This window comes from Callithrix jacchus, chromosome 10 (assembly GCF_049354715.1).
Source record: "Callithrix jacchus isolate 240 chromosome 10, calJac240_pri, whole genome shotgun sequence".
NCBI classification, from domain to species: domain Eukaryota; kingdom Metazoa; phylum Chordata; class Mammalia; order Primates; family Cebidae; genus Callithrix; species Callithrix jacchus.
The window spans coordinates 62,587,759-62,709,654 of NC_133511.1; the positions used below are offsets into that span (position 1 = coordinate 62,587,759).

Genomic DNA, 121,896 nt, shown 5'->3' on the forward strand with positions numbered 1-121,896 from the left:
AGACCCTGCCACTATTAAAAATGCAAAAAGATTAGCTGGGTGTGGTAGCACATGGCTGTAATCCCAGCTACTCATAAGGCTGAGGCAGGAGAATTGTTTGAACCTGGGAGGTGGAAGCTGCAGTGAGCCACAATCTTGCCTGGGTAATAGAGCTAAATTCCATGTAAAGTTTTTCTTTCTTATTTTTTTGTAAATATAGAGACAGGGTCTCATTATGTTGTACTGGCTGGTCTGGAACTACTGAGCTCAAGTGATCCTCCCACCTCTCACCTTCCACCTCCCAAAATACTGGGATTAAAGGCATGAGGCACCATGTGGGTTCTCAACTTTATTTTTATTGCTTCTTCCTGTTCCCTGCACACATTTTACTTTTTTTTTTTTTTTTTGAGATGGAGTTTCGCTCTTGTTACCCAGGCTGGAGTGCAATTGTGCGATCTCGGCTCACTGCAACCTCCGCCTCCTGGGTTCAGGCAATTCTCCTGCCTCAGCCTCCTGAGTAGCTGGGATTACAGGAACACGCCACCATGCCCAGCTAATTTTTTGTAGTTTTAGTAGAGACAGGGTTTCACCATGTTGACCAGGATGGTCTCGATCTCTTGACCTCGTGATCCACCTGCCTTGGCCTCCCAAAGTGCTGAAATTACAGGCTTAAGCCACCGTGCCCGGCTATTTACTTATTTATTTATGTTATTATTATATTGAGACAGGGTCTCATTCTGTTGTTACCTAGGCTGGAGAGCAGTGATGCAATCTCAGCTACTGCATCCTCTGCCCAGCGGGCTCAAGCAATCCTCCTACATCAGCCTCTTGAGTAGCTGGCACTGCAGGAATATGCCACCATACCCAGCTAATTTTTTGTTTTTTTGGTAGAGAGGGGGTTTCACCATATTGGTCAGGCTGGTCTGGAACTTGTGACCTCAAATAATCTGTCTGCATTGGCCTCCCAAAGTGCTGGGATAATAGGCGTGAGTCACAGCGCCTGGCTTTTTTTGTTTGTTTTTGAGATGGCATCTCACTCTATTGCCCAGGCTGGAGTGCAGTGGTGCGATCTCTACTCACTGCAACCTTCCCATCCCAGGCTCAATCAATTTTTCCACTTAAGCCTCCTGAGTAGCTGGGACTGTAGTCGCGCGCCACCACTATGCCCAGTTAAATTTAGTATGTTTTTTTTTTTGAGACGGAGTTTCGCTCTTGTTACCCAGGCTGGAGTGCAATGGCACGATCTTGGCTCACCGCAACCTCCGCCTCCTGGGTTCAGGCAATTCTCCTGACTCAGCCTCCCGAGTAGCTGGGATTACAGGCGTGCGCCACCATGCCCAGCTAATTTTCTGTATTTTTTTAGTAGAGACGGGGTTTCACCATGGTGACCAGGATGGTCCCGATCTCTTGACCTCGTGATCCACCAGCCTCGGTCTTTTTTTTTTTTTTTTGACCAGGGTGGGTGGGTGGGTGGGAATGCGGGGGGATGTTGGCCAAGCTAGTCTTGAGCTCTCGACCTCAGGTGATCCCCAGTTTCCTCTATTTTTAAGAAAGGCTTCCCTGGCCGGGTGCGGTGGCTGATACCTGTAATCCCAGCACTTTGGGAGGCCGAGGTGGGCGGATCACGAGGGCAGGAGATCAAGACCATCCTGGCTAACACGGTGAAATCCCGTCTCTAAAAATACAAAAAAATTAGCCGGGCACTGTGGCACGCTTTTGTAGTCCCAGCTACTCGTGAAGCTAAGGCAGGAGAATTGTTTGAACCCAGGAAGTGGAGGTTGCAGTGAGCCTAGATCATGCCGCTGCACTTCAGCCTGGGCGACAAATCGAGACTATGTCTCAAAAAAAAAAAAAAAAAAAAAAAAAAGAAAAAGAAAAAGAAAAGAAAAGAAAGGCTTTCTTGAGGTACTGTGAGGAAATTACGACCGTTTGAACTACATTCATTCCTGTTACCCAGCACATTTCTGTTGCACTGTAACCATCAGTTTGGGTGTCTGTCTTCTCAGATTGTACGACCTTGAGGATAAATACTATCTTTTGTTTATGTTGGGTCCTCTATATCCACCTTAGTCTCCTGCTTTTTCTAACTATCCCACGTTATTTATTTATTATTATTATTATTTTGATACGGAGTCTGACTCTGTCAACTGGGCTGGAGTGTAGTGGCACCACCTCAGCTCACTGCAACCTCCGCCTCCCAGGTTCAAGCGATTGTCCTGCCTCAACGTCCCAAGAAGCCTGGGAATACAGGGGTGTGCCACCACGCCTGGCCAATTTTTGTATTTTTAGTAGAGATGGGGTTTCACCATGTTGGCCAGGCTGGTCTCAAACTCCTGACCTCAAGTGATCTGCCCTCTTCGGCCTCCCAAAGTGTGGGGATTACAGTCATGAGCTGTGTAGCTCATGCGCCCGGACCACATTCTTTTGAAAGACCAAAACAATGAACAGCTAGTTTCAGGTAGGTTGTAAAACTTGACCTTGGATTTACCGACACTAACATGTGCATTACACCTTATAGTCCATAAAATGTTCCTGTATTATTTCACTCCATTGTCACATCTTTGTCAGGTTAGGTACTAGTGCATTTGTAGTTGAGCCACTTACTCATCAACAACCGGAGCTGTAGTCTGTAGCTTCGTTGCTTTATCCTTGGTCTCAATAGTCATTCTACTGTACTACAGCTATCAGAGCAGGGATTGATGCCTTAAAGGATAGCAGCTTTTGCAAAACTGGAATAAGGGAGTATGGAAAGGTACCCCAAAACAGCTTGAACCAAAGCAGAAAACCTAGAAGGAACATCGTGTATAGCAAAGGATGATGGGAATGTCAGCTGAGCCTCTTCGAGTTCTTTCACCAGTGAAACCCCTTACAAGGCTCCAGGTTTGGCTTCTAGTTTTGGATCGCCCCGTCTCCGCCCTTTAACCTATACTTCCTCCCTCCCTTCGCGCTGCACTGCACCAGTCCCTTAGCCACTCCGAGGCCACCAGCCAGCCTCCCAAAGCCCATTGGGTGGTCCACCCTTTCGGTCTCGGCTCCTCCCGCCAGAGGCACCACCTCCCACAAGCTACTCTCCCTTTTCTATTCTTCCGGCGCAGGAGGCGTAGGTCGCCAAATCCGTTCGTAAACTAGCGGGCAGTCGAGCAACAGGAAGCGGTCGCTCTTTCCCCAAACCCCACTGCCTTGTGGGATCTCGGCAAGTCATCCACCCTCCCCGCTCCTAGACAAGTTTTCCGGATCCGTCCACCCTTCCTCCTCGTACTGTACGGAAGCTGAGAGGGCCCGGGGGCAGGCATGGCGGCGCACCTTAAGAAGCGGGTTTATGAGGAATTCACGAAGGTAGTTCAGGTAAGTTCTGGCGGGAAAGATCCAGAACCGACCCGGAGCAGGGCAGATTATCCAAAACCCAGGCACTTTGCCAGAACAGAACAGGCTCCATACGCCCGTGTTAAGTGCCGACTTCTTGATGGTCTAATATTGCGCGTTAGTGGGCGTGTTAGTTTGCAGCCGCTGTTGTCATTAATATGTGTAGTCTGACAGGATTTTAAAAAAGACTATTAGGAGAAACTGTTTTTAATTTGAGGAACTGTCTTATCCATTATCTCATTATCTCATCTTATTCTTTTACACAACTTTGCTACATCGCGTTAAATTAGCATCCTCGTTTTCCACATGTGGACATTGAGCCTTCCCGAGGTGTACGAAGTTACAGCTAGTTAGCAGCGAAGCCGCTTCTAGCCTCCCCGCCCCCACGTTCCAAAAAAAGCTCCCAGGGACCAGTTGGGATATACGAAAGGTTCTAAGGGGCTGAAAGAAGGGTCTGTAGAATTCCTTCAGGTGCAGTCTAAGCAGGCAGTATCACAGACTTCATAGGGGAAGAGCACTCCATTGGTGGGACAGCTAACCCAGGAAGAACAGTACCTTCCCCACTATGAATTTGTGAAAGGTAGGCAGAGCCCCAGCCCAAGCAGGCAATGATGCTCCATGTGTCTCCTCATAGATGTCACTAGGGTTGATCCCAAATCCTAATGTCCCATTTCTCATATTTTAATGTGTATACAAATCACCTGGGGACGTTGTTCAAATGTAGATTCTATTTGATAAGTCAAGCAGAGGAGGTAAGGCAAGATTCTGCATTTTTGACGTGCCCTCAATTCATGCCAATGCATCGGTTGCATTCTTAGATCCTTAGACTTGTAGAGTGGCAAGGCTTAGAGTATCCAGGAGGATACCGATCCTTAAACATTACATTGATTCATTCATCCAGCAGTAAATGAGTGATAACTGTATATCAGCAATGGTGAAAAGTGTTGAACTACAAAGTCCTGTACACACCACGGTCACTGCCATGTAGGAGCTTGAAGGCTGGTTCTGGGAGAGTCAGAACTGGGCCTCTGTGATTGTAGTACAGAGAGATAACTGCTGATAAGTCAAGTCTTCCTTCTGTTTTCTTTTGCAGCTCTTGTTTTTTTTCCTAAAGCAAAACTCTTTAGCCCTCTGTGATCTGACAGTATTTCTTTCCAGCCTTATTACTTGTCATTTCCTTTTTTTTGTTTTGTTTTGTGGGTACATATTTGTAGCATGCCCCTGTAGTCTGCAGGGAAGTTAGAGCTCTCTCTTTGGTAGCTTGCTTTTTGGGATTTATTGGCTCTGTTTCCCATGCTCACTTTTTAAAAAATTGTGGTAAAATATGTTAATACATAATATAAGGTTTACAATTTTAACAATTTTAAGTGTAAAGTTCAGTGACATTAAGAACATTAACACTGTTGTGCAATGTAATTTCCTTTCTTCCCAACATTCTGTTGTTCCTGTTTCCCAAGACCACCCTTCTTCCACCCGTCCTCACTTGACCAGATATGCCATGTGTTCATGTGCTTGCATATCTCCATACTCCTGCACTGGTTGTCTCTTTTACACAGAATGCATACCATTCTTCCCTTTCTTTTTGTTCCCCATCCAGTGGACTTACATTTGTGCTTCAAGATCCAATGAAACCTCAGCAAGAGCTTAGTCTCTTCTTCACCTGTTTCCTGTTTTTTTTTTTTTTTTTTTGTCTTAAGGTTATTCTCACCTGTTTCTGTAGCATTTGGTTGTATTAATCTGTTTGTGCTTTTCATTCAGTGTTACTGTAATTATTAGTGTACCTATCTTCCCACCAGTGTGAGGTCCTTGATGGCAGAGAGAATGCCTGGTTCTTTTCTGTGTTCTGGAGATGGACAATAGGGCCTGGGTCACTAAAGTGTTGTTGGTGGTTGAATAGTTGATACAGGTTTGTCCTCTTCCTTATATAGCATTTAGGGGAGACATTCCTAGCTTTTGACCTAACCAGCTTAGCTAAGACTAAAAACTGAACTTGAGAGGAACAGGATAGAAATGGTAAGAATTTTAAGGGGAGAGCCAATTTCTTCATTTAATTTTTTATGACTATTTAACATCAAAGTGATTAATGAGATCTTAGTGCTTCTGTTCTTTTTTCTCCACTGAAAAGATGAGGAGGGAGAACTGTTATGTATCTAGCACTTACATATATGTATAACAAAGTTATGTATAATAACTTAGATTTAGCAAATAGCCCTGTAATAATAAAGTATCAGTATGCCCTCCTATAGAAGAAGGTCTTCCCTAACTAGTAAGCTGTTATTGAATACAAATTCCTCTGACTCCAAAGCCCTTATTGTTTTTATCATGTCATACTGTGTTCTTGTCTAGAATAGTCCTAGTCTCTTTTCTATAGAAAAAAAGTGAATTTGTAAGCAGGTAATTGCTCAGTACTTAAAAATGCCACATTAGGTGTTAAGGAAATTTATTTTATTTTATTTTTATTATTTGAGATGGAGTCTCATTCTGTTGCCCAGGCTAGAGTGCAGTGGTGCAATCTCAGCTTACTGCAATCTCCGCCTCCTGGTTCAAGCATTTCTCTGCCTCAGCCTCCCGAGTAGCTGGGATTATAGGCGCCTGCCACCATAACCAGCTATTTTTTTTTGTATTTTTAGTAACAACAGGCTTTCACTATTTTGGTCAGGCTGGTCTTGAACTCCTTACCTCATGATCCACCCGCCTCGGCCTCCCAAAGTGCTGGGATTACAGGAGTGAGCCACTGTGCCTGGCCTATCATTATTATTGTTTTTGAGATGGAGCCTCTCTCTGTTGCCCAGGCTGGAGTGCAATGACAGGATCTTGGCTCACTGCAACCTCCACCTCCTAGGTTTAAGCGATTCTCTTCCTTCAGCCTCCTGAGTAGTTGGCTTTACAGGCATGTGCCACCACGCCTGGCTAATTTTGTATTTATAGTAGAGATGGGGTTTCTCCATGTTGGTCAGGCTGGTCTCGAACTCCTGACTAGGTGATCTACGTGCCGTGGCCTCCCAAAGTGCTGGGATTACAGGCATGAGCCACCGAGCCCAGCCTATTATTACTTTTCACCATGTTGCCCAGGCTGGTTTTGAACTCCTCGGTTCAAGGGATCCTCCTGCCTCAGCCTCCCAAAGTGCTAGGATTATAGTTGTAAGTCACCACCCCCATCCAATATTTGTTTCCTTTCCTTTCTTTTTCTTTTTCTTTTTTGCTGGAGTTTCGCTCTTGTTTCCCAAATTGGTGTGCAGTTGTTTGATCCTGGCTCATTGCAACCTCTGGCTCCTGGGTTCAAGCAATCCTCAGCCTCCTGTGTAGCTGGGTCTATAGGCATGTACCACCATGCCTGGCTAATTTTTATATTTTTAGTAGAGATGGGGTTTTACCATGTTAGCCAGACTGGTCTTGAACTCCTGGCCTCAAGTGATCTGCCTACCTGGGCCTCCCAAAGTGCTGGAGTTAGAGGTGTTAACCACCACACCTGGCCTGGTATTTGTTTTCTAATAAAGAATGGACTTTGGGAGGCCGAAGCAGAGGAATCACTTGAGGTCAGAACTTTAAGACCAGCCTTAGCAACATGACAAAACCTCATCTCTACTAAAAATACAAAAATTAACCGGGTGTAGTGGCATATACTTGTAATCCTAGCTAGTTGGGAGTCAGGCATGAGAATTGCTTGAAGTGGGCTGGGTGCCTTGGCTCACGCCTGTAATCCCAGTACTTTGGGAGGCCAAGGCAGGCGGATTGTGAGGTCAGGAGTTAGAGACCAGCCTGGCCAACATGGTGAAATCCTGTCACTACTAAAAATACAAAAATTAGCTGGGTGTGGTGGTGCATACCTGTAGTCCCAGCTACCAGGGAAGCTGAGACAGGAAAATTGCTTGAACCTGGGAAGCGGAGGTTGCATTGAGCAGAGATTGTGCCATTGCACTCCAGTCACCTGGTCAACAAGAGCGAAACTCCGTCTCAAAAAAATTTAAAAAAGAGAGAGAATTGCTTGAACCTAGGAAATTGGAGGTTGCAGTGAGCCAAGATTGTACCATCGTACTCCAGCCTGGGTGACAGCGTCTCGCTCTATCTCACAAGAATGGAGTAGATCCTTTGTGTGGCCTCTAAACTCAAAGGCTACCACAATCCTCAGAGATAGGTAGATCAAAATGTTAGTGTAAGGCTGGTCACAGTGGCCCATGCTTGTAATCCCAGCACTTTGGGAGGCTGAGGTGTGAGGATTACTTGAGCCCAGGAGTTAGAGACTAGCCTTGGCAACATAGAAAGACCCCATCTGTAAGGAAAAAAATACTATACCTATTTTACAGAGAAATAAACTGAGACTTGGAGAAATTAAATGACTTTACTAAAGGCATAGGAGCTAGTAAAGGCAAAATTGAGACTTATGTCCTCATCACCAACCTGGAGCTCTTTTTCCAGTTTATAATACTGTTTTTTCCTAAGTCTGTCAGCTAAATACATTATTTGGCATAATGGAAAATTATTTCCATCAAATGAGGCAAAGTTAAATTTACAGATTCTGTGTTTTCAATTAGGTCTTATTTTCTCTACCCCTCACAGCAACAACAGGAGGAAATTGCTACTAAGAAACTCCGACTAACAAAACCAAGTAAATCTGCAGCACTCCACATAGATCTGTGTAAAGCTACCTCTCCAGCAGATGCTTTGCAATACCTGCTCCAGTTTGCCAGGAAGCCTGTTGAGGCAGAAAGCGTAGAGGGAGTAGTCAGGATTCTCTTGGAACATTATTACAAGGTAAGAAAATCTTGTCTGATGGGATTATTATCATGGGAGTTTTATCATGTCTGCAGAATGGTTAATATTACAAATAAATAAGGTATTCATTAGCAAGCTTTTACAGAGTATCTTCCTTGTGCTAGGTACTGTGGATACAGAGATAAAAAAGATGCAGATTTTCTCAGAAAGTTACAGTATATTAGATGGAAACAAGACATATCGATGATAGGTGCATCATACTGCTCAAGGTACTGTGAGTGCAATATGTACACAGTGCAGTGGAAGCACAAAAGAGGAGTTAATATCAACCATGACCCATTCATCTATGGAATGTGGTCCCCTTAACAACCTGCTGTTCCTGTCCTAATTCATGGCCCTCATATCTAATGGCAGTGCTCTCTTTTTCTTAATTAAAAATATTAAAAAAAAATTTTTTTTTGAGGCAGTGGCTTACTGTCACCCAGCTTAGAGTTCAGTGGTACCATCGTAGTTCACTGCAGCCTGGAACTCCTGGGCTTAAGTGATTCTCCTACCTCAGTCTCCCAAGGAGCTGGGACTACATAAGCATGTGCAACTATTCCAGGCTAAGATTTATTTTATTTTATTTTGAGACAGAGTCTTGGTCTGTCACCCAGGCTGGAGTGCAGTGTGTGATCTTGGCTCACTGCAACCTCTGCCTCCTTGTTTTTTTTTTTTTTTTTTTCCTAACACCTATTATGCCATGGATTCATAGGGAATAGGTTCCAGCAGCTCAGGCTCCTTCTCATTGGTTCTCTCAAAGTGTGCTTCTCTGGGTGGAACAGGCTGGCACTTCAGTTGAACCCAGGTATCTTTCTCTTTGGCTTCTTTCTTTTTCTGATCATTTTCCTTCACACATTTCAGGAAGCTACCTCTGCTCTTAAGAGTGCTTGTTGTGCTCAATATGCACATTAATTCTCTTGGCAAGAATCTTGCTCTTGTTTGTTTACAATAATGCCAACAGCATGCTGGGTAACATTGTAGACTCTTCCAGTTTTGCCATGATAACATTTGTGGGGCATTCCTCTTTGAGCAGTACCCATTCCCTTGACGTCTGCAATATCACCTTTCTTATATATTCACATATACGTGGCCAAAGGAACAACTCCATGTTTTCTAAAAGGCCTAGAGAACATATATTGAGTGCCTCTCCTCTTTCCCTTTGTGTTTGTCATTTTGGTGAATTATTGGAAGATGGTGGTTTTGGCCAAAAGGAAGGCTGCCTCCTTGGTTTAAGTGATTCTTCTGCCTCAGCCTCCAGAGTAGCTAGGACCACAGGTATGCACCACCACACCCAGCTAATTTTTTTTGTGTGTGTGGTTTTTTTTTTTGAGACGGAGTTTCACTCTTGTTACCCAGGCTGGATGGCAATGGTGCAATCTCGGCTCACTGCAACCTCCGCCTCCTGGGTTCAGGCAATTCTCCTGCCTCAGCCTCCTGAGTAGCTGGGATTACAGGCACGCATCTCCATGCGCAGCTGATTTTTTGTATTTTTAGTAGAGACGGGGTTTCACTGTGTTGACTAGGATGGTCTCCATCTCTTGAGCTCGTGATCCACCTGCCTCAGCCTCCCAAAGTGCTGGGATTACAGGCTTAAGCCACCACACCCAGCCCTTTTTTTTTGTATTTTTAATACAGATGGGGATTTGCCATGTTGGCCAGGCTGGTCTTGAACTCCTAACCTCAAGTGATCCACCCATCCTGGCCTCCCAAAGTGCTGGGATTACAAGTGTGAGCTACCACGCCCAGCCTGAAAATTGTTATTACTCTTACTATTTTTGAGACAAGGTCTTGCTTTCTCTCCTAGGCAGGAGTGCAGTGGTGCTATTATGGATCACTGTACCCTTGACCTTCCAGGCACAGTTGATCCTCCTGCCTCAACCTTCTGAGTAGCTGGGACTACAGGTATGTGCAGCATGCCTGGCTAATTTTTGTATTTTTTTTTTGTAGAGAAGGGCTTTGCTGTGTTGCACAGGCTGGTCTCAAACTCCTGGGCTCAAGCAATCTACCTGCCTTGACATCCCAAAATTCTGGGATTACAGGTGTGAACCATCATACCCAGCTCCCAAATAATTAAGCTTATAGAAGAGTAGATAAAATACCATAATGACCTACCAAATACTCATTCCTAGAATTTAACAGTTATTACTATTTTGCCAAATTTGCTGTATTGGTTTTGCTGTATTTTTTTTTTTTTTTTAGAGGAGTCTTACTCTGTTGCCTGGCTGGTCTCAAACTCCAGACCGCAGGTAATCCACCTGCCTCGGCCTCCCAAAGTGCCGGGATTACAGGTGTGAGCCACCATGCCTGACCTTGTTTTGCTGAATTTTTAAAAGATATATCATTGAAAAAAAAATTTCATTACATATCTCTTAAAATGGAGTATCTTTTTGTTGTTTTCTCTTTTTTTCTCACTGCTATGAGAAAGTAGCAGTTATTTTTTAACGTAGCCACTTAACCATAATGAGTAAAGTTAAGTAATTCCTTAATGTTAGCTAAGAATTAGCTGATATTTAGATTTCTCTAGTTGTTCCCCCAATATTTGTTTATGGTTGATGTGTTCAAATAAAAATGCAAACCAGGTCCCCACATGGCATTTAGTTTTTTCCCCCCCCACAGGCAAAGAAATGCAGACATTTAGTCTTTTTAAATCTCTAGAACAGTTCTTATTATTTTGATGACATTGATTTGAGGAAGAAACTGAAATAGTGCCTGGCAAGTTCCTTGGAATGTTGAACGGGCATTGTAAATGTTTCACTTATGTTTTACATGAATAAAATCAGGCTTTCTTTTTTTGGTTGTTCTTTCTTTTCTTTAAAAAATCTTATCTATATATTTAGAGACTGTGTTATGAGACTGGCTAATTTTTGTATTTTTGATAGAGATGGGATTTTACTGCCCTTTTGCTCCCTTTTTCTTTCCCTACCCTTTGTCTCCTTTAAAAAAAAAAAAAGAGTTGGGGTTTTACCATGTTGCCACGGCTAGTCTGAAACTCCTGGGCTCAAGTGATCTATCTGCCTCAGCCTCCCAGAGTGCTGGGATTACAGGCATGAACCATGAACCACTGTGCCTGGCATCTTTTTTTTTTTTGAGAGTGTTGCTCTTTTGCCTAGGCTAGAGTGCAATGGCACGATCACTGCTGACTGCAGTCTGGACTCCCAGGCTCAAGCCATCCTCCCACTTTAGCCTCCTGAGTAGGTGGGACTACAGGCGCATGCTACCACTCCCAGCTAAATTTTTCTTTTTTAATTTTTGTAGAGATGGAGTCTCACTGTGTTGCCCAGGCTGGTCTCAAATTCTGGAGCTCAGGCAATCCTTCTGACCCTCCCAAAGGGTTGGGGTTATAGGTGTGAGCCACTGCATCTGGCCAAAATCAGGATTTCTCAAGAAGTTTTTAATCTCTCAGTGATCTATTTTCAGTTAGTCTTTTTCTTAGCAATATCTACCATTATTATGATATTAAAGCTCTATTAATAATCATCTATAATAATACTTCTAAAAGCAGTTAACATTTGCATAGCTTGTTAGAGTTTGTAAAGCACTTTCCACATGTAATATTTTATTTAATCCTGTTGACAGCACCATTGTTATCTCTAAATTCCAGATATGGAACTAAGCTTAGAGCAGTTTAGTATTCAGGGTCATCCAGTAGTAAATTGAAAGTATGGATTTGAACTTGTTTTTTTTTTTTTTTAACGTTTTGTTATAGAACATTTCAAATATATACTATGTAAGTAGAGAGAATAGTTTAATTAATTCCCATGTACCCATTACCCGGCTTCAAAAGTTATTTTGTGGCCAAACTTGTTTCATTTTCCCTCTTCCCCAGTCCACTTTCCCTTCTTCACCCTTACCTTCTCCACCAGATTCTTATGAAAATAAATTCCTTGTATCATATTATTTTAATCATAAATTAATATCTTTAAATGGTGAAGACTTTTTTTTTTTTTTTTTTTTTTGAGAAGGAGTCTTGCTCTGTCACCCAGGCTGGAGTGCAGTGGCGTGATCTTGGCTCACTGCAACCTCCGCCTCACGGGTTCAAGCAGTTCTCTGCCTCAGCCTCTCAAGTAGCTGGGATTACAGGTGCCTGCCACCACACCTGGCTAACTTTTTGTATTTTTAGTAGAGACAGGGTTTCACCATCTTGGCCAGGCTGGTCTTGAACTCCTGACCTCGTGATCTATCTGCCTCAGCCTCCCAAAGTGTTGGGATTACAGGGGTTGAGCCATGGCGCCCAGTTGACTCTTTTTAAAAACATAATCTGTTGTCATGTCTAAAAGAAAAATTGAACTCAGGTGTTTTGATGTCAGATCTCAAGCACTTTAAATAGTTCATGCTGCTTTCATTAGTCAAGTGGACTCTAGCTCCAGAGGAAATGAAGAGGGATGCCGGATGGATCCAGTTCTAGATTGGTGACCATGGTGTTTTTTACCCTTTCTTCTGTTCTATCCAGAAATGTGATATCTTGTATTAACATTTTAGTGGATAAAACTACTGTGGCTTCTGCTTTTTCCTACATTTTTTTTTTTTTTGCATTTGTGATCAGGCAGTAGTCTCTGAACTTATTTCACACGAGGGATTCTTCACTTATGCTACCGTGCTAGTTGCTGTGGAGAATGCAGAGCTGTGAGACATGTTCCTTGTCCTTTAGGGACTAGCAGTGTAGTCGGCAGACCATATATGTAGTATGTAGATAGTAAGTGCTAAAGTTATTCATTTGCTCATTTTTTTCTTTTTTCTTTTCTTTTTTTTTTTAAAGATGGGGTTTCTCCATGATGGCCAGGCTGGTCTTGAACTCCTGACCTCAGGTGATCCACCCACCTTAGCCTCCCAAAGTGCTAGGATTACAGGCTTGAGCCACCGCGCCCGGCTGCTCATTTTTTCATTTGCTCAGCATGTCTGAATACTCACTCTGTGCCAGGCCTTGTACTTCATGTTGGTAATAGCGATGTATATGATGTAATCCCTGATCTGAGTCTTGAGTAAATATGAAATGAATAATAACGATATAGTGTTTCAGGTCTTCTGAAATCTGGGGCAGGTTATGATATGGCCTCGAAGAAGGGGGTGATTAATTATTGGAAGCAGGGATCGAGAAATGCATTATAGAGTGGTAGCAATGTTTGGGAAAAGTCTTAAAAATATTTTGGCCAGTTGGAAAACAGGGAAAGACAGTTGTGAGCAACTGTGAACGTGGGCATAGAGATGTGACAGGCTATTACATTAGAAGAAATGCAACTAGTTTGGCTGGTATAGATTTTAGGTTGAGAGCTCATCAAGAGATAAGACTAGAAGGTTTCCAGGGGATCTGATTCTAAAGGGCCTTGTATTCTACCTTGTCAGTTTTTGTTTTAGAAATGTCACTGAGGGGAAGTATGGAGGATAAAGGAATTGGATGACTGGAGTTAGAGTGACCAATTAGAAGACTGTAAGTTTGGAGCGAGGTGATGAAAGCCTGAACCAGGACAGTTTTTTTTTCTTGGGAGACAGAGTCTCACACTGTCACCCAGGTTGGAGTGCAGTGGCACAATCTTGGCTCACTGCGACCTCCGCCTCCTGGGTTTAAGGTATTCTTCTGCCTCAGCCTCCCAAGTAGCTGGGATTACAGGCACCCACCACCACCCCTGGCTATTTTTGTATTTTTAGTAGAGATGAGGTTTTGCCATGTTGGTCAGGTTGGTCTCGAACTCCTGACCTCAGGTCATCCACCCACCTTGGCCTCCCAAAGTGCTGGGATTACAGGCATGAGCCAACGTGCCCGGCCTCTTTTTTTTTTTTTTTTTTCTAACATAGTCTCACTGTTGGCTAGGCTCGGGTGCAGTGGTGTGATCATGGCTCACTGAAACCTCTACCTCCCAGCCTTAGGCAGTCCTCTTACCTCACACTCGCAAATAGCTAGAACTATACCTGTGTGCAACCATGCCTAGCTAATCATTTAATTGTGGTAACAATTAAGATTTACTATCATGACGATTTGAAGTGTGCAGTTCATGCATATTAAGCACATTCATATTGTTACGCAGCCATCAGCACCATCCATCTCCAGAACTTTTTTCATCTTGTAAAACTGAAACTGTTTCCCTATTAATCAGTAATCCTCCATTCTCCCATCCCTCCAGCCCCTGGCAATCACCATTCTACATTTTTTTTTTTGAGACAGAGTCTCACTCTGTTGCCCAGGCTGGAATGCAGTGGTATGATCTCAGCACTGCAACCCCTGTCTCCCAGGTTCAAGTGATTCTCCTGTCTCAGCCTCCCGAGTAGCTGGCACTATAGTCGTGCACTACCATGACCGGCTAATTCTTGGTATTTTTTTCTTTTATTATTATTATTATTTTAGACTAGTCAAGTGCAGTAGTGAGAAGGGGGTAAAGAGTAGAACAGGGAGTTCAATCTGTAACTGACTGTGAACAATCAATTGAGATAACTCACTACCTTTGGACCAGCCAGTTTTTTGTATTTTTAGTAGAGACAGGGTTTTGCCATTTTGGCCAGTCTGTTTTCAAACTTCCAAACCTCAGGTGATCTGCCCGCCTCGGCCTCCAAAAGTGCTGGGATTACAGGCGTGAGCCATTGCGCCCGGCCTCATTCTACATTTTGTTTCCATAATTTTAACTACTCTAAATACCTCATATAAGTGGAATTATATAGTATTTGTCTTTTTGTGCCTGGCTTTTTTCACTCAGCATAATATCCTCTGGGTTTAATCATGTAGTAGGCTATGTCAGAACGTCTTTCTTTTTTAAGGTTAAATATTCCATTGTGTGTATATACCATATTTTGCTCATAATCTTATCATTTGCCAATGGATACTTGTGTTGCTTCCACATTTTAGCAATTGTTAATAATGCTGTTATGAAAATATTTGTACAAATATTTCATGAGTGGAATTGCGAGATCATATCAAATTCTATTATTAATTTTTTGAGGAACCACCATACTGTTTTCCTACACTTGATCTTAGCCAAAAGGCCCAGAAGCAACTTCCACCATACTGTTTTCCAGAGTGGCTTTGCTGTTTTCATCCTCATCAGCAGTGCACAAAGGTTCTAATTTCTCCACATCCTGGCCAACACTTGTTTTCTAGTTTCTAATAGTAGCCATCTTAATGAGTTTGAGATGGTGTCTCATTGTAGTTTTGATTTGCATTTCCCTAATTATAAGTGATGTTGAGTGTCTTTTCATGTGTTTATTTGGCCATTTGTATATCTTCTTCTTTGGAGAAATGTCTATTCAAATCCTTTGCCCAGTTTTGATTTGGGTTGTTTCTTTTGTTATTTAGTTTGGAATTCTTTTTTTTTTTTTTTATTTGAGACGGAGTTTCGCTGTTGTTACCCAGACTGGAGTGCAATGGCACGATCTCGGCTCACCGCAACCTCCGCCTCCTGGGTTCAAGCAATTCTCCTGCCTCAGCCTCCCGAGTAGCTGGAACTACAGGCGCACACCACCATGCCCAGCTCATTTTTGTATTTTTAGTAGAGACAGGGTTTCACCTTGTTGACCAGGATGCTCTCAATCTCGTGATCCACCCGCCTTAGCCTCCCAAAGTGCTGGGATTATAGGTGTGAGCCACCGCGCCTGGCCTGGAATTTTAAATATGTTCTTGTTGGGAACAAGCCCAACCCCGTACCTGGGTGCCCTTAGTCCTGGTGGTGATGAGGGATTGAGAAAAGGAAATAAAGGCAGAGACATGAGTAGATACAAGTTACAGCATGGGTCCAGGGGACCAACGCAGGCGTGGCAACCACGTTGACCACAAGCTCTGGGCTCCAAACACTTTTATCATGTGCACAATCTCATTGATATTATGGGTGTGGAAAGGGAGGGTAAAGGAGTAGGTAAGATAGCTGCCTGGAGAGCACTTGAGATCCTTCTAAGATATGCTAAACAAGTACTCTGAGTTTATCACCGATTGTTACCAGGGTGGGGCAGTATCAGAAGTATATCGGATTAGCCTGAGTCTTACCGCTCCCGATGCGTCAAGGGGCTTTTATCTCCAGAGCATTGAGGACATGGAGCAATTAAAATCACTCCATATTCTGAGAACCTAGGTAGAGCCTGAGGTGTTTTGTGATCTCTGCCCTGCAAGGCTTATTCTCCTCCTTGCTAGCTCCCATCTGCAAAGACTCTCACTAATATTGTGAGCAGAGGTCACCTCCCTTCTCAGAGATCTTTGCCTAGGCCCTTTTTCCAAGGCCCTCATGCAGTCTATGTTGAGAAGGCATTTGTGGGACCAGAGCAGTATTCCCTGCTCTGCAACCACCCTGAGGTGTTCCCTGGTGTTACTGCGCTCTCGGATGGTCTTTACCGTAGGCCTCCTGTTGCTGCTTGATTTCTAATTAACTGCACCAATAATATAGTTTAGTTTGGTGTATAAACTTCAGTGTACGTGAGCCAATCAAGCCTGTAATTATTTAGCTAGAATTAACATAGGCCTCCCCCTGGCCATCTTGACTCACAGTTCTGATACTAATTTCAAATCAAGAATTAACTTTACAACTTAAAGAACTAAAAGACATGGGCGCACAGTAGCTCACACATGTAATCCTAGCACTTTAGGAGGCCTAGGCAGGAGCCCAGGAGTTTGAAAGTAATCTGGCAACATACTGAGACCCTGTCTCTATTATTTAAAAAAACAAAACAAAACTAGAAAAAGAGCAAACTAAACCCAACTTAGTAGAAGGAAGAAAATAATAAAGATTAGGGAACTGATATTTGACTGCCTACTATATGCCTGATTATGTGCTAGTAATTTTCCTCTCAGTAGCCCTCTGAGGTTATTACCACCATTTCACAGATAAGGCTTAGAGCTATTGGGTAGTGAATACAGGATTCACACCTAGATCTAGCTAATTTCAAAGCCCTTTCTCTTTCTGCTTCACCTCACACCCCAAGGTAAGTTCCCAAGAAAGTGACTTTTCTAAAGTTATGTATGTAATACATGGCATAGCACGCCAGGATTTTAGATCTTCTGATGCCGTATCTATTGCCCCTTCCCCTGCTTTAGGTCTCCTTGTTGTGCCTGGTGACCTCCTTAGAAAATGAATGTAGGAGGCAAGGAGTTGGTCTTATTTGGAAAGCACCTCATCCTTTGTGCATACACTTAAGTAATTTTGTCTTACAGTATAGAAAGATGATTTACTCTTGGCACTGGAAGGTACTTTTTTTCCTCTCATTTCACATATATTTATTGAAGATATATTCTTATATTTATTGATCTTTTTAGTGTCAGATATTATGCTGTATTATTTAGATGTGGTGGTGAACAAGAGAGCATTCCTTTTTGTCTTTGGAGGAAATTTCTCACCACAGGGATTTTGGTGCCCATTAGAGGCCACCTCCCACTCTCTAAGCTAACAGAGCCAAACTATTTTTTTGACAGTCTCACCTGCAGCTGGGGCCCAGGCACAAGACTTAAACTCAGACAATCACAGTTGCCTTCTCCAGACTTCTAATCAGGATCTGCTGATTCAAAAAGAAGATAGGACTGAGCCCAGTGGCTCACACCTGTAATCCCAACACTTTGGGAAGCCAAGGCAGGAGGATTGCTTGAGCTCAGGAATTTGAGACCAGCCTGGGCAACAGAGCAAAAGTTCATCTCTACTAAAAATTGAAAAAAAGTAGCCAGATGCGGTAGTGTGCACCTGTAGTCCCAGCTATTTGGGAGGCTGAGGTTGGAGGTTCACTTGAGCCAGGCTGTAGAGAGCCATGATGGTGCCACTGCACTCTGGCCTGAGAGACAGAGTAAGACCAAAAAAAAAAAGGTGGTGGGGGCAGGTAGAATGAAAGATTCTTTCTGGTAATAGCAGTGGTAGCTCACTTTCCAGGGACTTCAAGAGCAATGGTGCTGGCAGCAATGTTGTATGCCCAGTGTTGTTGGTGCAACATGGTGTGTTGTGACTTGTGTCTAACATGACTGTTCATTAGAGGTCAGGTACTTTCAATGCCAACAGCACATTTTTTATTAGAATTTAATGACATCAGAATGGCATAAAGAAGTTCTTATTCACTTTGCAGTATTTGTGTGTAATGTATCAATTGAGAAAGCTGTATCTCCAGTGGAGGTTGCAGTGAGCCAAGAGTGCACAATCCATCCTGGACAACAGAGTAAAACTCTGTCTCTGACTAAATATATAAATAAATAAACAAACAAACAGAAAGCTGTCATTATAGAAGTATAGAAAATTAATTTTTCAGAAATGATGCCATAGAATACTTGGATCATTGAATGTCTTTTGGGATGTTAGTTTTCCATGTTCCTGTTGGGGAGCTAAGCGTAGAGCATCAAAGTGACAGTTGCATCTTTTTTTCCAGGAGAATGATCCATCTGTGAGACTGAAAATTGCATCATTGTTGGGTTTATTATCAAAGACAACAGGATTTTCACCAGACTGCATTATGGATGATGCCATTAACATCCTGCAGAATGAAAGTAAGTTGCAATTTAAAGGCTCTATAGTCAGAGCAGAAATCTTTAGTTCTTTTTGTATAGAATTTAGGACAAAATTTTGTTGTGTTGATTGTTATTGAAAAGGAATTTGAGGATAGTTTAATGAAACCATGTATATATATTTACATAAGAGTTGAAATACTGTTTTATCTCTTTAATAGCTGCCATTTATTTGCCAAGTACCATATATTTGAGGTAGTTTACATATGATATAAGATAGATATTATTGTGCCTATTTTTTTTTTTTTTTGCTTGTTTGTTTTTTGTTCTGAGGCAGGGCTTTGATATGTTGAGCAGTCTGACTCCAGGCTGGAGTCAGGAAGTCCAAACATGTTAATGACCTTTGCTATATATTACCCTATTGCTTTTCTAAAAGGATTATTTCAACTTACACTAAAACCTGTAACTGAACATACAGAACTCATTTCATAAAGACACTTTTTTTTTCTTTTGAGACAGAGTCTTGCTCTGTCGCCAGGCTGGAGTGTAGTGTCCCGATCTCGGCTCATTGCAACCTCCGCCTCCTGGGTTCAAGTGATTCTCCTGCCTCAGCCTCCTGAGTAGCTGGGACTACAGGCACGTGCCACCACACCCAGCTAATTTTTGTATTTTTAGTAGAGACAGGGTTTCACCATGTTGGCCAGGGTGGTCTCGATCTCCTGACCTTGTGATCCGCTTGCCTTGCTTGGCCCCCCAAAGTGTTGGGATTACAGGCGTGAGCCACTGCACCGAGCCTCAAGACCTCAAGACACTTTTTTTTCTTTTAAATTTTTATTTTATTTTTTTCTAAATAGAGACAGGTTTTCACCATGTTGGTCAGGCCGCTCTGGAACTCCCGACATCAGGTGATCTGCCTGCCTCAGCCTCCCAAAGTGCTGGGATTATAGGTGTGAGCCACTGTGCCTGGCCTAAGACACATTTTTAAGAGCACCAAAATAAGCTAGGCACAGTGCCTTATGCCTGTAAACCCAAAACGTTGGGAGGGCAACGTGGGAGGATCCCCTGAGCCCAGGAATTTGAGACCAGCCTGGGCAATGTAATTAGATCCCGTCTCTACAAAATATTAAAAAATTAGCTGAACTTGGTGGCTCACACCTGTGTCTCAGCTACTTGGGAGGTCAAAGTGGGGGGATCGCTTGGGCCCAGGAGATTGAGGCTACAGTCAGCCATGATCATGCCACTGCATTTCAGCCTGGGTGACAGAGTGAGACCCTGTCTCAAAGTAAATTAATTAAATAAAATAAATACAAGCACCAAAACAATAACATTGCTTTAGTACGGAAATATCATCTTTTTCCCCCATGGGAAATTCTTACAGTAGCTACATGAGAGGTGAGTTTTTTTTTTTTTTGAGACAGAGTCTTGCTCTGTTGCCAGGTGCCAGGCTGGAGTACAGTGGTGCAATCTTGGCTCACTGCAACCTCTGCCTCCCAGGTTCAAGCAGTTCTGCCTCAGCCTCCTGAGTAGCTGGGACTACAGGCTCGTGCCTCCATGCCCAGCTAATTTTTTTTTTGTATTTTTTAGTAGAGACGGGGTTTTACCATGTTGGTCAGGATAGTCTCGATCTCTTGACCTTGTGATCTGCCTGCCTCAGCCTCCCAAATTGCTGGGATTACAGGCATGAGCCACTGCGCCCGGCTGAGAGGTGAGATTTTAAGGATGACTAGATATTCAGTGGAGAGTGGGGTTAAGATTGGAGTCAAGTGTGGAGGAAGGCATTCTACATAGAGAAGTTAACCTGAGCAAAGATAGGGGGACATGGAATTATAAGAAGTTGGAAAAAAGAGTGTTAAAGGAGTTAAAGGAGACCTGAAAGAGATGAAGCTAGAAAGATAGGCAAGGGTAGACATTATGGAAGGCCTAGCATATATGCATTATATGCCTTCTAGGATATTTGGATTTTATGTTGTAGGCAATGAAAAACTTTTTTTTTTTTCTGTTTCCTAGTCTGAAAAAATTCTTGGCTAGGCGCGGTGGCTTATGCCTGTAATCCTAGCACTTTGGGAGGCCCAGGCGGGTAGATCACCAGATCAGGAGTTTGAGACCGGTCTAGCCAACATGGTAAAACCCTGTCTCTTTAAAAAAAAAAAAAAGGAACAAACTCTTGAATTAGTCAAGCACTAAACATTTTCGGAGCACACTATGTGTAAAGAACTGTACTCTATCCTGTGGAGAACTCAAACATTTAAACGTGATCCATTTAGGAACTTAGCTTTTAGTTGAGGGCATGAAGGATCACACAGCAGAATCCAGTTGACAAAAGTCTACTTTTTGTTATTTTTCTTGTTTTTTTAAAGTCTGGGTCTTGCTCTCTTGCCCAGGCTATAGTGCAGTGGCACAATCATGGCTCACTGCTGCCTTGATCTCTCAGGCTGAAGCAGTCCTCCCACCTCAGTCTCCTGAGTAGCTGGGACTATGGGTGCACACCACCGTGACTGACAGATTTTTAAAATTTATTTTTGTAGAAACAGAGTCTCCCTGTGTTGTCCAGGCTGGTCTTGAACTCCTGGGTTCAAGGGATGCTCCTTTTCAAAGTGCTGAGATAACAGTTGTGAGTCACTGCCCAGCCGATCTACATTTTTGACCCAAGTAAGTTAGTTTATATAGTTACCATATTTTGAAATTCTACAAGACAACTTTCTGTCTTCCTCTCTAGAGTCTCATCAAGTCCTAGCTCAACTGCTGGATACCTTGCTTGCAATTGGCACTAAGCTACCAGAGAATCAAGCTATCCAGATGCGATTAGTCGATGTGGCCTGTAAGGTAAGGGTATAATGCTCTTCTTCTTGAACTGGTATGCATTCCTGGAAAGGTGGTAGGAGCTGTACAATCTACTCACATTCCTCCTAAACCGCTAGCTGAGGACTGCTAAGGATCTTCAATGGTTTTAAAGAGCTACCTCATTTTTTTTGTCTGTTGGTGTTGGATTAGGAATAAAGTTAAGTAAACTTGTTCTAAACTGAATTTCCTCAGCCGTTCAAAAGAAATGAAAATAATTACAGTATATAGTTACTGTGTATATTGTGCCTAATAATGTACTCTGCTTGTTATGGTGCTTTGTTTTCAGTTTTTCATTTGGTCCTCGCAATCCTTCAGGTAATTGCTGTTATTTCTGTTTTACAAAGGTGAAAATTAAATTTGCAGAGTCTGATTTGTCTAAGTTTGCACAGCTAGGAGGTTGCAGTACCAGGGTGTAATCTGTGTTTTTTCTGATGCCAAATTTGTTTTGTTTTTATTATGCTTCAGTAAATAGACCAATTATACACAAGTAAATGTATGGAAAAAGTATATAAGTTCTTTTCTGATTTTAAAATAAATATATGTACTAATGCATTAATTGTGCCTTTCAATTTAATTTGGAGGTTAATTAGCCTTTTTGTGTATGCACAGCAACCCCTAGAACCTTGTAGAATTGATTTTACTTGGATCTTTTTGGTAACTTTGAGAATATAAAAAAGTCAAATGCATTTGAATTGTGTTAGAGTATCATATTCATGAAATTAGGAAACTATTTCAGAGATCCAGGAACAATTATTTCATTTATCTCAAAAAAACCAAACATACATAAAACCAAAAACACTTTGACAAATACAATACTAAAAGCTTAAATGGGGCCAGGTGCGGTGGCTCACGCCTGTAATCCCAGCACTTTGGGAGGCCGAGGTGGGTGGATCATTTGACGTCAGGAGTTCAAAACCAGCCTGAACAACATGGTGAAACGCCATCTCTACTAAAAATACAAAAAAAATTAGCTGGGCATGGTGATGCATGCCTGTAATCCCAGCTATTAGGGAGGTTCAGGCAGGAGAATTGCTTGAATCCAGGAGACGAAGGTTGCGTGAGTGGAGATCACGCCACTGCACTCTAGCCTGGATGATAGAGTGAGACTTGGTCTTTAAAGAAAAAAAAGCTTAAATGGAAAAAACTAGGGATTATATGTGTGGGAGAGTAAGTACATCTCCCCTATGAGAAAAAATACATATCTGTAAAGTTTGCTTCTGAGAGTTGTTACAGTGAGTGGGTTGTGTTATCTGCAGTAACCATTTCTTAAATATGCTTTAAATATATTTTTAACTATAAGATTTTATACCATTATATATTTAAATATGTTTTTAATTAGAAGAATTTGCACTCAGAAAATTTGGAAAGATATTGAAAACTATAAAGAAAAATGCATTCATAATTTACTACCCAAAGATAATCATTATTAGTCTTTTGATGCATGGCTTTCTGATTTTTTCCTATATGCAAATCATTTGCAGTTTTTTTTTCTTTAAACACATAGTTGTAATCATATAATTTTGTTCCTTTTTTGCTTACATAAGCATTTTTCTTGTATGTGTTTTATAAATATAATTTGTAATGGCTATGTGATATTGTGTCCAATAATTAAACCATAGTTTTTACCTATTTGCTTATTACTGAATATTTACATTGTAGCCATTTATTTAATTAGAATACTGCAGGGAATATCGTTAGTCTATATTTTCTGTATTTAAAATTCTTTCTGAAACACAGATTGTGAAAAGTAGAATTACTAATTGAAAACATTTATAATTTATTTTCCTTTTTTTATTTTTAGAAGAATAGAGATGGGGTCTTGCTGTGTTGCCTAGGCTGGTCTCGAACTCCTGGGCTCAAGCGATCCTCTTAACTTGGCCTCCCCAAGTGCTGGGATTACAGGCATGAGCCACTGTGCCTGGACTGGAATTTTTTTAAGTCTCTTTTATTTGTTTTGTTGTTTAAAAAGATAAGAGTCTTGCCCGAGATTACATGTGTGAACCACTACACCCAGCTAAGACTCTTAATACTTCTTGTCAAATTGCTTTCTAAAGTGTTCCCATTTATATGCCCATAAGCAGTAAATGAGAGTGCCTAATTTCACTGCACCATTCTAGCATTAAATATTAATGCTTAAAAATCAAAGATAAGCCGGGCTTAGTGGCTCAAACCTGTAATCCCAACATTTTGGGAGGCTGAGGCGGGCAGATCACCTGAGGTCGGGAGTGTGAGACCAGTCTGACCAACATGGGGAAACCCCATCTCTACTAAAATACAAAATTAGCTGGCCATGGTGGCGGGTGCCTGTAATCCCAGCTACTTGGAAGACTGAGGCATGAGAATTGCTTGAACCTGGGTGGTGGAGATGGCAGTGAGCTGAGATCGCACCATTGCTCTCCAACCTGGGCAACAAAAAAATAAAATAATAACGATAAACCTGTTAATTTGGTAGGTGGAAAATGATACTTCATTTTTAAAAAAAATCTCTTTTTTGAAAAGACTGCTAGTGAGATTTCTTTTTCATATGTTTTTCCTCTATTTGTATTTCCTCTCATGGGAATGAACTTTTTTTTTTGGAAGTGATGAATATATTAGCTTGATTGAATCTTTCTACAATGTATATGCAGATGAAAACATCACATTGTATCCCATAAATATACACGTTTCCTGTAAATTAAAAATCAATGAGGAGGCCTGGTGCGGTGGCTCATGCCTGTAATCCCAGCACTTTGGGAGGCCGAGGTGGGCAGATCACGAGGTCAAGAGATCAAGACCATCCTGGCCAACACGGTGAAACCCCATCTGTACTAAAAATGCAAAAAAATTAGCTGGGCGTGGTGGCACGTGCCTGTGGTCCCAGCTACTCGGGAGGCTGAGGCTGAAGGATCGCTTGAACCGAGGAGGTGGAGGTTTCAGTGAGCCGAGATTGTGCCACTGCACTCCAGCCTGGTGTCAGAGCAGGACTCCGTCTCAAAATAAATAAATAAATAGGGAAAAAGGGGCCATGTTACACCTGTTCAAGCATATAATCTGACCTTGCTACTTACATATTATCAAAATTCCAACTTAAATTTATTGTTACTCTAGTTTTTTTTTTTTTTTTTTTTTTTTTTGAGACGGAGTTTCACTCTTGTCACCCAGGCTGGAGTGCAATGGCGCGATCTCGGCTCACCGCAACCTCCACCTCCTGGGTTCAGGCAATTCTCCTGCCTCAGCCTCCCGAGTAGCTGGGATTACAGGCACGCACCACCATGCCCAGCTAATTTTTTGTATTTTTAGTAGAGACGGGTTTTCACCATGTTGACCAGGATGGTCTCGATCTCTTGACCTCGTGATCCGCCCGCCTCGGCCTCCTAAAGTGCTGGGATTACAGGCGTGAGCCACCGCGCCCGGCCTTGTTACTCTAGTTTTAATGGTTTCACAAATACAAAAGTTGCCAGATAAGCAATACCAACTTATCTAAATCTGCAAGAATGTTCAATTAAAATTTTATTTATAGAATCATACAATCACTCAGTAAAACCACTCATGAACTCCAACCCAAATAAGTTCTTATTAATAAAAGGTGGGTGGATCATGAGGTTAAGAGATTGAGACCATCCTGGTCAACATGGTGAAACCCTGTCTCTACTAAAAATACAAAAAATTAGCTGAGCATGGTGGAGCGTGCCTGTAATCCCAGCTACTCAGGAGGCTGAGGCAGAAGAATTGCCTGAACCCAGGAGGCGGAGGTTGCAGTGAGCCGAGATTGCGCCATTACACTCCAGCCTGGGTAACAAGAGCGAAACTCCGTCTCAAAAAAAAAAAAAAAAAAAAGCCTATATCTAAAGTAACATGTTGTAAGAACTCTACCTTAAATTGGCCGTGGGGATGAACTGCAGTGTTGTAAAATATGAGCCAAAATAAGACCAGAACTATGCTTTTGTGTAAGGTTGAATAAGGACACAACCGACGAGAAAATTGCTTTCTAAAACATCATTTACGGCAATAAGTTACTTTATGCAGTAACCAACATCACAAGACTGCAAATGCTGAATAATTATGGTATGTTTCATATTTTTGTCTGATGAGACCCAATAATTATGGTATTTTTTTTCTTTTTCTTTTTCTTTTTTTTTTTTAATATAAAGATGGGGTTTCACCATGATGGCCAGGCTGGTCTTGAACTCCTGACCTCAGGTGATTCACCCACTTTGGCCTCCCAAAGTGCTAGGATTACAGACATGAGCCACCGCGCCTAGCCTAATTATGGTATTTCTAAGTGGCATTTATTGCTATATTCTGATAGGAGTGAAATTTCAAGACCAAAATAATAGTTGGTCGTGGTGACACATGCCTGTAGTCCCAGCTACTCAGGAGGCTGAGGCAGGAGAATCACTTGAACCCAGGCAGCGGAGGTTGCAGTGAGCCAAGATCACACCATTGCACTCCAGCCTGGGCAAGAAGAGTGAAACCCCACCTCAAACAAACAAGCAAACAAACAAAAAAGACCAAAATAAGAGATTGCTGAATTTCATGTACTCATACTAAAATAAAAACAAGTTTTGGAAGAAGAATTAAATTCAGATTTTACCTGTTTCTACCACACCTCTCAGCTTACACACCTGAAAGATGTGCAATGCTTACCTGTCTTGCAGTCATCGTTAGGACTAAATGAATACAGGAAAACAACAAACCTCCAGTAGGTACTTGGTAAATAGTAGCTGTTAGATGTAGCCAGAATTCTTCATTAGAAGACATTTTTCAGTCTTTCTGATAACCATCAAGTATCTAACACAATATAGGATAGAATACTGTATTTTCCTCTAGAGATCAGATTTTACAATACTTCAATAGTAGAGCTGAATTGATTATGGCAGGTAGAAGGTGCAGATTTCTCCAGGATATTACTTTTACTATATTTTATTCCTTCCTGAACCATTTGTAAATAATCCCAAAGAGTTTCTATAAGCCTGTTACCAACTGAAAATTACTGAGATTGTCTACATTAGCAGTCTTCAAGAACTGTGAGATTATATGTTTCCTGAAATTTCAAGACCCTGTCTGTTCATCATACTTTAAGTTTTCTGTAATATAAAGGTCTTTGTGTGCTTTTTTGTTTTGTTTTGCTTTGTTTTTTTACTCTGTAGAATCCTTCTGGTCACATAATATTTTCTAATAAAACATTTGGCAATGTCACATATACTAGAACACTAAAAAAAAAAAAGTTTGATTAATGAACATTACTGTCCTTAACCATCTCAATAGAAAAAGAAGACAGTTTTTCGATTACACATATCAAATACATGTATAGGAACACACAGCTACTCATCTGAACATTGTTAAATACAAAGTAATACAGCATACCTTCAAATAAGCAACTAGAAATCGTACTGGTCTTCAGCTTTAATGAAGTGGCTAGGAAAGTTTATTTTGTACTTAGGATATTTTTCTAAGACATCATAGTTACACATCCAAAGTCTTCAGTGGTATAATATTTTATATTCTAAAGGAAAGGACTTTAAAGAAAACTTGTATGTTATAATACTGAAAGTCTAATGGATTCACATGGCAACAGAGCCTAGAAAAAAGGGGACATTAGAGAAATTGTCTGCTGCATAATGGTCAGTTGATTCATTTTATTTATGGTTTTCCCCCTTCTTGTAAGTGAAAACTATATATTCTAGCTCTTTAAGGAGTAAAAATATACTAAATGTTCTATCCTGTTGATTTCTACCTGTGAAATTCCACACAATATTAGCAGTCAGGAAAGAACAGGAGAATATGAAGTCTGTCTTTTAAAAAATATTAAAATGGCCGGGGACGGTGGCTCAAGCCTGTAATCCCACCACTTTGGGAGGCTGAGGCGGGTGGATCACAAGCTCAAGAGATCGAGACCATCTTGGTCAACATGGTGAAACCCCGTCTCTACTAAAAATACAAAAAAAAAATTAGCTGGGCATGGTGGCGCGTGCCTGTAGTCCCAGCTACTCAGGAGGCTGAGGCAGGAGAATTGCCTGAACCCAGGAGGCGGAGGTTGCGGTGAGCCGAGATCGCGCCATTGCACTCCAGCCTGGGTAACAAGAGCGAAACTCCGTCTCAAAAATAAATAAATAAATAAAATGTTATGATTTAAAATATTACAGACTATAAAATCGATTAAGAACTGTATATAAGGACAAAATACATTTAAGACATAAACAAGAAGATGCTTTTTCCTGAGTAGAATGCAAACTTTGTTTTATATTAAATTAAGTTTCTGTGAATTTTCAAAATGTAAAATACCAAGGTTTTTCCACATTAGACAAAAATCGGGAATGTTGACCTTTACATCCAACAAGAAAAAAACAATTTTAAATAGAAGTTCAGCAAGAATAATGTTAAATCTGAAAAGAGTGGCCAAAATTTTAAATTATTAACAAACAGCACAATCTGATGGATCTTTCAGTAAACTTCAGTTTGAAACAACAAAAAAATACTGTTTACTAAAACATAAAAAGTATTTCCAGGAAATTATCATCCATTTGAAAAATTAAAAATGTAACCCATAGTAAATAAGAAAAATACAAGAGAAAACCTCTATTGGAATCAAGAATACCATGGACTTAAAAACTTCCTACATTGGTAGCGTATCCTGTATTAACATGTGTAGAAAACTGTAATTAATTAATGTAAGGTAGTTTTTATTAGTTGTATAACCTAAAAATACAACAAATTTTGGAATACATATCTTAAAAGAAAAACCACAGAATTATCACTGAAATACACATTTCTTGAGACAATGGGCAACATTCCAATTTATGGGAAATATCTTCTTTTTTTTCACATAGTGAAACCAAGAAAAATTATATCAAATGAGAAATATTTTTCTCTACAATAATCTTCTAGAATCTTTTTTTTTTGAGACAGAGTCTTACTTCGTCACCAGGCGCCAGGCTGGAGTGCAGTGGCGTGACCTCGGCTCACTGCAACCTCCGCCTCCCAGGTTCGAGCATCCTGTGCCTGCCTCCGCAGTAGCTGGGACTACAAGTGTGCGCCACCACGCCCAGCTAATTTTTTTGTATTTTTAGTAGAGACAGGGTTTCATCATGTTGGCCAGGATGGTCTCAATCTCTTGACCTTGTGATCCGCCCACCTCGGCCTCCCAAAGTGCTTGGATTACAGGTGTGAGCCACCGCGCCTGGCCTTCTATAATCTTAAATACCTTACTAATGCAATACTTGGGAAATGTAAATTTTCAAAACTCAGACTTGAAACAGGTTATTATTAAACAAATATGCGTAAATCTTATTGCTTGGCACAGTTTTTCAAAAATTAAAGAAGTATTTAAACCACCATACTGTGCTTAAATCATATTTCAAACTTGTATACCTAGTGCTTTTATGTTTTGAATGTGGACTCTTCAGTTTAAAAACAGTCTAGACTGAACCCTGCAATATATAAGCAAGTCACAGTTCACTTCAAACCAAATGAAATGATCAATCTTCTGTTTTTAGTAAAATCATAATATTAAATTCATTTAGGATTTATCTGTGGCCAATGATGGACCCAGAGAGCATTGTCTTATGGCATTCTGTGGAAAGTCTTTGTTCCTTCTTTATGTTCAGCAGCTTCTTCTGAAACATATTCTTCATCCGCTTCTTGTTCCTCCTCCGCTTTTTTCAAAGATTGCACAGATTCTGATAATTTTTTTGAAGGGTATGGCTGTGGTCTGTGCCTTTTGAAGGACAAAGGCAATCTGCCACAAATATCATACAGAGTCCTAATAACAGTCCGGAAAGCAGAGTTGCTAAAGCAAAACCAGTATGTGATCCCACCACTGGCAATCCAAGGTCTTTAATAAAGTAGTTATGGCTAGTCCTGATCCTCATAGATAGCTGAAAGAGTGCTGAAATACAGCTCATCAGTCTCAGGCTGAATCAGAAGGTTTGCTTGAACCCAGGAGTTGCAGGCTATGTGAGCTATGATTGTGCTATTGCACTCCAGTCTGGATGACAGAGGAAGACCTTGTCTCTTTGTTTGTTTTAAAAGATGGGGTTTCACCATGTTGGCCAGGTTGGTCTTGAACTCCTGACCTCAGGTGATCCACCTGCCTCGGCCTCCCAAATTGCTGAGATTATAGGTGTGAGTCACCGGCCCGGCTGTTTGTTTGTTTGTTTGTTTGTTTGTTTTTTAGAGTATCACCAGCTGAAGACCTTGTTTCTTAAAAAACAAAAAAAACCTAAGTAAATGTTTCAAATGTCTCACCACAAAAAATGATAGTTGATAGATGTACGTTAATTAGCTTTACTTAATAATTCTACATTGCATACATATATTAAAGTATCACATTGTTTCCCATTAATATATATAATTACGACTATAATAATAAAACATTAAAATCAAAAATACAGAATTTGTGGAGAGATACTTTGAGATTATGTAAATATGCTCTTCTTCATCAAACTTTACCCATCATTTTAGCAACTGTTACTAAATCTTGCCTGACTTTATTACCATAAGGAGAGGTTGCCTCCCCTCCCTCCTTCCCTTATTCCCTTCCTTCTTTCCCTCCCTACCTTTATCCTTCCTCCTTCCTTCCTTCCATTCATCTCCTGTTTTATTCACTATATTATAGTACAATCCTCTCATTATTTTTTGAAGTTTAAATTGTCTCTTTATAATAATTTTTAAATAAGGATGTTATTCTGTTGTATTCTTTTTTTTTTTTTTGAGACTGAGTTTCGCTGTTGTTACCCAGACTGGAGTGCAATGGCACGGCTCACCGCAACCTCCGCCTCCTGGGTTCAAGCAATTCTCCTGCCTCAGCCTCCCAAGTAGCTGGGACTACAGGTGTGCACCACCAGGCCCAGCTAATTTTTGTATTTTTAGTAGAGACGGGGTTTCACCTTGTTGACCAGGATGGTCTCGATCTCTTGACCTTGTGATCCACCTGCCTTGACCTCCCAAAGGGCTGGGATTATAGGCGTGAGCCACCGCGCCCGGCCTGTTGTATTCTTTGTATCACAGTAAGAATAAAATCATGCTTTTGGGTATTTTTTAAAGTTCTCATTTATCCTCTCCTTAATCATTTATTTCAAATCTTAAGTTGAGAGATTAATAAATTTAGCTCAAAGACTTGGCCAGGAAATGAATGCACTTTTCTTGATTAGCATTTGCACAACTGAAATTGAGGGTCATCTGCTTTCTTTCCTATTTGTAAAGATTTTTCTGGGAGAACAAAGTTCTTGTTAAATGAGGGTATTCATTAGAATCTGTATACGGAAGACACCAAATTATTATCTGTACTTAAAAACTATCCATATCAAGGATTACCTGAGCCCAAGAGTTTGAGGCCAATCTGGGCGATATGGTAACATCCCATTTCTTTTTTTTTTTGAGGCAGAGTTTTGCTTTTATTGTCCGGGCTGGAGTGCAATGGTGGGATCTCGGCTCACCGCAACCTCTGCCTCCTGGGTTCAAGCAATTCTCCTGCCTCAGCTTCCCAAGTAGCTGGGACTACAGGTGCCCGCTACCACGCCCAGCTAAGTTTTTATAATTTTAGTAGAGGTGGGGTTTCACTCTGTTGCTCAGGCTGGTCTCAAACTCCTGACCTCAGGTGATCCACTTGCTTTGGCCTCCCAAAGTGCTGAGATGGCAACATTCCATTGCTACAAAAATTTTAAAAATTAGCCACGTGTGATGGCATGCACCTGTGGTTCCAGCTACTCAAGAGACTGAGGTGGAAGGATCTCTTGAGCTTGTTAGGCCAAGGTTTCAGTGAACCCTGATTGCAATACTGCACTCCAGCCTGAGTGACAGAGTGAGACCCTTATCTCAAAAGAAAAAAAAATCCATATCAATGCTGAATGGATCAATGTGTTATTTTTGTCTTACTCAATTTTATACTTAGATTTTGTTGATATGGAGAACCATTTTTTTTCATATATAGCAAAATTGTAAACTAATTGGTTTAGTTTATTTTTATTTTTGACACAAATTGGTCTTATTATTGGAGATGTGGTTGCTTACTTGCTCCATTAATATAAAAATGATGGCACTTTAATGGCCTGACAAAGTGAACACCAAAATAGCATCTGCACACACTTAGCAGTTCTTTTTTTTGATTAATACATTTTTATTCAACTGTAAAGAAAAGCAGTTAATTCTAAATGATGTTGACTTGATGCAACAAGTGATCTTGTTACATCATAAAATTGTAATTGTTGCCTTGAAAGCCTGAGACTCTTTTGGGCTAAGGTTCATTGTGCAGTTACATTGATTGTGCATTATTGTTGCCTGGTTAACAGAAGCTAGAAGGATGTATTTGTTACTTGAAAATCAAAGGATTTGTAACAGAGCTGAAGTCAACAGTTTAGTCATGAGAAATGATGTTTTTATACTAAATATAAGTAGTTCATTTATTTTGTTTTTTGGGAGGATTTTGTATTTTTATTTTTTGAGACTCTGTTGCTTAGGCTGGAATGCAGTGGTGCTATCTTGACTCAGTGAAACCTCCGCCTCCTGGGTTCAAGCAATTCTCTGGCCTCATCCTCTTGAGTAGCTGGGATTACACATGCATACCACCACACCTAGCTATAAGTTTTTTAAAAAAGAGGGGGTCTCACTGTGTTGCCCAGCTGGCCAAGTCTGATTCAGTTTTCTCCATACTAGTGACTCGACCTGAGAATCATGATCCTAGGTAATGCAACCAATTTCATGAGATGTGATTGTTATTGAAAAACAAAATAAAATACAAATATCAGAGTAAATCATAAGCTATAAGGTAAATACTGTTTTGTTAAACTTTCTGTATGTGTGTTTTTATGTACTATGTTGCAATATTATGCATGTTTTTTACTTTGGGTGCTGGTAAAAAAGTTTGAAATCCAGAATTCCATACCATTTTAATTACCTCATGTACAGCCTCATTTTTTCAAAGTATTTTTAATTTCTATTACTGTATTAGCAAATCGCTTGTTTTAGTAGTATTGGACTAGGGTAATGCAGGAGGAAAACATAATTTATTAAAACTCTTGGTAAGAAGTGCTAACAAAAAATATTGAAAGTACTAAATGTTGACAATGATGTGGCACATCTAGAACACTTATGCAGCACTGGTGGAAGTGTAAATTAGTATGCCATTATGGAAAACTCTTTGGCAGTATCTTCTTTGTTTGAGGCAGGGTCTTACTCTGTCACCAAGGTTCTAGTGCAGTCGTGGTTCACTGCAACCTCCACCTCCTGAGCTCAAAGGATCCTCCTACCTTAGCCTCCTGGGTAGCTGGGACCATAGGCATGTGCCACCACACCCAGCTGATTTTTATGTTTTTTGGTAGAGACAGGTTTCCACCATTTGCCCAGGCCAGTCTTGAGCTCCTGTGGTCAAGTGATCCTCCTGCTTTGGCCTCCCAAAGTGCTGGGATCGTAGGGATGAGCTACTGTGCCCAACTGGCAGTATCTTCTAAAGCTGAAGCATGTCTTGTTACCTAGCAATTCTACTTCTACCTGTATATCCAACAAAAATGTGAACATGTATACCAAAAGCCACATACAAGAATAATGACAGTAGCATTATTCAAAATAGCCAAAGACTGGAAATAACTTAAATATTCATCAACAGAAAGGCTAAATAGATATTTGCATATTTACAAATGAATACTGTATAAGTAACAAGAATAAATGAACCATCGCTATCTGCCATACCATGCATAAATCTTAAAAACATAATATTGGGGGCTGCGGTGGCTCATGCCAGTTGTCCTGGTGCTTGAGGAGGTGAGGCTATGCGTTGGAGGCCAACCAACCTGGGCAACATAAGAACCTCTCATTCATTAAAAACAAAAACAAATATATAATATTAAGCCACAGAAACCAGATATTTGAGTTCATAAAGTACAAAAATAAACAAATACCTATGTGTTAGAAGTCAGGATAATAGCTATTTTTGGTGGTGGCGTGGCGATATAGTTGCTGGGAGGAGGAATGAGGGATGTTTCTGGAGTGTTGGTTATATATCATTTAATCTGGATGCTTGTTACATATGTGTATTTATGAAAATTTTTGAGCTATTCACTTAAGATTTTTGCATATTTCTGTGGATATTAAAAGTTTAAAAATTTTTACGTTTTTGTCTTGTTTTAAAATTTGAAAGCAAGTAAAATGCCATCCATGCGTATTAAAAGTTTTAAAAATGGCTGGACGCGGTGGCCTATGCCTATAATCCCAGTCCTTTGAGAGGCTGAGGTGGGCGGATCATGAGGTTAGGAGTTTGAGACCAGCCTGACCAACATGCTGAAACCCGGTATCTACTAAAAAGTACAAAAATTAGCTGGGTGTGGTGGCACATGCCTGTAACCCAGGCTACTTAGGAGGCAGAGGCAGAGGCAGGAGAATTGTTTGAACCCAGGGAGTGGAGGTTGCAGTGAGCTGAGATCATACCACTGCACTCCAGCCTGGGCAACAGAATGAGACTCCATCTCAAAAAAAAAAAGTTTTAAAATTTTATACATTTTTGTCTAGTTTTAAAATTTGAAAGCAAGTAAAATGCAATTCACGGACAAATTTTAAAGTGCCTCCTCTGTATGTGGCAAAGTGCTAGCTATTGGGAATACAAAGATGAAAAAATAGGACTTTTATTTTCTAAGGACTCATGTTTTTTTGAGAAGACACATACTCAAGTAACATATTGGTAGACAGACTGTCTTAAGAATATAGGGCTTGAAATCACCCCTAAGGTTGATGCAATGCTTTTGTTTCTGGTTTTGTCTTTGTTAAGGTATCTTAATTATGTTCTTTTTCTTTCTTTCTTTCTTTTTTTTTTTTAATAGCATCTGACAGATACGTCTCATGGTGTAAGAAATAAGTGCCTGCAGTTACTTGGCAATCTTGGTTCTTTGGAGAAAAGTGTCACAAAAGATGCAGAAGGCCTAGCTACCAGAGATGTCCAGAAGATTATAGGGGATTACTTTAGTGACCAAGACCCACGTGTCAGAACAGCAGCTATAAAAGCCATGGTAGACATAATTATGGAAACTAGTTGGGGCTAGTGTTCATTTTTGTTTTTTAAGTTTATAGCTAGTGCTGACATGGATACATTGTGAATTCAGCATATACTTCCAGGAAGGTATTGGTGGTGCCCTCACAGAACTCAGTGACAAACATTCCTGTATAAAAGTGTGCTTTTTTTTTGGCTTTCTTTGGTAGCCTTCAGGTGTATTTATGAAACATGGAAAGTACAACATGAACCTGTTATAATTCCTTTGGTAGGGAGGGATATGACTTGGTATGATATTATAATAGGGGGAGGTGGTATTAATCATTTTTTCTTAAGCCTTCATATCATTATTTCATGTTTTTCTAGTAAATTCTTGGAGCAGTCCATGGGTTAGATTTATGAACTGCTTGAGTGCTTCTATTGAAAAGCAACCAGGTTTCTTATTTATGTAGCACTGATTTTGGCTAAATGGAACTATGTTAGCCTGATATAATAGAAGAAAATATATGAGATTGTGGTGAGACATTGGAAATATTGCTGTTTTCCTCCCAAGTAAACTATATATTTATTATCTAGTTGCAGCTCCATGAAAGAGGATTGAAATTACACCAAACAATTTATAATCAGGTACCTTAAATGATTACTGTCTGGAAGGGGAGGAGGTATCATGAAGCTGGGAGGGTGGCACACTGATTCTCTTTGAAAACAGAAGGACTTCGCTGGTTAATAATGGCAGTGTTGATTGGGATGAATGTGAAATCATATTGAAAACATACTCATCAGGAAGAGAATGGAGGTTATATAATTAAATAGCACTAGTACCTGTGAAAAGGACATTTAGGAGGACTTACAAAGGTCAGTATGAGTATGAGAGTACCTGAAGAAAAGTGTAGTATTTAGAATAAGGAACATGTTAGTCTTGCTGATCTCTGTTTGGTTGGGCCATACATGAAGTTATTTCTGGGCACCACACTTGACAAACTGGAGTGTGTCTGGAGAATGGTGACCAAGACCATGGGATTATATAAAAAGATGTCACATGAATGTAGTAGTAGTGGTAAAGAAAGGCATAATGAAGTTGTGGAAAAGCTGATCGACGGCCTAACCAAAAGGCCTTACAAGGTTATGTTTCTCTTGGAGAATAATTGACTGAATCTGGTAACAGGCAATCTAAATCCATGTTCAGAGATTAGGTTTTTTTAGTCTGCCAAGAGTGGCTTTATCTCTCACGGGAAGAAGATAATTAGCCAAGCCCCTATCACGGATGTGTAAACCAAGTTTATTCCTCTACTGAAGTAGAATGGGTCCAGAATGCTTGTGGTGTGACCATCGCCTTCTTTTCCTATAAGAAAACTATATGGGAAGCCAAATAATTAAAGGAAAGTTGGATAGTAAGTACTCAGAGGAAGGAAAGTTAGTTGGCTGATTCAGATGTTTGGTGGTACAAGACCCTATTAGTAATCTAGGCAAGCAGTAATGAGAGCCTCAAGGGAGTAAGAATAGATTGTTAGTGTAGGATTTAAGATATAAGGTAGAATTTGGTTTCTTAATGAGTTCAGGTTTGGGTATGTTGAGTATAAAAGTTTGATGATTAAATTCTCTTCATCCATGAAGATGATGAAGTATTTAGGGAGTGTGGGGCTACCCAGAAAGAGTGAGTAGATTGAAACAGGCCAATGATTACAGACCGAAGTAAACAGAAGTCTGTGCTTTGGTTTTTACAGGTGCAGGAAAAACCTGTATTTGGTATTTGAGCCTGTGGGCTCCCAGCATGCTTTGATGGGTTTGATGCTCTTCTAGATGTTTTTATGCTGTCGGTCTGTGGTTCTCCTTTGAGATATGGGGTGGCACAGTCAGAATACATCCGGAGCAGCTAACAGAGACCAAGATTCATTGTTGGGCAAAGATTCAGGAAGTTAAAACCATACAGAAGTATTTTACTGGGCATCCTTAACCGACCACCCTATCTTCACTTTGAAAATAGTTTAAACATTACCTGAGAGGACACAGAACTAATAGACCTTTGGAATTCTTTGCAGGCCTGTAAATTGCTCTCTGATGACTATGAACAAGTGCGCAGTGCTGCAGTCCAGCTTATCTGGGTTGTCAGTCAGCTCTATCCTGAAAGGTCAGTGTGGGTGTAAGCTGGCTTTTGTTGATTGTGAAGCCATTTTCATCTCCTTACCATGCAAAAAGCCCACTCTTCTAGAAAAGAAATGTTGGTTAGATTTTTGAAAGGCAATGGGGAATAAGGGAAAAGCACAAGCCCTGAAAATCAGATTGCCTGGTCCTCATTTTTCATCTCTTATAGAAACTTTCTGCACACCCTTGGAAAGATACTTCACTTCTTTGGTCCTAACCTTCTCATCCATAAGTGAAGAAATTGGAATGTCTTTCTTAAATGCATTTCATTCCTTAAAAAAAAAAAAATCTTTAAAATTGTTTCAGACCCATTTTAGTTTGGTTTGCACCAAATGCCAGATAAAGATACCAGATGAGTTTGAGGATAATGATCTCTTATGTACTGTTTTCCTGATTAAAAATATTTTCACGCCAGGAGCAGTGGCTCACGCCTGTAATCCCATCACTTTGGGAGGCTGAGGCCAGTGGATCACTAGTACAGATGTTCGAGACCAGCCTGGCCGACACGGTGAAACCTGTCTCTACTAAAAATACAAAAATTAGCCAGGCATGGTGGTGCATGCCAGTAATCCCAGCTACTCAGGAGGCTGAGGCAGGAGAATTGTTTGAACCTGGGAGGGGAGGTTGTAGTGAGCCGGAATTACGCCGCTGCACTCCAGCCTGGGCGACAGAGCCAGACTTCATTTCAAAAAAATCAAAAACAAAAAATATTTTCAAAGCAAGTAAATTATTAATTCTCATGGTGATTCTTTGAGGAGGATAGGCAATATTATTCTATATTATGTTCTATAAAATTTAATATCTATAAATATATGTATCATTTATTTATAAATATTTATATAATGTTTTGTTTTTCCTTGTATAGGAAAAAGAGCTGTTTTTTTCCTCTTCATTAAGCTGCCAAAATTTGAAAACCAGAATGAATTAATAAACCTATAGGAGTAGGCTCCATTTGTGGTGTTTTAGGACTTAGATACATACAAAGAAAAAGGCTAACTGGAAATTGTCTCTTCTTTTAGGACTGGATTGATGAGGAAGTTTTATATTGATTTGTTTTGAGATTTACTATATTTACAGGAGTTCAGAATGGGTGCAGTGGCTTATACCTGTAATCCCAGCACTTTGGGAGGCTGAGGCGGGCAGATGACCTGAGGTCAGGAGTTTGAGACCAGCCTGGCCAACATGGTGAAACCCCATCTTTACTAAAAATACAAAAATTAGCTGAGTGTTGTGGCACACACCTCTAATCCCAGTTAGTAGGGAAGCTGAGGCAGGGGAATTGCTTGAACCTGGGAGGTGGAAATTGCAGTGAGCCGAGATTGCATCACTGTACTCCAGCCTGGGTGACAGAGCAAAACATACATTCTCCCTCTCTCTCAAAAATAAAAGAAGTTTAGTCATAGGAGATAATAAACTTAAGGATATAAAATATCCTTGGTAGCTAGTTTTTGATAACTTCATAAATCTTTGCACCTTTGGTGGGTTAAGCACTTTTTTTTCTTTTTAAGGCAGGGTCTTCCTCTGTGGCCCAGGCTGGAGTGCAATGATGTGATCTCAGCTTACTGTAACCTCTACCTCCTGGGTTCAAGCAATTCTCATGCCTCAGCCTCCCAAGTAGCTGGGATTACAGGCATACACCACCATACCTGGCGTAGTTTTTGTATTTTTAGTAGAGATAAAGTTTTACCATGTTGACAAGTCTGGTCTCAAACTCCTGGCTTCAGATAATCTGCCTGCTTCAGCCTCCCAAAGTGCTGGGATTACAGTCATGAGCCACCACGCCTGGCTGAACCTTTGGAAAATTTGCAGCTGGGTACAGTGACTCACCCTTGTAATCTTAGCACTTTGAGAGGCTGAGGTGGACGGATTGCTTGAGCTCAGGAGTTTGAGATCAGCCTGGGCAACATGGTGAACTGTCTTTACTAAAAATATAAAAAATTAGCTGGGTGTGGTGGCATGCTCTTGTAGTCCCAGCTACTCAGAAGAGTGAACTGGGAGGATCACCTGAGCCCAGGAAGTTGAGGCTGCAGTTAGCAGTGATCACGCCACTGCACTCCAGCCTGGGTGGTGGAAGTGAGACCTTACCTCAAAAAAAAAAAGGATAATTTGTAATGCAACTTAAACAGTTGGTTTGTACTCCCAGAGTGATTTGTTTATTCTGAAATGTATTTAATCATTCTAAGATTTGAACTATTCAGTTATCATCTTCATGTGTGTCAGTCTTCATTGACTATTCCATTTATTGAGCCTATAGCCTTACTTATGTATTTATTTGTTTATTATTATTGTTATTATTTTTGAGACGGAGTCTATCTCTATCGCCCAGGTTGGAGTGCAGTGGCACAATCTTGGATCACTGCAACCAACGCCTCCCAGGTTCAAGTGATCTCTTGCCTCTGCCTCAACCTCCCGAGTAGCTGGGATTACTGGCATGTGTTACCATACCCAGCTAATTTTTGTATTTTTAGTGGAGATGGGGTTTCACCATGTTGGCAAGGTTGGTCTCGAACTCCTGACCTCAAGTGATCTGCCCGCCTCTGCCTCCCAAAGTGTTGGGATTACAGGCGTGAGTCACGGTGCTTGGACTGTATTTATTTTTTTGATACAGGGTCTTGCCCTGTCACTCCGACTGGAGTGCCGTAGAGTTAGCTCAGCTCACTGCAGCCTTCACCTCTAGAACTAAAGTGATCCTCCCATCTTAGCTTCCCAGATAGCTGGGTCTATTGGCACATGCCACCATGCCTGGCTAATTTTTGTATTTTTTTATAGAGATGAAGTTTAGCCATGTTGCTTAGGCTGGTCTCAAACTCTTGGGCTCAAGCAGTCTACCTACCTGGGCCTCCCAAAAGCTAGGATTATAGGTGTGAGCCACCATGCCTGCCCTGAGCCTGCAGCCTTAGGCTCATGTTTTGTTCTAAGTGATTCCATTTCTTTTCTTTTAATTTAGCATTGTCCCAATCCCTTCTTCTAATGAAGAAATTCGCTTAGTTGATGATGCATTTGGAAAAATTTGTCACATGGTCAGTGATGGCTCTTGGGTGGTTCGTGTTCAGGCGGCAAAACTATTGGTAAGTTATATTTTTTATGTATGTATGTATGTATATACATATGTATATATTTTCTTTTTTTTTTTTCTTTCTCCTCATATGGTTAAAGTATGTATGTATTTTCTTTTCTGTAGAAATGGGACCTGTGTGGCCCAGGTTGGTCTCAAAGTCCTGGCCTCAAGCAATCCTCCTGCCTCAGCCTCCCAAAAGACTGGGATTATAGCTCAGGCATGGTGGCCCACATCTGTAATCCCAACACTTTGGGAGGCCAAGGCAGGCAGATCTCGAGATCAGGAGATTGAGACCATCCTGGTCAACATGGTGAAACCCTATCTTTACTAAAAATACAAAAATTAGCTGGGCCTGGTGGTATGTGCCTGTAATCCCAGCTACTCAGGAGGCTGAGGCAGGAGAATCGCTTGAAACTGGGAGGTGGAGGTTTCAGTGAGCCGAGATCACGCCACAGCACTCAAGCCTGGCAACAAGAGTGAGACTCCATCCCCCCAAAAAAAAAAGGCTGGGATTATAGATGTGACCCACTATACACGGCCAATAATACTTTTTTTTAAAATGAACACATTGCTTGTTAAGTTTTTATGAATATTTTGAGAAACTACAGATGAGGTAGCGTGACCTGAATTTTAATCCCCACAATTTCTTTTTCTTTTCTTAAGACAAGGTCTTACTCTGTTGTTCAGGTGGGAGTGCAGTGGCGCAATCACAGCTCACTGCAGCTTTGACCTGCCCGGCTGAAGTGATCCTTCCACCTCAGCCTCCTGAGTAGTCTGCCCAAGACTGGTCCTTCCCAGAGTAAATGCCGATATTCCTAGTTAGTGGCAGTTTTTGGTATGATGTATTTACTACCTAGTTTCATAGACTTATGTTATTTATACTAATTGAGCAGTTTTTCCTCTTAAAGCAGGTTTGATAATTATTAAGTATCTTGTATCTAAATTTTGTATCCATTTAATAAGGCTCTCTAATGAAATGGTTTTCTCAGTGTTAAGTAAGGTTTTCACAGCATTAACTACCTAAATTTAGGTTGTTAAATAGTGCTAGTAGTACAGCTGGAGAGATTCCGTTTTAATCTAAACATATTTGTCATGGTTAAAGTATACCACAATGTAGCTGTTTTTCTGATGGATGAGGAATGAATAGATGAACTAACTCATTATCTTTTTGGTTCAAATCTGTTTCTCTATGTTTTCATAAATTATACTATCATCTGCTAAGTTTTGAACCAGAGGAATTTGGGCATATTTTTTCTGTCTCACATCCATTGAAATCACCAACTCATATTGGTTCTTCCTTCTTGACATCCCCTAAATCCATCCCTTCTCCATTTCCACTGGGCCTGCAGTAATAGAGATCTCACCATTTTTCAAGTGGATTACAATACTGTAGGGCTCTTTGTGTTTGTGATCTTAAAATGGAAAGCCTCAGCTATTCTTAGGTGACGTTGAAAATTTATTTCAAGTAATCACATTTAATTTTTTGAAGCACAAATTTGTATCGTACTCCCTCTGTGCTGCTGGATTGGCAGAGTGCTCGGCTGAGGGCACTGGAGAAGGGCAATGGGAATTATGAATGAAGTAACTTACTGTGAGGTCATGAAAACGTTTATTCTAGTGGGAGAAAGCCAACAGCTAATACTGCTGGTAAAACGAGAGAGATTTAGAAGATCTTAAACATTTATAGTTCTTATTTATAAAATTGTTTGGATTTAAAAAATGGATGTTAGGTGTAAACTTGATTACTAGCTCTGTGTGATGTGGCAGAAGCGAAGGGAACCAGGTTTGTGAAAGTAACTATGGTGATAGAAATGTGTTAGCCTCAGACACTACTGAGGTGGCCCTTTCTATCTTGGTACATTCTAAGTACTGGTTACTGCATTTTTCATTGGCTAACAAAAAGTTGCTTTTTATTGATCTTTGATGTTTTCATCTTTAAATGGAATAGAAAGTAATAATATTTAATGAACATGTAAGCATAAAGTGATGTGATGGCCCACAAATACAATGTGGAATGATTGAATCAATGTAATTAACATATTCACCTCAGATACTTAACACTTTGTGGCAAGAACATTTGAAATTTATTCTCTTAGCAGTTGTAAAATATACCATACTCTATATTCATCATGCTGTGCATTAGAACTAAAAAAACCGTGTTCCTCTGGTTGGAGATTTTATACTTTTTGACTCTCATCTGCCCATTCTTTGCACCCACCACCCCCACCAGCCTCTGTAACCACCATTCTACTCTCTGCTTTTATGAGTTCCATTGTTTTAGATTCTACGCACTAGTGAGAACATGCAGTATCTGTCTTTTTTGTGCCTGGCTTATTTCACTGAGCACAATGTTCTCCACTTCCATTCATGTTGCAAATGATAGAATTTCCATCTTTTTTAAAGGCTGGGTAATATTCCATTATGTATATGTATACCACATTTCCTTTATCCATTTGTCTGTTGCTGTTAATATATAGTGCTGGAATGAACATGGGAGTGCCGATCTCTTGGACAAACGGATTTGAGAACTTTTGGGCAAATACCTAGAAGTGGGATTACTGGATCTTACATGGCTTCTATTTGACTTTTGGCCCTGTAGTAATAGGACATCACAGAAGTTGGGGTTTGGGAAAGTTAGCTTAAGATCATACATAAGTAAATGTATTGAAGCCTGGATTACTTAACCTCTATCTGATTGTGAGGTCTTAAATATTCTCTATTAAAATTAAATTTTATTAAAATTAATTAAATTTTATTAACATTTTTATTAAAATTTAATTACATTATAATTGTAATTAAATATCCTCTATTCTCTTCAGTTATGATTTTTAAAATATATAAAAAGTGGTTGTTAGATATGACATTGGCTCAGATCCATGTAACAAAAGAAAAAGTGGTTTTGAAACTAGTCAAAATAGTACAGCAGTTACTTTCGTGGAATCATAGGAAAGGTGAGTAGGGACATTCCCCAAGAACACATAATTTTCTATGGAAAATGTGATTAGAGAAAAGATCTGAGGTTATACAAGCATTTCCATGTTTATTAACTTGGGAATTAGAGAAAATCTCAGATAAATTTCTTAATGTCTAGGACCTGCTCCAGTAGCTTCTGAAACTGGTCTTTTTGCTTTCATTTTGATTCCTTATGGTCCATTAGTCATACGGTTGCAACATGGGCTTTATGAAATATAAATCTGTGTTCTCTCTTAATTGAATAAGTCACGTAATCTCAGTCTCAGTTCTCATCTAGAAAATAGGGATGAGAGGTATATGGGATTATTGGGAAGAATAAATTTGAAAAATATAAGTAAAATATTTTATACATTGTTGAGCTCATTAGATGTTTAATAGGGGTTATGTAATAATTATTTATGAGGCATACCCCTTACTATGACAAATAAGGTTCTTTATTATGCTGTCTATACTGCCTTATTTTCAGTACCCCTATCTTATGTTCCATCTGTAAAACCAGTTAATATTTCCTACTTGGCATTTGCCCTGTGATTTCCAGTTCACCAGGTAGACCTCTCTCTGCTCGTACCTAAATACTGCTTGTTCTCTCCATTCCCGTGGCATCATTCATAGATGTGTATTATAGCATTTCATACCATATTGCAGTTACCTCTTTCTTGTCAGTTTCCGTCACTATTGTTGAGGGTAGAGTTGATGTCTTTTTTTTTTTTTTTTGAGACGGAGTTTCGCTCTTGTTACCCAGGCTGGAGTGCAATGGCGCTATCTCGGCTCACCGTAACCTCTGCCTCCTGGGTTCAGGCAATTCTCCTGCCTCAGCCTCCTGAGTAGCTGGGATTACAGGCACGCACCACCGTGCCCAGCTAATTTTTTGTATTTTTAGTAGAGACGGGGTTTCACCATGTTGACCAGGATGTTCTCGATCTCTTGACCTCGTGATCCACCCGCCTCGGCCTCCCAAAGTGCTGGGATTACAGGCGTGAGCCACCGCGTACTTAATTTTTTTGTGTCTTCTTTCTCAGTATATAAAATGGGACTAACATAGTATTTACTTTGCAGGGTTATAGTGAGGATTTAAATAAGTTAATATGTATCTAAAGTCCTTAAAATAGTACAGGAAGCACAGTAAGCTCTATTTAGGTGTTAGTTGCTGGTAATATTTTAATTTTCCTGATGATTCAGAACCCATAGTATCTTGTTTTTTTTTTTTTTTTGATTGAGTTTTGCTCTTGTTGCCCAGGCTGGAGTGCAGTGGCGCCATCTCAGCTCACCACCACTTCTGCCTCCTGGTTCAAGCGATTCTCCTCCCTCAGCCTCCCGAGTAGCTGGGATTACAGGCATGTGCCACAACGCCTGGCTAATTTTTTGTTTTTAGTAGAGACGGAGCTTCTCCATGTTGATCAGGCTGGTCTTGAACTCCCGACTTCAGGTGATCCACCGGCCTCAACCTCCCAAAGTGCTGGGATTACAGCCGTGAGCCACTGCACCCGGCCCAGAACCCATAGCATCTTTACTGTCATGAATAATGTTATCTTTATGCACTGCAAACTTTGAATTTTAAGATAATGTTCAAATCATAAACATTGTTTTATATGATCTGGATTCTTTCTTTTTATAGGGCTCTATGGAGCAAGTCAGTTCTCATTTCTTGGAGCAGACCCTTGACAAGAAGCTGATGTCAGATCTGAGGGTACCTTTTATACTTTGTTGTTTAAACTGGATTTCTGTAACCAATATGGAGGGGCAGTATGCTGAATTGTGTTGATTTAATTTGGCAACGTTTGTTGAATTAATGTATGATAACTATATTACATTTTAATTTAAAATCTTAGTAAATGGAACCAAATAACAAGTGACTTCATTAAATTTTGTGTTATTGTAATGAAATACTTTGCACAGGTTATACTTTACAAAAAAGAGGCAAGATTAATTTTCTAAGCTAGGTACAGTGGCTCACACCTGTAATCCCAGCACCTTGGGAGGCTGAGGCAGGCAGATTACCTGAGGTTGAGAGTTCAAGAGAAGTGTGACCAACATGGTGAAACCCCACTTCAACTAAAAATACAAAAATTAGCTGGGTGTGGTGGCCCGTGCCTCTAGTCCCAGCTACTTGGGTGGTTGAGGCAAAGAATTGCTTGAACACTAGAGGCCGGAGGTTGCAGTGAGCCAAGATTGTACTGCTGCACCCCAGCCTGGGCAACAGAGTGAACTCTGTCTCAAAAACTAAAAATCAAACAAACAAAAAACCCTAGGAAACTCAAAAGGATTAATTTTCTATTTGTCAGGAACTGCAAAGACCTCATTTTGTGAGATAGTATGACATTTTTGGACTCCTTTTTAGCAGCAGTTCCCTTGAAAGAGTGAGTAAAGCCTTTCTCCAAACAGTAACAAAATACCCTCCACTCTGAGCCTTTTTTTCTTCCTTTCTTTTCTTTTCTTTTTTTTTTGAGACAGGGTCACAACTCTGTTGCCCAGGCTAGAATTCCATAGCACAGTCATAGCTCACTGCAGCTTTGATCTCCTGGGCTCAAGCATTTCTCCCACCTCATCCCTCCTGAGTAGTTGGGACTACAGGCATGCCCCACCATGGCCAGCTAATTTTTTTTATCTTTAGTAGAGATTAGGTCTTGCTGTGTTGCCCATACTGGTCTGGAACTCCTGAGGCCAGGCAATACTCCCGCCTCTGCCTCCCAAAGTGCTAGGATTATAGATATGAACCATTGTACCCGACTCTAAATGTGTCTTAGGAAATGCCCTTAAGCTTTGATTGTGATGGTTCACTGACCTGGTTAGCAGAACCAGATTTGAGTCTGAGAAAATCATATGTACATTCATTGTCAGAACCTCAATTTTGAAATTATAAAAATGATATTAGGCCGGGCGTGGTAGCTCACGCCTATAATCCCAGCACTTTGGGAGGCCAAGGCAGGTGGATCACAAGGTCAAGAAATCGAGACCAACCATCCTGGTCAACATGGTGAAACCCCGTCTCTACTAAAAATACAAAAAAATTAGCTGGGCATGGTGGCGTATGCCTGTAGTCCCAGCTACTCGGGAGGCTGAGGCAGGAGAATTGCTTGAACCCAGGAGGCGGAGGTTGCGGTGAGCTGAGATCCAGCCATTGCATTCCAGCCTGGGTAAAAAGAGCAAAATTCTTTCTCAAAAAAAAAAAAAAAAAAAAAAAAAAGTGATATTATGGAGTTGTATAATTTTTGATAAGGGAAAGGAAAACAATTTACCCATATGTTTGCTACCCTAATATAATGACTTTGGTCATTTTGGTATATGTTTCTCAGCTCTTTTTCTTGTGCGTTTTTTTTTTTAGTTTAGTTTAGTTTTGTTTGAGACAGCGTCTTGCTCTGTTGCCCAGGCTGGAGTGCAGTGGCGTGATCTTGGTTCACTGCAACCTCTGCCTCCTGGGCTCAAGTGATCCTCTCACTTTGGCCTCCTGAGTGGCTAGGATTACAGGTGTGTGCCACCATACCCTGCTAATTTTTTGTAGTTTTTGTAGAGATGGGGTTTCATGAGAGGCGATATATAAAGTGGAGTGCCAGGTCATTCATTTGTGATGAGAAACATAACTGTCAAGTAGACTGGTTATTTACTTTTTACCAACAGTATATTCTACCTTAGGCAATCTTTGTGTAAAGTGAGTTTACTAGATTATTTAGTGACTCTACTGTAGCTGAAATAGAATGCAATGTTGCCAAATAGAAAAATACTTTTACTGGGACTGAGGATAATTTTTTTTGTTTTTTATTTTGTTTTTTGAGATGGAGTCTCACTCTGTCACCCAGGCAGGAGTGTAGTGCCATGATCTCAGCTCACTGCAACCTCTGCTCCCTGGGTTCAAGCAATTCTCCTGCCTCAGCCTCCCGAGTAGCAGGGATTACAGGTGCCTGCCACCATGCCCAGCTAATTTTTGTATTTTTAGGAGAGATGGGGTTTCACCATCTTGGCCAGGCTGGTCTTGAACTTCTGACCTCGTGAGCCACCATGCCCAGCTGAAAATAATTGTTTTCTTAGAGTCAATTTATTGTCTACCCAATATGGTGTTTGGAAGGGCAGTGCCATTATTTGTCTGTCTGGCTATCTCTTTCCTATGTTGCTGCCGTAGCAAACATTACCCATTTTCTTAACACATTCTTTAGCTATCTTTATCCTCTTTAATTAGGTACTTTTGGCTGTTACAGACCAGCTAGCCTTTGATAACATTTTAAGTTGAATTTGCATTTCTCTTGTATGAACTATTGATAATTTTTAAAAATGAAACTCTCAAAGAGCAGTTTTGTTTTCTGCCTTCCCATGTTCTCAGGGTGCATCTTAGTGTTCCTTTATGAACCTCCTGTAATTGGTAATTGTTGTTGTCCTCTGCAGAGGAAACGTACTGCACATGAGCGTGCCAAGGAACTTTACAGTTCAGGGGAGTTTTCCAGTGGCAGGAAGTGGGGAGATGATGCTCCCAAGGAAGAAGTAGATACTGGGGCTGTGAACTTGATTGAGTCGGGAGCTTGTGGAGCTTTTGTTCATGGGTTGGAAGATGAGATGTATGGTAAGTATGACTGCATAATAACAATAGCACTCTTTTATTGAGTGACTGCTATGTCTCAGGCGTTGTACTGGGTGATACACATGTATTGTTTCATTTAGTCCACACACTAACTCTGGGAAGTTTGATTTTTATTTTACAAACAGAAGAGGCTGAGATCCAGGTAGTATGAGACAGTGGTTAAGAGCAAGGGATTTGGGTTTAGTCAATCTGTATTTAAATTCCAGCATTTTTATAAAACAGGGATGATAATAACTATCTTTCTGAGTTGTGAGAATTAAATGAGGTTCTATGTATATAAAGCACTTGGTGTAATACATCACCTATTTATAATAAGCTCTGAATAATTGGTAATTAAAATTGATTTTAATAACAATAATAACATGATGTCACTCACCCAGCTAGGAAGAGACAGAGGCAAGATTTAAACCTAGGTATGTCTGACTCCAAAGCCATTATATGATTGATGAATATTTTATTTCACCTTCATTTTTGAAAGATATTTTGGGCCAGGCATGGTGGCTCACACCTGTAATCCCAGCACTTTGGGAAGCTGAGGCTGGAGGATCACTTGAGGCCGGGAGTTCAATACCAGCCTGGTCAACATGGTGAAAAACTGTCTCTACTAAAAATACAAAAACTAGCTGTGTATGGTGGCATGCGCCTGTAATCTCAGCTACTAGAGAGGCTCAGATACAAGAATCACTTGAACCCAGGAGTCAGCGGTTACAGTGAGTACTGAGATTGCACCAATGCACTCCGGCCTGGGCAAGCAACAGAGTGAAACTCTCAAAAAAAAAAAATCAATAAAATAAATATAGAAAGATATTTTTGTGGGAATGAAATTCTAGATTAATAAGGTTTTTTTTCCCAAGAGTCTTTTATTTTTTGAGATAGGGTATCACTAGGCTGGAGTGCAGGTGTGATCACTCCTGCTTGCTAAAGCCTTGACTTCCTGGGCCCAAGCAGTCCTCCCACCTCAGCCTCCTGAGTAGCTGGGACCACAAGAATGTGTCACCATGCCTGGCTAATTTTTTAATTTTTTGTAGAGACAGGGCCTCCCTATATTGCACAAGATAGTCTTGAACTCCTGGGCTCAAGTGATATTTTTGCCTTGGCCTCTTAAAATGTTGAGATTGCAGGCATGAGCTACTGTGCATGGCCTCTACCAGTCTTTTAAAGATATTGCTCCACAGTTTTCTATGTTGAGAAATCTGCTGGCATTTTCATCTTCCTCTGTATATAATGTGTCTTTATCACAAGCTGCTTTTAAGATTTCTCTTTATCACTGGTTTTAAGCAATTTGATTATGCTCTGCCTGGGTATAGTTCATGTGATGTTTCTTTTGCTTGGAGTTTGTTGAGCTTTTTGAATCAATGGTTTATAGTTTTCATCACAGTTGCAAACTTTTTTTTTTTTGGCTATCATTTCTTTCTTTCTCTTTTTTTGGGGGGAGTAGGGGCACAGAGTTTTTCACCCAGGCTGGAATGCAGTGGCATGATCTCAGCTCACTGCAACCCTGCCTCCTGAGTTCAGGCAATTCTCATGCTTCAGGCTCCCGAATAGCTGGGACTGCAGGCGCTCGCCACCACCCCCAGCTAATGTTTGTATTTTTAGTAGAGATGGAGTTTTGCCATGTTGCCCAGGCTGGTCTCAAACTCGTGAGCTCAACTTATCTGCTGCCCGCTTAAGCCTCCCAAAGTGCTTGGATTACAGGTGTGAGCCACCTCCCCCGGCCACTATTATTTCTTTAAATATTTCTCTGGCTCTGTGGCCCTTTGGCTACTTTAATTACACATGCATTAGGAAACTGACATTGTCTTACAGCTCATTGATCTTCTTTCTTTTTTTCCCCCCAGTTTTTATTTTCTCTTTGTGTTTGATATTATATAGTATCTATTGCCTTGTCTTTGAATTCTGTAAGATATAATCAGATGTTAATCACATCCAGTATATTTTTCATCTCAGACATACAGTTTTTTTCTCTAGAAGTTTGATTTGAATTTGGGTTTTTTCCATCCTGGACCACATAAGGAGACCCTATCTCCACAAAAAATTTATAGTTAACCAGTTGTGGTTGTACACACTTATAGTCCCAGCTACTTGAGAGGCTGAGGCAGGAGGATTGCTTGAACCCAGGAGTTAGAGGTTGCAGGGAGCCGTGATCACAGAAGTACACTCTAGCTTAGGTGACAGAGCAAGACCCTGTCTCAAAAAAAAGGAAGAAAGAATTTAGGTCTTTTTAGTGTCTAGCATGTCTTTCTTAATCTTTCATCTAGTTTCGTCAACAGATATGTTTATAATAACTCTTACTTCCTTGTTTACTAGGTCTATTTCTGTGATTCCTAGGTTGGTTTTGATAGATTTTTTTTTCCCTCTTCTATTATGTTGTCCTATGTCTTTTCATGTCTAGTAATTTTTAACTGGATTCCAGACATTGTAGATTTTACTTTATTGGATACTGAACATTATTTTATTCCTATAAATACTTTTGAGCTTTGTTCTGGGGTCAACTTTTTCAGGTATTTTTAAACTGTGTTAGCAGGATTAGAGTAGCATTTAGCCTATGGCTTACTTTTCTCTACCACTGAAGCAAAAACCTCTTGTTTTTCACTACTTGAAGCAAAGACCTCTCTTTTCTTTTTTCTTTCTTTTTTTTTTTTTTTTTTTTTTTTTGAGGCAAGGTCTTGCTCTGTCGCCCAGGTTGGAGTGCCATGGTGCAATCACGGCTCACTACAGCCTTGACCTCCTGGGCTCAAGTGGCCCTCCCACCTCAGCTTCCTGAGTAACACAGGACTGCAGGTTAGCACTACCACACCTGGCTAATTTTTATATTTTTTGTAGAGACAGGGTTTTGCCATTTGCGCAGGCTGGGCTTGAACTCCTGGCCTCAAGCAATCCAGCCACCTTGGCCTCCCAAAGTTTTGAGATTGCAAGCATGGACCATCATGCCTGGTCACAAAATTCTTCTAATAAACTGTGGTTTTATAGGCCCTGTGTGAGTTCTGGAGATTATTTCTTCTCATTTTTTTGGGTGTTTTTTTTCCCCAGGACTCAGATGGTCTCTATCTCACAGATCAGAACTCAGCTGAAGACTTAAGGTGACCATCTGCAGATCTCCCAAGCTTTCTGTCTCTCTCTGTAGTTCTCTCCTTTTCAGTAATTTGCCCTATGAACTCTAGCCACATTGGCCTTCCCAAACTCACAGCTCAGTCTTCTCAACTCAGGGAGAGAAGACCTAGTGCCTGGAGTCTCTCTAAACTAAATTGCTATAATCATTGACATCACCTCGTTTTCTTTTCAGGGATTGCAGTCCTTTATTGCCAGATGCCCAGTGTCTGGAATGCTGTTGTTTCATATATTTTGTCTCTGTGTCATCCTTGGAGGGTAAAGCTGGTCCTCATTACTCTATCTTGCAATACACATCCCATAAAGCCCTTGTGATTTCCATATGCTATCTGTCTAACACAGATCCCAGAATTTCAGTGCTTTGAGATGATTGACTCCAGTCTGTTCATTATCAGCAAGTGTAACAGACCTGGCGAGGTAATGTTAATTGTCCAAATTTTACAGTAAATTTGTGCCAGAGACCTGTACCCAGTCTTAAAAATGTCTATAAAAACATACCTCAGGATAGAAAATACTTCTTAGAAGGGCAAGAATATTATTTTTGAAAGACAGTTTTTCATCAGTAGGATGGGCTAGTAAGGATTGGGCTAGCCTATCATTTGTTCTAAAATGTTCCATATATAGAAACTAAATAAAGCCACCTCTGCTTTTTGATTCTCTATGAACTTAAAATATGAATTGCAAACCTATTTTATCCTAAAATGAATAACTGAAACCTATTTTGTTTCTATTAGCATGTTTGCTTTGGTTAGTTTCTGCAACTGAATTTCATCACTTTTAACATTTATGTGATTTACTTATACAGTTTTCAGTTTGTCATTAAGTTTTTTGTTTTTTTTTTTTTTTTTTAAGATGGGGTTTCACCATGTTGGTCAGACTGGTCTTGAACTCCCGACCTCAGGTGATCCGCCCGCCTTGGCCTCCAAAGTGCTTGGATTACAGACGTGAGCCACCACTCCTGGCCGCCATTAAGATTTTTTAAATAAGTTTTTTTATTTTTAATTTTTATTGGTACATACTAGACATATATATTTAAGGGGTACTTGAGATGTTTTGATAGAGGCATGGAATATGAAATAATCACATCATCTAGAATAGGGTATTTATCTCCTTAAGGATTTATCCTTTGTGTTACAAATGTTATTAAGATGTAATCAAATTAAGTTTGAAAAGTGAGTAGACCATAACCCATTATCAGCTATGACAGCTTTCTAATTTTATCACATTGATAAAATTCTGGGTAAATTTGGGTTTTAGGGGCACATTGCTGGGAATGAAATGGAACCTTATTTCACTGGCTGTTTAGTGTAGTGCCTCACATACTTCTAGTCTTCTAATTTATCTATCTTCTCCCTCCTTTTTGGGACTTTGTGCATGCAGCTCTTCTTCTAGAAAGGCCTTTTTCTTTCTTTTGGCTTAGGAGCTCTTTTAGATATTGTTTTTAGGAATCACATATTACAGAAAGCCACCTCTGATCCCACTGATTGGGCTATATTTCTTCATGTGCATTTTCTTACATTACCTGTGGTTTTCCATGGTAACAGTCATCACTCTGTAATACAGTTAACTATTATTGTTTGTAAGCCTGAGGGGCAATCTTACTTTTGTTCATCTTTGTATCTTTAGTACTAAGTACAAAGCTAATAAGTAGTTAAGTCTGGACCCAGTTAATGCATGTGCAGTTGCTGAGAATCAGTCTTTTTTTAAAATATAGTATAGCAGATCCCTTTTCTCTGCTCTGTACCCGTAGGGAGTCTGTTACATATTATTTATTTATTTTTAATTAAAGGTTTAGTTTACTTTAATCTTAATAATAATGATAATATTATTTACTAATTGACTTTTTTTTTTTTTAATTGACTTTTTAAAAAGCACTTTACTGTGGTTCGAATACTGTAAGACAACTTAGTTTTCAAGAAGTTCAGTTAATGTAGACAGACATGTGACTTGATCACACATATGTAAAGTTAGATTTAAACCATAGTCCTTGTGACAAAAAAGTTCATGTTCTTAGATCAACATGAAGCTGGGTGTTCTGTGAAACTGTGGCCATAGAGATCTCCCAGGGAGAGTTTATAGACTGAGAGGAGTAGAGAATAGAAGATAGCCTCAAGGAGAAGGAATCCATCTTGTACTTCTCCCATGGCTCTTAATTTGAGTTAATATACATATATATAATATGGGGCTTCAGTGTGTTGCTTAGGCTGGCCTTGAACTCCTGGGCTCAAATGATCCTCCCACCTCAGCCTCCTGAGTAGCTGGGACTTTGGTGTATGCCACTGCACCTGGCTGATGTGCAGTTTTGTTTTGTTTTTATGAGACAGGGTCTCTCTCACTCTGTCACCCAGGATGGGATGTAGTGGCATGATCATGGCTCACTGCAGCTTTGAACTCCTGGACACAAATGATCTTCCTGCTTCAGCCTCCCAAGTAGATGGGACTATAGGCATGCACCACCACACTTGGCTAATTTGATTTTTTTATGTTTTGTTTTTGTTTTGTTTTGAGATATGGTCTCACTCTGTCACCCAGGCTGGAGTGCAGTGGCACAACCTTGGCTCAATGTAATTTCTGCCTCCCAGGCTCAAGTGATCTTCCTGCCTTAGCCTCCCAAGTAGCTGAGACAACAGAGGCACGCTACCACACCCAGCTAATTTTAAAAAGTTTTTGGTAGAAACGGAGTTTTACCACGTTGCCCAGGCAGGCTCAAGTGATCTGCTCACCTTGGCTTCCCAAAGTGTTGGGATTACAGGTGTGAGCCCCTTTGCCAAGCCTGATATGCAGTTTTATTGTTCTTTCTTTTCTAGAGGTTCGTATTGCTGCTGTGGAGGCCCTCTGCATGTTGGCCCAGTCTTCACCCTCTTTTGCTGAGAAGTGCCTTGATTTCCTGGTTGACATGTTCAATGATGAAATTGAGGAAGTACGTCTGCAGTCCATACATACCATGAGAAAAATCTCTAACAATATCACCCTCCGAGAAGATCAGCTTGACACTGTCCTGGCTGTGCTAGAGGTGAGTGTTTCTAGTTTGTTACTCATTTCTTCATACCTGCCCCCAGCTGTTAAAATCAGGTATTGTGCTAGGCATTGGTGACAGAATAGTTATAAGCAGCACAGTTCTGCTTTCTATACCTCTTCCCTAAGATGGAAGAAATTGACTGTGAAACAGGACATTTGAATAAGCTTGGTCTTGCTGTGATTAAGAAAGGATAGGATGCCTAGAGAATATATAGTGTCTAACCTGATTGGCTGAGGTGAGGTTGGGAACCTAGGGAAGAAGGAGAAAATCATATAGTGGACACTGAAGGAGTAGGACTTAACTAGGCATCTTTTTTTTCCTCCTTCTTTTGAGACAGGGTCCCACTCTGTCACTCAAACTGAAATGCATGTTTTTTAAAGGAGAAGTGGCACTGGGGGTAGGATGAAAGGGTACCAAACAGAGGGAGCAATGTCTAAAGATGCAGAGATAAGAGAGAATATGATATATTTAAGGAGTTAAGAGTTTATTATAATGATAGCATAGAGTTGAAGTGATGGGAGAGTGGAGGAAGTGGCTATAGATAAGGAAGGGGCTAAATAATGAAGAGTTCTATTCAACCTTTAATTTGATTTTATTCTTGTAGTGAATCATAGGCTGTTACAGCAGCAAGTGTTCTTAGGGATTGATTCATTCTACCCTGGGAATTTTATAGAGGAAAAAGTGAGTTGTCTGAGGTAGTTAATGGCTGCACGAGAATGTAAACACAGAGTTGCTTCCCAGGCTGTACAGCTCTACGTGTTTCTTCAATTATTTTTCTAAAATATCTGGATTTTATTTGCAACTATGGAAGTTCTTCATCGTATTCATAAATGGGGTTTGGCCTCTGGTTTCCTTTTTTGAGGAAGATGGGTTTCAGATGTGAAAGGGATAGTAATTAGGTGCTTAGTTGTTAGAACACTTATAATAGATTTCTACTGCGTACCTTAAAGAGCAGCTGGTGCTTTGGTTTTGAAGGTCCCTACCATTCTCTCAGCTGCCTAGCACTTCTACTAAGATTTTTCCTGAATTATAAATCTTTATAACTTTTTGTGTATTTTTTCCTGAAAATAAGTTTACATTCTATCTTCATGGGTGGTCTCATACATAGTCTAGCCACTCCTTTCCTTTTTAGCTTTCTTTTCAACCATTCCTCACCTTGAACTTTATGCTGAAGTCACTTTCCTACACATACTGCTTTTCCTCACAATTTTGCCTTCAATGTAACTTCCCCTCTTTTGCAAGTGGCTTGCAAAACTGCCGCTTTGACCTAGGGGTCTTCCACATATTCCCACAGCCTACATTAGGTAATATATCCAGGAAGCCTTCCCTAATTGTTACTTCCAATCCTAGGAGGGCTAAATGCCACTTCTCTATTCCCATAGCACCCTGTGTATACTGCCCTAGTATTTTTCAGTGATTCTCTGTTTCATGAGACTGTAAGCTTCTCAAGGGGTCTTGACTTTTCTTTTTCTTTTTCTTTTCTTTCTTTCTTTCTTTCTTTCTTTTTTTTTTTTTTTTTTTGAGGCAGAGTCTCGTGCTGTTGCCCAGGCTGGAGTGCAATGGTGCAATCTTGACTTACTGCAACCTCTACCCTTTGGGTTCAACCAATTCTCCTGCCTCAGCCTCCCAAGTAGCTGGGATTATAGGCACACACCACAGTGCCTGGCTAATTTTTGTATATATTTTTTTAGTAGAGATGGGGTTTTACCATGTTGGCCAGGCTGGTTTTGAACTTCTGACCTCAAGTGATCCATCCACCTTGGCCTCCCAAAGTGCTGGGATTATAGGCACACACCACAGTGCCTGCCTAATTTTTGTATATATATATTTTTAGTAGAAATGGGGTTTTACCATGTTGGCCAGGCTGGTTTTGAACTCCTGACCTCAAGTGAATAGATCTATTCACCTTGGCCTCCCAAAGTGCTGGGATTACGGCGTGAGCGATTGTGCCAGGCCGACTCTTTATTTTTTTTTATTACCAATGTCTTGCAGCAGTGTCTGACACAATTAGGTGCTCGGTAAATGTTTGCTCAGTAGCTGAGCTATGTTCCACGTGATGTTTTGATGTACAGAATTATTTACAGGTATGCTTATTTGTGAGCATAAGGTATATAACTCACAAAGAATCCTTGCCTTTTAATTCTGTTTGGGAGATCAGACCCATATAAACTTATAGTAGACTGTTCTTCCACCCTGCTGTACACTGCTCCCTTACATTTTCTGTGTCACTGTACTTCATTTCTTTGAACCTTACCTTGCTGACCCTTCCAGCTAGAATTTGCTTTTTGTTGTTGTTGTTGTTGCTATGCCAAGATCCTACCCTGCCTAGAAAAATTCACATTTTTATTCAACAAGCACTGTCTATGTGATAGAAATACAGGGTTATCAAAACAGGATCCCTGCTGTCATAAAACTTATATTCTAAAGAGATGGAGTCAACAAACAAAGTGATTTCAGATGGTGATAAATGTTATACAGAAGATAAACAGTATGATGGAGGAATGGGGAATTTCACTATAATTTGAGTGGTTAGTAAAACCTTTCTGAGGAGATGATGTTCAAGTTGAATCTTGAAAGATAAACAGAAGTTAGCTATGTGAAGACTGGGAGAAGAACTTCAGGTAGAGGCAACAGCTAGTGGGAAGACTCTAAGGCACAAGTGAGCTTTGTTGTGTCTGCAGAATAAAGAGAAAGCCAGTAGGATTGAACCATAGTGAGAAAGTAGAAATGTGGCATAAGGTGAAGTCTGAGAGAGGCATTGGGGACAGGTAGAGAGCCTTGTAGGCCATTTTAAGATGTTTGGATTTTATTCTAACATTATGGAAAACTATTGCAGAATTTTATAAATAGGAGTGACATTTCGATTTGCCTCTCATTTAATGTTTCTCATTCTTGAAGTCTTGAAATTCACATCAGCTAGATTGACTCTTTCCCTCACTCCTCCATTTAACACATACAGGTATACCTCTCTTTATTGGGCTTTGCAGATACTGTGGTTTGTGTGTGTTTGTGTGATGGTTTGTTTTTAATAAATTGAGAGATTGTGGCACTGAGCGAGTCTGTTGGTGCCATATTTCCAATAGCATGTGCTCACCTTATGTCTGTGTCACATTTTGGTAATGCTTGCAATATTTCAAACTTTTTTATTATCACATCTGTTATGGTGATCTTTGATCAGTGATCTTTGATGTTACTGTTGTAATTGTTTTGGGATCCCACAGACTGCGCCTGTATATAATGGCAAACTTAAGTGTGTGTGTTCTGAGTGTTCCACTAACTGGCCAAACCCGGTTTCTCTCTTAGCCTTTCTTCTTAGCCTGTCCTTTTTCCTAGTTGCAAAAAGGCTCTTTTACCTTTAGCATCATGTTTGAGTTCCAGATAGGATGGAGAAGGGAGGTTAAAGAGCAAAGGGAACAAAGCTACTGCCTCTAGTCCTTTATTTATCAGTAAAATGAAAGATATTTCAGGAATTTCAGCCAAAGAACTTCCACCTACTTTGTTACATGGCCACCCTAGATGGGAAGGTGGCTAGGGAGAAGGGGATGGTAGATAGAGGCTGAGTCTGCTAACCAACAGTAACTACTGTTATTATTAATTTTTTTTTAAAGGATTCATCCAGAGATATTCGAGAGGCTCTTCATGAACTCTTATGCTGTACTAATGTTTCAACCAAAGAAGGGATTCATCTTGCATTGGTGGAGCTACTGAAAAATTTAACCAAGTACCCTACTGATAGGGACTCCATATGGAAGTAATGACTTTTTTGCCCATTTACTCACTGAATCCCATAATGTGGTAAATGTACAATGCTGATATTTGTTCCGTCCTTATAGATTGAGGATAGTATGGCCCTGAATTTTGCCTCTAATTTAGAAACCTGATTCAACTTAACCAAACTCTTAAGAATCTGATTCCTAAGCTGAGTTTCACATTTGAGATTACTTATTAATATGTCCATCTATCCACCTAGCAGATACGATGTGCCTGCTTTGTGCTGACTATGCACCAACTCCTGTGGTAGCTGTTACAAGTATACAAATGAATTAATTAGATTTCCTCTTTCTCATATATAGTGGGGTTTTTTTTGTTTTTTTTTGTGTGTTTGTTTTTTGACATGGAGCCTGTTCTGTCAGCAGGCTGGAGTGCAGTGGTGCAATCTCAGTTCACTGCAACCTCTGTCTCCCAGGTTCAAGTGATGTCGGCCTCAGCCTCCTGAGTAGCTGGGACTACAGGCATGCACCACCATGCCTGGTTAATTTTTGATTGTTTTTTTTTTTTTTTTTGAGACAGAATCTCGCTCTGTCACCCAGACTAGATTGCTGTGGTACAATCTTGTCTCTTTGCAACCTCTGCCTCCCAGGTTCAAGCAATTCTCTTGCCTCAGCTTCTTGAGTAATAACTGGGATTACAAGTACATGCCACCATACCCAGCTAATTTTTGTATTTTTTTTTAGTAGAGATGGGGTATTACCTTGTTGGTCAGGCTGGACTTGAACTCCTGACCTCAAGTGATCCACGTGCCTTGGCCTCCCAAAGTGCTGGGATGATAGGTGTGAGCCACTGCATCTGGCCACTACTATGTAGTGTTAATCACTCCTGTGTCTATTTTGCATTTTTGTAAAGAATCAGATCCATCATCATAGAGATTATAGGCAGGGCAGGAGGCAGAACTACGTAAGATGGGAAATCACAATCATTTTCTCCTTTGATTATCTCTAATTTTATTCAGTACCATCAAGTTATTAACACTGTTCATGAACCTTTGTTTGAAGAATGACTCTATACATGTAATTAATATAAATGTGTTCTACATGTTTAAATGAGTTTATATGATGAGACTACTTCAACTGTGTATAGCTTGTCTTTAAAAACGTTGTTACTAAAAGTAGAAAAACTATGGGTTGAATCAGCTATTTAGAAAATATATTAAAACTGACCAACATGGTGAAACCTCATCTTACTAAAAATAGAAAAATTAACCAGGTGTGGTGGTGGGCGCCTGTAGTTCCAAGCTACTTGAGAGGCTGAGTCAGGAGAATCGCTTGAACCCAAGAGGTGGAGGTTTCGGTGAGCCGAGATTGTGCCACTACACTCCAGCCTGGGCAACAAGAGTGAAACTCCATCTCAAAAAATAAAAAAAGAGAAAAGAAAAGAAAATATATTAAAACTGAAAATACCAGGGGAGTCTCGCTCTAAGAAACTTTTTTGGTATCTGGTTTTCCATTTTGCCATTCCTTTGTATAGTCCCATTCAGCTCAATTTGATGTATATTTATTTAGTGTCTTCAAGAAGCTCTCAGTCATTTAGGGTGTGGGGTTGCAGTGGGGATAAACACCTATATAAGTAACTGGAGTTCTGTGGAGACCCAGCATGTCTCCACAGAAGGAAGGAATGTTAGAACATTCTTCTAGCATTAAAATAAGATTTTTGGTTATTTGGTTCACTTAGAAAATTTACATAAGGCTGTCTTTATTGGGTGATTGTGGACAAAGAACTCCTAAACCACATAGTGCTTCAAAAGCTTTTGAAGTCACCTGTTCTAATTTTTTTTTAAGTTTAGAGACAGGGTCTTACTATGTTGTCCAGGCTGGTCTTGAACTCCTAGGCTCTAGTAATCCTTCTATCTTGGCCTCCCAAAGTCCTAGGATTACAAGCATGAGCTAGTGCACCTGGCCAACTTATTCTAATTATCACTTATTTTTTTTCCACCTTTTCCAATGAATAGTGGTGTTATTTAGAAATAAAAAATAGATGAGGCCAGGCATGGTAGCTCATGCCTGTAATCCCAGCACTTTGGGAGACTGAGGAGGGAGGATCAAGCCAGGAGTTTGACATTAGCCTGAGCAACAAAACCAGACCCTGTCTCTACAAAAAATTTAAAAATTAGCCCAGTGCAGTGTACATACACATAGTCCCAGCTACTTAGGGAGGCTGAGGCAGGAGGATTGTTTGAGCCCAGGATTTAAAGGCTGTGGTGAGCCACGTTGATACCAGTCCACTCCAGCCTGAGTGACAGAGCAAGACCTTGTCTCTTAGAAGGAAAAAACTGATAAAAGAGTAAAGAAGGCCAGGCGCGGTGGCTCATGCCTGTAATCCTAGCACTTTGGGAGGCCGAGGCGGGTGGATCACGAGCTCAAGAGATCAAGACCATCCTGGTCAACATGGTGAAACCCCGTCTCTACTAAAAATACAAAAAATTAGCTGGGCATGGTGGTGCATGCCTATAATCCCAGCTACTCAGGAGGCTTGAGGCAGGAGAATTGCCTGAACCCAGGAGGCAGAGGTTGCGGTGAGCTGAGATCGCACCATTGCACTCCAGCCTGGGTAACAAGAGTAAAACTCTGTCTCAAAAAAAAAAAAAAAAAGTGTAAAGAAAGAGTGACCTATTTTTTAAAATTTTGATAAACATAAATGCATAAATGAAAGTTCTGAAGGAGATAGTTTGGTCTGTTTATATATCTTTAGTTCATTCAATAAATGCTTACTGACCACTTGCTATAACCCAGTCAATGTGTTAGGTGCTGTAGAGATTTAAAAATTGAATGGGCTCAGACCTAGCTCTAAAATAGCAAGAAGGGAGAGCGGTAGCAAATATGTGGGTAGGGAGGTGGATGAGACAGTAAGAAATTTAGTGTATTAAGAAGACATAATTGAAGTCTAGCTTTAGAGAGGCCCACATGTATAGGGGCCTGTAAGGTGACCCATTTAATAACACTTGTGGTGCCCATATGAGTTACTAATAGAGTAAGATCAAAATAAAGGAGTGGCAACTGGAAGCTAAAATTCTTTATTTACAGTGTGCCCTGAGTTATATTGAGTAAAAGTGCTTAGAGAGGCCTGAAAATAAATGAAACAAGTTCTTTCCACCTAGAAGGAAAAACATCAGACTGGGAAAAGCATACTTTCTCAAGAAGATCACATGCTTTAGATTAGATGACATTCATATCCCCATATACTTATGAATTTTTCAGTGTTTATTTTCTCTCTCTTTTGCTGATCTACCTGTTCTCCAGTCCCTGGTGAAATCTCCTGTGTGACCATCTGCTATGTGAATATTTCTTTTTCTATTTCTTTTATTATTTATTTATTTATTGCATTTTAGGTTTTGGGGTACATATGAAGAACATGCAAGATTGTTGCATAGGTACACACATGGCAGTGTGGTTTGCTGCCTTCCTCCTCACCACCTATATCTGGCATTTCTCCCCATGTTATCCCTCCCCAACACCCCACCCTCCGCTGTCCCTCCCCTGCTTCACCCCCGACAGACTCCAGTGTATGATGCTCCCCTCTCTGTGTCCATGTGTTCTCATTGTTCAACACCCACCTATGAGTGAGAACATGCAATGTTTGATTTTCTCTTCTTGTGTCAGTTTGCTGAGATGATGGTTTCCAGGTTCATCCATGTCCCTAAAAAGGACACGAACTGATCGTTTTTTATGGCTGCATAGTATTCCATGGTGTATATGTGCCACGATTTCTCTGTCCAGTCTATCGTCGATGGGCCTTTGGGTTGGTTCCAAGTCTTTGCTGTTATAAACAGTGCTGCAGGGAACATTTGTGTGCATGTGTCCTTATAATAGAACGATTTATAATCCTTTGGATATATACCCAATAATGGGATTGCTGGGTCAAATGGAATTTCTATTTCTAGGTCCTTGAGGAATCGCCACACTGTCTTCCACAGTGGTTGAACTAATTTACACTCCCACCAACAGTGTAAAAGTGTTCCTATTTCTCCACATTCTCTCCAGCATCTGTCTCCAGATTTTTTATTGATCGCCATTCTAACTGGTGTGAGATATTATCTCAATGTAGTTTTGATTTGCATTTCTCTAATGACCAGTGATAATGAACATTTTTTCATATGTTTGTTGGCCTCATGTATGTCTTCTTTTGTAAAGTGTCTGTTCATATCCTTCGCCCACTTTTGAGTGGGATTGTTTCTTTTTTTCTTGTAAATCTGTTTTAGTTCTTTGTAGATTCTGGATATCAGCCCTTTGTGAGATGCGTAGACTGCAGAAATTTTTTCCCAATCTGTTGGTTGCTGATTCACTCTAATGACTGTTTCTTGTGCCACGCAGAAGCTGTGGAGTTTGATTACGTCCCATTTGTCTATTTTGACTTTTGTTGCCAATGCTTTTGGTGTTTTAGTCATGAAGTCCTTGCCTATGCCTATGTCCTGAATAGTTTTGCCTATATTTTCTTCTAGGGTTTTTATGGTGTTAGGTCTTCTGTTTAAGTCTTTAATCCATGTAGAGTAAATTTTAGTGTAAGGTGTCAGGAAGGGGTCCAGTTTCTGCTTTCTGCACATGGCTAGCCATTTTCCCAACACCATTTATTAAACAGGGAATCTTTTCTCCATTGCTTGTTTTTGTCAGGTTTTCAAAGATCAGATGGTTGTAGATGTGTGGTGTTGCCTCCGAGGCCTCTATTCTGTTCCTTTGGTCTATATCTCTGTTTTGGTCCCAGTACCATGCTGTTTTGATTACTGTAGCCTTGTAGTATTGTTTGAAGTCAGATAGTGTGATGCCTCCAGCTTTTTTCTTTTTGCTTAGAATTGATTTGGCTATGTGGGCTCTCCTTTGGTTCCATAGAAAGTTTAAGGTGGTTTTTTCCAGTTCTGTGAAGAAGGTCATTGGTAGCTTGATGGGGATAGCGTTGAATCTGTAAATTACTTTGGGCAGTATGGCCATTTTCACAATATTGATTCTTCCTAACCATGAGCATGGAATATTTCTCCATCTGTTTGTGTCCTCTCTTATTTCATTGAGCAGTGGTTTGTATTTCTCCTTGAAGTGGTCCTTTACATTCTTTCTTAGTTGTATTCCTAGCTATTTTACTCTTTTTGTAGCAATTGTGAAAGGCAGTTCGTTCTTGATTTGGCTCTCTTTAAGTCTGCTATTGGTGTATAGGAATGCTTGTGATTTTTGCATATTGATTTTGTATCCTGAGACTTTGCTGAAGTTGCTTATCAGTTTCAGGAGATTTTGGGCTGAGAAGATGGGGTCTTCTAAATATACAATTATGTCTTCTGCAAATAGCAACAATTTGACTTCTTCCTTTCCTCATTGAATACTCTTTATTTCTTTTTCTTGCCTGATTGCTCTGGTTAGAACTTCTAGTACTCTATTGAATAGGAGTGGTGAGAGAGGGCATCCTTGCCTAGTGCCAGATTTCAAAGGGAATGCTTCCAGTTTTTGCCCATTCAGTATGATATTGGCTGTTGGTTTGTCGTAAATAGCTTTTATTATTTGAGATACATTCCGTCAATACTTAGTTTATTGAGGGTTTTTAGCATAAAGAGCTGTTGCATTTTTGTCAGAGGCCTTCTCTGCATCAATTGAGGTAATCATGTGGTTTTTGTCTTTGGTTCTGTTTATGTGGTGGATTACATTTTTAGACTTGCGTATGTTAAACCAGCCTTGTATCCCCCAGGATGAATCCTACTTGATCATGGTAGATAGGCTTTTTGATGTGCTGTTGCAATCAGTTTACTAGTATTTTATTGAAGATTTTTGCATCTATGTTCATCATGGATATTGGCCTGAAGTTTTCTTTTCTTGTTGAGTCTCTGCCGGGTTTTGGTATCAGGATGATGTTGGTCTCATAAAATGATTTGGGGGCCAGACGTTCTTCGCCAAGAGTCGCCGCGGTTTCCTGCTTCAACAGTGCTTGGACGGAACCCAGCGCTCGTCCCCCACCCCGGCCGGCCGCCTACAGCCAGCCCTCCGTCACCTCCACACCGTGTCCTCGGATCGTCCCAAGGCCCCCGCCTCTCCAGCGCCGCGCAGCCACCGCCGTCGCCGCCTCTCTTTAACCGCCGCCATGACGACCGCATCACCTTCACAGGTGCGCCAGAACTACCACCAGGATTCAGAGGCCGCCATCAACCACCAAATCAACCTGGAGCTCTACGCCTCCTATGTTTACCTGTCCATGTCTTACTACTTTGACCGAGATGATGTGGCTTTGAAGAACTTTGCCAAGTACTTTCTTCACCAGTCTCATGAGGAGAGGGAACATGCCGAGAAACTGATGAAGCTGCAGAACCAACGAGGTGGCCGCATCTTCCTCCAGGATATCAAGAAACCAGACCATGATGACTGGGAGAGCGGGCTGAATGCGATGGAGTGTGCATTACATTTGGAAAAAAATGTGAATCAGTCACTACTGGAACTGCACAAACTGGCCACTGACAAAAATGACCCCCATTTGTGTGACTTCATTGAGATGCATTACCTGAATGAGCAGGTGAAATCCATCAAAGAATTGGGTGACCACGTGACCAACTTGCACAAGATGGGAGCACCCCAATCTGGCTTGGCAGAATATCTCTTTGACAAGCACACCCTGGGAGACAGTGATAATGAAAGCTAAGCCTTTGGCTAATTTGGCTAATTTCCCCATAGCCACAGGGTGACTTCCTGGTCACCAAGGCAGTGCATGCATATTGGGGTTTCCTTTACCTTTTCTATAAGTTGTACCAAAACATCCACTTAAGTTCTTTGTACCATTCCTTCAAATAAAAAAATTTGGTACCAAAAAAAAAAAAAAAAAAAATGATTTGGGAAGCATTCCCTCTTTTTGGATTGTTTGGAATATTTTCAGAAGGAATGGAAACAGCTTTTCTTTGTATGTCTGGTAGAGTTCTGCTATGAACTCATCTGGACGTGGGCTTTTTTTGGGTGGTAGGCTCTTAATCGCTGCCTCAACTTCAGCCTTTGTTATTGGTCTATTCAGAGTTTCGACTTTTTCCTGATTTAGGCTTGGGAGGATGCAAGTGTCCAGGAATTTATCCATTTCTTCCAGGTTTGCTAGTTTATGTGCATAGAGTTGTTTGTAATAATCTCTGATGATGGTTTGAATTTCTGTGGAATCTGTGGTGATATCCCCTTTATCATTTTTTATTGCATCTATTTGATTATTCTCTTTCCTTTTTGTTAATCTGGCTAGTGGTCTATTTTGTTTACCTTTTCAAAGCACTAGCTCCTGGATTTACTGATTTTTTTGAAGGGTTTTTTGTGTCTCTATCTCCTTCAGTTCTGTTCTGATCTTAGTTATTTCTTGTCTTCTGCTAGCTTTTGAGTTTTTTTCTTGCTCCTCTAGCTCTTTCAATTTTGACAATAGGGTGTCGATTTTAGATCTTTCCTTGCTTCTCATGTGGGTATTTATTGCTGTATATTTTCCTCTAGACACTGCTTTAAATGTGTCCCAAAGATTCTGGTACGTTGTGTCTTCAATCTCGTTGGTTTTGACGAACATCTTTATTTCTGCCTTCATTTCATTGTTTATCCAGTCAACATTCATGAGCTAATTGTTCAGTTTCCATGAATCTGTGCAGTTCTGAGTTAAGTTTCTGAATTCTGAGTTCTAACTTGATTGCCCTGTGGTCTAAGAGGCTGTTTGTTATGATTTCCATTCTTTTGCATTTGCTGAGGAGTGATTTACTTCCAATTATGTGGTCACTTTTAGAGTAGGTGTGATGTGGTGCTGAGAAGAATGTATATTCTGTGGATTCTGGATGGAGAGTTCTGTAAATGTCGATCAGGTTTGCTTTCTCCAGGTCTGAGTTCAAGTCCTGGATATCCTTGTTAATTTTCTGTCTGGTGGATCTGTCTAATACTGACAGTGGAGTGCTAAAGTCTCCCACTATTATTGTGTGGGAGTCGAAGTCTCTTTGTAATTCATTAAGAACTTGCCTTATATATCTGGGTGCTCCTGTATCGAGTCCATATATATTTAGGATCGTTAGGTCTTCTTGTTGTATTGATCCTTTTACCATTATGTAATGACCTTCTTTGTCTCTTTTGATCTTTGTTGCTTTAAAGTCTATTTTATCAGAGACGAGAATTGAAACTCCTGCTTTTTTTTGCTGTTCATTTGATTGGTAGATCTTCCTCCATCCCTTTATTTTGAGCCTTTGTGTATCCTGGCATGTGACCTGTTTCCTGGATACAGCACACTAATGGGTTTTGGTTTTTTATCCAATTTGCCAGTCTGTGTCTTTTGATTGGTGCATTTAGCCCATTTACATTTAGGGTTAATATTGTTATGTGTGAATTTGATCCTGCCATTTTGATGCTAGCTGGCTGTTTTGCCCGTTAGTTGATGCAGTTTCTTCATTTTTGTTGATGCCCTTTACCATTTGGTATGTTTTTGGAGTGGCTGGTACTGGTTGTTCCTTTCTATGTTTAGTGCTTCTTTCAGGAGCTATTGTTAAGCAGGCCTGGTGGTGATGAAATCTCTGAGTAATTGCTTGTTCATAAAGGGTTTTATTTCTCCTTCGCTTATGAAGCTTAATTTGGCTGGATAGGAAATTCTGGGTTGAAAGTTCTTTTCTTTAAGGATGTTTAATATTGGTCCCCACTCTCTTCTGGCTTGTAGGGTTTCTGCTGAGAGATCTGCTGTTAGTCTGATGGGCTTCCCTTTGTGGGCAACCTGACCTTTCTCTCTGGCTGCCCTTAGTATTTTCTCCTTCATTTCAACCCTGGTGACTCTGACGATTATGTGCCTTGGGGTTTCTCTTCTTGAGGAATATCTTTGTGGTGTTCTCTGTATTTCCTGGACTTAAATATTGGCCTGCCTTGCTATGTTTGGGAAGTTTTCCTGGTTAATATTCTGAAGAGTATTTTCCAGCTTGGATTCATTCTCTCCTTCACATTCAGGTATACCTAACAAACCTAGATTAGGTCTTTTCACATAGTCCCATATTTCTTGGAAACTTTGCTCATTTCTTTTTACCCATTTTTCTCTAATCTTGCCTTCACATTTTATTTCACTGAGTTCATCTTCAACCTCTGATATCCTTTCTTCTTGGTCAATTCAGCTGTTGAAACTTGTGTATGCTTCACGAAGTTCTTGTGTTGTGTTTTTCAGCTCCATCTGTTCATTTTTATTCCTCTCTAAGCTGTTTATTCTCATTAGCATTTTGTCAAAACTTTTTTCAAGGTTCTTAGTTTCTTTGCACTGGGTTAGAACATGTTCATTTAGCTCAGAGAAGTTTATACCCACCTTCTGAAGCCTGTTTCTGTCAATTCATCAGACTCATTCTCCATCCAGCCTTGTTCCCTTGCTGGTGAGGAGTTGTGATCCCTTGGAGGAGGAGAGGCATTCTGGTTTTCGATATTTTCATCGTTTTTGCACTGGTTTCTTCCTATCTTTGTGGATTTATTTATCTTTGGTCTTTGTAGTTGTTATCTTTGGGATGAGATCTCTGAATGGGTGTCCAGTTTGTTGAAGATTAAGTTATTTCTTTCTGTTTCTTAGTTTTCCTTCTAACAGTCTGGCCCCTCTGCTATAGGACTGATGAGGTCTACTCCAGGCCCTGCTTGCCTGGGGATCACCTGCAGCAGCTGCAGAACAGTAAGGGTTGCTGCCAGTTTCTTCTTCTGCTATGTTTGTCCTAGAAGGACACCTGCCAGATGTCAGTCCGAGCTCTCCTTTATGAGGTGACTCTTTGGATATATGGGGGTCAGGGAGCTGCTTGAGGAGACAGTTTGTCCTTTATAGGAGCTCAAGTGCTCAGCTGTGAGCTCCATTGTTCCATTCCGAGCTGCTGGGCAGGTATGTTTAAGTCTGCTGCAACAGAACTCATAAACACCTTTTTTTTTTTTTCTGCTGAGGTGCTGTCCCGGCGAGGTAGGGCTTTCTTTATAAGTTTCTGTTGTGCTGCTGCGTTTTTTCAGTGCTGCCCTGGCCAGCGAGGAGGCAGCCTAGTGACAGTCTGCCTGCAGAGGCTTTGCTGAGCTGCTGTGGGCTCTTCCCAGCTGCCCTGTGAACTTCCCTACAGTCCTGTTTATAGGGATATAGTTAGAACTGCCTCAGCAATGGCGACCCTCCTCTGTAATGGCAGACTCTCTCTATGATGGTCGACTGCCTCGTCAATGGCGGACTACCTTGCTAATGGCAGATGCCCCTCCCCACAGAGCTGGACCATCCTGGGTTCAGCTGTGCTTGCTGTGAAACTCTCAATCCAGAGCGTTTCAGATTACTGTTTTTTGTGGGGGTGGGACTGGCTGAGCCTGATCACCTGGCTCCTGGTCTTAGACCCCCACCCCTTTTTTTTTTCAGTTGACTCTGTCTCCTGGGCATGCCAGTCACCAGTTGAAACAGTGCCTGGGTTTGTGTGATTTCTTGTGTGTAGACCTGGTGCACTGGCTGAAACAGCTGCTGGAGACTTGTGGTGCTTTTTTGCTGGGGAATCTCCTTGCCTGGCTCACTGTTTCAGTCCCCTTTTTTTCAGTTGAATGGGCAACTCTTTCTCTCAGGTGTTCCAGTCACCAGTTGAAAAGGCGCCCAGATTTGTGTGAGATTTTGTGCAGAGACCCGCTGAGCCAGCTAAAAGAGTCGCTCTGGGGGCTCGTGGCACTTTTTTTCCTGGGAATCTTCTTGCCTGGCTCCCAGTTTCCCTCCCCTTTTTATCAGTTGAATGGGCGACTGTGTCTCCCAGGCATTCCAGTTGCCTGTTCAAAAGGCGCCGGGATCTTTGTGATTTCCCGAGCGGCGACCCACTGCACCAGCTGAAACAGCCACATGGAGATTCGTGGTGCTTTTTTGCCCGGGAATCTCCTGGCCTGGCTACCTGTTTCAGTCCCCTTTTTATCAGTTGAATGGGCGACTCTGTCTCCCAGGTGCTCCAGTCACCAGCTAAAAGGCGCCTGGACCTGTGTATTTTGTGCAGAGACCTGCCACGCTGGCCAAAACAGCTGCACTGGCGACCCGTGGGGCTCCTCCACCTGGAAATCTCCTGGTCTGAGGGCAATAAAAATCTGTCTGGAAATGCGATGTCCACTAACCCTCCACGTTCTCGCTGGGAGCTGCGATCCTGAGCTGCTCCTAATTGGCCATCTTGGATCCCCCTATGTGAATATTTCTCTGGTCGTATTGATCTCTTCTACCTTTGACACGTAGCAGTAGAATTTCATTCATTTAATAGTTCATACCTTGTAGTGTTGAGTAGAATTTCATTCATTTGATAGTTCATACCTTGTAGTGTTGGTCATCTTTGCCTCAGCTGAATTATAAACTCTACAAGGACAGAATTAAGATATATATATTTTCAATTTAGTTCCCCTTTTTTTTTATTCTTCAGAGAAGGAAATAGGTTCTGTGCCCTTTTTTTTTTTTTGAAACAGAGTCTTGCTCTTTTGTTTAGGCTGGAGTGCAGTGGATGTGATCTCGGCTCACTGCAACCTCTGATTCCCAGGTTCAAGTGATTCTCCTGCTTCAGCAGGAGAATCCTGAGTAGCTGGGATTACAGGCGCCTGCCACCATCCCCGGCTAATATTTGTATTTTTAGTAGAGATGAGGCTTAACCATGTTGGCCAGGCTGGTCTCGAACTAGTGACCTCAAGTGATCCACCGTGTTGGCTTCCCAAAGTGCACCTTCTAAACCAGAACCTAACAAATAAAAAATAATAAGGTCGGGTGGGGTGGCTCATGCCTGTAATCCTAGCACTTTGGGAAGCTGGGGCACGTGGATCGCCTGAGGTCAGGAGTTCAAGACCAGCCTGGCCAACATGGTGAAATGTCATCTCTACTAAAAATGCAAAAATCTGCTGGATGTGGTGGCCCACGCCTGTGATCCCAGCCACTCAGGAGGCCTAGGCAGGAGAATCACTTGAACCTGGGAGGGGGAGGTTGCAGTGAGCTGAGATGATACCATTGCATTCCAGGTTGGGCAACAAAGCAAAATTCCATCTAAAAAAAAAAACCATAAAAAATAATAAAAATATATAATTACCTTGGTTGTATTAGTTCCTTATAGTTTATAAAGGACCTTTATATAGTTATAATAGCTAACATTGAGTTCTTACTATATGACAGACACTTTGCTAAGTACTTTATGTTGGTTATTTCATTTAATGCTTATAGCAACACTGTGAAGTAATGACTTTTTTTTTTTTTTAAGACAGAGTCTGGTTCTGTCTCCAGGCTGGAGTGCAGTAGCACCATCTTGGCTCACTTCAACCTTCTCCTCTTGGGTTCAAGAGATTCTCCTGCCTCAGCCTTCTGAGTAGTTGGGATTATAGGCGCACACCAGCATACCCAGCTAATTTTTGCATTTTTAGTAGAGACGTGGTTTCGCTATATTGGCCAGGATGGTTTGTTGATCCTGTGATGTGCCCGCCTTGGTCTCCCAAAGTGCTAGGATTACAGGCGTGAGCAGGACAACTACCTTGTCCTGCCTAAAGTAATGACTTTTAATCCCAGTTTGTAGATGAAAAAATTTACTTGCCTAAGGCTACTCAGTTTCAGACAGATGACTGGTTTCAGAACTTCACCCAGGATATCAATTAGAATGCTTTTGCCCACAAGTAAAAAAGACAATCTGATTAAAAATATCTTAGCCAATTGGTCTAAGTTTTTTCATAAAAATAAATCAGAAGGTTGGTTTCAGGATTGCTCATTCAGCAGGTTACCAGGGCTCTTTTTGGTTTCTCTGCAGTTCCGTTGGCTTCTCATAGTTATAAGATGGCTGCCTCATAAGATAGTATCTCAAGACAGAAAGGAAGGGTCATTCCCTTTCATGCATTGCTCTTTTGATTTGCAAAACCATCCCTGAGAAGCTCCCCAGCCAATATACTCTCATGCTCCATTTACTAGACGTGGCTTACTTGTCTACCAGCAAACCAGTCACTGGAAAATGGGAATGGAATTGCATTGATGGATTTAGACCAACAGTGGTTCAGATGATGTGCTGGATTTGCCTTTTCTTAGCACTTTGCTGCCTGCCTGATATCTGAGTAAAATCAGGGCTCTCAGGAAGAAAGATGGGGGAAATGGCTGTTGGTTAAATAACCAGTTCCTTTTTTTTTTTCTTTTCTTTTCTTTTTTTTTTTTTTTTTATTTGAGACAGAGTCTCACTCTGTTGCCAGGCTGGAGTGCGGTGACACCATTTTGGCTTACTGCAATTTCTGACTCCTGGTTCAAGCAATTCTGCTGCCTCAGCCTCCCAGGTAGCTGGGATTATAGGTGTGCATCACCATGCTGAGCTATTTTTTGTATTTTTAGTAGAGATGGGGTTTCACCATGTTAGCCAGGATGGTCTTGATCTCCTGACCTTGTGATCCACCCGCTTCGGCCTCCCAAAGTGCTGGTATTACAGGCATGAGTCACTGCGCCTGGCCTGTCGTTCTTTTATCTTTATAATAACCTTTTTTTTTTGAGACAGAGTCTCGCTCTGTCAGCAGGTACCAGGCTGGAGTGCAGTGGTGCAGTCTTGCCTCACTGCAACCTCTGACTCCCAGGTTCAAGAAATTCTCCTGCCTCAGCCTCCCCGAGTAGCTGGGACTACAGGCATGTGCCACCACACCCAGCTTATTTTTGTATTTTTTAGTAGAGACAGGGTTTCACCATATTGGCCAGGATGGTCTCAATCTCTTAACCTTGTGATCCGCCCACGATGGTCTCAATCTCTTAACCTTGTGATCCGCCCACCTTGGCCTCCCAAAGTGCTGGAATTACAGGTGTGAGCTACTGTGCCTGGCCCAATAACCAAATTTTTAAGATGAATTAACTGAGTTCCAGAATAATTGGATGACATATCTGAAGTCATAGAGTTAGCTAAAGTATATGATCAAGAATTTACATTTCCAGTTCAGGTTTTCTGATTCCAGTTCCTAGTACTTTCATAGGACTTAGGAATTTGTTGATGTGCATTCTTATTTGTTTGTTTCAGGTGCTTGAAGTTTCTGGGAAGTCGGCATCCAACCCTGGTACTCCCCTTGGTGCCAGAGCTTCTGAGTACCCACCCATTTTTTGACACAGCTGAACCAGACATGGATGATCCAGCTTGTATCCTCTTTTGTGCTTAAGATGGGCCCTGATGTGTTGGCAGACAGCTTTGGCATCTCCTTCTGCAGTGTAGCTGGGGTGGTGTGAATTTTCTTTTTTTTTGTTTAGAGACAGTCTCACTCTGTTGCCCAGGCTAGAGTACAATGGCCCAATCTTGGCTCACTGCTACCTCTGCCTCCCGGGTTCAAGCATTTCTCCTTCCTCAGCCTCCTGAGTAGCTGGGATTACAGGCACCTGCTACTCGCCTGGGTAATTTTTATATTTTTAGTAGAGACAGGGTATCACCATTTTGGCCAGGCTGGTATCAAACTCCTAACCTCAGGTGATCCGCCTGCCTTGACCTCCCAAAGTCCTGGGATTACAGGCATGAGCCACCGTGCCCAGCCTTGGTCTGAGTTTTCTTTTTGACATTTATTTAGCACCTACTATTCCACATACTGCTTATAGTCATCTCTTTATTTATTTATTTATTTTTTGAGATGGAGTTTCGCTCTTGTTACCCAGGCTGGAGTGCAATGGCGCAATCTTGGCTCACCGCAACCTCCGCCTCCTGGGTTCAGGCAATTCTCCTGCCTCAGCCTCCTGAGTAGCTGGGATTACAGGCACACGCCACTATGCCCAGCTAATTTTTTGTATTTTTAGTAGAGACAGGGTTTCATCATGTTGACCAGGATGGTCTCGATCTCTTGACCTTGTGATCCACCCGCCTTGGCCTCCCAAAGTGCTGGGATTACAGGCTTGAGCCACCACGCCCAGCCTAGTCATCTCTTTATATCCATTGGGAATTCATTCTAGGACCGCTCTTAGATACCAAAATGCACAATGTTTAAATGCCTCATATAAAATGGTGTATGGAATATAACTTTCTCACGTCCTCCCATATACTTTATCTCTAGATTACTTATGATACCTAACACATTATAAATGCTGTGTAAATAGTTGTTATGTTGCATTGTTCAGGGAATAATGACCAAAAAAGCCTGTACATTTTCTGTACAGTTGCAAGCACTTAAAAAAAAATATTTTCCATCTGCGATGTGTTGAATTCATGGTTGCAAAACCCAGAGATGGAGGGCCAACTATAAGTGCATTATACAATTTATCTCTCATCTTCCAAACAACTCTGGAAGGAGGTATTATTCTCAGTTTGCAGATTAGGAAACTGAGGCTCAGAGTGTTAAGTAACTCTATAAGTATCAGATTTGTGATTCCAAGCCAGAAAAAAATCTCTGGTTTTAAAGCCTGTGCACTCTTCTTAATGTCTTATACAATATTTAGTTCGATCTTTAGCCTGAGAGAGGTGATGGCTGAGCTAGGCTCCATGACTACTCTGCCTCTGAAACAAGTTCAGTGGGTTTATGATAGCGTATACAGCATGCCATGCGATTGGATTGTTTTCCAGTAATGGGGATACATTTACATTAGTGCATCCACACTCTCCTAGGGTTCTTTTTGCTCTGTGGCCAGATCCTTGGTGAAGTTTAAGAGTAGTTACTGAAACACAGAGATCAGCCATGTAACTGGCTATTGTAGTTGGGTGACCATTATAGTCTCCCTTAATGCTCTTTTTAAAATTCGAATTATTTTATTTTTTTAATTGACACATAATAATTACACATATTTATGGGGTACATATTGATATTTTGATACATAGGTATATTGATCAGATCAGGGTAGTTAGCATATCCATCCTCTCAAACATTTATCATTTCTTTGTATTGGAAACATTCAGTATACTCTGTCTAGTTCTTTGAAACTATTTGTTATTATTAACTCTAGTCATCCTACAGTGCTATAGAGCCTAGAACTTACGCCTTCCATCTCACTGTAATTTTGCAAGCTTTAACAAGTCTCTCCCTTTAACCATCCTTCTTCTCCCTTAACCTCCCTTAATTCTGTTTGTTTACTTTCATAGGGCTTTTGGGGAATTTTTGAATTTAAAGATCTGTGTAATTGATATACTAAGCAATGCCTGACTTCACATTTGCATTTAAGAAAGACACATTCTGATCTTACCTCTAAAGGTATAATCTAGCTATTTGAAATTCAGCCCATCAGGGATGAGCTTGTACGGTAGGTCTTACTACTAACTCAGAAGACATACTGAAATGCTCTGAAATTTGAAGGCCCTTTACATTGAAAACAAAAATTAAAACATTTTGTTTTAATTAAGCCTATTTTGTTAAGATATTTTTCGGGATAGTTGGAAGATTGTTTTATTTGCTACTTACGTTTGGCTGTCAGAGCTTGCTCCCACATTTACCTTAGGAAAATTAAGATTTTAGCTTTTCTCCAATGTAAGAGAAGTCTAAAAGTAAGCAAGCTGGTGTGACAGCTCCATATTATTCTTGGTGATACAAGCTCCTTCTGTTTTTCTGTTCTGCTATTGTTAGTTGTCCAAGATTGTTGCTAGTCTCCAATCATCATGTCCAGGTTCTAGGCAGGAAATCAGAGGATCTCCAGAATAAAATTTGTATTCTGTTACTAAAGAAAAAGGGAAGGATGGTTGCTGGGTAGACAGATAGAAGGCTCTGCCATAGGGAAGCATGGAAGATTGTTGGAAGATGTGTTTATCTTTTAATTTCTGATTTTCCCTTCAGTATAAAATTATTATATATAGAAAGAAAATCCAAAAACATAGAAGAAATTTCATTATTTAACATCTTAAGTCTTATTAGCCAGAGTAATCTAGTGTTAATATTTTGGATTATTTTCTTCTCCTTAAAAAAAAAAAACTTGAGTTGGAATTTTGTTGCTTTTATTTTTTAATATAATTCATTTCATTGACAACTATTGGATAATAGTTGCTATCATATCTTCTATATATTTTAGAACCTGTTCTTTTCACTTACTATGAAAAATGGTATTCATGCTACCAAAATCTATTAAAGAAAAAGAAAAAAATATTTATGGTACAAAATTATAAATTTTATATATATATATTTTTCTTTTTGGTGACAAAGTCTCTGTCATTCATGCTGGAGTGCAATGGCACAATCATCATTGCTTACTGTAGTCTTTACCTTCTGAGCTCAAGTTATCCTCCCTCCTCAGCCCTCAAGTAGTTGGGACTACAGGCATGAGCCGCCAGACCCAGCTAATTTTTTTGTAGAGATGAGTTCCCACTTTATTACCCGAATTCAAATCATCCTCCTGCCCCAGCTTCTCAAAGATGCTGGGATTACAGACATCAGCCTCCACACCCAGCTTATAAATACAATTTTTAATGATTGTACAGCTGTGTTTTACCTACATAATGGCATAATTTGTAATCATTAAAAATTATGTATATATAACTATATATGTATATGTTATATATATACATGTATATATGTATATGTTATATATATACATATATATATATATATACATGTATATATATATATATGTATATATATAACAATCATTCTCCTGTTTTTGGACATTTAGGTTATTTCTGATTGCAGTAGTCCCCCCTTACCTGCTGTTCACTTTCTGCAGTTTTAGTTACTTGCAGTCAACTGTAGCCTGAAAATATTAAATGGAAAATTCCCGAAATAAGCAATTAATAGCTCCAAATTGCATGCCGTTCTGAGAACTGTAATGAAATTGAATAGCATCGTTTTCCATCCCACTCAGGATGTGAATCATCTCCTTGTCCAGTGAACTCATACTGCATATGCTAACTGTCCATTAGTCACTCCGTGGCTATCTCGGCTATCAGATTTGATTTTGTAATGGCCCCAGAGTGCAATAGTAGTGATGCTGGTAATTCAGATATGCCAATGAAAAAGCCCTAGAGGTCTTCCTTGAAGTGAAAAAAATGAAAGTTCTTGAGTTAATAAGAAAATTGTACATTGAGATTGTTAAGATGTACATATGATAAGACAAATTTTCTATCCATGAAATTGTCAAGAAGGAAAATAAATTTTTTTGCTTGTTTTACTGTTGCACCTCAAACTGCAAAAGTTATGACCACAATGCTTGATAAGTTCTTAGTTAAGATGGAAAAAGCATTAAATATGTAGGTGGAAGACTGGAATAGAAACCTGCCATCATGTTCCAGTTGATGACTGTCGAATTCAGTACTGTCTGCAGTTTCAGGCATCCATTTGGGGTCTTGGACCATTTCCCCCCAAGGATAAGGGGGACTACTGTATCTGATAATGATTCTGTGATATTAGGCTGTTTAATTAGATTTTGCAATGTGGAATTACTCAACATGTGTAAGACTTACTGTCTGGTACTAAATTTTCCGATTGTGCTTATATATATATATATATATATATTTTTTTTTTTAAATGGAGTCTGGCTCTGTTGCTTGGGCTGGAGTGAAGTGGCACCATCCCAGCTCACTGTAAACTCTGCGTCTTAGGTTCAAATGATTCTGTCTCAGCCTCCCGTGTAGGTGGGATTATAGGCACCTGTCATCATGCCTGGCTAATTTTTGTATTTTTATTAGAGATGGGGTTTCACCTTGTTGACCAGGCTGGTCTTGAACTCCTGACCTCAGGTGATCCACTCACCTCAGCCTCCCAAAGTGCTGGGATTACAGGTATGAGGCACCGCACTCAGCCAGTATGTACTTTGATAGGCAATATAGTTGCCTACTTCATAGACAAAACCGTTTCTATTTTTTTGTATTCTTGGCAGCATTCTGACATTTTTAAAAACCTTTGGTAATTGAGATGTGTATTGGATAGGGAAATGTATTTCATTGTTTATGTTTGCATTTCTTTGATTATTAGGAAATCATAGTCTCTTGATGGAGATTTTAGAGGTGGAAAGTGAGAATACCAGATTCTGGCCAACCTTTTATACTTCCAAGTTTACTTAACCCACTGATCTATCAGATATTGCAGTTTTGGTACTTATTTTCAATGCTGCTAAAACCTGTCCAACAATGCCAGCATTGTTCTCAGATCATACCTTCAGGCACTATGCCTATCTCCGAGACAGTCTTTCTCATCTTGTTCCTGCCTTGAGGGTATGTTGAAAACATCTGTTGTCTTTGTTTTTGTTTTGCATGGGATAGGGGTTGTTTTTATTCTTGTTTTCCCTTGAGATGGGAGTCTCACTATTTTGCCCAGGCTGGTCTCAAATCTCAAATCATGGACTTAAGCCATACTCCTGCCTCAGCCTCCCAAATAGCTGGGTATACAGGTGCATACCACATTATGCAGCTTGTTTTTGGCTTTTTATTTTTCATGCTTTCTGGTTATTAAATAGTAGAAAGCAATTCATATATTCTCTGAAAACTCATTTGTTAATTCTCTTTCTCTCTTGGGCTCTCTGCCATTGTTTTATACTTTTGCTTTTGTGTCCTTTACCTTTTAAGATGATCCATTTTTTTACTCCCTGGGTTACTGATATTAGGCAAGGAGAAAGGAATCTGGAATGTTATATTTTAGATCAAGAATTTAAATTGTTAGCCGGGCTTGGTGGCTCACGCCTATAATCCCAGCACTTTGGGAGGCTGAGGCGGGTAGATCACGAGGTCAAGAGATCGAGACCATCCTGTCAACAAGGTGAAACCCCATCTCTACTAAAAATACAAAAATTAGCTGGGCATGGTGGTGCGCACCTGTAGTCCCAGCTACTCGGGAGACTGAGGCAGGAGAATTGCTTGAACCCAGGAGGCAGAGGTTGCGGTGAGCCAAGATTGCGACATTGCACTGCCTGGGTAACAAGAGCGAAACTCCGTCTCAAAAAACAAAAGAAAAAAAGAATTTAAATTGTTATATTTTAACAATTACATAAAGCCATGATTCTCAACAAGTATTTAGCTTTTTAAAAACAAAACCTTTACTATTTTTAAAACCTAGAGATATATAGAATAAACTTTAAAAAGGGATCATAATAACAATCACAAACACTGAGTGAATGCTACAGCCCAGGGACTTTTCTAATCTCTCTCTATATATATGGTTAGAAAATTTAAACTTTATAGAAGATACAAAATGAGGCCAGGTGCAATGGCTCATACCTATAATCCCAACACTTTGGGAGGCCAAGGTGGGCAAATCATCTGAGGTCAGGAGTTTGTGACCAGCCTATCCAACATTGTGAAATCCGGTCTCTATTAAAAATACAAATGTTACCCAGGCATGGTGGTGGGCACCTGCAGTCCCAGGTACTCAGGAGGTTGAGGCAGGAGAATTGCTTAAACCAGGGAGGAAGAGGTTGCGGTGAGCCGAGATTGCACCACTGCACTCCAGCCTGGGTGACAAAGCGAGACTCCGTCTCAAAAAAAAAAACCGATACAAAATGAAAAGTGAAATACTCTTTGCTGTCTCCTTCCCATTTGTCTTAAAAGATAAACCACTTTTTTTTTTTTTTGAGACAGAGTTTCGCTCTTGTTACCCAGGCTGGAGTGCAATGGCACAATCTCAGCTCACCGCAACCTCCGCCTCCTGGGTTCAAGCAATTCTCCTGCCTCAGCCTCCTGAGTAGCTGGGATTACAGGCACACGCCACCATGCCCAGCTAATTTTTTTGGTATTTTTAGTAGAGACGGGGTTTCACCATATTGACCAGGATGGTCTCAATCTCTTGACCTTGTGATCCACCCACCTCGGCCTCCCAGAGTGCTGGGATTACAGGCGTGAGCCACCACGCCCAGCCAAGATAAACCACTTTTAACAGTAAGAATAAGTATATCTGAAGGGCTAGGCCAAAAATTAAAAAAGTTTAAATTGTTCTCGTGAAAAAAGTTATATGCTAATCTTATTTGGGAATAAATCATTACTCTTCCTCAAGTGAAAGATTAGAGAGTGTTTTAAAGATAAATGTAATGACAGATTAATTTTTAGTCTCATTCCTATGGTTGGGCCATTTATTTCAGTTAGCAATAGAAAATACTATCCCATTCTGTTTTCTTTTTCTCCTGATAACTGTGGTATGTTTGCATTTTCTCTCTTTCTCTTTAACTCCCCGTGTAGCTGAGGAAGGGGAGAAAGGTTATTTATAGAATCTCCTAGCATTTTTTCCCTTTGTTTTGTTTGGCTCACATTTTTGATGTGCTTATATGTGTGTGTGTTACCAAAAGCTGAGTCACCAAACTTAATGGTTCTATAATCCCACTGTGTTTGCTTAGTTACCAGGTAGAAAACTAGTGTCATCAGCTGTTTCTCCCAGCATCATATCTCAAGAGGATCCTTCCCAGCAGTTCCTGCAGCAGAGCCTTGAAAGAGTGTATAGTCTTCAGCACCTGGACCCTCAGGGAGCCCAGGAGCTGCTGGAATTCACTATCAGGTGAGGTAATCATTCCTTCATCTGACAGAATTAGTGCTGTTACACTCAGCTTGACTGTTATGAATTCTAATTTTGGTTGCTAGGCTTGATATTCTTACTCTGTTGGCCTACATTTACATATGGTTTTATGGTCTGTTTATATTTGGATTAGATTGTGGTTTGAGCCTATTTTTTAAAAGAGCTCTTTATATTATTGACTCGATTGATCATTAGTACACAACAGAAATAGTTACAAAGAACCTGTTTTTAGTTTTTAAATTTTAAATATTAGGATGAGTGATGAAAGGCAAAATAACAGTGGCTAAACCAGAACAAAGTTTAATTCTTTCTCATAGGCAGACAGGGATGAGATGACCATGAGGGATCTAGGCTCCCTCATTCTTTTTTTTTTTCTGAGACAGGGTCTTGCCCTGTCACCCAGGCTAGAGTGCAGTGCCATAAACTCAGCTCACTGCAATTACAGCCTCCTGTGCTCAAGTGATTCTCCTACTTAAGCCTCCCAAGTAGCTGGGACCACAGGCATATGCCACCATGCCTGGCTAATTTTTTTGGCACTTTTTTGGTAGAGTCGATGTTTCACCATGTTGCCGAGGCTGGTCTCAAACTCCTGAGCTCGAGTAGTCCTTTTACCTCAGCTTTCCAGAGTGCTGGGATTACAGCCGTGAGCCACAACACCCGGCCTAGGCTCATTCTTTCTTGTGTTTCCATCTTCTACATCAAGCACCCTCTGTTTAACAGTCCAAAATCTATTATCCCCTCTGTATTCCAGCCTTTGGGGAAAAGGAAACGTGAAGAGAAAGGTATCATCTCTATCCTGCAGTTTTTTAGACACTTCCCAAAACTTCTACACTCTAATATTACTTGCATTCTGTTGACTAGAATTTAAGTCACCTGGCCATGTCTCACTTCAAGGAGCGAGGACATACACTCTCAGTGAATAATGCCTGGTTTACATGTAATGACTCTAATACTCGGGGAGAATTTGAGAAAGATATTGGGGCAGGAAACCACAGCAAGATGACTGAATAGGAATAGTTCCAGTCTGTAGCTCCCAGTGAGATCAATGCAGAAGGCGGGTGATTTCTGCATTTCCAACTGAGGTACCCAGCTTATCTCATTGAGACTGGTTAAACAGTTGGTGCAGCCCATGGAGGGCAAGCTGAAGCAGGGTGAGGTGTCACCTCACCCGAGAAGTGCAAGGGATTGGGGAACTCTCTCCCCTAGCCAAGGAAAGCCATGAGGGACTGTGCTGTGAGGGACTGTGCTGTGAGGAATGGTGCATTCAAGCCCAGTTACTACGCTTTTTCCATGGGCTTCACAGCACACAGACAAGGAGATTCCCTCAGGTGCTCATGCCACCAGGGCACCATCTCCCTGGGACAGAGCACCTGGGGGAAAGGGCAGCTGTGGGTGCAGCTTCAGTGGACTTAAACATTCCTGCCTGCCACCTCTGAAGACAGCAGCGGATCTTGCAGCACAGTGCTCAAGCTCTGCTAAGGTACAGACTGCTTCCGCAAGTGGGTCTCTGACCCCTGTGCCTCCTGATTGGGAGATACCTCCCAGCAGGGGTCAACGGACACCTCATACAGGAGAGCTCTGGCTGACATCTGGCAGGTGCCCCTCTGGAATAAAGCTTCCAGAGGAAGAAACAGGCGGCAATCTTTGCTGTTCTGAAGCCTCTGTTAGTGACACCCAGGCGAACAGGTTCTGAAGTGAACCTCCAGCAAACTCCACCAGTTTATTAGTTTTTTGTTTATTAGTCTGCAGCAGAGGGGCCTATTAGGAGGAAAACTAATAAAGAGAAAGGAATAGCATCAACATCAACAAAAAGGACATCCACACTAAAACCCCATCTGAAGGTCACCAGCATCAAAGACCAAAGGTAGATAAATCCATGAAGATGAGGAAAAAACAGTGCAAAAAGGCTGAAAATTCCAAAAACCAGAATACCTCTTCTCCATAGGATCTCAGCTCATCAGCAAGGGAACAAAACTGGATGGAGAATGAGTTTGATTAATTGACAGAAGTAGGACTCAGAAGGTGGGTAATAACAAACTCCTCTGAGATAAAGGAACATGTTCTAATGCAATGCAAGGAAGCTAAGAGCCTTGAAAACAGGTTAGAGGAATTGCTAACTAGAATAACCCGTCTAGAGAAGAACATAAGTGGCCTGATGGAGCTAAAAAATACAGTGTGAGAACTTCATGAAGCATACACAAGTATCAATAGCCAAATTGTTCAAGTGGAAGAAAGGATATCAGAGATTGAAGATCAACTTAATGAAATAAAGCGTGAAGACAAGATTAGAGAAAAAAGAATGAGAAGGAACAAACAAGAGTCCCAAAAAACACGAGGGTATGTGAAAAGACCAAAAGTCACTCAAAAGTGACATGGAGAATGGAACCAAGTTGAAAAACACTCTTCAGGATATTATCCAGGAGAACTTCCCCAGCCTAGCAAGATACACCAACATTCAAATTCAGGAAATACAGAGAAGACCACAAAGATACTCCTCAAGAAGAGCAACCCCAAGATGCATAATTGTCAAATTCACTAAGGTTGAAATGAAGGAAAGAATGTTAAGGGCAGCCAGAGAGAAAGATCAGCTTACCCACAAAGTGTTGCCCATCAGACTAGCAGTGGATCTCTCTGTAGAAACCCTATAAGCCAGAAGAGAATGGGGGCCCATATTTAACATTCTTAAAGAATTTTCAACCCAGAATTTCATATCCAGCCAAACTAAGCTTCATAAGCAAAAGAGAAAGAAAATCCTTTACAGCAAGCAAATGCTGAGAGGCCTGCCTTAAAAGAGTTCCTGAAGGAAGCACTAAATATGGAAAGGAAAAACCAGTTCCAGCCGTTGGAAAAACATTACCAAATTGTAAAGACCATCAACACTATAAAGAAACTGCATCAACTAACAGGCAAAATAACCAGCTAGAATCATAATGACAGGATCAGCTTTACACATAACAATATTAATCTGAAATGTAAACGGGCTAAATGTAGACCAGGAGATTCCCTCAGGTGCCAAATTTAAAAGACACAGACTGGAAAATTTGATAGAATCAGGACCCATTGGTGTGTTGTATTCAGGAGACCCATCTCACCTGCAAAGACACATATAGGCTCAAAATAAAGGGATGGAGGAAGATTTACCAAGCAAATAGAAAACAAAAAGAGCTGGGTTTGCAATCCTAGTCTCTGATAAAACAGATTCTAAACCAACAAAGATCAAAAACGGCAAAGAAGGGCATTTACATAATGGTAAAGGGATTAATGCAACAAGAAAATCTAACTATCCTAAATATATATGAATCCAGTACTGAAGCACCAGATTCATAAAGCAAGTTCTTAGAGATCTACAAAGAGACTTACACTCCCACACAATAATAGTGGGAGTTTTTAACACCCCACTGTCAATATTAGACAGATCAATAAGACAGAAAATTAACAAGGATATTCAGGATTTGAACTCAGCTCTGGACCAAGCAGGCCTAATAGACATCTACAGAACTCTAAACCTCAAATCAACAGAATATACATTTTTCTCAGCACCACTTCACACTTACTCTAAAATTGACCACGTAATTGGAAGTAAACTATTCCTCAGCACATACAGAAGAACGGAAATCATAACAGACAGTCTGTCAGACCACAGTGCAATCAAATTAGAACTCAGGATTAAGAAACTCACTCAAAACTGTACAATGACATGGAAACTGAACAGCCTGCTCCTGAATGACTACTGGGTAAATGATGAAATTAAGGCAGAAATAAATAAGTTCTTTGAAACCAATGAGAACAAAGACAGTGTACCAGAATCTCTGGGACACAGCTAAAGCAGTCTTTAGAGGGAAATTTATAGCACTAAATGTCCACAGGAGAAAGTGGGAGAGATCTAAAATCGACTCCTAACATCACAATTAAAAGAACTAGAGAAGTAAGATCAAACAAATTCGAAAGCTAGCAGAAGACAAGAAATAGTCAGCTAAGATGAGAACAGACTGTTGGAGATAGAGACACAAAAAAATTTAACAAAATAGATAGACCACTAGCCAGACTAATAAAGAAAAGAGAGAAGAATCACATAGACACAATAGAAATGATAAAGGGGAGATCACCACTGATTCCACAGAAATAGAAAATACCATCAGAGAATACTATAAACAGCTCTATGCAAATATAAACTAGAAAATCTAGAAGAAATGGATAAATTCCTGGACACATACACCTTCACAAGACTAATCCAGGAAGAATCAAATCCCTGAATAGACCAATAACTAGTTCTGAAATTGAGGCAATAATTAATAGCCTATCAACCAAAAAAAGCCCAGAACCAGACAGATTCACAGCCAAATTCTACAAGAGGTACAAAGAGGAGCTGGTACCATTCCTTCTCAAAATCATTCCAAACAACAGAAAACGAGGGACTCCTTCATAACTCATTTTATGAGGCCAGCATCATCCTGATACCAAAACCTGGCAGAGACACAACAACAACAAAAAAGAAAACTTCAGGCCAATATCTCTGATGAATATTGATACAAAAATCCTCAATAAAACACTGCCAAACCAAATCCAGCAGTACATCAAAAAGCTTATCCATCATCATCAAGTCGTCCTCATCCCTGGGATGCATGGCTGGTTCAACATACACAAGACAAATGTAATCCATCACATAAACAGAACCAATGACAAAAACTTCATGATTATCTCAATAGATGCAGAAAGGGCCTTTGATAAAATTTGACACCCCTTCATGATAAAAACTCAGTAAACTAGGTATTGTATCTCAAAATAATAAGAGCTATTTATGACAGACCCACAGCCAGTATCATACTGAAATGGGCAAAAGCTGGAAGCATTCCCTTTGAAACAAGACAAGGATGCCCTCTCTCACCACTCCTGTTCAACATAGTATTGGAAGTTCTGGCCAGGGCAATCAGGCAAGAGAAAGAAATAAAGCATATTCAGATAGGAAGAGAGGAAGTCAAATTGTCTCTGTTTGTAGATGACATGATAGTATATTTAGAAAACCCTGTCATCTCAGCCCCAAATCTCCTTAAGCTGTTAAGAAACTTCAGCAAAGTCTCAGGATACAAAATCAATGTGGAAAAATCACAAGCATTCCTATACACCAGTACTAGACAAACAGAGAGCCAAATCATGAGTGAACTCCTATTTATACTTGCTACAAAGAGAATAAAATAACTAGGAATACAACTTACGAGGGATGCGAAGGACCTCTTCAGGGAGAACTATAAACCACTGCTCAAGGAAATAAGCGAGGACACAAACAAATGGAAAAACATTCCAGGCTTATGGATACAATCAATACTGTGTAAATGGCCATACTGCCCAAAGTAATTTATAGGTTCAATGCTATCCCCATCAAGCTACCATTGACTTTCTTCACAGAATTAGAAAATACTTTGAGTTTCATATGGAACCAAAAAGCCCATATAGCCAAACAGTCCTAAGCAAAAAGAATAAAGCTTGGAGGCATCATGCTACCTGACTTCAAACTATACTACAAGGCTATAATAACCAAAACAGCATGTTACTGGTACCAAAACAGATATATAGACCTATACAACAGAACAGAGGCGTCAGAAATAATGCCACACATCTACAACCATCTGATTTTTGGCAAACCTGACAAAAACAGGCAATGGGGAAAGGATTCCCTGTTTAACAAATGGCGTTGGGAAAACTGACTAGCCATATGCAGAAAACTGAAACTGGACCCCTTCCTTATGCCATATACAAAAATTAACTCAGGATGGATTTTTTTTTTTTTTTTTTAATGGAGTCTTGCATTGTCACCCGGGCTGGAGTGCAATGGGGCGATCTTGGCTCACTGCAACCTCCGCTTCCCTGGTTCATGTGATTCTCCACACCTGGCTAATTTTTTGCATTTTTAGTAGAGACGGGGTTTCGCTATGTTGGCAGACTGGTCTTGAACTCCTGACTTCGTGATCCACCCACCACGGCCTCCCAAAGTGCTGGGATTACAGGCATGAGCCACTGGGCTCAGCCACAGTTCAAGATGGATTAAAGACTTAAATATAAGACATAAAACCATGAAAACATGGGTAATACCATTCAGGACATAAGGCATGGGCAAAGACTTCATGACTAAAACACCAAAAGCAATGGCAACAAAAGCCAGAATTGAGAAATGGGATCTAGTTAAACTAAATAGCTTCTGCACAGCAAAAGGAACCATCATCAGAGTGAACAGGTAACCTACAGAAAGAGAGAAAATTTTTGCAATCTATCCATCTGACAAGGGGCTAATATGTAGAATCTACAAGGAACTTAAACAAGTTTCAAGAAAAAAACAACCCCATCAAAAAGTGGGCAAAGGGTATGAACAGAAGACATTTATGCAGACAACAAATGTGAAAGAAAGTTCATCATCAGGACAGGCGCGGTGGCTCAAGCCTGTAATCCCAGCACTTTGGGAGGCCGAGGCAGGTGGATCACAAGGTCAAGAGATCGAGACCATCCTGGTCAACATGGTGAAACACCGTCTCTACTAAAAATACAAAAAATTAGCTGGGCATGGTGGCGTGTGCTGTAATCCCAGCTACTTGGGAGGCTGAGGCAGGAGAATTGCCTGAACCCAGGAGGCGGAGGTTGCGGTGAGCCGAGATCGTACCATTGCACTCCAGCCTGGGTAACAAGAGCAAAACTCCATCTCAAAAAAACAAAAAAAAAAAAAAAGAAAGAAAGTTCATCATCACTGGTCATTAGAGAAATAAAACTCAAAACTATAGTGAGATATCATCTCATGCCAGTTAGAATGGTGATCATTGAAAAATCAGTAAACCGCAGATGCTGGAGAGGATGTGAAGAAATAGGAACACTTTTACACTGTTGGTGGGAGTGTAAATTAGTTCAACCATTATGGAAGACAGTGTGGCAATTCCTTAAGAATCTAGAACCAGAAATACCATTTGATCTGGCAATCCCATTACTGGGTATATACCCAAAGGATCATAAATCATTCTACCGTAAAGATACATGCACACATACGTTTATTGCAGCACTATTCACAATAGCAAAGACTTGGAACCCAAATGCCCATCAATGATAGACTGGATAAAGAAAATGTGGCACATACACACTATGGAATACTATGCATCCATGAAAAATGATGAGTTCATGTTCTTAGCAGAGAAATGGATGGAGCTGGAAACCATCATTTTCAGCAAACTAACACAAGAACAGAAAACCAAACACTGCATGTTTCACTCATAAGTGGGAATTGAATATGAGAACACATGAACACAGGGAGGGGAACATCACACAGCAGGGCCTGTCAGGGGGTAAGGAGGCTCTAGGGGAAGGATAGGATTAGGAGAAATACCTAACGCAGATGACAGGTTGATGGGTGCAGCAAGCCACCGTGGCATATGCATATGTATGTAACAAACCTGCATGTTCTGCATGTGTATCCCAGAACTTAAAGTATAATTTGAAAAAAAGATATTGGGGAACAACCAAAAGGCTCTGCCAAACCTTCTTATAATCGCCTGAATTATGTGGAACTGAAAAGATATAATATTTTTCTCTCTCTTTTAAGAGCAAACAGTACTGCTTTTGCTGAAAGCAAATGAGTTTAATTATTTATTGTTTGCTCTTAAAAGATAGAAAACTATTATATCGGCCGGGCATGTTGGCGCACACCTGTAATCCCACCGATTTGGGAGGCCAAGGAAGGCAGATCACTTGAGGTCAGCAGTTCAAGACCAGCCTGTCCAACATGGTGAAACCCTGACTCTACTAAAAATACAAAAATTAGCTGGGTGTGGTGGCATGCACCTGTAATCCTAGCTACTCGGGAGGCTGAGGCACAAGAATCACTTGAACTTGGGAGGTGGAGGTTGCAGTGAGCTGAGATCACACCACTGCACTCCAGCCTGGGAACAGAGTGAGACTCCCTCTTAAAAAAAAAATAAATAAAAATATTATATCATTTGTAGCTTGGTTGAGCTCTCTTTTGATCTTCCCTGAAGAGTATTTGGTATCAGGCACATTCAATTAATAATTTTTAGTGGATCATTTCATTGCATACACTAAGAAACAGCTCTATGCTAGATGCAGATTAGATAGATAGGATTTTGCCCTTAGAGAACCCATGTAGACAAGATGGATATAGACAAAGACTTATGATGGTGGATAACAGTGCTGTATACTTTATTCATGCTTTCCTGTCTATTATTGCATCTTAACATCTTATACAGCAGGCCAACTGAACCATCCTCCAAGTTATATTTTCCCATTATGTTAGGTCATTCATTTACGTAGCAGCGTTAACTATTTGTTTACTCTAATAAGCCAGATGCTGAGAGTAGAGAGAAATGTGAAATGATATTTGTTCCTAAGGTACTCACTGTTTATTATGGATCCAGAAATCATCAATTTGACATATGATACAGTAAAGAAAAGCATAGGTACTATGGAAAAACAGATAAAAATCCCTAATCCATCAGAGTAGTGGTGGTGAGGGATGCTTCACAAAGGAGAAGATCCTTTAGCTACTATGAAATGGTAACTGAGCATGTCAGTTTTGTAGTCCAGGTGCGGATCAGAATTCTAGCTTCAGCAGACATCAGAAGAGCTGGGTGACCTGAGGGAGGACAGCCTCCCAGAACTGCAGTGGTATAGTATAGTGATTGAGTGAATGGAGGTTTGAAGGCAGACTCATTTTGGTTCACGTCTGAGCTTAATACAGTCATGCACTAAATAACAACACTGTGGTCAGTGACAAACTGCATATACGGTGGTGGTCCCATGATTTTATTTTTACTGTACCTTTTTTATGTTTAGGTACACAAATATTTACCAAAATATTACAGTTGTCTAGAATATTTAGTACAGTAACATGCTGTACAGATTTGTAGCCTAGGAACAATAGACTATACCATATAGCCTAGGTGTATAGTAGGCTATATACCATTTAGATTTGTGTAAATATACTCTAGGATGTTTCTGTGACAAAATCACTTGACATGGTACTTATCAAAATATGTAACACATGATTTGTATTTGTTTGATTTTAGTATAGTTTATTGCTTAATGTGCATCTGCAGAAAACAAAATAGGCTTTTGACTAATTTAAGCAGAAAGACATTTATTACAGAATGCTACATGGCTCATAGAGTTGTTGGGACGGCTAAAGAAACAGACTAGGTGGAATATCCAGGAATGATTTCCAGAGCCACACAATGAGTGGGCCACCAAGGATGTTCCTGCCATGATCAGGAAGCTGCCTATTGAGTCAGGATGCAACTGATAAAGCTACTGGCTCCAGAACCATGTCTTGTATTCTGCCTTTCTCCCCACTTAACTTTGTTCCCTATACAAAACCCATAAGAATGTGTTTGACCCATACTAAATCATGTCTGGAACCTAGCTCAAGGGAATCTGAGAAATACAGTGTTTAACTTTGTAGCTTATATAGTCTAGGAAGATACAGTAGGTGAAGATAGGAATACCATGTGTGAGTGAGCCAAATCCACTGTGTATGCAACTGCTCTTAGCTTCAGTTTACTCACTTGGGGGACCTGATGACTCGCTGGGTACAGGGGTGGAAGTGAGGAACTGGGAGAGGTAAATGGGTGGTCTGACACTCTAGTAATCAATATAAAGTTGAGGGTGTCCTGGGCTCCCCTGAGAGTGCCATGGGCTTGGGCTGAACAGGCTGTAGGGAGAATGCTGGGTAGGTGGATGCAGCTGCAGCCACAGGAGAGCCACAGCGTGCAGCGTGTGTCTAGCATGAGCCTCCTGAGCCTCCACCTGGATCACATAGTCTTTGTAACCCTAGGAAGCCTCTAGAAGCCACACAGAGGCCCATAGCAACTCTCCTGCCCTAGGGGGTGATTTCAGCAGCTACTCCAGTGATGGGTCCCCCAGTGGCTCTGGGACCCAAGCAAAGATGATTCACAAGGTCCCTACCAAGCACAGGCCTTCACAGTTCAACAAGAAAATCCTACTATTGACTGGATTTTAAAAACTCAGTGGAGGAGATCACACTAGAAATGATAGATGCTGCAGGAAACAAAACTTGAGTGAAAGCTTGTTACCATAAAAAATGAACTTACACATATCACTGCAAAGCAGTGATAGCATCAGTCAAAAGGGCGGCAGAACATGAATCATTAAGTTGGAACATGGCAAAGAAGGCTGTGTGGCATGAAGAAGCTGCATTAGTGGCAAAGGCTAAGCCTAAATGATATTCTGGATGGCAGAGTGTTCGCCTGAATACCATCACTGTAATCAGTAACACCAAAGTCAGGGAAAACAGAATTGTTTTTCAAGTTGAAATTGTTTTAGCATAACAGTTTGTTCTCTTGCCACTGTGCATTCAGTCACACCCTTGATATTTATTGTATGCCTGTTATGTGCCAGTAATAGTACTCTAAACTAGGGGTCAACAAACTACAGCCTATGGACCAAAGCTGGCCTGTTGCCTACTTTTTTATGTAAGACCTGATTGAAGCACAGCCATGCTCATTTGTTTACGTATTATCTAAAGTTGCTTTCATGCTACAGGCCTTCACAGTTCAACAAGAAATAGCAGAGTTGAGTAGTTGCCACAGAGATGATACAGCCTGTAAAACCTAACACATATTTACTATCTGACGTTTTAGAGAAAAAGTTTGCTGACCCTGCTATAAGCTCTGGGCAGTCTACAGCTCTGTAACCGGAGATTCCAGTCCTCTCTGTATCTCTTGTGAAGCAGTTTCTCTTCTCCCTCAACAAAGTGTTTATAAAGTTTTGGAGGCCACTAAATGAGGTTGTTGGCCCTGAGCCCAGTAAAATAAAGTCTACTTCCTGACGCATCCCCACCTAAATAAACATTTAGATTTTGTCCTTGACAGTTTGATACTGTTGGCACTAAAGCAAGTGCAAGAGGCACAAAAGCTAGCCAATTTTGTGATCAGCTGCAGAGCTGGCTCTTAGAAGGTACTGGTAAACGCCTGTTGGTTTGAGTTGCCTTCATAATCTGGATTTCCTGAGGTGATAGCCTTGCTGGGCAGCGGCCGGCCAGATCACTGTTCTAAGTTCAGGGCTGTGTGTTTCTAGCTTGGGTGTGTATTCAGGAGCACAGGCAGGGTGGTGAAAGATCTGGAAAGGGAAGCAGATGGTGCATAGCCACTGAGGGCACATTCGATGCTTTATTACCATCATTGCAGATGTGAAGTAATTTGCTAAGAAGAGGCAGAACTAGGATTTGAATTCAGCTTTGTCAACTCTAAAATCCATATTCTGTGATATGCAGTGATATACAGGGGATTCCTGTATCACATGAGTTTAGATCAGTTGACCCCTGGGGTTCTTTACAACTTACGCTTAGTTGTTACGGAGAGAAATGTTAGGCTTTCATACAGAAGGTTTTCTATGAGAACTGGGCCATGTATTTGTTAGTATAAGTGTAAAACAAATTTCACTGTCATACTCAATGCCCTGTTTTGTAATCCAAACAGCCATTTTACCCAATTTTACTATGAGCCAGATGCTGTGGTTTACACCTGTAGAACTGTTTTGAAGATTATTGTAATTATATGTGGTGAAAACATTTTGAGAATAGCAGTTACATAGATAATAGTTGGACATTTATGAATTTTTGCTTTAAAATTAAATCTACTGTGGCTTGACATACCGGACATGCTTTTGATACTTTGTAAGTAAATCAAATTTTATAAATATAATCATGTTTAAATTCACTAGCAGGTTTGAAGGGGATTGTCTTTAAGGAATGTTACAGTCATTTGTCTGCTATTTCTCAGTATGAATAAATGACCTCCTATTTTTCAAAGTTTACATTTTTGTGTAAGTCCATGAAAGTGCTGTTGCAGGAAATACACACTGTTGTTTCAGGAACTATATCACCTTAGAAGTGTTCCATAATAGAGAATTGTTCTTTTGGAGTAAAATAGCTCATTTTAATCTGAAACAGAAGGGGCTTCATTTATCTGAGGTAGAAAGAAATGTGCTACTTTTCTTATGAGAATTCTTTTACACACTAACCATTGAAGAACATGGGATTATTTTTAGTTGAATTCTTTAAAATCTGCTTTTTGCTTTGCAACTTTTAATGTCTCTAAGGGAGATATTCTCATTCGTAGTATGGGTCTAGTAATTAAAGAGTAGAAATATACATTTGCAATCTGTAGCCATCTAGGTGCAAGAATGAAGATGGTGTTTTAGAAGTCACCAAGGCTGCATTTATTTGTATTTCCTAACATTCCTTTTTGCACTACCAAGCTACCAAGAGACATTAATTATAAATTTGATGTTTAGAGATTGTTAGAGATTGAAATAATAAACTACATTTGATTTACACATCCAGAGTCTATTTGACTATCTTTAATAGTGATTTAAAAAATTAATTCAGCCTGTTGTGTAAGCTTAAAAAGAATCACACTATATGTAAATATGTTTACACATAGTGACATCATATAGATTCTTAATCTATGTGTTCCTGGGAGGAACTATTTGGCTGTGCCAGAGAGCCTTTATAGAAAAATGGCCCAGTGTATCTAGTTTTTTTTTTTTTTTTTTTTTTTTTTTTTAATGGAGTCTTGCTCTCTGTTATCCAGGCTGGAGTGCAGTGGCATGATCTCCGTTCACTACAACCTCTACCTCCTGGGTTCAATCAAGCAATTCTCCTGCCTCAGCCACTCAAATAGCTGGGACTACAGGTGCAGTCTGCACGCCCAACTAATTTTTTGCATTTTAGTAGAGACAGGGTTTCACTGTGTTATCCAGGTTGGTTTCAAACTCCTGAGCTCAGGCAAACCGCCCACCTCAGCCTCCCTAAGTGCTAGGATTACAGGTGTGAGCCACCACAGCCGGCCGTATCTAGTTTTAAATTAGTCTTGGTCTCATCTCTATTTGATGTAAGTTAATAAATAAATGAAAATAGTTTAATAGCAAATAAAGAAGGAGATGCAATATTATGTGGTTAAAAAAATACTTTTGGAGTCAGAGCTGACTCTGTTTTGTTCATGTCCTGTTTTGTTGTTTATTCTATGACCTTAGGCAAACCACTTAAATTCTGATCTTTAGTTTCCTGTTTAGTGAAATAGGATTAATTGCAGTTCATATTGTGAGGATTAAGTGAGCTCAAGTAAGGAAACACCTAGCACAGTACAGTGCACATAGAATGTGCTTGGTGTACTTTCCTCATTAGAGTCCATCATCTCCTGATGGATGTCTAGACTGAGGCTACCTGAGAATTCTGAGCATAAGGAGATAAGAGGAAACACTGGGACAGAGAGGAGTTTTCCAAGAGCTAACAAGATTTCATTTTTCTTTGTACAGAAGATCAGAAGTCTTATGGCTGATTGTGTTGCATTGGGTTGTATCTTGTTCTGTGCGCCTCAGAACAACTGCTACAATTCCAGGGCAGTAACATAAAATAACACTCAGAATCGGTTAATGTACAGTCAGTCAGTCTGTATTCTGTATAACTGTCACAGAAGGCAGGATCTTACCGGAGAGGAAACACTTCTGAAGTAGAATGCTTCAGAGCTATCTCTTGTAAGAGAAAAATCAGAGACGTGAAAGGAAGACACCAGCTGGCCACCAAACTCACATTTCACAGTTGAGCTTAGCTATTCCATGGTCTTGCCTTTCATTGTGCTGGGTTCTCATGCTTTGGGTAGGCTCTCCAGGACCAACTCAAGCCACCCAAACTCATAAGAAGTGATACATGTCATACATTAATTCTTCAATCACTTTGAGAGCAATTTGCTCTGTGCCTTTTTGTAGGCATTTCCTTCTTGATATCAAAGTCCCTAGGAGGCAGCATTAACTATCATGATGTTGCTCCTCCCCTCCGCTCCCCTTCCCTCCCCTCCCCTTCCCTCCCCTCCCCTCCCCTCCCCTCCCCTCCCCTCCCCTCCCCTCCCATCTCCTCCCCTCCCCTCCCCTCCCCTCCCCTCTTCTTTTTTTTTGAGATGGAGTCTCACTCTGTCACCCAGGCTGGAGTGCAGTGGTGCGATCTTGGCTCACTGCAACCTCCACCTCCTGGGTTCAAGCAATTCTCCTGCTGCAGCCTCCTGAGTAGTTGGGACTACAGGCACCCACCACCATGCTAATTTTTTGTATTTTTAGTAGATAGGGTTTCACCGTGTTACTCGGGTTGGTCTTGATCTCCTGACTTCATGATCTGCCCACGTCCACCTCCCAACATTCTGGGATTACAAGCATGAGCCACTGATTTCTTACTCAAGGCAGATATGTTTTCATATGGTTACAATCATTGTGTCTGTACTTACATCCAGTTAGGATGCTTTTCACAAGTTAGCTTATAATGGCTGTTTATTTACTGCTATGATCTGAGAGTTTATATCTCCCCCAGATTCATATACTGACCCCCAAGGTAGTATTAGGAAGTGAGGTCTTTGGGAGGTGATTAGGTCATGAGAGTAGAACCCTCATGAATGAGATTAATGCCCATATAAAAGAGGCCTAAGGGAGCTCGTTTATGACATGCACCATATGAAGGTGCATGTAGAAGGTGCTAACTATGAAATGGGCCCTAACTAGAAACCAAATCTGTAGGTGCCTTGATATTGTACTTCCCAGCCTATATAACTGTGAGAAATAAATTTTGGTTGTTTAAAAGCCACCCAGTCTATGATACGTTGTTATAGCAGCTAAATGACTTAAGATATTTTTGTAGATCACCAGAAATTGGAGATACGGTATAATTAAGTGGCTTACTTATATAATTGAGGACCCAGTTTCTCTCTTTCTCTTTGGACTTTTCTTGTCTTCAGCATTGGCTTTATCTTAAGGTTTTTTCCCCTTAGAGTTGCAGTATGCTGCCATTGGCAATCAGGGCTATAAGCATCCTTGTCCAATCTAGCAAGAGACAGACAGACACACTAATTTGTTCTAAGCATGGAATATAAGTCCTTGCATCTGAACTGATAAGTTCAACTCAGGTCACATATCCAGGTAGATAAAGTGCACTAATTGGCTTAGTTCAGTCAGATAGTACCTGGAATTGAGTTCGTGGACATGCTCCTTTGAACAAAATCGGAGTTCAGTTAGTAATAAAGAAGAGGAGAATGGCTAACTGGACAGGCAACCAACAGTGTCTATCATAATACCTTTTTAAAAAATAATGTTTTTTTCTTTTTCTGATACAAAAAAATATTTGTTCACTGTCTTAAAAACTTGGAAAATAGGCCGGGCATGGTGGCTCAAGCCTGTAATCCCAGCACTTTGGGAGGCCGAGGCGGGTGGATCACAAGGTCAAAAGATCAAGACCATCCTGGTCAACATGGTGAAACCCCGTCTCTACTAAAAATACAAAAAATTAGCTGGGCATGGTGGCGCGTGCCTGTAATCCCAGCTACTCAGGAGGCTGAGGCAGGAAAATTGCCTGAACCCAGGAGGCAGAGGTTGCGGTGAGCTGAGATCGCACCATTGCATTCCAGCCTGAATAACAAGAGCGAAACTCCGTCTCAAAAAAACAGAAAAGAAAACTTGGAAAATAAAGCATAGGGAGAAGGTACTAACGAGCACCCTATTACCACTATCCAGAAAACCACCTTGATGTATTTTTCTCCTCTATATAGTTTTTACATAGTTGCAATCATATACCTTATTAACTTAACCATTTTGTATTTTAATGGCTATAAAATATTTACATAGGCAAGTCTCAGTGGCTCATGCCTGTAATCCCAGCACTTTGGGAGGCTGAGGCAGGCAGATCACAAGATCAGGAGTTTGAGAACAGCCTCACCAACATGGTTAAACCCTGTCTCTACCAAAAATACAAAAATTAGCTGGGCATTGTGGCATGTGCCTGTAATCCCAGCTACTTGGGAGGCTGGGGCAGGGGAATAGCTTGAACCTGGAAGGCAGAGGTTGCAGTAAGCCGTTATTGAGCCACTGCCCTTCAGCCTGGGTGACAGAGCAAGATTCTGTCTCAAGGAAAAAAAAATTACTGGATTGTACTGTAATTTATTCAGTAGTTCTTTCACCATTAATAAGTAGTTACTGAGTTTTTTACTGTAATAGTCCCCATAACAATGAGTATTATGGGGCATAAAGCATTTCATTTCTGTTGAATGTTTCTCTTAGTATTATTTTTCAGCATAAAGCTATCAGTCAAACTATTTTACCACAGATGTGGCTTTATAACAGTATGGTTTTGCTTTCCAAAAGGGTTACATCAGCTTAAACTACTATCAAAGTGTGAGTGAACCAATTTTATTATAACCACTCCAGCATTCAGTGTTGTCATTTAAAAATTTATGACCAGTGGCCAGGTATGGTGGCTCACGCCTGTAATCCTAGCACTTTGGGAGGTCAGGGCGGGCAGATCACCTGAGGTCAGGAGTTTGAGACCAGCCTGGCCAATATGGTAAAACCTCATCTCTACTAAAAATGCAAAAAATTAGTTGGGTGTGGTGGCAGGCGTCTATAATCCCAGCTACAGGTTGAGGCAGGAAAATCACTTAAAAACGAGAGGCAGAGGTTGCAGTGAGTGACAGTGCGAGACTCTGTCTCAAAAAAAGAAAAAATTATGACCAGTTTACGAGGTATAAAATGGTAAAATGCTTTGACATGATCTTTATGTTGGTGGCATTATCCTTATCCTGTGTTTGGCTTGGGGTTTTATTTACCATAGGGATCTGCAAAGACTTGGAGAACTTCAGTCTGAATTGGCAGGAGTAGCTGATTTCTCTGCCACCTACCTTCGCTGTCAACTACTTCTCATCAAGGTTGGTTTGCATCCATTCTGTTTATGATTGTGATGCAAAAAAGCACTTTTGTGGATCCAGCAGTGTGTGAGATCATAAGTTGCAAAACTTATGGTCTTAATGCAGCCACTTGACGATGGAGAAATTATGTATTCTGCAGTGTGATTACATTTGTCTCTAATTAATGAAATATTAACTAATAGGAATCTGAATTTGTAAATTTTGGGAGAATTCTTTTATCATAATATAATTAGAGCAGATTGGATAATCATTTTAGTTAGAATGCCAAGGATTGTAAATGTTTTGTGTAATTTGATTAGCAAAGGAATTGCATAAAGTTTTAGACTGTTTTCTTTTTTTTTTTTGAGACGGAGTTTCACTCTTGTTACCCAGGCTGGAGTGCAATGAATGGCGTGATCTCGGCTCACGGCAACCTCCGCCTCCTGGGTTCAGGCAATTCTCCTGTCTCAGCCTCCTGAGTAGCTGGGATTACAGGCACGCGCCACCATGCCCAGCTAATTTTTTGTATTTTTAGTAGAGACGGGGTTTCACCATGTTGACCAGGATGGTCTTGATCTCTTGACCTCGTGATGCACCTGCCTCGGCCTCCCAAAGTGCTAGGATTACAGGCTTGAGCCACCGCGCCTGGCTAGACTATTTTCTTAAAATGCTCATTTCAAGGTCGGGTGCAGTGGCTCACATCTGTAATCTTAGCACTTTGAGAGGCCAAAGCAGGAGGATCGCTTGAGCCTAAGAGTTTGAGACCAGCCTGGGCAACATAATGATACCTCATCTCTACTAGAAAATTAAACAATAGCCGGATGTGGTGATGCATTCCTATAATCCTAGCTACTTGGGAGGCTGAATTGGGAGGACTGCTTGAGCCTAGGAGGTCAAGGCTGCAGTGAGATTGCGTTTCAGCCTGGGTGACAGAGCAAGATCCTGTCTTAAAACAAAAAAAGTGGCCGGGCGCGGTGGCTCAAGCCTGTAATCCCAGCACTTTGGGAGGCCGAGGCGGGTGGATCACGAGGTCAACAGATCGAGACCATCCTGGTCAACATGGTGAAACCCCGTCTCTACTAAAAATTACAAAAAATTAGCTGGGCACAGTGGCGCGTGCCTGTAATCCCAGCTACTCAGGAGGCTGAGGCAGGAGAATTGCCTGAACCCAGGGGGCGGAGGTTGCGGTGAGCCGAGATTGCGCCATTGCACTCCAGCCTGGGTAACAAGAGCGAAACTCCGTCTCAAAAAAAAAAAAAAAAAAGCTCACTGCGCTTCATCGTAGTTGAAAGGTTAATTTCATTGCTCTTAAAAGGACCAACTTGCTAGCATTTCATACTTAGTAGTCAGGTATATACAGAATTGGTACCCAAGAATCTATTTAGTTTTGCTGAGTTAGAACAATTAAATTAGTTCAGTATCTTTCAGCTTCTGTAGGAGAATTTTACTATAAATTTTGGCACAGAATTTAGGAGAGCCCTTTTTACTTGACAAACCTTTATCTTGTCCCTAGTTGAAAATGTTGTTTTTAAAGTAATTAATGATATTTGATTAAAGTCAGAATAAATAGGGGAGTCAAAAGTTATTTTCTACTCTGTGAACTTGTGCTGTTATACAGTTGTACAGGTGTGTATACTTATGTAAAGGTGGGTATGTATGCTTCATATTTAAATGGTCCTTGTTAAACTAGATATATTCTTTCTAATGTATATATCTGTGTAATCACCACCACAGGCAAGTCATAGAACATTTTCATCACTCCAAGAAGTTCCTTCATGCCCCTTTGCAAAGTTATTTGGCTTTTCCAAGTCTCTGTGAAACCCTAGGAATTCAAGGAGGCCTTGGAAAAGAATCTACTTTTCTATGGTAGCAGAAGATGGGTGAGAAAAGAGAAGTGATTACTCCTAAAAAGAACACATAATTGTTGGTTATTTAATGACAAGGAATGACAGTGTAGGTAAGGGGCTCAGAGCCGGAACCCAAGGCAAGAGTGTTTAATAACAGGAAGAAAGGTAAATAAATTGTGGCACAGCTACCTAGCAGTATATTCTATAGCCAGTAATGATCTTTACAAAGAATTATACAACAACATGACAAAATACTTAGGGTGTAATGTTATGTACCCAAAAGAAGGGGAGCCAATCATAATCCCAAAAGACAGTCCAGAACGTCATGCTCCCAAACTGTTGAAATTCCAAAAGAACAAAATCCCTGAAGTCTGAAATCCCAAAAACCATAGCCTGGAAAAGATCAAAATCCCCAAAATAAAATTATGGAAAAAATAATTTAAAAAATTTAAAGGCCAGGCGTGGTAGGTCACGCCTGTATTCCCAGCATTTTGGGAGGCTGAGGCAGGTGGATCTTGAGGTCAGAGATCAAGACCATCCTGGCCAACGTGGTGAAAGCCTGTCTTTACTAAAAATACAAAAAAATTAGCTGGGCACAGTGGCACACACCTGTAGTCCCAGCTACTTGGGAGGCTGAGTCAGGAGAATTGCTTGAATCCAGAAGGCGGAGATTGCAGTGAGCTAAGATTGCGCCACTGCACTACAGCCTGGGCGACAGTACGATACTCTGTCTCAAAAGAAAAAAAAAATTAAAAAAAAAAATTTAAAATTTAAAGACCTTTATTTATGTTTTTAAAAGAAATTTATTTGAGAAACATAAAAACACAACAATATATACTACCTTATAAAACAGACAATAATAACATACGTTTTTGCAGGCATAAACATTCAGGTTACTAATGACAGTTGGGTAGGTCTAATAGTTATGAGCATATGAACCATATTTATGAAGAAATTGGTCATAATGGGAAAGGTATAAATGCATATCACTATGGTTGTTAATTGTATATACACAGCTTTTTAACTGTGGTCATCTGAAATACTGTGCCCAACAACCTTAAGTCTTTTGACGAGATTGATCAAAACCATGATGGGTCACCACTGCATATGCAGTCACTCAAAGAGCTGAGATCTCAGGAAATTTTATCTTTTACAAATGCAGATGTATGTAAAGGATATCTCTTCATTTATTGAGGAAGTGACAACGTTTTATGTACACACTCAATGCTTATACACAGTCAGTATTGTGATGATGTACTTTCATGGAGTCAGATTTCTGATATCCAAGCAGCAGAACCCAGAGAATCCATTTTGCTATTTTGTCTTTTTTTTTTCTTTGAGACAGTCTGTCACCCAGGCTGGAGTGCAGTGGCGTGATCTTAGCTCACTGCTGCAATCTCTTGTTCTTCGCTTCAAGCGATTCTCCTGTCTCGGCCTCCCAAGTAGCTGGAATTACAGGCATGAACCACCACACCTGGCTAATTTTTGTATTTTTAGTCGCCAGGGTTTTGCCCTGTTAGTCAGGCTGGTCTGGAACTCCTGACCTCAGGTGATCGACCCACCTTAGCCTCCCAAAGTGCTGGGATTACTGGCATGAGCCATTTTGCCCTGCCCATTTTGTCTTTTGTATTTGTTCCCTCCTGGCCACTGGCTGGATGGTGTCCGCTAACATTGAGGGCAGATAGTTTCCATCTAGTACACTCAGATTTACACACTAACCTCTGGAAATACCCTCACAGACACACCCTGACTGTGTAAAACAAAATAATGTTTTACCAGGTTTCCGGTATTCCTTAATCTAGTCAAGTTGATACGTAAAATTAGGTCCATAAGTTCACCCCTTGTCAACTTGGCACTCAAACGCATCTCCTTAAGCCATACTTAATTTCCAAATAAATTACAAGGTAGGCCCATGTAACCCGGTCTGTGCAGCAAAGGAAACGGTGGCCGCGGCGCGAGCCCCTTGGGGGTTAGAGGTCACCATGCTAAGGGCCGCGTGGAGGATGCTGAGTTTGATTCAGACCCAGGCAGTCACCCAGGCCTCAGGCCCCGGGCTGCCGAGCTGTGGGAGCGCCAGATTTCCTTCCAACCAGTGGGGCCTGCAGCCTCGAAGTCTCCTCCAGGCCACGCGCAGATATGTCATCCAGAAACCAGCAGTCCTGCCCAGGCAAGATGATGACCCGCCTCCTTCTACGCTGCTTCAAGACTACCAGAATGTCCCTGGAATTGAGAAGGTTGATGATGTTGTGAAAAGACTCTTGTCTTTGGAAATGGCCAAAAAGAAGGAGAAGCTAAAAGTCATACAAGAACAGTTGATGAAAAAGATTGTTGAAAACCCTGAGGACACCAGATCCCTGGAGGCTCGAATTGTTGCCTTGACCATCAAGATCCCCAGTTATGAAGAACACATGCAGAAACATCGAAAGGACAAAGCCCCCAAATGCTATCTACTGATGAGCATCGACCAGAGGAAAAAGATGCTCAAAAACCTCCGTAACACCAACTATGATGTCTATGAGAAGGTATGCAAGGAGCTGGGGATTGAGTACACCTTCCCACCTCTATATTACCGAAGAGCCCACCGCCGATTCGTGACCAAGAAGGCTCTGTGCATTCGGGTTTTCCAGGAGACTCAAAAGCTGAAGAAGCAAAAAAGAGCTTTAAAGGCTACAGCAGCAGCCCAAAAACAAGCAAAGCAAAGGAAACCAGACAGCCCTGCCAAAGCCGAACCAGAGATACTCGGAGACAACCAATAAATTCTGTTCAATCATTAAAAAAAAAAAAAAAAAAAAAAAATTACAAGGTAATAGTTATGCAAGAGATGAGATCATGTGGGTGGATAGGTGAGGAGAGAGATGAAAGGTAAGATTGTGGCTCTTAGTGATGTTTTAAATGTAGAGTGATTGAAAGATGGAGAAATCTAGGAAAGTTGCCTGATTTCTAGTTGAATATATTTGTAAAGTGTTTGGGGGCAGTGTTATTCGTAACATAATGAGCATAGAGAAAAGGAAAAAAGAACCACAGTCACGGAAGAAGGATCTAGGTGGTTCAGGTTAGTCCAGTGACTCTGGGAACAAGGAGTGCGTAGAGCCTGGAAGCTGGCTTGCCTGCACATTCTGGTGAAGCCTTCATGGTTCCTGTACTCTGCTTCCAGAAGCACTGATATGGGATACAGGACCTTTGGACTAGAAATTGGATCAAATGGGCAGGAATTCATTTAGCCCAAACCGTTGGTTTCATCTCTCTCCATAATAAATACAGCTTATTGGGTTACAAGAATAAGATTAATTGAGAAGTCCTGTTCATGGCAGACTTTCAAAAGAAAACAAAAATGTAAATCCCAAATGATATGCCAGTCTTTGTGACCTCTATGTTCTCTTCCCTCCTGATTTGTCTGTGTAGGCCTTGCAGGAAAAGTTGTGGAATGTGGCTGCCCCTTTGTATTTGAAGCAGAGTGATTTGGCCTCAGCAGCAGCGAAACAGGTAAGCTATTCAGACCTTTCTTTCAAATAGGTCTCTGTCCAGGAATTGTCCAGTCCAAGGCAGAGCCAGAGGCCTTCCTATAGCTCTATACCTCTGCGTGGCCTCCCTCATTTTAGGCTATGACAGAAGTTAGTGATATGAGAAGGAGCATAACTGGGGGACACAGCACTCACTTTGGAGTCAGGGGACCTGGGTCCTAGTCCCAGGTCTGCCTCAGATTTGCTGAGTGACATTGAACAAGTTACTTAACTTCCCTGGATTTTTCCTCTTCTATAAAATATGGCAGTTGGGCCAGGCATGGTGGCTCACGCATGTAATCCCAGCACTTTGGGAGGCTGAGGCAGGCACATTACTTGAGGTGAGGAGTTTGAGACCAGCCTGGCCAACATGGTGAAACGCTGTCTCTACCATCATGAATCTTTTATCTGAAAATGTAGCTGAACTCAATTTAGGTTATTTATATCTTTAGCCTGTACCATCACTTTAGTGCTAAAAGGTCCTTACATTTCTCGGTAGTTCATTAAGCAGGTTTTATATTTTTTGTTAATAGTTTATTTCTTTTTAGCTTTGAGCAGTTCCCTTTTGCATGTAAGTATTGAGACTTGGTGATCTCTTGCAGGTCAAGTCTTCCAGATAGGAAGTCTGTAAATGACCCAGGAGGAAGCTAATGATGGTGACAGTGATTGTTACAGTTCACTAAATGATTTTAAGTCTATTAGCTTAATTACCCCTCATAATAATCTCATTAGATAGGAATAAGTACTAATTCTATTTTAGAGATGAGGCAGTTAAGGCTCAGCAAGGTTAAATTCATAGAGCTATAGGTAATACAATCAGTACTGGAGACCAGATCCTCTGATACCCAGAATCTATTTTCTACTACAGTACTGAACTCTTGCCTGATCCAGACTCTCTCTCAGACCTGGTATGTGGCTTATTGTAGAGGAGTGCAATTTAATGACTAGAACACAGTAATTGAGCCACACTGGAAAGACAGGACCAGGGAGCAATAATTTGGAAGGAAAAGAGGAAAGGAATTACCATTGCTGTATATCACAGATACTGTGATAAGCACGTTGCATGCCCCATTTGATACTTTAAACTTCATGATGTTGGTGCTATTTCTTCCCCTGTTTACAGAAAGGGATTGAGACATTCATGTAATTTAATTTGTCTTATTGCCAGTTGTAAGAGAGTCTGGAGTCATTTCTCTGACCCCAGAGTGTTCACAGAGAGGCAAGCACTGAAGGGAAAGAGAAGCATCATTTTTATGAAAGTAGCTTATTTAGATAGAACTGAGCAAGATCGGGGACTTGATCTGGGGTCATAGACAATGTTTTCTTGCAGTTATTTCCTTCCCAGACTCCCTCAGACCAAGCCCACAGAACAGTCTATCAGGATAACTAACATATGGTTAATAGTTCCTGATGTTTAATTCTTGAGGATTTCTTGGGGATTGGGTTTCCACATATAATATATATTAATTTGTTCCCATGGCAGAGTGAGTTTGGTTTAAGGTAACAAGCAGTGCTGGCTTTGCAGTTTGCTTAAGTGATTAAATTTTCTTATCTTCACATCATCAACTAAGATGATTTTATTACCAGGTCTGTCTTCTTTTTAAATAGGCAAAATAATTTATTCGCTTTTCACAAGGCATACTATACTAATTTCTTTCAACACTTAAAAGCATAGGGATGTAAAATTTCAGTTTAGAGTTTCACCTTAGGTTATTTAACAGTAGAATTCTATGCTGCTCTCAAGTAAGACTGATACTTTTATTGATTATTAATTACCTTTTCTTTATAGATTATGGAAGAGACCTACAAAATGGAGTTCATGTACAGTGGTGTGGAGAATAAGCAGGTGGTGATTATACATCACATGAGGCTACAGGCCAAAGCTTTGCAACTTATAGTAACAGCACGAACTACACGAGGGTAAGATGTGGGGTTGGCCAAAAGATGTGGCATGTTCCTTTCAAAGATGCTTCAAATGCATTCAGACATCACACCAAAGTTAATGATAAGTAAAATGAGATTTAGAAAAGACTAGCTAAGGAATGTGTGATCTATTTTTTTTTTCAGATATTACAAATTCTTTTGTTGGATCAGATTTGTTGGAAATCCAGTTGTGTCTCTCCCTTGCTAAAAACCCTCAGGTGACTCTCCATTGCATATAGCACAACACAGGACTTTATCTGACAACAAGGACATTTTGTATCCTCCAACTTGATAGATTTCCTTAAGAGTTTCGTGCCAGGGACCACTTTTTCTCTTCTGAAGGGACTAATAATCTTTTTCTCAGGCAGTAAGGATAAATTAGAGAATATACTGGGAAGTCAGTCTATTTTATTCAAATCCTGTCTTTTTTACTTACTCGTTGTTTGGTTATGAACAGGTTTTTAAACCTTTCTGTACCTTGTTTCCCTGTACAAAATGAAAATGAAGACAGCATCTATCTTATGGCATTTCTTGAAGAATAAATGAGAGAATACATGTAAAAACACTTATGGTACTTGATATGTAATAAGAGTTCTGTGTAAGACTGTAAAGCTGTAAGACTTTGAGATATCTGGAACTGCCACATTTCATGGATTTCAAGATGCACACATTATTGTAAGTTCTCTGAAATCAAATATTTTGATGGGGTACCATAGTGTTTTTTGTTTCTTGCTATTCATAAAATAAAGGTGCATCTTAAGAATGATGGCATCATAGATTTGATACAAAAAAGTACTTACGTACTCACTGCCAGCTCGCAGAAATGTCTGATGCTCAGTCCAGTAGCTGTGTCAACAAAAAAGTGGCATAGAGATATAAATGTGAATGTTTAAACACTGAAACATACTAGGTCAGAAAGAATATCCTAAAAAATAAAATATTTTATTTCTTCACTTATCTTGATAGTGGTTTTATAAAGTCAGAGAGTGATTTAATTTTAAAGATACATATAATCATTTAACAAATGTTTAATCCCTACTATGTGCCAGTTATAATTGAAATAAACAAAAGTGTGTGTGATGGCATCTATACTTTTTTTTTTTTTTTTTGAGACGGAGTTTCGCTCTTGTTACCCAGGCTGGAGTGCAATGGTGCTATCTCGGCTCACTGCAACCTCTGCCTTCTGGGTTCAGGCAATTCTCCTGCCTCAGCCTCCTGAGTAGCTGGGACTACAGGCACGCGCCATCATGCCCAGCTAATTTTTTGTATTTTTAGTAGAGACGGGATTTCACCGTGTTGACCAGGATGGTCTCCATCTCTTGACCTGGTGATCCACCTGCCTTGGCCTCCCAAAGTGCTGGGATTACAGGTGTAAGCCACCGTGCCCGGCCCTATACTTTTTTTAAAAAAAAGATCATGCCATTGGAACTCCAACTTGGGCAACAGAACAGGACCCCATCTCTCAAAAATAATAATAATTTGAAAGTTTGTTTCAGTTGATTATGTTTTTATAATGTAGCTTATATTAATTTTTATGTTTATAACTATATAATCTTTATAAGGTTATAAATACATAGTCCTTATATATTCTTTTTATTTTTAATTTTTTATATAAAATATTTTTTTATTTTTATTTATTTATTTTATTATTTATTATTATATATTTTTTGAGACGGAGTTTCGCTCTTGTTACCCAGGCTGGAGTGCAATGGCACGATCTCGGCTCACCGCAACCTGCGCAGCCTGGGTTCGGGCAATTCTCCTGCCTCAGCCTCCTGCATAGCTGGGATTACAGGCACACGCCACCATGCCCAGCTAATTTTTTGTATCTTTAGTAGAGACGTGGTTTCACCATGTTGACCAGGATGGTCTCGATCTCTTTACCTCGTGATCCACCCGCCTTGGCCTCCCAAAGTGCTGGGATTACAGGCTTGAGCCACCGCGCCTGGCCAATATTTTTTTATTTTTAAAAATAATAGAGACATGGTTTCACTATGTTGCCCAGGCCGGTCTTGAATTCCTGAGCTCAAAGATCCTTCCACCTCAGCTTCCCAAAGTGCTAGGATTACAGGCATGAGCCATCACTTACAATCTCTATAAGTTTAGTTCCAACTTGGCTACCACTGTTCTTTTTGTATCACAGTTACCTTTTAAATTCCTTTGCTCTCATACATAAATGGAATTCTTTCTTTTTTTTTTTGAGACAGAGTTTCACTCTTGTTACCCAGGCTGGAGTCAATGGCGCGATCTCGGCTCACTGCAACCTCCGCCCCCTGGGTTCAGGCAATTCTCCTGCCTCAGCCTCCTAAGTAGCTGGGATTACAGACACACGCCACCATGCCCAGCTAATTTTTTGTATTTTTAATAGAGATGGGATTTCACCATGTTGACCAGGATGGTCTAGCTCTCTTGACCTCGTGATCCACCCACATCAGCCTCCCAAAGTGCTGGGATTACAGGCTTGAGCCACCGCGCCCGGCCATAAATGGAATTCTTGTCCAATATTTCTATATTGCTATGGGGCCTTTATTTATTTATTTTATTGGGAACTCTCCCAAATCAGAATAGGCTAATAGAGACTCCCTGCTATGTACCCTTTTAGTTATTTAATGTTACAGTTGAATTTCTTATGTGAGTCTCCTTCTCTTCCCTACAGCTTATTTTTCATGCTCAAACCTTTAAAATTTTCTTTCTCTCTTTAATTTCACCAGGATATGTCTAGGTATGTGTTTTCTTTCAATATTCTTGCTGATCTTTGGTGGGAGTTTGAAGTATCAACTGTTTTTAGCTCAGGGATTTTTTTCCTCCATTATTTCTTTACTTACTTCTTCTTTATGCTAGACTCATACTGGATGTTGGATTTTTGTGATCTATTTTTCCTAGACCTTTTCTTTTGTAATTTCATTTTCTTTGTTTTTCTATTCTATATTCTGAGTAAATTTCCTTAATATGCTCTTTTAGTTTATCGTTTCAGTTTACAATGTTGTTGATTTCCCCTGTTCATGGATTATTGAGTTTGATTTCATTATATGTTTTATTTCCAAGTGTGCTTCACTACTATTTTTTTCCTTGCTATATAGCTTCTAGTCTTCTCATCTGCTGTTTTTGTAGCAGTTTCTTTGTCAGTGCAGTATGTTTAAATCCTTGTTAACCCTCACCGAGGTTACTGATTAGCATTTTTTTTTGTTTTCTGTGCTTTCTTGCCTTGACTTACTCTTTCTGAGGACTGCTTGGTCTCCTTTACAGCTCCTGATTGTCATTTATAACACCTAGTCATTTTCCATTGTTTTTGCATACTTACAGTGAAAGTCTAGACTAGTTTAAATTGGTAATTTGTATTCTTCTTTAATGGTTGTTAGCCCCCAGTGAGCCTCCCTTTCATAGCTTTCCTTCCCTCACACCAAAGGAAGAGTAAGTGTTCTTAGTAATAGAGGCATACTTCATGTATATGGCATGTGGGTGAGGATGCCTGCTCTGTTTTGATGTTTGGGGAGTTTCAAAATCTTTTTGTATTTTACTACCTGGAGTCTCTCCAAAATGCTTCTCTATATAATCAGGCAAACAAATGAGGAAATGTCACTGCTTGCCGAAATTGCTTCCCTTTGTGCCCCTGCTTGGCTGGAATTCTCCCTTCTAGTCTTCTCACACCTCGTGGTCTTTGGTGGGTAACCTCACTATGAAATTTCACTTCCATTTCAGGTAGAAGATCAGTTAAAAAACTTTCAAGTGCTACTTTCTTTTTTCAGGAAAATAATTCAAATGAATGTTGCTTCCAGAGTGAGTTTCCATTTGCCATCTACCCTAGCCCCATTTTTTGTTCATTCAGCAAATACTTATTGAATGCTGCTTGTGCTAGGAAATATATGATGAAGAATACAAAGTTTTTTCTACTCATGGAGACTACATTTTAATAAAAAGACTAAATCTTGACATCATTCTCTTATGTATTTGTATTGTATATAAAGAAAGAGTATTTGTTTTTCTCGATGAGAACTTTATTCCTTCAGCGAATAATATATTAATGAAAACAAGTGGGAAGTTTCATGGAGAAATTACATACAAGAAATAGGAGGAAAATTTACAAAGGTCAAAACTTAGTAAGTCATATTGACCTAGCATGTTGCCTGTATTATTTAGGTATGCAATAACTTTTTACTGAAATGAAATGTTCTCAAGTACTGTGAGGCCAAAGAAATCAGAGAGGAAGGAACACCATCTGTGTTTGTGGGCAAAGTAGTAACAAAACTTTGTTCCTTCCTGCGTAAGTGTTTAGTTAACTTTTTAGGCCAGGCATGGTGGCTCACGCCTATAATCCCAGCACTTTGGGAGGCTGAGGCGGGTGGATCACGAGGTCAAGAGATCGAGACCATCCTGGTCAACGAGGTGAAACCCCATCTCTACTAAAAATACAAAAATTAGCTGGGCATGTTGGTGTGCACCTGCAGTCCCAGCTACTTGGGAGGCTGAGGCAGGAGAATTGCTTGAACCCAGAAGGCGGAGGTTGCGGTGAGCCGAGATTGTGCCATTGCACGCCATTCTGGGTAACAACAGCGAAACTCCGTCTCAAAAAAAAAAAAAAAAGAATTTAGTTAACTTTTTATGTATGTTTCTTGGAGCCCTTATAGTGTCAACATTAATAGGCTATACTGCTATGGAAAAAATGATCTCTGAGTAAATTGCATGTAGACCAGAAGGAAATATAAATGGTTTCCAGATGCAGATACAATGGCTATAGGCTTCATTGAATGCAGTGATTCTTGAAACTGGATAAATCATTTATGGGGTCCCTGGAAGCTATGCCTATGGAGTTGTTTCAAGAGATATTAGCAGGCCCGGTATGGTGGCTCATGCCTATGATCCCAACACTTTAGGAGGTTGAGGTAGGACTGCTTGAGCCTAGGAGTTTGAGAAGAGCCTGGGTAATACAGTGAGACCACCACCTCTGCAAAAAATTTAAGAAGTTTATCTGGGCATAGTGGTGTATTCTTATAGTCCCAGCTACTCAGGAGGCCAGGATGGGAGGATTGCTTGTGCTCAGGAGGTTGAGGCTGTAGTGAGCCATGATAACACCACTGCACTCTAGCCTGAATGACAGAGTGAGACCCTGTCTCTAAACAAACAACAAAAAAAGGAATATTAGCACCTGTGATGCATGAGGCATCTCAGCTAGTATGGTCTATACACCCACCTGATTTAGAGCTCATCTCCTTGCACATGAGCTGTCAGTGTTGGGATTAAAGCTCCCAGATAGCCATGTGGACTGTTGTAAGGACTCCTGCAGAATGGGAACTTGACACTGTAGTGCCTGCATGCTGTACTTCTCTCCTGTATTCATAGTGAGTCTAGTGCCAAGTGTAGCCTGTGATAGTCTGATTTTTAACGTTCTTTGAGCTTAATGGGCACTGCAGTAGTGTAATCAGGTCTTGGGATCCTGACAGGTATTACCCCCAGGTCCATTAGGAGTTCTCTGTTACTTTTAGAGATCATTTTTATAGTGTAATATGCCAATTTTCCTTTAATTTAGGCTCAGGTTTCTGGGACTTTTGTCCTCCTCAGTTTGCAGATTTCACAAGCAAATTATTTTACATTTCTTTTCTACAGACTTGACCCCTTATTTGGGATGTGTGAAAAATTTTTACAGGAAGTGGACTTTTTTCAGAGGTACGTATTTTATATCTCTTCTGGCTTATTAAATCTTGGTTCCACAGAGAATAGCACTGGCAGGCAATAGGAGCAATCAGAAATCACATTCCTCAGTTTAGCCTGTGCAGCCAAGCTATCATCTCTGGCCATGTTCCCTAATTTGTTTTTTTCCTTAATGTTATAGAAACTTCTTTGAAGTTAGAGCTTCAAAACTAAACCTACCAGGAATCACTTGGATTTAGTACTTAGCTAGGGTCATAAAAAGACAAGTAATATGAAGAAAACTTGTAAATATGTTTGTTGAAAAAAATAGTCATCTGTTTTTTCCACCACTGTTTGCTTACACTGCTCTTTATTATTTTTTTTTTATTTTTATTTTTTTTGAGGAGTCTCACTCTGTCACCCATGCTGGAGTGCAGTCGTGTGATCTTGGCTCACTGCAACTTCCGTCTCCTGGGTTCAAGTGATTCTCCTGCCTCAGCCTCCCAAGTAGTTGGGACTACAGGTGCTTGCCACCACCCCCAGCTAATTTTTGTATTTTTAGTTTAGACGGGGTTTCATCATGTTGGTCAGGCTCTTCTCGAACTCTTGACTTCAAGTGATCTGCCTGCCTCAGCCTCCCAAAGTGCTGGAATTACAGATGCAAGCTATTACTGCGTCTGATCTCATTATTATTTTTAGAGACAGTGTCTTACTTTGTCACCCAGGCTGGAGTGCAGTGGCAAAATCAGAGCTCACTGCACCCTTGAACTCTGGGGCTAAAGCTGTCTTCCCTCCTCAGACTCCTGAGTAACAGGCATGTGCCACCAGGCCTGGGTAATTTTTAATATTTTTTTTAGAGATAGGGTCTTGCTGTGTTGCTCAGGCTAGTCTTGAACCACTGGCTTCAAGATATCCTCCGGCCTCTGCCTCCCAAAGTATTGGGATTACAGGTCTGAACCACTGTGCCACGCCCACACTGTTCTTACACTTGCATATTTCTCTAAAATATACAAACAGTTGTTCTGCAATTCTGCAGGTAAATTTTATCTTGTAGAATACATATATTTTTTCAGAATTTTATATGGAATGAATTGGTTAAAGCACATGCAGTAGTTGAACGGAAAGCCTGATGAAGAAATAGGACCCCAGGGAATGACCAGACCTGTGGTATGCTGGCAAAATTATACTGAGAGAAGACAGAGGATCTTAAAGCACTGATGAAGTCTGTTTCATTTCTTCCACTATTGTCTCTACCCTCATGAAGTTCACCAAACCTGAGGATTTTTTTTTTTTTTTCAAACCTGAGGATTTTATGACTCTGTATTTGTCATTTGGGTGATGATGGCTTTTTTTTTTTTTTTTTTGGAGACTGAGTTTCGCTCTTGTTACTCAGGCTGGAGTGCAATGGCACGATCTCAGCTCACTGCAACTTCTGCCTCCTGGGTTCAGGCAATTCTCCTGCCTCAGCCTCCTGAGCAGCTGGGATTACAGGCACGCACCACCATGCCCAGCTAATTTTTTGTATTTTTAGTAGAGACGGGGTTCTACCATGTTGACCAGGATGTTCTCAATCTCTTGACCTCGTGATCCACCCATCTCGGCCTCCCAAAGTGCTGGGATTACAGGCTTGAGCCACCACGTCCGGCGATGGCTTCTTAAAGGGCTGAGTTGCATGCAGCACTACCTTCACCAGCAGGTAATGCTCTCTAGCAAATGGTACAGTCTAGCTTGGTCTTTTAAAATTCTAGTTTTGAGTCCTGGCACAGTGGCTCACACCTGTAATCCCAGCACTTTGGGAGGCCGAGGTGGGTGGATCAGGAAGTCAGGAGTTTGAGACTAGCCTGGCCAACATAGTGAAACCCCATCTCCACTAAAAAAATACAAAAAAATAGCTGGGCATGGCGGTGGGCACCTGTAATCCCAGCTACTTAGGAAGCTGAGGCAGGAGAATCACTTGAGGCAGAGGTCACAGTGAGCCAAGATTGTGCCATTGCATTCCAGCCTGGGCAACAGTATAAGACTCCTTCTCAAAAAAAAAAAAAAGGTCCTAGATTTGAATCTGAAATAAGTTCATGCCTTACTTTTGGCTTTAGATTCTTTAAGGTAGAGAGTCTGTTTTTGCACAGTTGGGTTAAAGAGGTTTTTTGGGAAGATGATAGCTCTGAATCCCCAAAGTTCTTCATCTGTTGTTCCTAATTCATCCTTTGAGTTTCTGCACAGATATCGCCTCCTCATTGAGATATCTTTCGTCTATCCCCTTGCACAAGGCAGAAGTCAGATCAGTCCGAGCCAGGAGTAACTTTCTTTTCTGAGCCTTAGTACAGCATCATCCTCTCTGAGTTTCAGTGTTTCTGCCACTTCGTATTTGTTAAAATAATTAATGAGTCTGTAGTATGAAAATAAAAATTCTAATAATGCATAGGATTGCCGGGAGTTAAATAAGATCATGTAAAATACTTAAGAGTATGTTTGGCACATGATGGTTATGAGTAAACAGCGGCCTTTCTTTTGTGATCATGTGATTAAGGCATAATGATATAGGTCTGTCTTGATCGTAAACTGCAAACTCCTCTCACTTCATCGTTCCTTCTGCTTTGTAGTTTGGCTGGGGCCCAGCCTGTGCTAAATGAGTGCACAGTTGAATGAGTAAACTGCTTCCGTTTGTTCCTCTAGGTATTTCATCACTGATTTGCCGCACTTGCAGGACAGCTTTGTGGACAAACTTCTTGACCTTATGCCCCGACTCATGACATCCAAACCTGCAGAAGTGGTCAAAATTCTACAGACCATGCTGCGGCAGAGTGCCTTCCTGCATCTCCCACTTCCAGAGCAGGTCAGGGTCTATTTGGCCCCTATAGGACAAATCTGTCCAGACAGTCAAAAATCTTCACCTTGGTGATCTTCTTTGACCAATGGAGTAACTGGGTTAGGCTCTTCTCTGAGTGACTCCCACGTGCCCACTCATTAGATAAGGAGAGAAGAGATTAAAGATTGTGTTTTCCTGTCCAGGAATGATCTGGCTTTAGAATCATAGTATTTTCTTCTTGCTTACAGATCCACAAAGCCTCAGCCACCATCATCGAGCCAGCAGGCGAGTCAGACAACCCTTTGCGGTTTACATCCGGGTTGGTGGTGGCCCTGGATGTTGATGCAACCCTGGAACATGTGCAGGACCCTCAGAACACTGTGAAGGTCCAGGTCTGTCAGGTTTGGGTCCTCTTGGAGCTTTGGTCCTCATGGACCTTGTGTTGAAGTATTTAATGTCAGTACTCCAGTAGTCTCTTCCTGAAGGACAGAAACTGGGACAGGAGAAGAAATGAGCCTCCGTGGGAAAGAATCTAGGCTTAAATCTCAACTACTCCTGAGGCTGGTTTGGAGCAAGTTACTTTAAACTCTTGAGTTTCAGATTCTGCAACTGACAAATAGGAGGAGTTGACATTGAGAAGACATAATGTATTTAAAGCCCCCAGTACCCAGTAAGCATTCATTAAATGATAAGACCTTTTCTAATCTTACAATGTGATGCTAAGACTGGTCTTTTGTTGCAGAAAACTAACGAACAGGTTATTTTCAGGCTAAGAGTCAGTCAACTGACAGATAAAATTTATGGTTGGGAAAAGGTGATCACTAGGAAATATTCTTTCCCTAATGTAATAGAGACATGTGAGAAATGTAGCAGAGACACTAAACAATTCAGACAGTGCAGTTATGCTCTACAAAGAGTACTACCCCTTCATTCATTCATCCATCCATTCATTCATCTTCCTTCCATTCATCTGTGCAATGTGCTTACTCTTTGCACCAGCTAAGTGCTGTGGTTGCCAAGGTAAATATGTCACGGTTCTTGTTCTCGGAGTGTCCACAGTTTAATTGAGAGACATTCAAATGGGCAGGCCATTATAAAACAGAGTTTGGTGAATAGACATGCACAGGATAAGTTCAGAGTACTCAATTTGGAGTGTGGTGGAAGCTCAGGAAAGGAAAGGAGAAGGGTATAAGGAGGTATTCTGGGCCAAAGGGATATGAGTCAAAGCAGGGATGCAAGTACTGGCAGGAAGTACAATAAGGGGACAGAAAATTAGTCTGGAGCAGGCAGGGAAGGCATCCTGGAGGAGGTAAGGATGAATCAGGCCTTGAAGATAATGTTTTTTGGCTATGGTGACAGTAGAGGAATGGGCCTTCTGGCTTCCCAGCAGGAATTATTATAAATTATGAAACCTGCAGAGAACTAGTTCTGATCTAGCTGTGAAGTCATATTGCAGTATTTTTTTTTCACGAGTGGTAGTCCACCTTCACTGCACTTTAGGATTACTCAGAAAGCATTAAGAACAGGTGAATAGGTCTCAGCCTACATCAATTAAATAAAAATACTGAGAGTAGGGCCCATAGACACTAGTGTTTATTTTAAGAGCTCATAGGTGATTCTAATGTGTAGTCAGTGATGCCAGCAGAACTACTGTTTTATGTTGTCCCTGAAAAAAACTTCATTGACCAATTGAGCATAAAGGAGATTGCAGGCAGGTTACTTAAGGGTCGTCTCCTAGACTGTCTCCTAAAAAACCCCCTTCAAAGCACCTCTACCACATGCAGGGCTAAACCTTTTGGATACCTTACAGGTAGAGGGACAGGAAACTCACTGCCCCATTGTGGAACAGGTCCAGTGGTTCGAAAGTGCCATCCAGTCCAGTCACCACACGCTGAATCATTCCTCTGTTTTGGGCACTACTTCAGGTGCTGGATAGAGATACAGCAGTAAACATGCCTCAGAGATGACACTGAGATTACATTCTCCATTAAAATACTGTTTATCTGTTCTTTAAAGCAGGCCCTGCAGAACTCTATTCATTAACACTTTCGCAAGCCTAATCTAGGTTATTGTATTCTACCTGATGATAATTCATACTGGTCATTTCCTTCCCCTGAGCTACTTGGGCCACAGATTTCTAAGCTCCACTTTTGAAGTAGACAAATGAAAGAAGGCTTCCAGCAACCATTTCACAGAGGAGTCAAGGCCTTTCACCAAGGACAGTTTTGCTGAGAATGGGGGAATTTTTTTTTTTTTGAAACAAGGTCTCTGTCTGTTGCCTGGGCTGGAATGCAGTGGCATGGTCAGCTCACTGTGAAACTCCTGTGTCCAGGAGATCCTCCTGTCTCAACCTCCTGAGTAGCTGGGACATACTACCACATGGCTAATTTTAATCGTGTGGGGATGGGGTCTTACTTTTTTGTCCAGTCTGGTCTTAAACTCCTGGCTTCAAACAATCCTCCCATCTCACCCCACAGAGTGTTGGGATTATAGGCATGAGCCACTGATCCTGCTGAACACAGAAATTATGGCTCCTTTTCATTTGTTTTTTTTCCCGTGATCGTTGCTATTTCTACCTCTACCCTTCTCTCTCTCTTTCCTTCCTTCCTTCTTTCTCTTTCTCTCTTTCTTTCCCTTCCTTCCTTCCTCCTCTTTCTTTCTTTTTTTCTTTCTTTCTTTCTCTCTCTCTTTCTTTCTTTCGTCTTTCTGTCTTTCTTATCTTTGTCTTTTTTTTGGAAACAGAATCTCACTCTGTTGCTCAGGCTGGAGTGCAGTGGCAGCGATCTTGGCTCACTGCAACCTCCACCTCAGGTTCAAGTGATTCTCCTGCTTTACCCTCCCAAGTAGCTGGGACTACAGGCACATGCCACAATGCCCAGCTTATTTTTGTATTTTTGGTAGAGAAGGGGTTTCACCATGTTGACCAGGTTGGTCTTGAACTCCTGACCTCAAGTGGTCCACCCAGCTCAGCCTCCCAAAGTGCTGACATTACAGTTGTGAGGCATTTTTCCCAGCCCTGCCCTTCTTTCTAAAAAAAAAAAAAGAAACCCAAGCACTTGTCTTTAAAGATATTAAGGATAAAGAAATGCAAACGTCTGCATCTTTCTGCTATGGTAGGCTTGGGAGCTTGGAGCCTAGAACTAGAGTGGGAAGTAACAGCTTGAAGAAATAAGAGTAGGCCAGATGCAGTGGCTCATGCCTGTAATCACGACACTGAGGTAGGAGGATCACCTGAGGTCAGAAGTTCAAGACCAACCTGACTAACATGGTGAAACCCCATCTCTACTAAAGATATAAAAATAAGCCGGGCATTATGCTGAGCGCCTACAATCCCAGCTACTCAGGTGGCAGAGGCAGGAGAATCGCCTGAACCCAGGAGACAGAGGTTGCAGTGAGATGAGATTGCACCACTGCACTCCAGCTTGGGCGACAGAGCAAGACTCTGTCTCCAAAATGAAAGAAAAAGAAATAAGGGTGGGCCGGGCCCAGTTGCTCATGCCAGTAATCCCAACACTTTGGGAGGCTGACACAGGAGGATCACTTGAGGTCAGGAGTTGGACACCAGCCTGGGCAACATAGCAAGATCCTGTCTCTACAAAAAAGTTTAAAAAGAAAATTACCTGGCATGGTGGCACATGCCTGTAATCCCCACTATTCAGGAGGCTGAGGCAGGAAGATCACTTGTGCCTGGAGTTTGAGGCTTCAGTGAGTTATGATCATACCATTGTACTCTAGCCTGGGTGACAGAGTAAGACGCTGTCTTTAAAAAAGAAGAGTAGAATCAAGGGGAGGCCCTGTGACCTGAGGAGAGATGAAGGATTATAGGGTAAGTGGGTGGGACATGCCTTCCACAGTTTCAACACTGAAAGACCTGTGTGGTTCCCTACTCTGTCTTCACAAGTATATTTACATAGAGCAGGTCCTGGTCCTAGGATAAGCTTAATTTGTTCCTCTAGTTCCTTTGTACCCTACAGTGTGGTAGGCTCTCTACACAGGGAGCTGGGAGGTCCCCCAGGATGCTAAGGAAAGAACTCTCTCGCAGTTGTGAGACTTCAAGAACTGGCCAATGATTTCAGTGGCCTCTTCACTGAGCATTCTCTCTGTAGAAAGAAACAGATACATGACTTCCTAGCTGCTTGAAATCTAGTGAAGAGAATGCAGTTGCAAAATAACTCCTAAAACCGTTGGTTGGTGATGGATGATGGGCCATGATATGATTCAGCCAGGGAAGGAGTGCTCTTCTGGTAAAGGTTGCAGAGAACACTTTTCATAGTCAGAATTAATATTCTTACCTGTCCTTGCTCTTCATAGCAACAGTCTGTTCATATTACTTATTCACCATGAATTCAGGAAATGTTTACTGAACACTACTTCTTGCTGGAGCAAAGAAATAGAAATGTCTGCAGTGCTTACCTCCCCTCAAGGCGCAGTCTTAGGAAAGTTGGTGTCATCTTTCTTGTGTTTTGAGGTTCACAACAGATGTCATCATCTATTTTGTTAAACACTCCTTTCTCTTCTGCCTCTTTTTCTCATTTCTGTCATCCTTTAGGTCTTATATCCAGATGGCCAGGCTCAGATGATTCACCCCAAGCCTGCAGACTTCCGGAATCCTGGCCCAGGGCGTCACCGACTCATCACTCAGGTTTACCTCTCCCACACTGCTTGGACAGGTAAGGAGTCAGAGCCAGAGTGTGCAGGAAAATACGCTGCTGGAGATGACCCCTACCCTTCAGCGCTTGGTTTTTAAAGTCTGAAAAAAATACATGGATCAGGCCTACTAAGAATTGAACTTGATTCCTCCATTAGTTTATAAGCTCAAACTGGATATACTTGGGCTAATTTGCTACAGAGCTTTGATTGCATGCATGAGCAATAAGATTGTGTTAGAAGATATACAGGCAATTCTGATAGATTGGAGTCTCATGGAAAGTGCCCTGGTCTGGACACCAGGAGACTATATTTTTATCCTAACTCTGCCACTGACTTGCTTTGTCACCTTGGACAAATCTCTCCCTTTCTTTTTCCTCACCTTCAAAATTACAATGATAATTCTCAATCTACAAATTAATTGTAAGGATTAAAAAAATATTTTTTCATTCTCCAACTTATATGTCTGAATTGTGAGGATTTTTAATCCATAAGAATAAAAGGGGAGAATACAAGTGCAAAGGAGATTACATTTCAAGCCTGTAAGGCTGCTTTAGGAAACTTAAAAAGAGCTCAGTCTGCAGAACCTAGAAAAGGGGGCAGAATTGGCCTCAGTGGTGTTTCCCAAATAACTGAAGATGATCCAGGAGCACTGTTGTTACTGGAGGTATTTAGTGTCACGAAATTTGTTTTATTTTAGAGATAGGGAATAGCTTTTGGAATTTTCTTTCACTCTGTGTTTTAAACACAGAATTATAAGGCCATTATTATTATTACTTTATATTTATTTTTATTATTTTTTGAGACTGAGTCTTGCTCTTCCCCAGGCTGGAGTGCAGTGGTACAATCTCAGCTCATTGCAACCTCTGCCTCCTGGGTTCAGGTGATTATCCTGCTTCAGCCTCCTGAGTAGCTGGGATTATAGGTCCACACCACCACACCTGGCTAATTTGGCCAGGCTGGTCTCGAACTCCTGACCTCAAGTGATCCACCCATCTTGGCCTCCCAAAGTGCTGGGGTTACAGGCATGAGCCACTGTGCCTGGCCTATAAGGCCATTATTAGTGGTTTCCCTCTGTCAGGGTGTTAGATGGGTACTCATGACTTTGTAAAGTTGTTGGATATTAGGGCAGCCCCTTTCAGGTTCTAGTGGCGCTAGGCCTGGTGTAGTTGAGGGAGCATCTGGCAGTTCTGCTACCCAGGATGTGCTTCCCTGAGCATTCCTTATCCATAATCTGGCTGCCTGGAATGTTTTGCACTATTTGCCAAACTACTGACCCCACAGAAAAGTAGAATCCTTATTCTAATATCTTCTGAGGAAGGGATCCTAGATATGAAGAAGAAAATGCTATGGGACAGCACTGTTTTGGAAGGGACAAGGCTCAGGGAAATTACAGTATGTTATAGCTCAAAAGAATGTGGCAGGTCTTCAGAGGGTACTGACTTGTCCCTGGTCACACAACAAGTCACTGCCAAGGCCAGAGCTAGAGCTGAGCTGATCTGCCCCCATGCTCAGAGGTTCTTTCTCTTAGGTCCCATTTGCTCTTAAGGTATATTAGTTCATGGCAGACTTCCTTGTTTGCCTATTGCCAGGCTATCCTGAGCCTGAAGAATTTTAACTTATACAAGATCATAGCTGGGTATGGTGGCTTGTATCTATAATCTTTGGGAGGCTGAGGTGGGAGGATTATTTGAGTCCAAGAGTTTGAGACCAGTGTGGGTAATATAGGGAAACCCTATCTCTATAATATATATAAAAAAGTTAACTGGGCGTGGTGGCACGGACACAGGAGGCTGAGGCAGGAGAATTGCTTGAGTCTGGGGGGTGGTCAAGGCTCCAGGGAGCCCTGATCACACCACTACACTCCAGCCTGCTTAACAGAGTGAGACCCTGACTCAAAAAAAAAAAAAATCAAAAACCAAACAAGATCACCTCCTCTGAGTGGTTGCGACCCAGTCACTATTAAAAATCTCTATTTTAATTCTTGATGTGTAGCACTTATTGGTGTCAGATGTGTTTTCACATTTAATTATTTACTGACTTTCCCAGTAGGATGTAGGTTCCTATAGAGCAGGGAACTTGCTTGTCTTTGCCTCTGTATCTCCAGTGCTTCAGTAGCCTATGTCTCTAGCACCTGACATGTAGTAGGCACTTAACAAATGAAAATTGAATACAAGGTTTTAAATGTGCAATAAAAATTCATTTAATCTTTATACCAACTCTGCAGTGGGAATTAGTATTCTCTTCTTCATTTTACAGATACATATATGGAGGCCCATGTAGCTGATTAGTGATAGTGCTGAAGCTGGCACTCAGCTTTCCCTTACTGTGCTACCTCCCTTCCAGTTTGGGACACTCAAGTGCAATGTGTCTCATTGTTAATAAGCTTGCACTCTTTCTCTCTCTCTTTTTTTTTTGAGACGGAGTTTTGCTCTTGTTACCCAGGCTGGAGTGCAATGGCACGATCTCGGCTCACCGCAACCTCCGCCTCCTGGGTTCAGGCAATTCTCCTGCCTCAGCCTCCTGAGTAGCTAGGATTACAGGCACACACCACAATGCCCAGCTAATTTTTGGTATTTTTAGTAGAGACGGGGTTTCACCTTGTTGACCAGGATGGTCTCGATCTCTTGACCTCGTGATCTACCCGCCTCGGCCTCCCAAAGTGCTGGGATTACAGGCTTGAGCCACCCGCGCCCGGCCCGCACTTTCTTTTTCTTAATCCAGGAGATGGGGCCTGGAGTTTTTAGGGAGCTCCTTCAGTCCCTCAGCAGCTCCCCAGCAGGGAAGGACCTCTCCTCTGGGAGGCAGGATGCTGCCATGTAGGGAAGCTGAGTCACAGACCATATTTCAAATTCTGCCTCCTTTGCTGTGTGATCCTGAGAAAGTTATTTTACCTGTCTCATTATCTTTAAGATGATAATAAGAATGTAAAACTCCTAGGAGATATATTCTATAAGGTGTATGGGTTGTCCTAGATGATCTTGTCTCTTTCTCCCAAGTTTCCCTCCCTCTCATTTTCTCTCTACTCTGCTTTCCTCCTAAGGCATTGCCTTGGATTGCCACTCTTACCAAATGTTGGTAAGGGAATGCAAAATGACCCTATAGGGCTGAGTCTGACATCAACTCCCTCTGACCTTAACATGATTTGTTTGGTGGTTTTTTTGAGACAGGGTCTTCCTCTGTTGCCTAGGCTGGAGTGCAGTGGTGCACCCCTCTCAGGCTCAAGTGGTCCTCCCACCTCAGCCCCCCTAATAACTGAGACTATATGCCTGTCTAATTTATTTATTTATTTTTTTATAGAAATGGGGTCTCACTATGTTTTCCAGGCTAGTTTCAAACTCCTGAGATTAAGCAATAGTCCTGCATTGGCCTCACAAAGAGCTGGGATTATAGGCTTGAGCCACTGTGCCCAGTTCTTACCAAGATTTGGCTTTTTGAAAGTGCTCTGCAAACTGGGGCTGTGGTTCTGTCCTGCCACCTGGGACTGAATGGGAGAGTATGGCAGGAAAGCAGATATGGGTATCTATCTTGATTCCACCCTGAGTGGGAGATACATCTGGAGCCTGGTATCAGAGAACAGTGTTAGTTTCATGACAGTTACACTCAAGGCTGCTGCATGGCCCTCATGTTGTCATGTGAGTGTGTGCTTACCACATGGCTGGTAATTGCTGATGGCTGAGGCTGCACTTAGATCTCATGCTGAAATCTAAGGTGCACTGGATCGCTCTGGTCTTGGATTGCTCTTGGCCTCTGGATTGCTCTGACTGCACGTCTTTCCCTTCCTGGAGGACAGCAATCCAGTCTCTTCTCTGACCCATAGAGAGAAGACTGGATGTAACCAGGAAGAGGTCTGGGGAGGCATTGAGAAGTCCTGGAGTCTCTGCCCTTGTTAATTTAGATCCATCTAGCCCTCACTTCCACCCTCTGAAATTCTTAGCGTTGGGATAATCTTCCACACTTACACTTTTTGCTCTGGTTGCACCAAATTAAAGAGACATCTCAACCTCACTGTATTCCTGGCCTTTGCACTTGCCCTTACATTTTTCTGAATTTATCTCCCCCTTCTTTATAGAAGCATGTGGTTAATAGAAAGAGTAACTGCTTCAGTTTATGAACTGGGCTCAAATTCTTACCCAGGTGTGGATTTGAGCAGTCTCTGAGAACCTCTCTGAGTCTTGGGACTTTTGCCAAGATTGTGACAGTATTTGTTTCATAATGTAACAGGATAAGAACTTTTGGGGTTGGGCCAGGCGCAGTGGCTCAAGCCTGTAATCCCAGCACTTTGGGAGGCCGAGGCGGGTGGATCACGAGGTCAACAGATCGAGACCATCCTGATCAACATGGTGAAACACCGTCTCTACTAAAAATACAAAAAATTAGCTGGGCATGCTGGCGCATGCCTGTAATCCCAGCTACTTGGGAGGCTGAGGCAGGAGAATTGCCTGAACCCAGGAGGCGGAGGTTGCGGTGAGCCAAGATCACGCCATTGCACTCCAGCCTGGGTAACAAGAGTGAAACTCCGTCTCAAAAAAAAAAGAACTTTTGGGGTTATGTGCTTGGCATAGAGTGGATAGTCTATTCCAAAACCTTCTTGCACTCCCTCCTCAGTACTTCTTATACTGTACTCCATTGCAACTGTTTCCTCAACCAAATAGCCATCAACTTGAGGAGAGTTCTTATTTATTCTTGCTAGGACCTGCCACATACAGACACTAAATGATTATATTATGTTGTAATATAATGTAATGAAAGAATGAAATGTTTTCGGACATGATTTTAGGTCCCTGAAACATGTTCCTGTTCATTGGCCATAAGTTTCTGGTGAACTGTTTGCTATTCAAAGGCTTTCCTCTCCACTAATAAAGTGTTTGTGGTACGTGCAGCCGTGAGGCTTGATATCAAACTGTGCAGGAAGAGCTTACTTGGGTATGAGAATAAGCAACATGCACCTGCTGATCCTCTGGAAATCTTGAGACTCTGAGAGGTTCTGAGACCACCCAAATCCACACCTGCATAAGAATTTGAACCCAGTTCATAAAGCAGTTCATGAAGTAATTAATCTTCCTGGAAGGGTATTTAGCTTGCTCTCCAGTTGTCTCAGCAGCTGTGGCTCTGTGCCACAGTGAGCCTGAGGAGAAGGTGATGGAGTAGCATCACATCTGCAAGCTCAGTGTCAGCCCCCCAGGATTTTGCCTGAGAAAGTGTTTTGTTTGGTGAGGGTAAGGGGAGGGATCCGGACGGATGAAGAAATGTTTTCCCTACTGCTTCCATTTTGATGTTTCTTTAACTTCACATTTCATCCTCATTCCTAGCAGTTACCAAGTCATAGAGGATTTCTTTTGTCTTTTTTTCAGAGCCATGTCAGGTAGAAGTAAGGCTGCTGCTGTCCTACAACTCCAGTGCTCGCATTCCAAAATGCCCCTGGATGGAGGGTGGTGAGGTATCACCCCAGGTGGAAACCAGCATCGAGGGCACCATTCCCTTCAGCAAGCCTGTAAAAGTTTATATAATGCCCAAACCTGCACGGCGCTGAGGCAAAAGCAGTCTTTCCAACCTTGGCCTAGAGGGCCCTTTCTTTGGTGTCAGAATGAGCCAAACCTGAAGCACTTCACCTGGGATTGATGTGTAGGCCTAAGGAGTATGTGACCCTTACAGTCTCATCTGGTATCAAACACAGGATAAATTGTTTTTGCATTAAAAAATAAGAAAACCTTCAAGTCTACTTCCCCTTCCCCTTTCTGTAATAAAGTTGAGAAGACACCAAGCTGTTCTAGTTCCTGGTCTGTAAAGAAATGTGTGTGGCTGTAGCTTCAGCTTTTATACCACATGCTAACATGGTATTCCACCGGTGTGAAACACAAAGATCCAGCTGCCTCCTGATAACTGGTTATTTGAGCTGTAGTCTTATTTCTTAAAGTGACGGTGTGTTAGGGTACCTCCAAAGCAGCTTAACGGCTGTACTTTTTTTTACCATTGATAAGTTGCTGAAGGACCTTAAACATGCGGTATCTTGCTAAGGAGCCTCTTCCCTAACGCAGGCAGTAGCTGGGCCAAGGACTGACTGAATAGCTGGAGAATGAATCATTTCCATCTTTCACGGCATTTCTTGATCTTGCCTGTCTTAGGACCTTTTTTTTTTTTTTTTTAAATCAAGAGTCTCACACTGTTGTCTGAGCTGGAGTCCAATGGTACGATCTCTGCTCACTGCAACCTCTGCTTCCTGGGTTCAAGTGATTCTTCTGCCTCAGCCTCCTGAGTAGCTGGGATTAGAGGTGCCGGCCACCACGCCCGACTATATTCTTAAGACCTCTATGGCTTTAAAAAAATAATGTAGAAGAGCTAATATTTTAGAAAAGAAATCAGGATTGTGGGAAATAGGGATCCAGTGCCAGAAATAAAGTCATTTCCTGCAGTATCTCTGACACGTTGCTGCATGTGAGTTAAAGTTTTAGGTAGGCGGCTGGGGGCTGTGACTCATGCCTGTAATCCCAGCCCTTTGGGATTATAGGAGGCAGGAGGATTACTTGAGCCCTGGAGTTCAAGACCACCCTGGGCAACATAGTGAGACCCCATCTCTGTTTTAAAAAAAAGAATTCCAGGTGTGACATAATAACAGTCAGTGCTCCAG

At 41.0% G+C, this 121,896-nt stretch overlaps 2 protein-coding genes, 1 non-coding gene and 1 pseudogene across 7 annotated transcripts; all 4 read left to right on the plus strand.

Annotated features, from left to right (window-relative positions):
• The first annotated feature begins 3,234 nt into the window (after positions 1-3,234).
• Positions 3,235-121,032, plus strand: INTS4 (integrator complex subunit 4). Of its 4 annotated transcripts, none has more exons than XM_009007371.5 (23): positions 3,235-3,324; positions 7,900-8,094; positions 18,409-18,526; positions 21,201-21,307; positions 34,114-34,299; positions 34,857-34,907; positions 36,320-36,408; positions 39,370-39,490; positions 44,069-44,140; positions 46,828-47,002; positions 52,936-53,141; positions 56,756-56,898; positions 70,831-70,946; positions 75,779-75,912; positions 78,021-78,178; positions 94,848-94,941; positions 100,170-100,250; positions 102,057-102,187; positions 107,792-107,851; positions 110,489-110,648; positions 110,870-111,022; positions 115,171-115,291; positions 120,623-121,032. In XM_009007371.5, the coding sequence occupies exons 1-23, from the start codon at positions 3,271-3,273 to the stop codon at positions 120,799-120,801; spliced, it is 2,904 nt and encodes a 967-aa protein (XP_009005619.1). In that variant the 5' UTR covers positions 3,235-3,270; the 3' UTR covers positions 120,802-121,032. The 4 variants fall into 4 exon arrangements, with proteins under 4 accessions (XP_009005619.1, XP_002754827.1, XP_054097843.1 ...); XM_002754781.6 differs by having other exon boundaries at positions 110,870-111,013; XM_054241868.2 differs by lacking the exons at positions 34,114-34,299; positions 34,857-34,907; positions 36,320-36,408; positions 39,370-39,490.
• Positions 41,211-41,343, plus strand: LOC118145990 (small nucleolar RNA SNORA66). The gene has a single exon (XR_004731459.1). It is a non-coding gene; the product is annotated as a small nucleolar RNA SNORA66 (small nucleolar RNA).
• On the plus strand, positions 62,772-66,706 carry LOC118145777 (ferritin heavy chain pseudogene; annotated as a pseudogene). Its single transcript, XR_013523223.1, has one exon. The product of XR_013523223.1 is annotated as a ferritin heavy chain pseudogene (transcript).
• On the plus strand, positions 98,675-99,563 carry LOC100393069 (mitochondrial ribosomal protein S15). Its single transcript, XM_017977769.4, has one exon. It carries the CDS (start codon positions 98,750-98,752, stop codon positions 99,521-99,523), a length of 774 nt encoding a protein of 257 aa, XP_017833258.1. The 5' UTR covers positions 98,675-98,749; the 3' UTR covers positions 99,524-99,563.
• Positions 121,033-121,896: the final 864 nt, after the last annotated feature.

Excerpts from the sequence above, each read along its gene's own strand:
- LOC100393069 (XM_017977769.4), top strand. The coding sequence starts at position 98,750 with ATGCTAAGGGCCGCGTGGAGGATGCTGAGTTTGATTCAGACCCAGGCA.
- INTS4 (XM_009007371.5), top strand. The coding sequence starts at position 3,271 with ATGGCGGCGCACCTTAAGAAGCGGGTTTATGAGGAATTCACGAAGGTA. Across the intron at positions 3,325-7,899 it reads AATTCACGAAGGTAGTTCAG|CAACAACAGGAGGAAATTGC; the intron begins GTAAGTTCTGGC and ends TACCCCTCACAG. Across the intron at positions 8,095-18,408 it reads TCTTGGAACATTATTACAAG|GAGAATGATCCATCTGTGAG; the intron begins GTAAGAAAATCT and ends CTTTTTTTCCAG.